Below are 144,179 nucleotides of genomic sequence, written 5' to 3' on the forward strand. Positions count from 1 at the left end.
CTATTAGCTATTTCTGCTTTGTTGAGAAAAGAACATACGCTTGCATGTGTGATGAATGCAACCAATGTTGCATCTCAGTAAGCAAACCATGATAGGTATATATCAAGTTGGGTAGCCATGTTAGTCTGTCTGTAGCAGTAGAAAAAAGCAAGAGTCCAGTAGCACCTATAAGACTAACGAAATATGTGGTAGGGTGTGGAGAAACTCCATTCTGTTTGTGGAGTTAACTTTCTATGGGCTGCAGAGGGGAGGGGCCAGTTCTGGAATGGAATGTGATTGGAGGGAGAGCGATTCAGTTGGTGGAGGGGAGTTGGAAGGTGACAGTTGGTGGCAGAGTTGAGGGAGAGGGATGGCTCTGAGGGGAGATTTAGATCTAGTGTAACCCCAGGAATCAAAGGATTGGGCTTGTCCTACACAACATCTAATTAGGGCATGATTATAGAGAAGCAGAGGGATTGAGAGTAGGGGTTTCTGTTTATGTTGTATTATTCCTTCTGTTCACTGTATGTTTGCCTGTGTATAGTTAGAAGTTAAATAAATGAGTTTTGGAATTTATGAAGGAAGAAAGCTCTTCTGTTCCACATGGTCCCCCAACCGCTTGGGCCCACTAGCAAAGGAGGGAGGTTAGGAGGCTGTCCCGCCTAACCAGGACCGCATACAGGGACAGTGGTGGCAGCAACTACCCGGAGACAGGAAAGGGAGACAGCCCCTTCAATTTCCTGGCCAGAGGTGAAAAGGGAGGGGGAGGCAGAGCGGGGTCTACCAGTGGGAGGAAAGGCCCCGTTTCGCCACATAGGGCATTAGCTTTTGTGAGTCGCAGCTCACTTTTTCAGCTGCAGCTAGAATGTGTCCTCTGCATACTCCACACTATCCAATCATGCCTGCTATTGTCATTCACTTGCTATTGTTATTCGGCATCTGAAATCATTCCACTCTCCAAGATGTAAGGACAGATGGACTCACATTCTAGCTGTATCTGAAGAAGTAAGCAGTGACTCACGAAAGCTCATACTCCGCAACAAATTTTGTTAGTCTTGTAGGTGCTACTGGACTCTTGCTCTTTTCTACTGACACATGATAGGTATAACCCATTTGAGGTTGCAGTTACACACATGATAGGTGTATACACACTTTTCTATTCAGAATAGTATCTCTGTGGGAAAACTGTGTGTGGAGTGGCTCCTGCAAGAACCAAACTCAGTGCTTACTTTAAGGCAAGGTTTTGACTTGTAGTTTGGAATCCAAGACCTGACCCTGAAGTCAGTATCTTCCATGACTTAAATCTGTTGTTGGTTTTTTTCCTCCACTACATATGCATATTAATTGATTAAAAATTAAGTAAAATTTCCTCTGATGGTCACTAGAGCTAGTTTTGAAGAATCTTAGGGGGGATCAGAGGGAATGCTGGGATAGATATGTGACAAGGTGCCAAAAATACCTTAGGCCAGCCCTGGATAGTTCACTATATGAAGTCAATTAGGACTTGTGTGGGTCATCATACCAAAAGAGGATGAGAACTTTTGTTCTACAGCTCATGACTAGACATGGGAATGAACAGAAAAAAAATGAACATGGTGTTCGTTGTTTGTTGACATCTACAAACAATGAACATTGACAAACATGAACTGTTCACGGACATGTTTGTTGTTCATTGTTCATGGGGGCCAGCAGGCTCTCCTCCAGCCATCAAGATCCCTACCACACCACTCCCAAAACCCCTACCTGAGCAGGCAGCAGGAAATGTACCAATAATAATAGCTTGGTCACAGAGCCTGGCAGCAGCCCTGGAACCTGAAGGGGTAGATCCCTACCGCACAACTCCCAGAAACCTTACCTGAGCAGGCAGCAGGAAAGGTATCAGTAATAAATAATAGCTTGGCCCAGAGCCTGGCAGCAGCCCTGGAACTTGAAGAGGTAGATCCCTATCCCACCACACACAAAGAAAATTCAAGTTCCCTGTCTCTCTCTCAAAATGCCAACAGCAACTATCTCTTCCTCACTGTCTGCAAAACCAGAGCTGGGAGCCCCCCTTCCCCCTGCTCTTTGCTCCCTTGTAACAAATTTGGAGCTCCACACTTGGAAGGAAGACCTGCCTATCAAGCTAAATGAGGCTTAGATTGGGGTTTCCAGGGCAACAGCAGGAGTTCAGACAGAGTTCAGGTAGCCCCTGGCTCCGGTTGCCAAGGGAATTGATTGCAGGTGCCAGACTGTCTGGCTTGACAAACAGCAATGAAGGAGGCTTGCAATGAACACCTGTTCATTTAGAGTTTGTTTAGAATGGGGCTTCACAAACAGCTTGTTCGCGAACTGCTGATTGGACTGTTCGTGGCTTTTTTTTAGTTCATATTGCTGTTTGTGCCCATCTCTACTCATGACATCAATCAACAGGTTCTCTTTTCATCCCCTGTTCCCCCAAAATTCCAGGGATTGAGCTTATTTAGCTACAATTCTAGCCTATTTTTCTGCAAACCATCATGAGTCCTGGCATGTGTACCACTGCACAATGTGATCATTGGCTTAAAGGCAGCAGCAAGCATTGATGTGGGTGAACTCTCGCAAACTGCAGACTCATGGAGATAAAATGACATGCTTACTGAATCAGGATTTCTCCCTCTACCTCACAATAATCCAGAACTCTGCAAATCTCCTCAAAATTTTGCAGACATTCTATCTGAACACAAGCTTCCAAATTCTCCTTATCTTCTGTTTTAGCCGTGGCAGCTTGGAAAATGTATAAAACCTTAAAAAGAATACCTTTGTCCAACCAGGAGCTTCCAAACTGCTTCAGTGTTTTTCTGTTTTTAAAACAATTAAATTTTATTAAGAATTTTTGAGAGCAAAAAGAAAAAAAAACTAACAAAAAACTTGAAAAAAATAAGATGGGAGAAAAAATTGGGTAATAGAAAAAGGACAGACTTATTTTTTTGTAATTATAGAGTAAGTGCTAAGCTTGTTATTTTACTTGTGTTTGTCCGAGAGAAAATCATGTCACTTCTTTACACTTCTTATTTTTTTTAATTTTTAATTTTTTTTCTTTCTTTAACTTTGTATTTCTATTCAAACTGCTTCAGCATTTCTCTGTTTTTAAAACAATTAAATTTTATTAAGAATTTTTGAGAGCAAAAAGAAAAAAAACTAATAAAAAACTTGAAAAAAGAAAAGAAGATGGGAAAAAAAGAAATTTGGTAATAGAAAAAGGAGAGCCTTATTTTTTGTAATTATACAGTGTGCTAAGTTTGTTATTTTACTTGTGTTTGTCAGAGAGAAAATCATGTCACTTCTTTATATTTCTTATTTTTTTATTTTTTTTTCTTTCTTCAACTTTGTATTTCTATTCAAACTGCTTCAGTATTTCTCCATAGGCAACTCTGCTAGCTATGATTTCAAATTTCTTATTCCTGCTGTTTCAACCCCAAAATCCCTGTTTCAATTTCTCTTCTCCCTTGTGCAACTCAATCCCGTGATTGTTTATTTTAACACCGTTTTCTCTTTCCTTGCACAACTTTCCCCCCTGTAAATTGTACACGTTTTCCATAACAAGGAATCCGCCACATACATTACATGTATATTATATGGATAGAGGCTGTACAGTGCATGATTAGTATTAGAGAAATTGCAAAAAAAAAAAAACCTGTATGACATACATATGTAATAGAAATGAATCTATAAAGCCAGCAGTGAAAAGTAGAAAACTAAAGCAAAATAGAAACAAAAATAGAAACAAATACAACAAGAAACAAACAGAAAACATTGATTTCGGGGACTCTACCTACTGCAGAGTGGAGGGAATAGCAAAATGTAATACAAAAGGAATGATAGGCGAGAATCAGCAGTTGCAAAACATATATAATCCTGAACAGAACAGAAGGCAACTAAGGCAACGAAAAAACAACAACAACGAACACCTATATTTATCTAGTAAACACTTTTTTAAAACCCAATATTGGTGCATCTGCACATCACAGCACTTTGAAATCCTACAATCAAACTCGGTTCTTGCAAACAGGACAGGACATTGCTGTGTATGAAGGACATACATTAATTCACTCGGTTGCTTCATCCTCTTGTCATAGGCAGTTCCAATTTATTCTAAAAGTGTTTTTTTTTCTTTTTGAATAAGCCATCATACTCTCAGGAGCTGAAGCTCGCCTCCCTTTCTCCCTTTTTCCCTTGAGGAGTGATGTGACCATTCCATTTAATTTAATTTAGAAAAATAACGGAATGAAGTCCTGTCGCGCTCCCCCGGGGGAAAACATGCTTTGCAAATGAAGTATTTGAGACAAAGAAACCCAGAGAGAGAGAGAGAGACTACTGTCAAGAATTTTATTTACATATATACTGTTTGATAGAACTAAAACATGAAGTTTTATAGCAGGATTTAAGTCCAGTGGCACCTTAGGGACCAACAAGATATTTCAAGGGTATAAGCTTCTGAGGGCCAAGCTACACATGACGAATGACACTTGAATGGCAAGTGTATTTCTCCCTGTTCACTTGCCCTCCACTCAATCCACTTGCCGTTCAAGTGTCATTTGTCATGTGTAGCTTGGCCCTCTGAGTCAAAGCTCCCTTCCTCAAATCCAGTGGCACCTTAGGGACCCCCAAACCTTTTAGAGGTTTTTAAGCAGGGGCTAGATGGCCATCTGACAGCAATGCTGACTTTGTGAACTTAGGCAGGTCATTAGAGGGAGGGCAGGAAGGGTTAAATCAGTGCTTTGTTCTTGTGGCCCCTTCTTACACGCCCAGGAAAACGTTGATTGCCACTTTGGAGTCAAGAGGTAATTTTCCCAAGACCAGTTTGGCTAGGGATCCTGGAGGTGTTTTGTCATCTTTTAGACATGGAGCAGGGGTCACTGGGTGTGTGTGTGTGTGGGGGGGATTTCCTGCAGTATGCAGGGGGTTGGACTAGATGAACCTGGAGGCACTTTCCAACCCTATGATTCTAAGATTTTCCAAGTGTATAAGCTTCTGACGGCCAAGCTACACATGACGAATGACACTTGAACAGCAAGTGGATTGAGTGGAGGGCAAGTGAACAGGGTGAAATACACTTGCCGTTCAAGTGTCATTCGTCACTTGTAGCTTGGCCCTCAGAGTCAAAGCTCCCTTCCTCGGAGTGGCACCTTACAGTCGGGTGGTGACTTAGGATGGACTATGGACTACAGATCAGTGGCTGGTTGCTGTTCCAAGGCTCAATGAAAGAGCACATGTCTTAAAAACAGGAAATTCCAGGTTCCATCTACAGACCAAGGGCCTTTGGCAATAATATTAGGAAGATTTTTTTTTTAATTACCACCCTTCAGGACAACTTAATGTCCACTCAGAGCGGTTTACAAAGTATGTTATTATTATCCCCACAACAATCACCCTGTGTGGTGGGTGGAGCTGAGAGAGCTCTGAGAAGCTGTGACTGACCCAAAGCCACCCAGCTGGCTTCAAGCAGAGGAGTGGGGAATCAAACCCGGCTCTCCAGATTAGAGTCCTGCTACTCTTAATTGACTGACGCAAGGTCACCCAGCTGGCTTCAAGCAGAGGAGTGGGGAATCAAACCTTGCTCTAGAAAAAGTGCTCAGGGTGTTTTTATGGCTTTGGCGAATCTGGTTAAAGAGTAGCATCATTATAGGGAGGGGAATTTCTTTTTTCCAAAATTCATATTTTTTCTAGATATAACTCTTTTTTCACTTGTAAAAGAGGGAATTCTCTTTCATTTCTCTTTATAAAGAAATCAGTGCATCTTTTGGTAAATTCAGCCCTTGCAGTTGTTTTCAGTAAGACACCACAAGATGGTGCTCCAGGAGGAGGAATGGATGGTTTGGGAAGACATTGTCGGCCTCTGAGCATCTACAGAGTACAATTCTGTAGAACCTCCCTTTCTGCCCCTCCTTTCTTCAAATTTCTCTTTGATCCAAATGGAATTGATCAGCGACGAACTCCAAATTCTTAAAAAGATAAAAAGAAAGAGATTGTTGGATTTCGGGGATAAATTGGATTAAGAGGAATGACTAGCATTTCTGTTAGACATAACAACAATAACAGTTTCCTTATCTACCACCCTTCTGGACAGATTACCCACTGCCCACTCAGTGCGGTGAACAAAGTCATTATTATTATTATCCCCACAATCAGGGTCGGCACATCCATTGAGGCAGAGCTGGCAGCCGCCTCGAGTACAACTCTCTGAAGGAGGCGCTGTGGCCCATGCTGGCCCCCGACGACCCCCCAGCCCAACCCGGCACCAGCGCCGTGAGCTGTGCTGCACAGAAGCAACCAGGCTCTGCCTGTTGCTTCATGCGCTTGCGCCCCCGGCCCAACGGCCCGATCTGGTGGCAGTGCTGCAGGACACACGGCACAGAAGCAAACAGGCTGTGCCTATTGCTTCGTGTGCTTGGTGGGTATTGGACATTGGGAAGGTCAGCTAATAGCCCCTCAAAGTAGCTTCCAGCAGACGTTCCAGTTTTTGCCACTGTCCCTGCCAATTAGACAGCTCCTATTTTGATCCATCCAGCAAGGAAAAGGGCCACCCCTCAAAGTAGCTGCCAGCAGACACTCCCATTTTTGCCACTGTGAAGATAAAATGACAGGAAAAGGATGGATCGTGCCTTTCCTGGCGTTCATTCTCTCTGAAACTTGGGGGGGGGGTGGTCTTTAGAGGACAGTGAGGACTAGGTCCCCTGCAAATTTGGTAGGTATTGGACATTGGGAAGGTCAGTTTGTGATTCAACTTTTGTGATTTTCATTTTCCCTACATTTCTTCTTTTTTTTGAAATTGGTTAGTGGGTGGAGTGCAAGTAGGTATCTCGCCCCAGGCGCCAGAAACCCTGGCACCGACCCTACCCACAATACAGCTGTGCTGAGGCTGAGGGCCAAGCTACACATGACGAATGACACTTGAACGGCAAGTGGATTGAGTGGAGGGCAAGTGAACAGGGAGAAATACACTTGCTGTTCAAGTGTCATTCGTCATGTGTAGCTTGGCCCTGAGAGGAGTGGAATAAGCTATTCAAGAATCTTCATCGATTCCTCCTCTCTTCCAACTCTAAGAGTGCAATCCTAAAAAGAGTTAACCCAATCTAAGCCCATTTATTGAAATGGGCTTAGACTGGAGTAACACTTCCTAGGATTACACTGCAAGATGACATTGGATGACAAAAACTTCATTAAAATGGACGCTCATGACAGCCGTTTGGGTTTCGAGATGCTCTGCACTTGTGACAATGAAGCTTTATCCAAAACCGGCCGTGTGGGATAGTTCCTATAGTTTGAATTATATCTTTTTTTAAAAAAAGCTTCAAAATAATTCTCCTAGCACACTTTAAAATTCTTCTTGTTCCACCTCAAGGGGAAAAAAAGTATATTGTTTTTCACAAAAGGAGATGGGGGAAAAGCCGTGTCAATTCAAGTCTCTCCTGCTCCTGTTTTGTCTTATTGAGGTGTCACAACGGTCTTTCCTGTCAACTTGCTACCCAATGCAAAATGACAACTGCAGCCTGACACTGTATCAGGGCCAAAATGAAGTGTCTGTCAATCAAATAATTTCTTCAAAAAGGTTGTCTTAAACTGGCTTGGCCTGCCCTCCGATGTACAGCTAGCGGCATCCCATTGGTCTGGCACTGATTATGCGGTTCGTGGTTTGTTGCATTTCACGAACCATGAACTTTCACGAACCTGCCCCAGTTCACGAACCGGTTCGTTTGGTTCGTGAAAATGTCACATTCAGGTCAGCATATATTCACTTCTGGGTCAGCAGAAAGGTCACTTCCGGGCCAGCAGAAGGCCACTTCCAGATCAGCAGAAGGTCTGCAGGAAGTCCATCCCTTGTTGCTTAGGAAACGGATTGATCGAGGCCAGGCTGTCTGCAGTGACGAACCAAATGAACCAGCCTAAATGTGTCATATAAATTCATTGTACGTCTACCAGGTTTCTATTGCCACAGTGGAGGCGGATCTTAAGCATATATATTTTTTAATCTTTGAATAGCTGTTTCAATTTACAAAGTATTTTCTATTGATTCATCCCTGAAGGGCCTTGCTTTATCTAACACCACTAATTAAGGATATCTGACCTTCTACAAGCCTGTCTTCTAAAGAGATAAAGCAGAAGATAAATATTTTAAATGTACAAATAAGCAGCTATGCAGGATCTTTTCTACTGTGGCACTCCAGTAGGGTTGTCAAATTGGGGTTGGGAAATTTCCGGACATTTGAAGACAAACTTGGGATGGGCACTCGGGAGGGATACAATGGCATCGAGTCCATTCGCCAAAAGCTGCCATTTTCTCCAGTGAGCTCTTTAATCTGAGCTCTCTAATCTAACCTAACCCTACAACCCAGATATGGGCTGTTTCCACACGTTGTTAAAGAGACGACCCACTCACTGAACTCTGTATTTCAAGGTGATGTCTCTGATTTCAAAGTGGAAGCAGGGAGTTTGGCTTCCATTTTTTTGACATCTTTTAGCCGGCACAGGAAAGTGTGGGAAATTCCATTCTCAGAAAAGACGCCAAAAAATGGAAGCCAAACTGTCAAACAGCACTTTTTGTCATCTGCATGCTCCTGGACCTGCGTGATGACATAACTACCAAGAAATAACATCATCGTGCAGGACTGGGATTGCCTGCAAGCTTCACGGAGGGCCAATTTGGACCTCAATCGTGCCCATTTGGGGCCAAAATCAGCCTGCTGTGAAATGTGGGAGTGCTCCTTGGCGAACTGTTTCCCCTCCGTCCCCCTCCCCAATGGCCAGACAAGTGGTGGCAGAGGGCAGGGACTGGGAGCAGGGCATCCCCCTCTATTGGGGGACCTGGGATCCCTATCCAGCACTTAGTTTGAAATTTGAGCTACTTCACCACACTGACCTTCATGGGGTGGCTGCTATTCAACAGTGGCAAGTAATTGAGCCTAGGTGAATCATGCAAGCTGGGTGGTAGCAAGTCACCCAATGGACTGCTGTCGGGTCTGACGCCAATGAGTTCTCCCTCAAACAGCAAAACAGCACTCGGAAGGACCGTGTCCCCTTTCTTACCTTTTACTGACAGAAACTACAGCTTGACAGGACTGAGGGCATCCGTTTCTTAAAGCTACCAATGCTCAGATTTTTTCTGCAAATCTGTTTCTTCAGGGCTCCAGTCTCCAGATTTAATTATCCACAGATCTGGCCATGTCGATAATTAGATATAGTGATTTATATTGATTTTTATTTAACCTGCTGGATCTCGGCCCTGGCTCATCTCGTTCAAAATCTTGCTTCACTCAGTGGCCAAGAAGATGCCTCTGGTAGACCTAAAAAAGTGAGTATGTAGGTCTAAGCCTCCTTTTGTGGCTTACTGCCTCTGAACACGGAAATGTCATATAATTATCATGATTAATTGCCATTAATGCACCTGTCCTCCATGACTTTGTTCCATCCCCTAAACTAGTTCCCAGCCCTACTTCCTGTGGCAAGGAATTACTCAGGGCCAAGCTACAAGTGACAAATGACACTTGAACAGCAAGTGGATTGAGTGGAGCACAAGTGAACAGGGAGAAATACACTTGTCGTTCAAGTGTCATTCGTCACTTGTAGCTTCGCCCTCAGATTCATGCTTCATTAATTATTATAGTCACATTTGAGAGATGGGTAGGGATGGATTTTTAAATTTTATAATATTGATTTTCCCATGGTTCATATTGTAAGCGACCCTGAGTGCTTGAGGGCTGAGCAGTAGTATAGAATAGAGGTGGGCACAAATTGCAATATGAAGCAAAAAACTCCACGAACCAGGCCGATTCGTAGTTCGTGAAAACGTGGTTCATGGAGCCGTGTTTTCCAGGAACTCCATGAGTGAAGCTGTCAGCCCCCTTTCTTCTTCCACCCTGGCTGGCAGGAGAATGGAGGCTGTCAGTTTGACATACTCTGCACCACATCCAGCCCATGGGCTGAAGCCAGCATGGGGTGAGTGAAGCTGTCAGCCTCCGTTCTCCTTCCACCTTGGGCGGAAGGAGAACGGGAGCTGTCAGTATGACAGACCCCATAACGGGTTCAGCCTGGTGTCAGCAGTGTCAGCGGCTGTCAGCAGAGTGAGTGAAGCTGAGAGACCCTTTCTCCTGCCCCTCAGGTGGCAGGAGAAGAGGGCTGTCAGTTTGACAAACCCCATGCCGTGTTCAGCCCATGGGCTGAAGCCCGTGTGGAGCATGTGAAGCTGACAGCCCCCTTCTTCTGCTGCCCAGGCGACAGCAGAATGAGGCTGTCAGTTTCACAGACCCCACGCAGGGTTCAGCCCATGGCCTGAGGCCAGTGCGGGGTGAGTGAAGCTGACAGACCCGTTCTCCTGCTGATGATGGGCTGAAGCCAGCATGGGGTGTGTAATAGTGACAGCCCTGTTTTCCTGCCACCACGAGCAGCAGCAGAAGGTGGCTGTCTGTTTCAAATGCCCAGCACTGGGTTCAGCCGCCGGCACCAGCCATTTGAAATTCCACGAACCACGAACCGAGTTGTGAACCGGGGAAAAGTCACAGAAGTTCGTGGTTCCTGGTTTGTGGGAATGCAACAAACCACAAATCACATGGTTCATTGTTGTTTTTTCCAGTTCACGCCTATGTCTAGTGTAGAACTTCTAAAAAATGAAATTAATGGTGGGAAAAAAACTCTTTACTGCCTTGGTCCTGCATACTTACAGGACCGCCTCCCTCCCTAAATTATTCCATGGCAATTTCTCTCATCTGAACAGGGCCTTTTGCAGATGCGATCTTGGACATGGGCAAAATCAACAACTGCCCATACACGTGCATTCTCTGTGATGGCCCCGTTCATATGGACTAGTGATCAGCCACCACCAGCAGGCTCCCCGGGCAAGCACGCAATGGGCATTCTCCTGGCGAGGCATGATGTCAGTTTCTCAAGTGATGTCATCATGCCTGTGGCAGTCATGGTCCCACACTTCGCCGGGGCCAACTTTGGCCCCATATGGACTGAATTGGCCTTGTGCAAAACGCGGGAGTATACCTACTGCCAGCACAATGACATCACTTCCTCATAAGTGCTGGGTCTGTGCCCCCCCCATCCCCAGGAGGGTATAGGGACCCGGCAACCCTACTGAAGAGGTCAGGAACGCTCCCATTTTCCTGACTTTCTGCAAATGCTGCAAAACTGAATCATCCAAGAAGGATTTTTTACTCAAATAGGAGATGGTCTCAAGGAGATGCTTCACGAACAAGGTAGGAACCATAGACTTCACTACCATGTGCTTCTATGTACTGTTGCGTTATGTCCTATCTGTTGATTTAAACGTGTGCCACTAAGTATTATCCTACTGGGTAGTTCTATGTTGTTTAATGTCAGTCCTAGAGTTACTTCAACTCTGTATTAGATTTTTGCTGATATTGTGTCTTTGCCAATTTGCATTTTTATACCCTATGGCATTGCTTATTGAAACGTCCTTGCTACTGACTGTACTCATCTCACACTAATCCACCTTGAGTCTCAGTGAGGAAGGCGGACTATGAATGAATGAATGAATGAATGAATGAATGAATGTGATCTGGTTCATGCAAACATAAGCGTTCATCTTGTTCTGCATGTTACTTCATCAATGTGTATAGATGCATAATACAATCTACACCTCGGACAACTATTCGATTCATAGGACATGAATCTAATCCTCAGCATTCCCACCCATTTTAAAGGTGGGGAACCACAGTTGAGAACTGCTGATGGTATAGAAAGGCCTGCCTGAGGAGGTCAGGGGGAGCCCCCACTCCCCTGACTTTCCTCAAACAATGCAAAACTGAATGATTCAAAAAGGACTTTTACTTAAATAGGAGGGCGATATTGTAGGGAGGGGATCTCAGAAGCTTCACTAAGGAGTTAGGGACCACAGACTTCACTACTATGTTGCCTTACATATTATCTGTCGCTTTAAATATGTGCTCCTATGTACTACCCATTCTTCATGTTGCCTAATGTCAGTCCTAGAACTGATTATGTTCTGTTTCAGCAATTCTTCAACTCTGTATTGGATCTTTGCTAATGCTGTCTTTGTAAGCTTGTTTTTATTTATCCTATGACATTGTTTATGGAATTGTCCTTGAAATTATATTGATCTCACACTGTATGGAAAGATCCTTGACACTGTATGGAAATATTTTCGATACTGTATGGAAAAGTCCTTGATACTGATTGTACTAATCTCACACCTTGTACTCCACCTTGAGTCTCAATGAGAAAGGCAGGCTATAAATAAATAAATAGATAAATAAATAGATAAATAAATAGATAAATAAATAAATAAATAAATAAATATAGAATAATAATTCTGGTCATTGAATCCCAGATCCATGAACAGGCATGGATCTTCTTATGGTCTTCTTTTACATGCCTCTCTTCTTTTACAATCCATGTCAGGAAAAAAAAATATATCACTAAATGCATAGCTCCGTTCCTCCCATGCAGGCTTCTCCACACGCCATCTCCATTTTCCTTGTCTAACGGTAGCAGTTCCCTTGTGACTAAAACAGGTGGCTCCTGCTGCTGATTGCTACAGTAGCTTAGCCCATATTGTTCGATGTAATGCCACCAATCTAAACCCCTTAATGACAAACTAAGAGCTTTGAAAAACAAACAAACAAATCATCAATTCTTCCTAGACTAAGCAGGGTCTATTAGCACGTTCCAAAGCCAATTAAGTATAATTGGCAGCTCTTAGCATTAGAATATTTTGGCATTTCCATCACCTCCGAGAAACGGCTGCCTGTGTCACATCTCCACACACTTCTCGCTCAGAGACATGTTGTAGGACTATAGCTCTTGTTCAAATCTCCTCCTCACGGTCATCGAAAACATGGAATTATATTTATGCGCCCTCTGAGGTGGCGCTGAATGGAAAGGAAAGCTATAAATGATCTCACAGCTGAACGGGTCGCCCATCCTTGCCATTAGCACGGTATCCTGTCATATCAGTGAGTGACATTATCAGCAAGCCGGCAACGGCCGGCAGGCCAGGAGTGCTGGGTATTAGCACCTGCCCTCAATTATCATAGGTTTTGACCCTGATCCCTTTGGAGTCAGTAGCAAAATGTCTAGCAGGTTCAGCTTCAATGCAACAGGCCTGTCGTATTTTACAGAGAGAGTATCTGTGCCGTTTGTGTTTCTCAGCCTATTAATTCTGTCCAATACTGAAGAACTGCACCAAATCCCGGAGGTTATCTCTACTGTCACTATATCTATCTTTAAAATTATAAAGATAATCCGTTTTTATTTCCTTCTCTAGATCCCCCTTACTGAAATGGGATGTCTCATGTTTGGGATATTTCTCTGCCAAAGTGGATTTACAATGTTCGTGAAACTAGGATTTTCTCAACAAATAATGGGCAAGTTAATTCACCATTGTTCACCATTTGAAGGTGTGCTGTCAGACCCGGACCCAGACCAGGATAGCCTGATTATAATTCTGCTCCACCATGGAAGCTCAATGAATGACCTTGGAGCGATCACAGTTCCTCAACCTAACCTACCATACAAGGATGTTGTTGTGAGGAGAGAGTGGAGGAGGAAATGATGTGATAAGTCATTTCTCTTTCTTTCTTTCTTTCTTTCTTTCTTTCTTTCTTTCTTTCTTTCTTTCTTTCTTTCTTTCTTTCTTTCTTTCTTTCTTTCTTTCTTTCTTTCTTTCTTTCCCTTGCTCCCTCCTTTCTTCCTTCTTTCCTTCCCTCCTTCACGATAACGGTTTGAAAGCTTGTTGCTACATTCAGGATATTTTCCTGCTATCTTTTGATACAGTAAGGGAAGATTTCTGTAAGGTCTGTAATAATAACTACAACTACACCAAGCTGGGTAATTTTACATGAGAAAATGTACAACAAGATGGGACAACATTTCCATGCCTGAAATAAATGGCTCATATTTTTTTCAAGCATCTGCACTGAAGCTCAAAAATGTGCATTAGATATTTGTAAATACTGGAAGGGGATGCTCATGAAATATGTACATGAAAACCGTCTTTTTGACAATTCCCCCTTCCCCTTCCAGCCAGAAAGGGTATCTTTGTTAAAGGAAGGAGGAACTGGTTGGGCCTGCGCCCCCTCCCTTTTTCTGCAAACAAGCCTTCCCAAAGTTCTGCAACACAACTTCCATCAGCTATTGATGTGAATTGTCACTTCCTACTCCTCCAGAAAATAACAACAACAACATTCAATTTATATACCACCCTTCAGGAAAACTTAACACCCACTCAGAGGAGTTTATAAAGTATGTTATATTATCCCCACAGCAATTATCCTGTGAGGTGGGTGGGGCTGAGAGAGCTCTAGTAGAGCTGTGACTGACCAAAGGTCCCCTAACTAGCTTCAATTGGAGGAGTGGGGAATCAAACCCGGTTCTCCAGATTAGAGTCCCGCTGCTCTTAACCACTGCACGAAACTGAAAGAATGCCAAGAAAGCAACAATTCCCATCAAAACAAGTAAGAAGTCAGGCTAGGGATACTCAGGAGATTTTGAGGGTGGTGCCTAGGAAAGGTAGAATTAAAAATAATAATAATAATATTCGATTTAAATACTGCCCTTCAGGATGACTTAACACCCACTCAGAGTGGTTTACAAAGTATGTTATCATTCTCCTCATAATAACAATCATCCTGTGAGGTGGGTGGAGCTGAGACAGCTCCTAGAAGCTGTGACTGACCCAAGATCACCCAGCTGGTTTCAAGTGGAGGAGTGGGGAATCAAACTCGGTTCTCCAGATGAGAATCCTGCCACTCTTGACCACTAACAACAACAAGAAGAAGAACATTTGATTTATATACCACCATTCAGGACAACTTAACACCCACTCAGAGCGGTTTATAAAGCATGAGCCTGCTATTGTGGGGAGGGCGGAATATAAATCAAATAAATAAATAAATAAATAAATAAATAAATAAATAAATAAATAAATAAATAAATGTTATTATTATCTCCACCGCAATCACCCTGTGAGGTGGGTGGGGCTGAGAGAGCTCTGAGAGAGCTGTGACTGACCCAAGGTCACCCAGCTAGCTTCAAGTGGAGGAGTGGGGAATCAAACCTGGTTCTCCAGATTAGAGTCCGGCTGCTCTTAACCACTGCACCAAACTGAAAGAATGCCAAGAAAGTAACAATTCCCATCAAAACAAGTAAGAAGTCAGGCTAGGGATGCCAGCACTGACTCGGAAGATGCTGGGAGATTTTGAGGGTGGTGCCTAGGGAAGGTGGAATTTGGGAGGATGTGATGTTACTTCAGGCTAATATTCTAGGAATTTTCCCTATTCTCTATGAAAGGCCATAGAGACATGCAGAAATTCCTAGAGCGCTACCATGGAGGCCATTTTCTGGCCATTTTTTTCTTCAGTTTCTCAGTTTCTCGAAGGTAGGGGGTAGTGTTGTTAGTCATAGTTTGGCAATTGGTGATAGATGGGGGAGTGGCAGACTTATAGGGGGTGTGATTCTGACTCCTATGCAATGATTTCATTTCCAGCCTGGCCCTGAAGCAATGGTATCACACCAAAGCAAATTCTTTAGTACTCCTTAGCAATGCATTGTTCCCAGTGTGATGCCATCACTTCTGGGGCATGCTGGAAGTGATGTCATTGCCTAGGGACAATGATAGCCTCCCCCCTTTTGTCTGGCCTGTTTCTGCCAGTCAATCAGCTGAAGAACAGCAGGCAGCAATTGGGAGCCATGGGAGAAAGCTCCCCCTGAGCAGGAGGCTGGGCCCTATTGGAGGGATTGGGCCTGAGGGTGGGTTTACCTGCTCTGTGCAGCTGAATACCAAGCCTAAGTCATGCTGGGGAAGTCTGGGACAACTAACGTTCAGGACAACTAATGTCCCCTTTCAAGAAGCATTCAATGGGTAGCTGTCCCATGACCTACTGCCACACTTCCTGGCAACCAACATCCCAGGTTAGCATTTGAAAATATACCTCAAATTTGCTGAAGTAAAGAGAACACGATTCGGGTCCAGTACAGAGTTGACGGTCCCCGGTGAGAGCAGGAGATCCCTTCCTCCCAGCCTCCTCCCCTTTGCCACCACTCGCCTGGATGGCAGGGGGAAAGGTGTGGGAATAGGCCTAACAGAGTGTACTGCCAAAGTGGTGATGTCACTTCCGGGAGTTGTGTCTTCATGCAGGCCCCTGGAGTGCTCCTGGGCTTTGCACTGGGCTGATTTAGCCCATTTGGGGGCCTAAATTAGCCTGGCATGAAGCCTGGGAGCACTCCTGTGGTCTGTGTGATGACATCACTCCTAGAAGTGATGTCATCACTCTCAGAAGTGATGTCATCATGCTGTACCGGGAATGCATGAACTTTACACATGTGCACGAGGATATCCTAGAGGTAAGGGCCAGGCCCACTGCTCCTGTTGGGAGGGTAAGGGGACCTGGCTACCATAGTCAAATAGCATCATAAAGTCCAACTAATTTCCAGGGTATGAGCTTTTGTGAGTCAGAGCTCCTTTCAGAACCTGAGGGGAGGCCCAGAGCCAGTTTGGTGTAGTGGTTAAAAGCGTGGGACTCTAATCTGGAGAGCTGGGTTTGATTCCCCACTCCTCCGCTTGAAGCCAGCTTGGGTTAACCAGAGCTCTCTCAGAGCTCTCTCAGCCCCACCCACCTCACAGGGTGATTGTTATTAGGATAATAATAACATACTTTCTAAATGGCTGTGAGTGGGCATTAAGTTGTCCTGAAGGTCAGTCTATCTATCTATCTATCTATCTATCTATCTATCTATCTATCTATCTATCTATCTATCTATCTATCTATCTATCTATCTATCTATCTATCTATCTATCATCATCATCATCATCATCATCATCATCATCATTATTTTTATTATTTTTATTATTTTTATTATTTTTATTATTATTCAGGGAATCTTGCTCTTCTAACTACAGACAAATGTAGCTACCCTCTTGCTGTAGGTAAACATTCAAATTCAACTGGGATCTGGTTAGGCCTCCTGGTAAATTAAGGTAGGCTGTTTTGAGTTCTTTGACGGGTAGTAGCAGAAACATGATAAATAATAATCCTATGCAGAAGTCTTCTTGGGAAATGGAAAGTTTAAAAGCTACGGAGATTCGGTTTTGTTTTCCCGGCCATGTCGGACGCTCCTCTCCGCAGGTCCGGGAGGAAACGTCCAAGCAGCCTGACCGGGCGGTTGACCTGCGAGGGTTAACCCCCAGGACTCCCAGTGAGGGAGACAGGGTCCGGAGCGCGGCGGGAAGAACCCCCTGAAAGCAATGCAGGGGGTAAATTGCCCGTTTGCTCCAACGGAGGCCGGCAGACTTGCGCAGTACATTGCGTGCCGCCGGGCCATGGAGAACGGCAATAAGCAGATTTAAGGTGAAAACCTGTAAGTAAGCGAATCCCTTCTGATTTTTAAGCGTATGCGAAGGATTGGTGGGAGTTGAAGCTAAGAAGGCGCGGATTTCTTCCCCTTCATGGAGTTTTGGAACTTAGCTGGCGCCCCCACCCCTAAGATGGCAAAGAAAAAGCAGAGCCCTGCGATGAGTATTCGGTGATGGCGATGTTACACGGGAAGGGGGAAACCCTGGAAGAGATGGTCAGATGAGCGGTCTTTGAAGCTATGCAGCACTTTGTAGCGAAGTTAAATGAAATGGGGCAAAAGGTTGATTCAGTGGAAAGCGAAGTGAAAACCATTAAAGAAACAGTGTCTGGAGCAGAGCAGTCTGCACGCGAAAACGTAGTACTCATGAAAGCAACAAGTAAAGAAGTGAAGCTCTTGAAGAACCAAATAATAGGATTACAAGTGGACCGTGCCCAAACGGTACTGCATCTCCAGAATGTAAAAGAGGAGCAAAGTGAAAATCTAAAAGATTTGGTGTCGGAACTTTTGGCGTCATTCGCAAAGGCAACTAAAGAAGAGTTAAAAAGCGATATTTTGGAAGTCCGTCGGACATCTTCAAAGTATGCAATGAAGCGTCAGCTGCCTCGCGAGATTATTATTGACTTTTCATCTAAGAAGACTCGGGACATCATCTTATATAATTCGTATAATGTGGACTTGGACTATCTGGGCAATAAGGTCAAAATATTGAAGGACGTTCCATTTTTGGCTCGTAAAAGAAGATTTATGTATAAAAGACTTGCGGCTTCCCTGAGGAAATGTGATGTAAAATACAAATGGTTGTTTCCGGAAGGCATCTGGTTCAGATACAAGGATCAAACCTACAAGATAATATCGGAAGTACAGTTGAGAGACTTTTTGTTTAACCATCAGGAGTTTCAGCAAGAAGAAAGTTCAAAGTCTGAAGGGGAAAGTGGGGGGGAGGAGGGAACAAGCGCAGCTATTGTAGCTGCACAGAGAGAACTGAGACCAAGACGCAGGGGGGGGGGGGGAGAAGACCTGATCCTGAATGTAGTCTGTATTTTATAAGATCTACCAATCTGATAGCATATTAGAAAGTTAACTTTAAAGAAAAATTGCAGCATGAAGGGAATACAAGACATGTAGACGTAGTGTGTGTTTTCTGTTTATATGTTGCTCTTCCCTTTTCCCCAGTCCCCTTTTTTCCCTTTATATTTCTCTAGTTTTTTTGTAGTTTTTATGTTAGAAATAAAAAAAAAAGTTTAAAAGCTACTGTTTCCTCTTTGAAATGTCTCCCCACCCCCAGCTTTTTCTCGTCTGCTTTTAAATTTGGTGTTGCTTCTCTCCCCCCGGACACACACGGGATTTTATTTTATTTTATATAGATAGATGTTCCCCTCTGTGCTAATCTGTTTTTAATGATGCTGGTCTTAGCTTTGTTTCCCCTTCATATGTTATGCTTCTGCTTCTGCTCTTTGGCGCAGTCTGTGTTTGGGGCTTGTGAACAGAAGGCAGTCACCTAAACATCTGATGGCAATTCAAATGTGTTGAGATTTTTTTTTTCTCCCTTATATTAAAAACATCAACAGTAAAAATTAGATTCTCTCTCTCTCCCTCTCCCCCTCTCTCTGCCTCTTTTTCAACTTAACCCATCCTGTGGATTCAGTAGACGGGAGGGAAAAAGGCACATGTCAGCTAGAGAAATACTCCCTTAAAGTGAGGTGTGGGTTAAGTGTTGGCAGTTCACTCTTTTCTGATAACCTACGCACACGCACACACAGCCAGCCAGCTGTGTGCAGGCAGATTTGTGGAAATCAAAGAGCAGAATTTGGCAAAAGCTCCGGCGCGTTTGCCAAAATTGTCAAAAGAAGCATGCGGCCCTTCAAAAGGGTTACGCTTGGCTCCATGTTCAGAGGTAGCTTAGGTACCACCCTGCATATATAATTCTGGCACAGCTGGTACCGATAACGAGAATTCACTCTCTCGTAGATCTTTGTTCCAGCTCAGTGAAGACAGAAGCTGTAAAACTGCATCCAGTCTCATCCAGTGTTGTGTATGTGAAATGCTAAAAAGTGTAGTGAAAAACGGCCCAGTGAAAGATCTGAAAGGCATCTGGCACTAGGGAAAGTTACTCAGTAGTTAGTGCAATGCCCTAGCTAGAACGTAAGCAAATAATTCCTGGTTGAAAACTTATCATAACCAGCTAGAAATGGATTATTATTGTTGTTATTGTGGTTGTTGTTATTCTCTGTTTCCCACAGTCCACCAGATGTTTGGGCAGGTATTTTGGGTCCCTCATGGACTCAAATGTTATCCAAGGTCATTTCCACACATCCTTATAGGGGTGGCCCACTCACAGAACGTTGGCAGCTTTGCTCCAGGATTCCAGATGTCTCCATTTGCAAAATGGTTGCAGGCTGTTTGGTTTCTGTTTTTTTCAGCACCTTTTCTAGGACCGAGAGAAAGTGTGGCCCCAGAAAAGGTGCAGAAGAAACAGAAACCAAACAGCCTGCAACTGTTTTGAAAATGGAGATGTCTGGAATCAAGAGGAAAAGCCACCAGCGTTCTGTGGGTGGGCTGTCACTATAAGGATGTGTGGAAATGGCCTAAGAATCTAGGAATCATTGAGGTACCGCCTTTTTTGTGGCATGTTCCAAATAGTGCACTGGATTGCAACTGGCCAGTTGTTATCCTTTCTATGCCAATATCACCTAGATGTTTATTTAGTCCTTTTTGAATCACACCTAGCATTCCTATCACTACTGGTGGTATTATTATTATTGTTCTTGTGTTTGTTATGCCTGTTTTCATTGCTGGTACTGGTGTATCTTTTCCACACCATTTTTTTTCACATTTCTACACAATGGACACCCAAATCTTTTAAACAATTGCATCCATTTTATGGATAGAAAAAAGCAAAAGGGGTGATGCAAAAAATCCAACTTGCAGTTTTGAATTTTTACAAGGGAGAAACGAAACTGGAATGAGGATTTGGGGGGCAAAGCAGCAGGACTGTAAAAAAACCAGAAACTTCCTTACATCTAACTCATCCACAGTATCTGAGGAAGGGAGCTTTGACCCTCGAAAGCTTATACCCTGAAAATCTTGTTGGTCTTTAAGATGCTACTGGACTCAAATCTTACTCATCAACAGCACAGTCCTAAACAGCATTGCTCCCTTCTAAGCCCACTGAATTCACTGAGGTCAGAAGGATGTAACTCAGTTGTTGACTGCAGTTCAAATAAATCTCTAATCTGTTAGGATCACCATGGAAGTTGTAGTGTGACATTAGTTGTCAGGACCTCTAAGAATCAGGTTCAAACTCATATTCAGCCGTGAAGCTCAATAGTGACTTAAGTGATTAGCAGACTTTCCCATGCACCAACTTCCTTTATCACACCCACATTTTATACTGCAGTGCTGACACATTCATTCATTCATTCATTCATTCATTCATTCGTTCGTTCATTCGTTCGTTTGTTCGTTTGTTCATACTTTTATTCATTCGTTCGTTCGTTCATTAGATTTATATTCTGCCCTCCCTGCAAGCAGGCTCAGGGCGGGCCACAGTATCATAAATATCAATAAATATAAGAATCCATAAAACAATAATAAAATATTATAAAGTACAGTATAAAAACAATAAACACAATTCACAAGGATTCTCCCCCAGAAACAACCATATCTGATTGGGCTACAGCAGACCTTCCAAATGAAAATCATATACACACATAGACAGTCAAAAACTCTTACCTAAATCTAATCCAAATCTGTCTTCCTCTGTCTATCTGGCAAAACTTATCCTTCTGCCTGATATACCTCATAAGGGACCGAAACTCAATGTAAATTCCTTATTAACCACCAGTCTAGTAATTTATTTTATTCCTAAATACTCTAAGGGGGAATCAAATATTGGTTGCAGTGCTTAGAAAAGGCAAAAGAGAAGGCTGTTTCAGTGTGGACAGTAAATGCATCCTTACTGGAACATGAATCCGAGTGCACATTCATCCTGTGCTGTGCCAGCTGCACGGGCTCCCAGTGGAGTTCTGGATACTGGATCAAGGTGTTAACCTTGGTGTTTAAAGCCCTTCACGGACTGGGACCTGCATACCTGCAGGACCGCCTCTTCCATTACGTCCCCTGCAGGGCGTTGCGTTCTGCAGTCAAGCAACTCCTGGTGGTCCCCGGCCCAAAGGACATCCGTCTGGCCACAACCAGGGCCAGGGCTCTTTCTGCTCTGGCCTCGGCCTGGTGGAATGCTCTCCCACTGGAGATCCAGGCCCTGTGGGACCTGTTACAGTTCCAAAGGGCCTGTAAAATGGAGATGTTCCGCCGGGCCTTTGGCTGAGTGCCAGCGGGTGTCCTCCTTCTTCCATCTAAGACCACCACTTTTTGGGGGGCTGCCCTCGGCCATCTACTATGCCCATATGCAGACTCCCAAATGTTTGTTAAAATAGCCTGCGCCCGGACTATTTTAATGATTTTTAAAAATTATTGCTGATTTTATGGTTTTGTGATTTTTAATGTATTTTATGAATGTTGTTAGCCACCTTGAGCCCATTTGTGGGAAGGGCGGGGTATAAATCAAAACAAAACAAATCAATCAATCAATCAATAAAATAAATTGCCCTTTTCTTGCAAGTGGTCTAGCCTGCTTTCTATTGGAGTCAATGGATGCTGAATGTTAAGAATTATTGTGAATATCCAGAACCATACAACTGAGAATTGGATTTATTTGTAACTGTTCCAAATATAGCATTATTTGGGTGCTTCTAATTATTTCCAAATCCAAATTACACATCCCAATCCTTTTCTGAATTGTGCAGTAGTCCACTGACGTTACACCGCTGCAGGCCCGAACTCCCGAGCTCAAGTGATCCGCTGGCCTCAGCTTCCCGTGCTCAGGCTGGGATTGCAAGCGCACGCCACAGCGCCCAGCTCTGTGCAGTGGCAACTATTTAGTTTAGATACCATTGACATAGGAACATTTGGAACGAGCGATTTCCCCTGTCAAAAGTGACATGCTAGAGTCTCTGCAAGAAGATACTACTACAACTTTCTCTTTTAATTTAGAACAGAGAAGAGGCATTTGTGCTACAAAACACCCTTCTGAGTTATGGATGCTGCCCAGTTAGGGTTCCTAAATCTGCTTTGGCAAATGTCATGATATTTCGGAGGTGGTGCCTAGACAGAGTGGAGTTCAGGGACGAGGTGATATCTCTCCTGCGTGATGATCTAGGCCTTATCCCCTAGTCTCTATAGTCTTTATCAGAGAGACTAGGAGAGATTCCTACAGTGTCACTATGTGGAGGAATTTTTTTCTTCTGTTCCTCAGGGGCAGGAAATTGGAACTGGGGACAGGTAATTCTACACCCCAAGTGGGTAAATGGGAGGCCTAAAAACTGAATGTCTATATAAGCATACGAACATGTCATATTGAATGACAATATTGATCTTAGCACTGTAATGTCACTTCTGACTGAAACTAGCTCTACAGAGGTTCCAAAGCACAAGTCTTTCTCTATAGAGTCTCTCTGTAGAAGACATCTTACATGGGGACGTTTAAGTATAGGGAGACACAATGTTAGCCGGGAAGCGTAGTTTGAAAATATAGCGCCAAAGTCTCTGTCAATTTCACCTCTCTACAGGAAGGTAGTTTTAAAAGGAGAGAGACAGCGGAGATTGCTCCTCAGAGGGTTTGCTAATTTCATCTTCACCTCCCCTTTGGAGAGGCAAAGATGAAATTAACAAACTCTCTGAGGAGCAATCTCCACCTGCTCTGTCTTTTTAAACTACCCTCCAATAGAGATGTGAAATTGACAGAGACTTTGGCGCTATATTTTTAAACTGCGCTTCTCGGCTAACATTGTGTCTCCCTATACTTGAACGTTCCCGTGTAAGATGTCTTCTACAGAGAGACTCTATAGAGAAAGACTTGTGCTTTGGAACCTCTGTAGAGCTAGTTTCAGTCAGAAGTGACATTACAGTGCTAAGATCAATATTGTCATTCAATATGACATGTTCGTATGCTTATATAGACATTCAGTTTTTAGGCCTCCCATTTACCCACTTGGGGTGTAGAATTACCTGTCCCCAGTTCCAATTTCCTGCCCCTGAGGAACAGAAGAAAAAAATTCCTCCACATAGTGACACTGTAGGAATCTCTCCTAGTCTCTCTGATAAAGACTATAGAGACTAGGGGATAAGGCCTAGAGCATCACGCAAGAGAGATATCACCTCTTCCCTGAACTCCACTCTGTCTAGGCACCACCTCCGAAATATCATGACATTTGCCAAAGCAGATTTAGGAACCCTAACTGGGCAGCATCCATAACTCAGAAGGGTGTTTTGTAGCACAAATGCCTCTTCTCTGTTCTAAATTAAAAGAGAAAGTTGTAGTAGTATCTTCTTGCAGAGACTAACATTGCAGCTCCCTACCCGACTAACATTGCAGCTCCCTACCCATAAACATTCCCATATAAGATGTCTCGTGTAGAGAGACTCTGAGAACCTTTAACTGGAGATGTTCATGTTGAACCTGGGATGTTACACGTGCACAACATGTGCTCCAACATGGAGATACGTCCCTAGCTGTACAGCCATGAGGGTACAGAATATGGCCATCATGGGTACATTTCAAGGGTTTCAATACGGTTTAGATCAAGAATTAAGTGCAGAAAGGCAGAGGAAAACAAAGAAAATAAATTACGGACAGCAACTTTCTGACTCTTCACCTGACTGCAGAAGAAAAATGAAAGAGAAGGTAATGTTCATCCTCTTTAATTTATCATCTTCATCATCTAACCCCTGCAGGGAGGAGTAAAGGATGCTTCACCTCTGTCTCCAATTTCCCAGTGCCCAGTAACTACCAGGAATTATTTCCTGACTGATCAGTAAGGTGTCGGCTGGTACATTAGTGTAGAAGCCTGGATGTGTTTTGACAATAAGTCAATGATTCTTTTTGACATGACTTTAATAGGACCAAAGAGGTGATTGTGGGATGATACTTTTTAATGGGATATAGATATAAATGACCCAGGTTTTATGACAAAGGTCAGAGATATTGATGATTAGTGCAAGGGAGATAATTTGGCTGGCGTGGTAGGAGGCAACGTGCATGATTTATGGATTATCTCTGTCCGTTCCCTCCTCTTGCTCTTTCCTTTTTTCTGAAAACAAAGAGCAGATTCAGACAAACATTCTTTTCTTCCCAGTGGGCACCAATGTTTTGCAATCATCGTACGCCAAACATCGAATGGAAGTCTTCTACGCACCCGCAAACGGTGATCTCCAAAGGCCAGTTTTTGCTCGTTCTAGAAGAGTTGCATCAGCCATCTGTGGTGGTCAAGGCAGTCATGTCTCCAAGCTGTCTGTAAATGCAGGAATTGAATAAACTTCCTTGTTTTGCTGTCGATATGGGACTGTAGAAATGGCGGAAGGGGGTGGGGCAGTTGCTAGGATACAACAGAATGACTGTGATCAGCTTGGTGGAGCACAAGTCAGGACCAAGGGAGGGGCTACAGATCAGTGCCTGAGCACATGTTATTCATGCATAATATTCTAGATTTAGTAGAAAAGAACAAGAGTCCAGTAGAACCTATAAGACTAACAAAATTTGTGGTAAGGAATGTTCATACCTTTCATGTGTATCTTATGTGCCTGTGTACTTCACTATATATGGAGTTATATGCCAATAAAGGCTAACTTGACTGACTATATATGGAATGGATCACTGGCCATGTTGCATAGATTTTTTCCCCCATACAGGACCCACAATTCTCGGTACCACCATTTCATAGCTCACAGCAAGCTGGTGGGGAAAAAAGTAGGAAAGAAAAATTCACCATGAACATATTCTGCTCATGATGGGTAGCTATGTTGGTTTGTCTGTAGCAGTAGAAAAGAGCAAGAGTCCAACAGAACCTATAAGACTAACAAAATTTGTAGTAAGGTATGAGCTTTCGTGACAGCTCACTTCTTCAGATATCTTTCCTACTGCTACGGACCGACTAACATAGCTACACATCTTGATCTCACTTCTTCAAACACACTTCATGAAATCTCATGCCCTACGACAAATTTTGTTAGTCTTATAGATGCTACTGAACTCTTGCTCTTTTCTATTGCTACAGACAAAGTTGGCTACCCATCTTGTTCTTCCCCATGTTCAATCACTAGTATTTCCAGCTAGAGCCTGGTTTCTTAATCATGTGGCAACAAATCCTTATTTATTTAGTTTCATCTATAGTCCACCTTTCTCTCTGGCAGATTACAAGTACAACAGTCACTCAGTAAGATGATTACAAAATTCAAACATTTGAATCTCGTAACAAAGATTCCTATTAAAAACAAAGCTATTCAGTTAATCAGCACGCAGATGATAAATTCTGAGGTATGTGTGCATTTCTGTCTGGCTGTCAAAGAAGTTGATTTATGGTTCTCATACATGATTCAGATTATTAATAACAGTAAACATTATTGCATTGTTTTACTGTGGATAATTACACATGAACGCACAGGGAAACACATGAAGCTGCCATATACTCAATCATGCCATTGGTCTATCAAAGTCAGGTTGGTCTACTCCGGTAGGTTGAGAGTCTCAGAGCCTTGCTACAAGTGACATTTTACATGCGAAGGATAAAGGATCATTTTCGCAAGTCTTTCTGGGAACTGAAGTTCCTCTCCCCCACCCCTTTTCCTTTTGTTCCTTCCCCTCGCTGCCTGAAGAGACAGAGAAAGCCGGCGGCAACAGCAACTTTTGCAAATCGTTCCTCCAGTCACAAGCCTGCTCTCAATGATCTTTGGGGCAGGCAGCTGCAACTTTCTCAGCTTTCTCCGGAGCATTCCCCCCCCCCAGCAAGACGATTTGCAAAAGCTGATGTTGCCATAGGCTCTCTCTGTCTCTTCAGGCAGCGAGGGGAAGGAACAGAAGGAAAAGGGGTGGGGGAGAGGGACTTCAGTTCCCCAAAAGACTTGCGAAAATGATCCTTTATCCTTCACGTGTAAAATGTCACTTGTAGCAAGGCTCTCAGATCAAGGTATTTCACGTCACCTGCTACCTAATCCATTTCACTGGAGATGCTGGGGGGGGGGTGGAAGTGAACACGGGTAAATCAGACCCTCAGCCATGGCTGTGACTTTTCCCCAGCCAAGCAATTCCCCTCCCCACCACTATGTGGCAGTGCTGCTAGACTCTATTGCTCTCTATTCAAACCGTAAGGGGAAAAGGAAGTGTTAGGACCAAGAGTAATTTATTTAGCAGACAGCAGACTATTTGTTGCAGAGTGCCAAGAAGGTAACATAAAACACTCACATTAATTACTTGTTGAATCTTTTGTCTCTTTTCCTTTGTCAGCTCTGGAGAACGTAACTGTAATGTAAACGCTAGGTAGGGTTGTCAGGCGATCCTGGCTACCGATGGGAGTATGGCGCCTTGTAAGGAAAAGACCCATCAGGCTCTCAATTGGATAGGTTTAAGACTCTGGTTCAGGCTCTAAATTTGCACAGGCCCCAAACCAGGCCTGTTTTGAGAAAAGTGTCTTGACTCACTAATCAGGCAGACTTGCGAGTCATCGCTGTTCTCTTGAGAATTGGCCTTGGGAATCCTTGCAGAGCGCAGCTGTGGTCACTGCCAATCAGTCTCCTCCATATTTCTCACGCTAGTGCTGCCAATTAAGTATCTAAGCCCTGATTGGTTCATGCTTTGGTGGTCTTATAGGTACTACTGAACTCTTGCACTTTTCTATTGAATGGGACAATTTATCGAGAGACTTGGTGTTTTATTAGAACCAGGACTCCTGCAAGAAAAACAAGTTAATAAGGTATTTATAACAACAACACCTGTATTTATAACAACAACAACATTTGATTTATATATCACCCTTCAGGACGACTTACAAAGTATGTTATTATTATCCACACAACAACAATCATTCTGTGAGGTGGGTGGGGCTGAGCTATGAGAAGCTGTGACTGACCCAAGGTCACCCAACTAGCTTCAAGTGGCAGAGTGGGGAGTCAAACCCGACTCTCCAGATTAGAGTCCCGCGCTCTTAACCACTACACCAAACTGGCTCTTGTTTAGTTTGGATATTGTCCCCATTTCTGTAGACATCTGATATGCCTATGTTGATCCATGCTCAGATTAACCACAAAGCTCAATTAATATAGATGACTGAGAAATGCAGAACAAAGCTTGTTAGCTATCATGTTTTGCCCATGACGTTACACCACATTACACCAGTTCCTCACAACAGAATCCCATGTCCTCGAGGGTAAGTTCTGCAATGGCCCAGACTTAAGCCTTTGCTGTTGCTGTCGCACTGCTGTGATAGTGTATCTCGGAAGGGGTGAGGCTGGGACCTACCCTTGGGAGTTCCAACAACAACAACAGCATTCAGTTTATATACCGTCCTTCAGGACAACTTAATGCCCATGCAGAGTAGTTTAGAAAGTGTGTTATTATTATCCTCATGACAATCACAACATTCTAACTGTATCTGAAGAAGGGAGCTGTGGCTCACGAAACCTCATACCCTACAGAATTCTTATTAGTCTTATAGGTGCTACTGGACTCTTGTGACAATCCCCCTGTGAGGTGGGTGGGGCTGAGAGAGCTCCGAGAAGCTGTGACTGACCCAAGGTCACCCAGCTGGCTTCAAGTGGAGGAGTGGGGAATCAAACCTGGCTCTCCAGATTAGAGTCCTGCAGCTCTTAACTAGAGATGGGCACGATCCCCAAAAAATTAATGATCAAGCTGATCGTGGATCGGCGCTGGCAACGATCCCGAATTAATGACCCGCACCGAGCATCTCCCGTTCCCGATCTGTGGATTGTGGATCGTGGAGGCAAAAGCGGAGGAGCACCCCACTGTTCCCAGTGATACAGGAATGGTGGGTGATGCTGGCGGCATCTGTGTTTGTGTGTGGCCATCTGTGTTTGGCTGTCAGAGCTGCCTATCAGGGTTTGCAGGGATGAGATTGGAGTGCCCATGGCTACAGAACACCCCCTTCCCCCTCCCTCTCCTGGGTGTCTTCTCCCAACTTGTGACTGCTTTGCTGCTCCATGGTTGGAAGGACGCCCTGCTCATCAAGGAAAGCTGGACTTCCATTCGGGTTTCCAGGGCGACAGAAGGAGGGCAAACACAGCTCAGGCATTCCCCTGGCTCCATTGCCAGAGGAATAGATTGCTGGCGCCTGAGTGTCCGGATCCCCGATCTGAGCCCGGACACCCCGATCCAGGCCCCTCCCAATCGCTGGATCATTGGCAATGGCAAATCACAATCTGCTGGGTAATGATTGCGTGATCGCCATTATCGTGGGTTGTTTTCTATCGTAATGCGGATCGTGCCCATCTCTACTCTTAACCACTACACCAAACTGGCTCTTCCACAAGGCTGTATGACAGAATGATTCAAAAGAGAGCACAGGTAACTTGAACAGGCTTTGGCTTAACTGATGTAAAGTGTTCACCTGTTTTTGTTGCATTTTAATTGCTTGTTTTTAACTGAGTTTTAATTAATTTAACATTAATATTTTTGTGTTGCATTTATTCTTGTCTCCTCCCTTGGATCCCAACAGTGTCAGGAGAAAGGTGGGTTATCCAAATCCTTAAATAAATACTCTATGACATGTCAAGTGACAGGGCCTTTTAAATGTACTCAGGAAGGATGCTCATACATGTTGTGTTTATCATGTGAAAAACCTCCCTGTGAACGGGTCATGTGTCTCCGCTCTAATCAGCCGAAGAAGCATTCATCTTCCTCTTCTAGCCAACAAACAATAAAAAAGAGACCTGCAATCAACCTGATAAAGTAATGTATCTGATGAATAATGTATCGCTAGAGGGTCTCGGGCTGCATTTTCGTCTACACTGCCATCGTTTGTAATGTTTACTTAAACACTGGCTCTTGACAAAACACTTAGAATCACTTAGCATCTTGTCCCTGAGCAGTTTGAATTAGAAATCTGGACTCCTTAATTTTATCATCCTAAAGGCATTAAGTGAGATCTGGGGAGAGGGAGGGATTATTCTTGGACAGCAATGCACTGGGGAAATGGGGGAAAAATACATTCAGTTTAATTGGAAAACAACTTTTTTCAAAATGGCTTTCACATGCTATGAAGGATTTGTATCATTTTAAATGTATATTAAGAAAACTCCAATTCCTTTAACCTCTGGAACCCTGTTTCTTTGCCATCCTTTTTATATACTTTGCTGGTTGCTTTACCATTTAAAATGAATTAAAGCTCAGCAAAAGCCCTAGTTTTTTGGCTGTTTCATCAATGCAGTCTGAAGGGATATAAAAGAAAGGAGCTTTTTCTCTGGCTGGAATCCAGATTCTAATGGTGTTAAAATGCCACCTTATTGCATTAAAGTCGGGAGATAGGTCAAGTAGACAAACCGATTGGAGGAGATGTTTAAATAAACACTCTATTAAGTGCTTCCTCGTAGGTATCATTTTTCCTGGCCTGCAGAATATTGCCTGACATGAGAAGTAGCACTTCTTTTTGAGCAAACGATCAACATCTGGAATCAACAAAGCTCAGCAGGACTGGGTGCCCCACCATGAGCACATGTTTCTTATTTGGTGGTGATGGAAATTGCCATAGCTGTCTTTTAGTGACCCCTGATGGGGTTTGCAAGGCAAGAAACTAACGGAGGTTGTTTGCCACTGCCTGTCTCTGCAACCCTGGTCTTCGTTGGGGGGCTCCCATCTAATTCCTAACCAAGGCTGGCTCTGCTTTCAAGGTCAGACAAGATCGGGGTTGCCTGGGCTATCCAAGTCAGGGTTTCTTATTTGGTAGCTTTTTAAATATTTGCCAGTATGCAGCCAACCATTTCAGTTCTTGATTTTTCAACACTGGTTTGGAAAATTTGTGGGTATCGTGCATCAGGATGCTCAAAAACCCACGGATGCAGCTCAAGTTCTCCTCACCGATTTTTTCACTGATGCATTTGGCCCTTTGTAAGTGGCAAGCCCTAAAAATGGCGAAAAAATTAATCGGTCGGCCAGTGGTTCTAAATAAACACAACATTTTGAAAATATCTTTTAATTTGATGTTTAAGGTATTTCACACATGCATATTTTTGCATAGCCTTCTGGGAGTTGCATCATCTCCAGGACATTGAATAATCTCTCCTGGCCTTCCATGTTCCTGAGGGGGAGAGGGGGGGATCAGTTTCTTTTACTGAACCCCATCACCACAGGTGCTGTGCATTCTTCAAGCTGTCTTTGTTGGATGATGGTGAGACATGAAGATCTGAAGTTTTTTTATGAGCTTCACTCATCTCCTGCAGGTACCCTTCAAATACTTGAAGATGGTTATCATCTCACCAAAGCACAGCGTGCAGCTTTCTTCCATTTCAAGAGCTATCTACCTATGGTTGTTTCTTCAATGAATGGCTTTTTGCGATGGAAGAAAACTCCACACTGAACTGAGCACAGGAGTAGATGCAGGCTAACATTTTGAAACTGAGGTCAATCGTGGTCCTGTGAATTTGTCCTGACATGCAAGTCTGACCATCTGAACTCTCAAGAGTGAGGCAGAAGTGAGTCTCTCTAACATCCCTCTAACATCATGCATTTTTTGCTCCTTTACCAAGCTTGACTAAATTATTCCATTAATGGCATTTGATCATGCAGTCTGTGGGCCGGGGATCATTTACCATAAGTTTAGCACACAGTCATTGCTTAAAGTGCTTAATAGCCAGTAGAATCAAAATCCTCTTTCGTGTTCTCTCTCGTTTGCTTTTATTAAGTACTGCCAGGCTAAGAGAGTTTAGATGTGAGAAGGAAGGATAGAGCTATTGGAATACTCTTCTTCTTACATCTAAAGCTCCCATTCTGGAATCTCCTTAAGTCTTTCTGTAGCACCATAAATGAAGCACAGCTGGTGTTAACCAGATCATCCAGTCTTTGTTGACTCCAAATTCACATCATCCCATACACACAATAGAAGAAGAGATTTGGTCCATTGCATAGGTGGATGACAACAGCTTTAATTGCTGGTGAATAGAGATGGGCACAAATAGCAATACGAACGAAAAAGCCATGAACAGCCCAATCAGTTGTTCGCGAACAAGCTGTTCATGAGGCCCCATTCTAAACAAACTCTAAACGAACATAGATCCAGAGGAGTTAGCCGTGTTAGTCTGTAGTAGCAAAATCAAAAAGAGTCCAGTAGCACCTTTAAGACTAACCAATTTTATTTTATTGTAGCATAAGCTTTCGAGAATCAAGTTCTCTTCATCAGATGCCTGATCCGAACTGGTCAAATACAGAAGAGGAGGGGAGGGGAAAGAACAGGACATATATCACAAGAAGACAGAATGCAATTAGTGTGAAGGCAATCAAAACATTCCTTTGCTTGTAAATGTAAACATCTCCTTTTGGTGTGGAGTCAGTTTGCCGCAGTGAAGGTATACAATTCCTATGTAGTATAAGCCCTCGATAACCACAGCTCTCCCTGCCAGCTGCATCTGACAAAGAGAACTGTGGTCCCCGAAAGCCCACAGGCACTCAGGCTGAGATAATTGACAAACAAAGCCCACACCAGGCGTCTCTGGGCTCCCCCAGACCACGCCTCTGTAAAGGAAATCTGTTACCTGTGATAATGTGATAACCATTCATAGTCTCTATTCAGTCCCAGCTTGACAGAGTCAAATTTGCATATGAATTCCAATTCAGCAGCCTCCTGTTGGATTTTGTTTTTGAAGGGTTTCTGTTGAACCACAGCGACTTTTAAGTCTTTGGTGGAATGTCCTGGTAGATTGAAGTGTTCTCCCACTGGTTTTTGGACGTTTCCATTTCTAATGTCAGATTTGTGTCCATTGATTCTTTTGCGTAGAGGTTGGCTGGTTTGTCCAATGTACAGAGCAGAAGGACATTGTTGGCACATGAGGGCATATATCAGATTGGAGGATGAGCAGCTGTAAGAGCCAGAGACAGTGTAGTTGATGCCATTGGGTCCTGTAATTGTATTCCCTGGGTAGATATAGGGGCAGAGCTGGCATCTGGGTCTGTTGCAGGGCCTGGTACCTGTGCTGGTGGCCCTGCTGGCCGATTCATGATTGTAAGTGAGAAGTCGTTTAAGATTGGGGGGCTGTCTGTAGGCAAGGAAAGGTCTTCCACCCAGGACTTCTGAGAGAGAGGTATCATTTTCCAGGATGGGTTGTAGCTCCCTGATGATACGTTGGATGGGTTTGAGCTGGGAGCTATAGGTGACAACCAGTGGTGTTCTGTTGTTAGTTCCTTTAGGTATGTCCTGGAGCAGACTGTTTCTGGGTACTAGTCTGGCCCTGTTGATTTGTTTCTTCACTTCATTTGGTGGGTACTGTAGTCTCAAAAATGCTTGTTGTAAATCTCTTAAGTGGGAGTCTCGGTCGAGAGCATCGGAGCAGATAAGGTTGTAACGTAAGGCTTGGCTGTAGACAATAGACCGAGTGGTATGTTTAGGTTGGAAGCTGGAGGCATGTAGATATGAGTATCGGTCTGTTGGTTTCCGGTATAAGGTGGTATTTATTCGTCCATTATGTAGTTGTACAGTGGTGTCCAGGAAGTGTACCTGTTGTGTAGAGTGGTCCAGGCTTAGATTGATAGTAGGGTGAAAGTTATTGAAGTCCTGATGAAATCTCTCAAGGGCTTCCTTCCCATGGGTCCAAATGATGAAGATGTCATCCAGGAATCTTAAGTATAGTAGTGGTTCCAGTGGATGGGAGCTGAGGAAGCATTGCTCCAAGTCCGCCATGAATATGTTAGCATATTGTGGTGCCATGCGTGTGCCCATGGCTGTGCCATTCACCTGTAGATATAAGTTGTCACCAAATTCGAAGTAATTGTGAGTGAGTACGAAGTGACAAAGTTCAGTGGCGAGGTGTGCTGTGGTTTTGTCCGTGATAATATTCCGTATGGCTTGCAGTCCATCTGCATGTGGGATATTGGTGTACAGGGCCTCCACATCCATGGTTGCTAGGATGGTGTCATCTGGTAGGTTGTCAATGGACTGTATTTTCCTGAGGAAGTCAGTGGTGTCCCGTAAGTAGCTGCGTGTGCTTGTGGCATAGGGCCTGAGGATAGAGTCCATGTATCCCGAGACTCCTACTGTGATGGTGCATTTTCCTGAAACAATTGGGCGTCCTGGGTTACCTGGTTTGTGGATTTTGGGTAGTAGGTAGAATCTTCCTGGTCGTGGTTCCTGGGGTGTGTCCATATGGATGCATTCTTGTATGTCCATGGGGAGTGTTTTTAATATTTTATTGAGTTCCCTTTTGTATTGCTCCGTGGGGTCAGAAGGTAGTATTTTATAGAATGTTGTGTTGGAGAGTTGTCTTTCTGCTTCTTGTATATAATTTTGTTTGTCCATGATGACAACTGCTCCGCCTTTGTCAGCTTCCTTGATTACGATGCCAGAATTATTTTGGAGGCTGTTTATGGCCTCTCTTTCTCCACGGCTGAGATTCTGCTTTAGGTGTTGTTGTTTGTCAATTATCTCAGCCTGAGCACGTCTGCGGAAGCATTCAATGTAAAAGTCCAATGAGGAGTTACGGCCCTCGGGGGGTGTCCATGTGGAATTCTTTTTCCTGGAGTTTTGTAACGGTGGTTGTGTATTGCTGGGTTGGGGGGGTGGGGGCTGCTGAGGCTGCTGTGATGGTGTCTGTTCAGTGCTTTGTTCATCGTTTTGTTCAGCAGAGTAGTTGAAGAATTCTTTCAGTCTTAGGCGTCTAAAATAGGCCTCCAGGTCTCCACAAAGTTGTATGGTTTGTGTGGGTCTGGCTGGGCAAAAAGATAGTCCACGTGAGAGGACTGATTCCTCTGCTGGGCTCAGCTTGTAACTGGAAAGATTGATGATGTTGCTTGGTGGATCCAAAGTGTTTTTGCTCTCTGTTGCAGGCAGGAGTTTTGAGAATTTCTTCTCCTTCTTGTTCTGTAATTCAGTGAATAAATTGCAATAAATAGTTTCTCTGGTTGTGGTAAACATCTGCCAGTTCCCGGTCTGTGCAGAAGGGGTGTACTTCATGGAAGAGTCTAGTTCAGAGATCTCTTGCTTGATCCATTGTTGCTTGCTGTACATCAGTCCAATGAGGTGAATTAAGAGTTTCCTGGATAAGGTGTTGCATAGTTTCTCACTGTAGTCTGTGTGGTAAGTGGATTTCAATGGATTCCTCACACGAAGTCCCTTGGGTAGAATGTCCAGTCTTTTGCATTTAGAAAGAAAGATGATGTCTGTTTGTATTTGTGCCAGTTTCTTCATGAGGTTGATGGATTTCCTCTCCATTCGGCTGAATGCAGTGCTTTCCATGGTCATAGATCCAGAGGAGTTAGCCGTGTTAGTCTGTAGTAGCAAAATCAAAAAGAGTCCAGTAGCACCTTTAAGACTAACCAATTTTATTTTATTGTAGCATAAGCTTTCGAGAATCAAGTTCTCTTCATCAGATGCCTGATCCGAACTGGTCAAATACAGAAGAGGAGGGGAGGGGAAAGAACAGGACATATATCACAAGAAGACAGAATGCAATTAGTGTGAAGGCAATCAAAACATTCCTTTGCTTGTAAATGTAAACATCCTTCTTCGTTGCTGTTCGTCAAGCCAGACAGTCTGGCACCTGCAATCAATTTCCTTGGCAACCAGAGGCTGGGACTGCCTAAACTCTGTCTGAACTCCTGCTGTTGCCCTGGAAACCCCAATCTAAGTCCAATTTAGCTTGATAGGCAGGTCTTCCTTTCAAGTGTGGAGCTCCAAATTTGTTACAAGGAAGGAAAGAGCAGGGGGGCTCCCAGCTCTGGTTTTGCAGACAGTGAGGGAGAGACAGTTGCTGTTGCCATTTTGAGAGAGAGACAAGGAGAGTGCATTGGAGCTTGAATTTTTGTGTGTGGTGGAATAGGGATCTACCCCTTCAGGTTCCAGGGCTGCTGCCAGGCTCTGGGACCAAGCTATTATTTATAATTGGTACATTTCCTGCTGCCTGCTCAGGTAGGGTTTCTGGGTGTGGTGTGGTAGGGATCTTGATGGCTGGAGGAGAGCCTGTTGGCCCCACAAACAACGAACAACAAACATGTTCGTGACAGGATCATGTTCATCAGTGTTCATTGTTCATTGTTCATGGGTGGCAACGAAAAACGAACACCATGTTCTTTTTTCTCTTGTTCATGCCCATGTCTACTGGTGAACCAGAAATCTTTCTACTGCAGCATGTGGCTCAAAAAACAAACAAATGAATCCCAAGGGAAGTCTAGTTCCCTTGGGAGGTGTCACTATCGATGCCGACTGTCTTGGCTACTACAAATGAGACGCAACTTATTGTACAGTCTGTACAAACTACACAAAGTAGTATAGACTACTATATCTTCTTAAAAATCAAAACCACAAATCATCAGTTCATTTTTCCTCATCTCATGCAGAGAGTCGATAAGGGGTTTCTAGTTAACCATAAAAATAGACAATGTTTTATCTCTGATTAGGGCTGTAAGTTTAGCCATCTCTGCTAACTCCGTCATTTTCACAATCTAGTCCTCGATTGAAGGCAATACTGTACTTTCCCATTTTTGCGCATATAAAAGCCTAGCTGCCCTGGTTATATATAGAAATAAGATACCATGTTTATTTTCCAACTGTTTATCCATTAGCCGTAACAAAAATACTTCTGTTTTAAGTTGGATATTGATCTTCAACATTTTTTATATTATCACATGAATTTGTGACCAATTTTTTTTTGCTTTAGGGCAAGTCCACCAAAGATGATAAAATGTTCCTTCATGTTGCTTGCATTTCCAACATTTGTTTGACATACCTTTACTTGTTTTTGCTAATTTATCAGGAGACGTACCACCGATACATCATTTTATAGGAATTTTCTTTAGGTGTGGAACTCAAAGTGAATTTGAACCCCTTTACCCACATATTTTTCCTGACAATAGTGAGGAATTACCCATCAAAGCACATGGTACTAAATTGGATGCACTAAGAGCCAAACTTCAAGTGACGTCTTACACAGGTTGGACACTAGTCGGCTTCCCTCAAGTTTTGATGGGAAATGTAGGCATCCTGGTCTTGCAGCTGTAATGGAGAGCCAAGCTGTAAAACCAGGACGCCTACATTTCCCATCAAAACTTGAGGGAACTGACAAGTGTCCAACCTGTGTAAGGCGTCACTTGTAGTTTGACTCTAAGGATAACTCAGTTTAAGGCCACTCCACAAGTTCATACATCTCTCTGGTCCTTCTTAGCTCTGCAGCTCAATGACTGTAAACTACATTTGGCTTTCCTCACAGCGAGAAAGTGACCATCCGTTTCCTTCCTGCCTATTACGCTACTAATTACTGCTGCATGGTGTGCTATTTGTCAAGTCTGGTGCCCTCCAAACATCATCAGCTTTACAAGGTGATAGGAGGTGGGAACATAAAACAACTTCAGATTGGATTGCGGCACAGTGAGACAGAGGAGAAGATGTGCTGGACATGTCTCCGCAGGAATTCCGCGCTTTGATGACATACTAGGTAGACGCTTACTGAACCATGGTGCTCTTGTAATGTTCCTCTCCCTAGGCCAGCTGGGTACACTCAATGCTTTAATTTTCATGTGCTCGGCCCCCTGCCTATAAAAAAGAATGCTGACTCGCTGGATGGATTAATCCCTTGCGTTACTGCCAAATAGAGTGTACAGAAGACAGAACGACACAGAAGTTGTCCCACGCCCCTGGAATAAAGGCACAAAATGCTGCTATGGGTTCAGCTCAGACACAATTTTGCTACAATCAAGTGTCTGCCTGCAAAACAATTAACTGGTATTTATCACCATTCTCCGTGTCAGTATCCTTTCCCAAAAAGATAAAGAGTTCAGAAATGCGTCTGCAGCTGCTTGCCTTCCTTGGGCAGCTCCACTCCAGCTCAAGCCATTGTTCTTTGTTCAGTGCCTTTCATTGATTGCACACAATAAAAAGACTTTTTTCAGTGCCTTTTTTTGCTTGCATCCACCATGGAGGAGGACTTGTTCGTATTCTCAGTCCGAGACGTTAAGCCAACAAGGCCTTTGGGGCTCAAGAGAGAGCTTCTCGAGGTCTTCTGGATCCATTCAGGTGCATAAAGTTGATTTTAGCAAAAGAGTTATGGCTCAAATAGCAACAAAACCCGTTGTGGGGAAAAATGCAATGGGCTCTAGAAAGGGGAGGGTGGGCAGGTGGGCATTTCCTCCACCTCTGTCACTGATCATGGCCAGATGAAGACAGTGGTGGAGGGGCATGGCCACTTCCTCTGTGACTGATCCTGGCAGAGTGAGGGGGGCGGGCATTGCCACTTGCTTGGTGCCTGATCCTGGCCAGGTGAAAGGGGGGCAGGCATTGCCTCCTGCGCCACACCTGATCCCGGCCGGGTAAAGTGGGGGAGGGGGGAATTGATGTCTGCTTTGCACCTGATTTTGGCAGTAGAGCATGCAGAACAGCCAGATTCAATCTTCGGCATCTCCATTTAAAAAGACCAAGTAGTAGCTGATGTGAAAGGCCTCCACCGAAACTTTGGAGAGTCATTGCCAGTTTCAGCTGGCAATACTGACTTTGTTGGTCTTATGATCTGATTCAGTACAAGGCAGCTTCATGTTTCATGTTTTATATGAGCTCTCTTTCCATGTGAAGAAGAAGATGAGTTGGTTTTATATCCCACCCTTCACTATCTAAAAGAGTCTTGGAGCGGCTTACAATCATGTTCCCTCTCGCCCCAACATACACCCTGTGAGGTATGCAGGGCTAAGAGCCAAGCTACAAGTGACACCTGACACAGGTTGGACACTTGTCAGCTTCCCTCAAGTTTTGATGGGAAATGTAGGCATCCTGGTCTTGCAGCTGTAATGGAGAGCCAAGCTGTAAAACCAGGACGCCTACATTTCCCATCAAAACTTGAGGGAAGCTGACAAGTGTCCAACCTGTGTAAGGTGTCACTTGTAGCTTGGCTCTAAGAGAGCTCCTAGAAGCTGTGACTGGCCCAGGGTCACCCAGCTGGCTTCAAGAGGAGGAGGGGAGAATTAAACTCGGTTCTCCAGATTAGAGTCCTACCCTGCCACTTTTAACCACTACACTAAACGGGCTCACACCCATTGAGTGTCATAATATATTACAACGCTTTTCCATTGGAAGCCAAAGACTTATATTATGGATTCATCTTCAGGGTGACAACTTTCTTTGTAGCTTTCAGGCTGCCAAAAAGCAAAGTTTTCTATGATAAGCAGAGATGCTTTCACTACCCACAGCTCCTCCAGAGCACACCTCCCCATGCATTCTACTTCAGGTGTAGCCACAGTTTATCACGTGTTGTATGTTTAAAATTGCACAGAAACAATCCAAGACACTTGGAGGGGGGGAGACATTTGTTTCCTCATGATTAGAGTCCAGTAGCACCTTAAAGACGAGCAAGATTTCTGAGGTATAAGCTTTTGAGAGTCAAAGCTTGAGGGTTGTTGTGAGGGGCAGATCTTTTCCCCAAATTTTCTTTTTGGATATAGCAATTGGTTCCTCTTCTTTTCTTCTTCTCTTTGGTTATCTCTGAATCTTTACACTTGTGAAATAGTAAAGAGTCCAGTAGCACTTTTAAGACTCACCAACTTTATTGTAGCATAAGCTTTCGAGAACCACAGCTCTCTTCGGCAGATGCATCAAAATAAAATCAAAGAAAAATGAAAGAGAGATCCCTCTTGCAAAACAGGGGTGGGGAGAGAGAATAAGAGGAATAATTGCCTAGATCTAAAAAAATGAATTTTAGAAAAGGAAATTCCTTTTGCTATAATAACACTACTTGCGCTTCCCCCCCCCCCGTCAGAATAAGGAGGCAGACACACGGCTTGGAACTAAGGGCCGCTTTATTAAACGCATCAACCATTAACTGTGGCAAAGGCCTGCTAGCAGTACAGGTCAATCCACAGGGTCAACCCCGGACCTCCACCTTGACCTGTCTGAGTGAGCCATGGTTGGGACCCAGCCGGCCAGACAAATCTGGATCCCCCCTTTCGAGCACCTAAGGCTGCAGCCATACAGCATGAGGGAAGGACTTGCACACAAGGTTCCCCCAGGCAGTCTTCCCATCCAATTGGCAGATGTCACAAGCAGTACTAGCTGCTCCTGTCAGACCCCATTTCCCCACCAAAGGGGAAGCACCAAGGGGGTGCTCACCGGCCCCCTCCCTATTCCCAAACTCTCTTCTGCTCCTGACCTCCTATCCAGAACTACCCAGGCCAACTACCTCAAGCTTCGGCTAGCAGCAAAAAAACTCTTCTCCTTGGCCTATGTGGGGAAAAGGGGGGAAAATTCCTACCTGGCTCCAAACCAGCAGCCGGCTAATCCTACACTGCAACAGGGTGAGATGGGTGGACTTACTGTATGGTGCAACTGCTAAGTGGTGGTGGTGGTGGTGCCACCTTTTAAAGTGTCCATCTCTGCCCCCGCTCAATCCCCAGATGGCCAGGAAGTCATTCTGCCTCCTCCCCATCCAGGGAGGCAAATTCTGATCCCCGGCTCAAGCCACGGTGCAGCTGCCAGGAGGGGGCCGCATTCCTCTGAAATTCATGCATCCACTCCCTCCCTTCTCCTATCCCTTCATTCCTGGAAAAGGGGCTTAGAAATATCTATGGAAACAAAACAGGAGTTTCCACAAATTCTTGTCGCAATATAGAATCATAGAATCATAGGGTTGGAAGGGACCTCTAAGGTCATCTAGTCCAACCCCCTGCACAATGTAGGAAATTCACAAATACTTCCCCCCCACACACACACACAGTGACTCTTCCTCCATGCCCAGATGGCAAAACGTACCTATGATGAGAAAAAAAGAACACTTAGACAACCATAGATGCTTCAACACCTTTTTGCTTTACACATGAACGCTTGCTCAATAGCTGTTGGCTGATATTGAGGGGTTACGTTCCACAGCTTTCTTTGCACTAGCCAAACATCCCATTTGAGTTGCAGGTCAAAGAGCAACCAAGGTGAGGACACAACCTTGAAGCTGCCTGTTTGTTTTCAGCGGGCACCTGGCCCAGGTACTGTGGTTCCATCTGTTCAAGATTTAAAACTCAGATCTTACGCAATGCCACCTAATTCTCTCATTTGGAAAGGGATAACTTGCGATCCCAGGGCAGAGTCCAAAAGCAAGTGATCCCACAGACCTCTTGATGCTAAGTGGCTCTGAGCCTGGCAGGCAACCTGAGAAACCTGCATACGCTGCCTTGAGTTCCGTTGCAGAGGGAATGCAGCAAAGGAAGCCAGCCAGCAAAGTCACCACGAAGCACACTGGGATGTTTTATTTTTTGCCAGATCATCTTGAACGAGTTCCATCCATGGCTACAGAAGCATTGATGCCGCTCGTTGCCAGACAGCTTGACCTCTTTTAGCTGTTGCCTCCTATAGCAAAATGTAGCAACCCATTCGACCGGAGACGTATCGGGAAAGCTGGAACCCAGACGGGTTGGCTTTCTGCAATGCTAACCTTCCTTTATCAAACAGAGTCAGACGTTAGCTATGTGAAGGTCAGCTATTTCATTCAATGCCAGCTCTATCTCTACATTCTCCTCCAATGCACATTAAGCTTGAGCACCAGAGAGGCACAGAAAGAAGGCAAGGGAGATGGTTTTGTAGCAAGTGTTGAGGAATTACTGCTGTTGAGGCTGAGGTCAATGGAATGGATGGGGCAGAAATAAACGATACAACTCCCTTCATTATGAAAACATTTTCGCTGTCCAGCCCTGCTGATAACTGCCGTCACCCATCCCCTGCCCTTTTAATTGCTGTGGCTTCTCGGCATATTTGTTTGTTTGTTATCACCTGTCTCACCCAGCTTTAAGGCAGATTTCAAAATTTGCAGGCAATGCAATGGGAACTAGGGGATGCGTCTAGAAAATGTTTGCTCTGGTTTTCAGATCCAGGGCTGTTGAGCGGACAACACAATGCATATTCCTGGACTGAATCGAGACGTAGGCTTCGTGTCTCATTACCGTTCCTGTCTCATTATCAATGTGCCTGGTGGCAGGGGTCATTTTGTAGAAAAAGAGCTGGAGGAACTCATCAGCATAACTCATTAGCTTATGCCACACTCCTTGACATTACCGGCAGTGTGTTATTAGCACACCTGATTTGCATATGCCACACCCCCTGGCATCACCTATCCTGGCTGTTTTGGCCCCAATCCTGACCATTCAGGGCTGAAATTGGGCCCAAAATGGCAAAAAGGGACTGAAAAAGGATGAAAAGGGGCCCAAAATGGTCAGGATCGGGCTGCTGCTGAGCGGAAGAGTGATCCACCACCCGTCAGAGGCCCAATCCGGGCCGTTTCAGCCCCAATCCAGGCCAAAACAGGCCCAAAATGGTTGAAAGGTGTGTGGGGCCACCTGTCATGTGACCTCTTTGGGGAACTGTTGGATCTGCATTCTTGCATGTTCCCCTCAAAATGAGCCCTGCCTGGTGGAATATATCATTACCAATGAGATGTTCCGCCAGGGATATGTTTGAGATGGGTCCAGCAGTCATCTGGAGAGCCTCCCAGCTGGCCTCTTGTTAGGGGGGGCCATCAGATCACCTGCCCACCCTGTACAAGTTGCAAATCAACCTGATTGACCTGTTCCCCCTCCCTTCTTCTACCCCCCTGTGTATTACAGGCAGGGGTGGGTTATAAGCTTGCTATCTGCGGGTGGTGTCTTATGGAAATGCGATGGTTTTATTGTAAATTTTAATGTAGACTACGGCCATTTCCACACGTTTTCTCCTTCTCCTGAAAAATGATGCAAAGCTTACGAAATGAAATGGTGCGATTTCTCGACATGACTTTGCTTCGTGGCGTGATGATGTCAGAAAACGCACTACAAATTGAATTCACGATGGAAAATTGCACTATGAAGGCACGCCGTTCTGTAAGTTTTGTGCCATTTTTGGAGAGGAGGGGACGTGTGGAAACGGCCTATATGTTTTATTGCTGTAACCTGCCCTGAGCCCGCTTGCAGGGAGGGTGGGATAGAAACCCAATCAATCAATCAATCAATCAATCAATCAATCAATCAATCAATCAATCAATCAATCAATCAATCAATCAATCAATCAATCAATCAATCAATGGCAAACCACCCCGTAAAACGTCTGCCAAGAAAACATCATGATGCGACGTCCCCCATGGGTCAGTAATGACTTGCACACGGGACTACCTTTACCTTTTAAAATAAATACATAAATGCTGATTTCTCCACATCCACTACCCCTAGGCGTACCGCACTAGCTAGTGTCTTTTACCGGCTATTGTCATTCGGCATCTGAAATCACTCCACTCTCAAAGACATAAGGACAGATGGACTCACATTCTAGCTATAGCTGAAGAAGGGAGCTGCGACTCATGAAAGCTCATACCCTGTCATAAATTTTGTTAGTCTTGTAGGTGCTACTGGACTCTTGCTCTTTTCTACTCTTTGGCCTGTTTTAGATAGTATGCTGAACTAGATGGACTACTGGTCTGGTCCAGGAGGGTTCATCTTATGTTCTTTTAGTCTTAACTGAAGAGTACATTTTCACAGAACTTTGGTCCGATGTATCAATTATGGGAAAGCTGCTTCCAAAAGCAGGGCTATATTTAAACACAGTTATAAGAGCCAAATAATACATGACATGGGCTGATTCCGCACACGTTGGATAATGCACTTTCAATGCACTTTATCAATCATTTGAGGTGGATTTTTTGTTCCGCGCACAAAATAATCTGTTCCAAATGATCTATAAAGAGGATTGGAAGTGCATTATCCAACGGGTGTGGAATCACTCATGGTAAAAAGTGTTGGGAAGAGAGATAAGGAGAGGAGAAACAGTCGTGTGGGACGTTTAAACTTTCCCCTCTGCTGGATGCTTCTTTGCTCCACATTCTGCCCCCATGAGAACAGGTGGGTTCCAAAAGATTTTTGGAAAGGAAAATGTATTCGAAATCCTGCAAAGGTAAAAAGCAGTCAACAAAGGAATTGGAAGGGAGAAGATGTAGGCAGTGAAAGGGTTAAGCCAATCACTTCTGCGTTCTGCACATGCACGCACATCCCATCTGCTAGCTGTGGGCAATTTTTAACATATGCTGGCATATAATGCATAGTCACCCTTACAGAACATGGACCATCAATGCAAATTTTAGACAAGGAGAAGCAAGTGGGACATAACCACGGAAAATGCACAAACTGATGTACCATATTCAAGTGGCTTCAAAAGCAGAGCAGTGTGAATTTCCATTTTCTTCCACCACGTCTAGTCTGTCTTTTATCTCTTCTGAGCTCCCCCGGTCCCATCCATTCCCTCATTATGAAGCCTAAATACATGGAGTTTAAAGACAACCTTAATTGAAGGTAAATCCCCGACAGTCAAATTCAAGAGTTTCCTTTGATAAAAAGGTAAAATAGGACAACCCTGAAAGGTAAAAAAGCACAGAGAAGCCCTGATTAGTGTTGAAAAGGAGTCTGTTTGATTGTGGATAAAGTACAGGAAGCCATCTTATGTATGGCTCTTTCCATTCTATTGCCTCTTCTGTAGCTGCCGTTCACCTCGTAGGCTTAGATGAACTGGAAGCATGTTGAGAATATTGTTAGGTCTGAGGAAGTCAGCGCCAAAGAGGCTGGGAGGGGACACCATGCTTCTTTGCTTTTGCAGGCGGTTCAGAGGGGGGAAAAAATCTCCAACCCATTTAGTGCCTAGCAGCAGGTGGTAAGGCTGTAGAGGGGACAGCGTCCTGGAAAAAAATATTAAAATGAAAAGCAAGGCCTTATCTACTTATAGGAAGTTTGTTTCAGGTGGGTAGCCATGTTTGTCTATAGTAGAACAGTAATATTTGTGTCCAGTAGCACCTGAAAGACCAACTTGATTTCTAGGGTATGAGCTTTTGAGAGTCAGAGCTCCCTTCGTCTGGCTCTCGAAAGCTCATGCCCTGGAAATCCAGTTGGTCTTTAAGATGCTACTGGACCCGAGCCTTGTTCTTATAGGAAGTTCTTATTATAGAGTCCTAGGCCATTTTCACATGTCGTTAACATCACACAACATCACGCAACATCGTGCAACAACGCACTACATTCACAAAACGCAAGTGTCTTTATGGCATGATTTCTGACATCATCGTGCCCTGAGAAAGGAATCATGATGGGGTGATATCAGAAATCGTGCCATGAAGACGCCACCGTTCTGTGAGTGTTGCACGATGTTGCGCAGCATTGCGCACAATGTTAACCATGTGTGAAAACAGCCCTAGAGATTCCTAGAGCTACTCAGAAATAATAATGGTATAGATCATTTCCTAGAGTTACAATTTGTTACTTCTGGGCAGCTCTAGGAATTGCCGAAATTCTATAGCAAGGACTTCCTGTAAGTAGTTGAGGCCTTATTTTTCTTTATAAATTTTATGATAATAAATTATAACCATAACAGTGTACATATGTGTGTTCAGGACAGATTAATGCCCACTCAGAGGGGTGTACAAAGTCAGTGTTGTTATTATCTCCACAGTACAGGTGGGGAACTGGCCTGAGATAAGTGACCCACCCAAGGCCACCTGCAGAGCTCGTGGCAGGAGTGGGAGTCAAACCAGCAGAGTGCTGATTCACAACCCAACCACTTTACCGCTGTTCTAGCAGTGGCAAGCAATGAGATCTGGGGGGGGGGTCGTTGCTTGGCAGCCTTAAGTCCATTCAAAGGAGTAAATACAGCTGATAAATGGAGAACTTCCACTGGATTTCTAAGGGATTCAAGGAAAAAAATGTATGAGAAAGTTGCGTTTCTGGTGCCAACGGAGCAGTGACATCCAGATGCGTGTAGAGTTCATCCATCGCATTGCAGGAATAACAGGATATAAATTAAATGTGTGGAATGGCTTTAAACTGAATGAGACGTTGGCCCACCTCACATGACATTGGCCTACTGGGACTAGCAACAACTCTCCAGAGTTTCAAAAAAACCAAGATCTTGCCTAACATTTTACTTGAGATCTTTTTTTCAGGTGGAGAAGACAGGAATTGATCTCTGGACCTTCTGCTGGCAAAATATGTATGCTGCCATTGACCTATGGCCCCTCCCATCTCAAAACTGCCGTGTACCAAGTCAGAATACTGACTTGGTACCTACCTCAGCACTTTCTACTCAGATGAGCAGTAACTCTCCATGAGCCTGACCTCATTAGATCTCAGAAGCTAAGCAGAGTCAGCCTTGGTTAGTAATTGGATGGGAGACCAGGGTTGCAGAGGCAGGCAATGGCAATCCAACTCTGTTAGTCTCTTGCCATGAAACACCACCAGGGGTCGCCATAGGTCAGCTATGATTTGAGGGCACTCTCCAACACCTTCACTCCAGAGACAAAGGGAAGATATTCCCCAGCACCTACTGCCTGAGATAATTTCATCTGGAGATATCAGTAATTGGACCTGGGACCTTCTTAATGCAAATCCTGTGCTCTGCCATTGGAATTTGGCCTGCTCCAATAGGAAGGGATTCTGTACAATAATAAAATAAAGAGTTAGATATTTTAAGCTCATGGGATCATACGTTCAGGGAGAAATAGTTTCCAAGGCTATGTGAAAGAACCATCCTTCAGACTCTGAGCTGATCGATCGACTTGCTAACTGATCGATCAACTTGCTAACACCGACTTGGGTTGTTCTACTGCACAGATTTCTGGCACATTGGAAAGGAAAATAAAGTGTTCTGGAGTAAAGCTGAAGATTGATTTATACATACCAATATAGCCAAGTCTAGTGCCCAGGCTAGTATGTGGGGTTTTTTTTAATAACAAAGGTAACTAATTTGTTCTGGTTGCTTTGAAAGTTTTTAATGCCAAAATAGGGGCACAATTGCTATATGGCATACCACTATGGATTGCTGCCTTTGACCACTCCTTGGAACATATCCAAGCTAAATTTCTCCCCAAAATTTTGAGGATGCCTTATTGTGTACCCTATGTAGCCCTATGCCTGGAAACAGGACAATCCCTAGTCAAAACTAGGGCATGGCTCATAACCATTAACTACTGGCTGCAAATACACTATAATCCCAACCCCCATAGTCTTATTTTCCATATGCTCTTGGAATCCAGATCTTGGCTAGCCTGCATCGAGAAAAAGCTCAGTACCGTTGGCCTGTCATTAGACTCACTATCTATGTTTTCGCAAGCAGAGGCTTTTAGAATGCTCAAATGCAAAGTTCTGGATATTGAGCAACAAAACCTTCATAGTGCTGCTAACTAGAGATGGGCATGAACAGCAATACAAACAAAAATAGCCATGAAAATCCCAATTTGCTGTTCGTGAACAAGCTGTTACTGAGGCTCCATTCTAAACTAACAAGCGGTCGTTGCAAACCTCATTCGTTGTGTTCATCAAGCCAGACAGTCTGGCACCTGCAATCAATTCCCTTGGCAATGTAGGCAGGAATTGTCTGAACTCTGTCTGAACTCCTGCTGTTGCCCTGGAAACCCCAATCTAAGCCCAGTTTAGCTTGATAGGCAGGTCTTCCTTCCAAGTGTGGAGTTCCAAATTTGTTACAAGGGAGCAAATAGCAGGGGAGTGGGAGGGTCTTCTGTAGCCATGGGAACACCAATCTCATCCCTCCAAACCCTGCTAGGCACTTCTGACTGCCAACCACAGAGCTCCTGTTTTGCTGTATGGGACTTCTGGTTATAAAAGGCACCGTGCTCCCAGCTCTGGCTTTCAGTTTCAGCAGACAGTGGAGTGGGAGACAGCTGCTGTTGACATTTTGAGAGAGAGACAGGGAGAGTGCATTGGAGCTTGAGTTTTTTTTGTGTGTAGTGGGCTAGGGATCTACCCCTTCAGATTCCAGGGCTGCTGCAGGCTCTGGAACCAAGCTATTATTTGTTATTTGTACCTTTCCTGCTGCCTGCTCAGGTAGGGTTTCTGGGAGTGGTGCGGTGGGGATCTTGACCAAATTTGGATGATGGCTGAAGAGTCTGCTGGCCCCACAAACATCTAACCATGGACGCGTTTGTGAACAGGTCATGTCTATAAATGTTCATGAGTCCCCGTTTATGGATGGCAATGAACAATATGTTCAAGTTCTTTTTCCTGTTCAAGTTTTTTTTCCTGTTTTGTTAGCATCTCTACTGCTAACAAAACTTGCTTTCCCTTGAGGTTAGGGATTTCATTTAAAATAGGACACATGGCTCCTTACTTTTATTATTTTCAAAACCCTCAACAGCGTAGAATCTTCTCTTTGGCTAGATTCAGCGTCATGCCTTCAGTGCTCTTATATAGAAGATTTCAAAAAATAGCCGACTCTGCCAGCCTCTTATCAGTGTAAATTGAAATGTATCGAAAGAGTCCCACATATACTTTTTTATTGTCCCTTTTATACAAATATTTGTTTTAAGTATCTTGACCCTATTCTTGGAAATAAGATGGCTCTGTCTGATCATATTAAAGCCCAATATATGTTGAAGGACACTTCTCCTAGTACAACCAAGAAAGTTGCTTTGTTTCTCAAATATGCCATCAAGATCAGTCAAGATAAGACACAGTGATGATCCAATGTTATACTTGAATTTTATCTGTACACATTTTTATCCTTTTATTGTAACAATCCTGTAATTTGTGTTAGCCTATCCTGTATCCTATTATGCCATTAAAGGTCCTGATTGATTGATTGATTGATTGATTGATTGATTGATTGATTGATTGATTGATTCACGTAGCAGCAAATCCAGATTTACTCTTGAGCCTGGTCCTGGATAGCTCAGGCTAGCTGGATCTTGTCAGACTCAGAAGCTAAGCTGGGTCAGCCTTGGTTAGTAACTGGATGGGAGACAACCAAGGAAGACTAGGGTTGCTATGGAGAGCCAGGCAATGGCAAGCCACCTTTGTTAGTCTCTTGTGTTGAAATCCCCAACAGGAATCACTGAAAATTGGCTATGACTTGACAGCACTTTCCTCCACCACGATCACCATGCCCTCATCAGAAAATGAAACCTAGTTGTGGCTCCTGATTAGTTTCTCTGATTCAAAATATCTATGACTTTATATTTTTAGGTGTACATTTTAAAATGTGATGTGTGGTGTCCGTGTTTAGAAAGACTAAAGGTGTCAGGCGCCCCCCTCCATCCTGTCTCTAGTTCTAAAACAGAATGTCTTAATTTAGCCATGTTCTATTTTCTTTACAAATCCAACTTCCTACTCTGAATGGACAATAAAAGCTAACTCTGCAACGGCTTCCAAAATAAAACAAATGTTTTGGTTGCTAACAAAAGGAAGAGGAGGAAAGGGACAAGCAGAAAGGGACAATCTCTTGGGAGGGATGTCTAGATTGCAAGCAGTAAAAAGTCCAGTAGCAACTTTAAGACTAACCAACTTTATTGTAACATAAGCTTTTGAAAACCACCGTTCTCTTCATCAGATGCATAGATGGAAAGTGTCACATGATGTCAAGATGTCACTCTTCTAGGAAGAACAGAAGAATTGCTGTGGGAGACCAGATCAAATGCCCATAGATGTCCTTCAATAATGATGAGCCAGATGGTCACGGAGTGGACATCTCTCTCATTCGAATCTAGTGTCAACCATCAGAGGTAGAATCGCCCTTGCAAATTTAAGAGATCTCACAAATTGCCAGTCTGTCTTCCTTTTTATGGCCAAAAAAACAAAACCCAGCAACAACCAGAGCACCTTGTTTTCCACAGCTATTATGGAAGCAAGTCAAAAGAGCTGATAGATAAACCGAGTTCATGGGGAGTTTTTTGTCTGCTTGGAAAGTGTCAGTTCATATTTTGTATATTAAGCTTAGATTCCCATGTAATCCTGCAATCTGTTTACCTTTGGCTCGGCGTCAGATTGAGCTGTGGAATATGTTGTGCGGTGCAGTTGACTATTTTTAATTGGCCCATGAATTAATAATCTACAGTTGTACAGGACTCTGAAGTTCTGGGACATGCTGGGGGGAAGCAGATAACCCAGCTGTTCAAGTGGAGATAGGAAATTAATCTGAGATGCTAACAAATGGAAGGTTTCTCTCTCCTGGACCCTGAGAGACAGACCCTAACTAACGTGTCTCATAGCATGAAGGTGCCTAGGACTTTCTCAGCCTGAAGCACTCGGTTATTTATTTTCCTCTTGAAATCGGAGTTTGTGAACTGAGTTCGCCAAGTCGCACTGCAGTATTGGAAAGGGTGGGGGGGGGGAAATATCTTACATCTCCCTCGCTATTCCCAACCGAGAAGGTTTCACACTGCAACTCATTATTTCAAATCACAGTTTCTCTAATAACAGAGCAATCCAGGTGAGGTGGTGCCAGCTCAGAGCCACTACTGAGATGAAATGTCTCTTCCCAAAGACAAAACAAGGGTCCTGATTCACTACTCAGGCTAAGGGATGTGGGTCATGAAAGAAGAAAAAAAACCCTGATGTCGATCTTAAAGTTTTCTTATCAGCTCAATTAATCAAGTGGTTTGCCACTGGTCATTAAGTAAAGGTGGTCCCCTGTGAAAGCACCGAGTCATTATTCACCCATGGGGGATGTCACATCACAATGTTTTCTTGGCAGACTTTTTGTTATGGGGTGGTTTGCCATTGACTTCTCAGTCATCTATGCTTTACCCCCAGGAAACTTGGTACTCATTTTACCAACCTCGGAAGGATGGAAGGCTGAGTCAACCTTGAGCCGGCTATCTGAACCTGGCTTCCGCCAGGATCAAACTCAGGTCGTGAGCAGAGCTTGTGCTGCAGTACTGCAGCTTACCTGTCATGGGCTGGGCCCGCCCAAGCTGGTAGCCCAGGTACTAACACGGAGCCAAGGAGTGTTCAAGACTCACAAGCCAAGTCCACTCTGTAGTCGGATCCCAAGGTAAACACCAGGGGTGTGTCCAAGATCCAAAAAGCCAAGCCAAGTCCAGTCCATAGGTCAGAGCACAAGGGTATCAAGGCAAGGTGCAGGCAAGAGTGAGATGCAAGGTACCAGGAAGTGGTTGCAGGTAATTGACACGTTGCTTCCACACCAGGCAGTTCCTCCAAACTGGCTCTTATAGCCAGGCATGGTTTTCAGCCAGCTGCTGGGGCTTCATCCTGACGTTACTCATCATCACTCTCCAGCAGCTGGCGTTGGCTTGAGAGGCGAGCACTGCACCATCTCTCCTGCAGTTCCAGTCTCTGGCGCTCCCTGCGGCATTCCTTGGGCGTGGGTGAACCTGGGGGGGTGGAAGCTCTTGGCTGTGCTGCACCTGTAGAAGTCCCGGGCTGAGCTTCCCCTGTGGTATTGGAGCTAGAGAGTGCTGGTGTCTCAGCTGCTGGCTGCAAGCTCTGATCAGCCAGCAGCTGTTGCTCCTGATTGCTGGCTTCTGCTGAATCAGGGCTAGGGCTGGCTACACAGGGCTCCTCTTCTCCTGAGGAGTCCTGGCTGGCTACACGAGGCTCCTCTCCTCCAGACGAGACCTCACTCTCAGACTGGGCCATGACACCACCACTCTGTGCCACTGACTTTCTTCTTAATTGCTAAGATGCTAAATAAAACCAACACTCAATTACGAATTTCATTTCCGTTGGCTTTCCCACACTAGATGATGGATTTGCAGAACATTCTAATAGAGAACATCAGCCAATATGGCCATAACACGTAAGATAAGGTGCTAAAATACTTAATTACGAACTCTAACCCACTCACTGGGTTCTTTGGGGGTGAGGGAAGCTCACCATTTTCTGCGAGTTCTCTTTCAGATCGTAGAGCACGTGACTATTCGCCACCAGCAAAAGTAGCAATAGATCGTGCTGAGAGTTATGAGACCCGCGTAGGCTAAAGCCACACGGGGATACAGTGAACAGGGGAGTTAACCGAGAGTCAATTGAGAGCCGAACTACAAGTGACGCCTTACACAGGTTGGACACTTGTCAGCTTCCCTCAAGTTTTGATGGGAAATGTAGGCGCCCTGGTTTTACAGCTTGGCTCTCCATTACAGCTGCAAGATCAGGATGCCTACATTTCCCATCAAAACTTGAGGGAAGCCGACTAGTGTCCAACCTGTGTAAGACGTCACTTGTAGTTTGGCTCTCAAATGCTGGTAGGATCCAACCTGAAAAGCTGGTGTGTGCATGTTGTTGATGTTCCCCCAGGAATTGCCATTCCTACCATCCACCCTAATTTAGAACCTCATGGTAATGTTAACCCTGTTGCCTTGTGTGAAGTAAACAGATCTGGGAACAAGAGAGGGATCCGAAAGGCTCTATAACTGGATCCCGCCACTGAATTCAATCTGAGATGGAGTGAACATACATGAACACACAGGAAGCAGCCTTATACTGAATCAGGCTATCTGGCCATTGGGCTTTTTTTCAGCTGGAACACGGTGGAACGGAGTTCCGGCACCTCTTGAAAATGATCACATGGCCGGTGGCCCCGCCCCCTGATCTCCAGACAGAGGGGAGTTTAGATTTCCCTCCACTCCCAGCGGCATGGAGGACAATCGAAACTCCCCTCTGTCTGGAGATCAAGGGGCGGGGCCACCGGCCATGTGACCATTTTCACCGAGGGTGATTTAAACTTTAAAAAACTCCCCCCTTGTTCCAGCTGACCCAAAGTGATGTCATTTTGCAGTCCTGAGTTCCACCACTGAGTTCCACCACCTCTTTCCCCAGAAAAAAGCCGTTGAGGTCAGTATTGTGTCTTCTCAGTGCAGTAGCTCTCCAGGATCCTAAGAAGAGATCTGTCTGAGCTTTTTATCTGGAGACATCAGGGACTGAAGCATTTCCTCTGAGCCACAGCCTTTCCCCTTATCAAAGTAACAACAACAACAACAACATCAACATTTGATTTATATACTGCCCTTCAGGACAATTTAATATCCACGCAGAGTGATTTACAAAGTATACCATTATTATCCTCACAAGAAAGCACCCTGTGAGGTGGGTGGGTCTGAGAGAGCTCTGAGAGAGCTGTGACTAGCCCAAGGTCACCCAGCTGGCTTCAAGCATAGGAGTGGGGAATCAAACCTGGCTCTCCAGATTAGAGTCCCGTGCTCCTAACCACTACACCAAACTGGTAGACCCACCTAAGCTTTCTCCTTCCGCTCCTGTTATTTTGCCATGGAATGGAATGCATATTCAAACAGGTGCCTTAAGCCAAAAGAAAGTCAGGGTATACATATTTAATAAATGAATGAATATATGATCTGGAAACAGAGTATAACCGTCGGATAAGCCCTGCATATCTGCCATGTCATTGCATTTGCATTTGATTCGCTCTACTGTTGTAATGGGTTCCTGAGTAAGTGCAGAGTGAAGCTGGTTTTTAAGTGCTGTGACTAATTGCTTATCTTACAGGAGAGCTGTTTTCATTTTGAGTTCCTGCCACGCTGGGAACTCGACTTTGGAGAAGCTGAACTCCTCTTTCCCTCCTCCCTTCTTCCCAGGCCTTCCGCAGACCTTACCCAGCAAAAATCGTCCTGAGCTGTTTCTGTGGGGGGGGGGGGGGACGGACTTGATCCTATAATTACTGGAGCACCAATCTGAGTGCACATTCATCATGTGCTGTGCCAGCTGCACTGGCTCCCAGTGGAGTTCCAGATCTGGTTCAAGGTGTTAACCTTGGTGTTTAAAGCCCTTCATGGACTGGGACCTGCATACCTGTGGGACTGCCTCTTCCATTATGTCCCCTGCAGGGTGTTGTGCTCTGCAGACAAGCAACTTCTGGTGGTCTCTGGCCTGAAGGACATCTATCTGGCCTCAACCAGGGCCAGGGCTTTTTCTGCCCTGGCCTCGGCCTGGTGGAATGCTCTCCCGCTGGAGATCCGGGCCCTGTGGGACCTGTTGCAGTTTCGCAGGGCCTGTAAAACGGAGATGTTCCACCAGGCCTTTGGCAGAGTGCCAGCAGGTGTCCTCCTTCTTCCATCTAAGACCACCACTTCTGGGGCTGCCTTCGGCCATCTGCTATGCCCATATATGGACTCCCAATATTTGTTTAAATAGCCTGCTCCTGGACTATTTTAATGACTTCTAAACATTATTATTGATTTTATGTTTTTGTGTATTTTAATGTATTTTTTTGAATGTTGTTAGCCGCCCTGAACCCATCTGCGGGGAGGGTGGGGTGTAAATCGAATAAAATAAATGAATAATTGTCTATGTTCTATTACATTTGGGCATTCCAGACAATTCCTTAGTCTGAGGTGCTTGATACTGGTATTAATCCTTAATAAACATTTTAACTACTTCACCCAAGCGTTGCAGTGAAGTGTTTGGGTGAACTATCTGGCAAGTCCCGACATTCGGGCTGGAACTAGCATTCATCCAGCCACAAACATATGGAATGTCCATAGGAATACGTGCATTAAAACAGTGGTTCCTAACCTTTTTGATCTGGTGCCCCACAAGTCTAAATTTACTTTGTATGGTGACCCGTCCAGGGCTGGCCTAAGAGATTAAGAAGGGGTGGGGCGGGGTGGCTCAGGGCTGAGGAGATACAGGAAGATGGCAGATGTCGACAAAGAGATGGGTGACAAGTGGCTCATTGCAGGACATCTCCCACAACAGGTAGAGGCCAGTGAGGCACTTCAGGGGGCTCAGCAAGAAGTTGGGCTACTGAAGGAGCAGTACCAAGCCAGAGCCTATGCTTGCACACACCTCTTTCTCTCTGTTGAAGAGTCGACAGCCTGCTAAGTGTCTAGTTACTGTAAATACTGCTGAACATGTCATTTAGTCCGCTTATACCCTAGAGGGAGCTGTGGAGCATTCTCTAGCATTTAGAGTTTATTGATTATTTTCTCTTGCAGTTCAACCTACCTCTTGTCGTTTTCTCTCTCTCTGCTGTATATCAGTGCTTGGTCTCGGAAGGCCTCTCTGTTGCATTAATGACCTGCAGTTAGTTATTGTCTTCTGCAAAACCCCTATTGCAGTAAATTCATTGACATCGAATTCTTCCACCTACTATTGTAAAGTTCACAGTTGCCAGACTGCTTTATCCCCTTCATTAGCATCACAAAGGAGGAGAAGGAAGCACGACTGTGAGATGCTGGAAAGGAAGAAGAGGAAAGAAAGAGAAGAGTTCAAAGGGCAGGGGCCATCATTAGGGCTGGCTGGCTTGCAATCCACTTTCAAAGGCTTCACAATACACTTTGGGGTCCTGACCCACAGGTTGGGAAACACTGCATTAAAGTACATCATGGGATGTCATTTTGGCTCATCTATTTCTCCCCCCTGCCACTTTCCTATCGAGTGATGGTCTGGGATAGGGACCGTGGGTGAGAGGTTTCCAACCAAAAAAGGTAACCATTCCAAAACCATTCCAACCAAAAAAGGGTCCTTCTTCTCTGAGGAAAGGAGGACGTCTTGCCCTCCCAGGTACCTCATCCTTCATTCCTTGTCCTCTTATTACCTTGTGCTGCTGTTTCCTTTTAAGTGGAACTCTCCTTCTGCTCTGAGTTTGTTATCTGTTTTCTATGACAGGTCATCCTGATACATAAAATAGAGGTAGACTAACTTATACCAGTTAATGAGAGACTAGTGCTATATGGAGTCACCTGAACCGGAAGAAGGGGTGTTCCAACTGCCAACAGGAAAGAGGAAGAAAAATTGACTTCCTGATTCCTGATTGGACAAAAGGAAACACCTTTGATGTTTTGTAAGTTTTGCCTGAGAAATTTCCAAGAGTTGAGTCTTGGCTCTTGATGAGGAGTGGCGGGAACAAAGGACTGAGAAGCAAAGGGACGTCTTAAGCATCTCTTAAGCATCTTTGGCTTTTCACCAATATCTTCTCTAGCATCTCTCTGAAGAGCTCATCGCCCTGTATTTTAAAATTAATTTGGAATGGAGGTTGGTCAGCGAGGCCCTCAGCCACAATAATCTCCTAACTACTGTTGCTGATGCCGTGGCTCCACAGGAAACTATCAATGGAAGAGCTTTTGCTTGACATGTAGAAGGTCCCAGGTTCAATCATCCAGTTCAAAGAACCAAGCAGTAGGTGATGTGAAAGTCCTCCACCTGAGACCCTGGAGCGTTTCTAATAGACAAGACTGACCTTGGTGGGCCAATGGTCTGCTTCAGTATAAAGCAGATTTATCGTCAACCTGGTGTGACCATGTCACTCTGAGCTTGTTTGTTTCACCTGTACTTGTTTCTGCTATTCCCAATTCACATGTTCCTATTAAGCCACTTTATACCATTTTAAGCCATTCGGTGCAGTTGGCACCAAATATATGCAATGGATATACAAAATAAAATGTGATGCTGGGTATATTTAATGGGGAGAGTGGTGCAAGGAAACAGAAAACAAAGTGAAAATAAAGACCCACTGGGTTCTATTTGCACAAGAGGCCGGTTCATTACAGTCAAATACCAGCAGGATGTCAGTTCTCTAACCAGAGTTACGCCATATTAACTTGTGTTATTAACTTGTGTTATAATCAGTATTTGTATAGTTTTCCTCCCTCCAGGCCCAGGTGTCGTCCAGGCTGCTCATACCCATGGGAGCGAAGAGTCCTTATCTTTCCAGTCCAGCCAACGACCTTGATGTCCTCGTCTTCTCATGCCTTCACAGACGGAACTGGGAGGAGGCTGGGAATGGGTGTTAGAAATATTGTAACTTTCACTTTGCATGCCATTCTCAACAAAGCTTTCGTTCAGCCAAGGCCTCATCAGCCTTTGGAGTATGGGCACCTGTATCCTGAGCATAGTCTTTCAATAAACCTTTTGGAATCAAGAAACCTTGTGCTTCTTGCAAGAGGGGGGAGATGAACTCTAGATAACTGGGATTCCATAGTCTGACAATAACACAGAAGCAAAAAAGTGCATTACCCCAAAATATGGTTTAAAAGTATAAAATTGATATATGATTAAAATATAATACCAATATACATTAATGGTTAGAAGTTGTGTATATATAAATATTTCCTAATAATAGATACAATAATTATAGCAGCCTTATCCCATAAAATTATACCGTCTTGTTTGTGTCTTCCTTTGGTAACGACTTACTACTACTGTTGATACTGTCCAATATGTTACTATTCTTATTAGAGCAATCCAAGATGAGCATTTTCTATTTGCACATGAGAAAAACTAGATCTCGTGGCCCTTTCTTACACGCCCAGGGTAACGCCGATCGCCACTTTGGGGTCAGGAAGTAATTTTCTCCAGGGCAGTTTGGCCAGGGATCCTGGAGGTGTTTTGTCCTCTTCTGGGCACGGAGCAGGGGTCATTGGGGGTATGGGGGGAGGTAGTTGTGAATTTCCTGCATTGTGCAGGGGGTTGGGCTAGATGACCCTGGAGGACCCTTCCAACTCTATGATTCTGTGATTCTACGAGAGAAATTGGAATTTTGGAGTTGAAATGATGGAGCTACAAAATTCAGTGACAACGTAAAATCATATGAGCAGCCATGCTAAATCAGACCAGTGGTCCCTCTATTCCAGAATCCCAGTAAGAAACCCACAAGCTCAACCTCCTTTCAACAACCTGCCTCCCATAGCATCTAACAATTGGAAATATTCTGCCTCTGATCCGGGAGGTCTCATTAATCCCTATCAAGTTAGCATTGTCAAGAATAATGTTTGCCTCGTGCATTCATTCAGCGCACCTATTGAATAGCACAGTAACATCCATATTCAAATATGTATTTTCAGAAACAAAGAGATTTTTATAGAGCTGAAGGCCAAAGGACCAGAGTGTCTCTACGCAAATAATCAAAGAAACAATGATGGAATGAAGCTAGGGGAAATCACTCTTCTGTTTTAGACCTGGATGAGAGACAACATACACATAAAACATTTGCAAAAAGGACCACAGCTGCAGGCTTTGTAGTTCACGTAGCTTCTCAGCAATCAACAAAAGTTTCGGTGAGAGTATGGGGTTTAATATTAAAGAACCGGGGTGTAGAGGCACACAAAAGCCACTGACTCAGAGCGCCTGGTTTTCTGAATACTGCCCTGCAACCGACAGAATTTTGTTTGACATTCTGAGCTTGACAAGAACTTCCTAGGGGAGGGGGGTGATGCTTGATTCATAATACAGCCGAGCAGTACAAGATGAATATATTCACATTCCAAAATCAGCTAATTATAAAAGTTGGCAACACAACCCATGAAGAATAGTCCGATGTCAGTCAAGCGCTCGCTGATGAGAATTCCCAACCTCCCCTGAGATAGGCAAAGAGATCTGGAGGGGATCAGAAGCAAATAGAAGCTGTTTGACCTGAGAGGGAGACCTCCGGCTCCCCCTTATCATTGGCTGTGTCAGGGGTTAGTCCAGTAGCGTGATCAAGGTCCGTTCCAAGGTCGGTGCTGAGTCAAGAGTCCTCTGTGGTCCAGTCCAAGGGCAGTCTGAATAGAAAAGTCAGGAGATCAGTTACCGTCAAGTCCAAGGTTTAGACAAAAACAGAGTCAGGGCATGGTCCAAAGGTCACAGAAACAAGGCAAGGTCCGGTGAAGTGGCCCCAGCAGTAGCAAGATTCCAACATGCTGCTTCCACACCCAATAGGCCTATTAGCAAGCAGCTGGCATCAGGTCAGGAGATGTGAACTACATTGTCTCTCCTGTAGGTCCCCCCTTTATCTCCTTCCGCAGGTCTCAAAGTGTGTTGGTGATCCTGGAGGGCTGGAAAAGACTGACTGAGCTTCACCAGTTGTCTTGGGGCTGTGGGGTGTTAATGGCTCTGTCTTAGCTGCTCATTTTCTGAGTCCTGGATGGTTGTATGGGTCTCCTCCTGAGGAGTCCTCACTATCACTGAGCCTGGGCTGGCTCATGATTAGACATGGGCACAAACAGAAAAAAAAATGAACATGGAGTTTGTTGTTCGTTGCCATCCATGAACAATGAACATTGACAAACATGACCTGTTCATGAACATGTTCGTTGTTTGTTGTTTGTGGGGGCCAGCAGGCTCTCCTCCAGCCATCAAGATCCCTACTGCACCACTCCCAGAAACCCTACCTGAGCAGGCAGCAGGAAATGTACCAATAATAAATAATAGCTTGGCTCCAGAGCCTGGCAGCAGCCCTGGAACCTGAAGTGGTAGATCCCTACCGCTCCACTCCCAGAAACCCTACCTGAGCAGGCAGCAGGAAAGGTACCAATAATAAATAATAGCTTGGCCCCAGAGCCTGGCAGCAGCCCTGGAACTTGAGGACATAGATCCCTGTCCCACCACACACAAAGAAAATTCAAGCTCCAATGCACTCTCTCTGTCACTCTCTCAAAATGCCAACAGCAACTGTCTCTCCCTCACTGTCTGCAAAACCAGAGCTGGGAGCCCCCCTCCCCCCTGTTCTTTGCTTCCTTGTAACAAATTTGGAACGCCACGCTTGAAAGGAAGACCTGCCTATCAAGCTAAATTTGTCTTAGATTGGGGTTTCCAGGGCAACAGCGGGAGTTCAGACAGAGTTCAGACAATCCCTGCCTGAGTTGCCAACGGTGCCAGACTGTCTGGCTTGGTGAACGAGGCTTGCAAGGACCACCTGTTCATTTAGAATGGGGCCTCATGAACAGCTTGTTTGTGAACAGCAGATTGGGCTGTCCGTGCCTTTTTTTAGTCCGTACTGCTGTCCGTGCCCATCTCTTCTCATGACTGCCTGGCAGCCCACTGAAGGCTGGTGGGAGAAAACTTTTTTTTTTTTTAATTGGTGCTGTGCTGGCAGGGTCACATCACGTCCAGCTGATACCCGGAAGTGATATCACATTGCTGAATGACAACAAGGCGATGCTCTAGGATTTGAGCAAAACTCTGTGGTTTAGGTTTGGACAAAACTCATGGCACCCCCATGTCCCTGCCTCAGCACCTCCCACTGCTTGCCAGGCCTGGGACCCTTCTTTAAATAGAACACCAGTTTTCAGTAGTCTACTTTAATATTCAAGCGATACATATTCTGAGAGTGTACCAGCAACAAAATGAAGTAGCAAAATTGTCGCATTAAGTACCAGACTTTCATCAAGACAAGCAAAGGCAATTCAGTTGTGCCCAGAATCCTGTACTACTTGCCCGTAGAGAGAGAGGAAAAATTGCCAGCGGGTCCCTGCACACAAAATGTTTGGGGAATGGTTAGTTTGTTTTCCATTACTTTTGCTCTTACTTTTCCGCTTTGATGACTGATTGTTGTTTGTATGTGTAGGATCCTGGCTCTCTCCACCTACTTATTTCACTCCACATTGCCCCCTCCCCTTAGGAACTAGCGTTGAGTAATGGTAGCCATTTGTATACATGGACTATAACTGGATGGAAGACTCCAGAGAGATTTGAGGGTTTTAATGAAATCATTAGAACATTGTTCTCAGATCTTATTCTTTTTTAGCAGAAAAGCTATTCAAGGAAAGAAAATCTACTGTTTTTGCAGTGGGGATTTCTCAACAACCGACATCAAGCCAAAAAAAAAAAGAGTAGTTGCTGAAAATAAAAGCAAAGAAAGAACGGACTCTTAAAGAGCCTATCTTAAAGGCATCTCTTTGCTGTTGTGCTGAGCTCCATCTATGCTTTTTTGTTAAGAATGAGAGTTACAATTAAGAAGCCATTTTTTTCCCACATTAAAAATTCAAAACGTTTGATTTTCGGACCTTCTGGGTTTTATGCATATCTCCTGCTAACTTTTTTCCCCTTCATTTTTCAGATTTTAAGCCAACATCACATGAGCATTTTGATGTTTGTGGGCTGCCGATGTGGTACTCAGCTAAATCATGCAGTGGTGCAGTGTGTATGAATACGTCTTTCTTTCTTTCTTTCTTTCTTTCTTTCTTTCTTTCTTTCTTTCTTTCTTTCTTTCTTTCTTTCTTTCTTTCTTTCTTTCTTTCTTTCTTTCTTTCTTTCTTTTGCATTTCTCAAAGGAAAACTTCCCCCATCCCCCCCCCCACCAAGGGACACTTACAAAACACAGAAATATGCATGGGGGGATTTCCTTTCTTTATAAACATCTGTGTACAGCAGCAGTCCTAAATGCCTTTTAATGCACATCAGTGCACAATAACAAGCTTGAAAAAGTCTTTTTAGTATGCACAATAACACATGGCAACATTTAGTTCAATATATTTGTTTAACCAGATTTCTACCCTCCAGGGACACCTAAGGTGGTTTACAATCAAAAAATGAATGTAAAGAAACCGAAAGAATTAAAACTCCACAACAATCAAATTCTAAACACCAGAAAAATCAGTAACATCACTAAAACAGTAATACATTTTAAACCTGGTTGGCTGGAGGATACAACATCTACCCCCTCCCTATGAGAGCTGCCCACCACTGTTCTTAAGCTGCTGCTATGTTCAATTGTACTGTTGCATTATTTGTTATTAACTGTATTGCCACCATCAGGAAATAGAGTGCTGCTATTTTTTATATTCTTGTATGATGCTTTTAAATGTTTTATATGGAATGTTTTAAATGTTCTCAATGCTGTTATCCACCGTGAGCCTGCTTGTGGGGAGGGTGGAATACAAATACGATAAAATAAAAAAAAAATAAAAATAAAAATCAGCAGCTTAAAGAAAAAACTGGGTTTCAAAAGAGTCATCTGCACATGGCAACAAGCTTAGAGATCTCTTTTAATTATTTATAAAGCCATTTTAATTGGTTTTGATATTTAATAAATTTTAAATTTTAAGTTTTAAATTCTTTTTAAAACCCGGTACTCACGCACATTAGTCTACAGGAAGAGGGAGACTCTTTCAATTAAGTGTACATCACACACTAGCACTATCCTATTGGGAAATAATCAGAAACACTGGGGCCAGATTTATGCCAAATCAGTTCCCTCCTCTCTGCCCTGATACATTGATCCATGGCCATTTCAAACCACGCAAGATGTAGCATTGTTAAATTGTTACCCAATTTCTCCCTGAAACCCAACAATAGTTTTTTCCGTCTTTTCAGAAAGTCAGAGTTTGTTACAATGTGGTCCCTTCCTGGCAGCCGCAATGAGAGAGACTTAACCCGGGGGCCGTGCTTTGCTAGGCCACCTTTGGGGTGCAAAGGCCTAAGCAAAGGCTTGGCCTTTGCCTTAGCAGGGGAGAGTTGGGGAATAGGGAGTGCGACGGTGAGCACCCCCATTGGCAGTCCCCCATTGGTGGGGGAAATGGGGTCTGACAGGAGCAGAGGGTATGCTTTATGGCTACCACCACCTGGCAGATTGCCTTCAGGGAACCCCAGGTGCAAGTCCTACCCTCATGCTGTACAGCTGAGGCTTTAGGAGCTTGATGGGGGGTCTGGTAGATGCCAGAATGGCTCACACCTGGGGCAGTGGGGTTCACCCAGACAGGCCAAGGTGGAGGACCAGGGCTGACCCCGTGGCTTGACCTGTACAGCCAGTTGGCCTTGGCCACAATTAATAGTTCATGTTTATTTAATAAAGTGGCCCTTAAATCCAACTCTTGTGTCTTTCTGACCGGGGGAGGAGGGATCAATTCCTTTTTGATCAAAAGAGACATTCAAAAAGAGTAGGGACAGGAAGAGAGATTCTGCAAAATTCACTCTGCAGATGCTCAGAGGCAGACAACATCTTCCCAAACCATCCTACTCTCCTACTAGAGCACCACTCTGTGATGTGTAATAACCCTCCCCCCTTAAAATCCCCAAAGCCTGCAAAGGTTGAAGTTACAAAAGGGTGTATAGAGGCTTATCTGAAAACAGCAAAAAGAAATGAAAGAGAAATTCTTCTCTTGAAAGAGAAAAAGGCAATAAGAGGAATCAATAGCTGTATCTTTTAAAAAGTGAACGTTAGAAAAAAGAAATTCCACATCCCATCAAAAAGGAAGGCAACCACTGGGTTGCCACTGAATGTATCATTACCAGGAATCTGCAGCCAGACATAGATTCCTGATGTGTCTGTATTTTTAGATGTATACTTCAAGCATCCTAGAACAAGACCCAAAATATGGGATGTGAGAAGTAGCTCTTAATTAATGCCTGGAAGTTATCTTCCTGCTGGTCTTGAACAGTGAGTCAGAGAAGGTGGTCAGCCGCGTGTTTTGAATTTTAAGAGTACAGTTACTGTACTGTGCTGAGGCTTGTGACTGAAGAAGTGACTGTCTCGAAACAACTGGAGAATGTTGTCCATCATCCCTTCTGCAATTCCTGGTGATGCAATGCAGTGTTCTCTTCTGCCTCCATTTTCATCTCTCTCACATTCACTCTACACGAGACACCTCGGCACATGTTCATCAAATGTAGGGAGATGCAATGTTAGCCAGGAAGCATAGTTTAAAAAGATAGAGCCAGCGGAGATCATTCCTTGAAGGGTTTGTTAATTTCATCTTCATCTCACTGAAGGCTCTGTCAGTTTCGCCTCTCCAGTCTAAAACTGTGTGGGGTCACAACCAGAGGACAGTGAGGAATGGAAATGGGCTAGAGCTGCCTTCCAGAGCTGGGCTTGGACCTGGAGAGGTTATCATGGGCTGAAGTTTCCCTTCTGCCACTTCACAGCTCTTTCACACAGCTCTGGCGTACAGCAAAGCCTTTGCCCTGCCACCGGTCCTGTCTTTTAAAGCTACCATTGCATTTAAGCCAGCATTGTCTTTTTAAGCTACCATTGCATCTCCTGACATGTGTTCTTCATGTGTCTGATGCCGTGTGTAGAGAGACTCTCATACTCCAAGGAGAGTTCGATGGTGTGCAATACTGGATCTTTTTAAGCGTGTTTGTATTTATGGGGGTCTGGGAGGTCATCTAAAGCAGTGATTCCCAATGTATTCATGGGTGCCCTGGCACCCACCACCTGCTTGCTTTTGCCCCAAACTCTCTATTTTTCAAATCAAAGAGTCTACCCTGTTTTTCCTCCACCTTACTGGAATGGGAGGTGGGTTAGAAGGACCCGGGATGCATTACTTTTGTGCCTGTGGAGAGTACTCATTCAAAAATAGCTGCCTCTATGACAGAAAAATGCTTGGATTGGAACCTCCTGCAACTTTATGTGGGATCTTGAAACTGCCACCATGGCTGTCACTTTAAGATTGGCTCAACCCACCTTGTGGCAGCCATTTTGTTATGGTACTCACTACCTGCTCTCAAAGATTCAAATGTGCCTACAAGTTCAACAGGACTGGCAACTCCAGTCTGTAACCCGTGAAAGTGCAACAGATTGGGCAGTAGAGTTGTCAGGTCCCCTGGAGATCAAATGGGGGGAAGGGGTGTGTCTTTGGAGGGTGAGATCAAGGGGGTACTTACTGTGCATCCATGCACAGTATGCATGTGGTCTGGAGTCTTCGTTGTTGCACTAGGAATAACATTATTCCTGGTACGACAACAAAGGGAAGCCCCCCCTCCCCGTGGGCTGATTTTAAGGAAAATACCCCCATGCAGGGGCCTTCCTTTTGTTGTTGTATAGGGAGTGATCCAGAGGAGTTAGCCGTGCTAGTCTGTAGTTGCAAAATAGTAAAGAGTCCAGTCTCACCTTTAAGACTAACCAACTTTATTGTAGCATAAGCCTTCAAGAACCACAGTTCTCTTCTTCAGATGCATCTGACGAAGAGAGCTGTGGTTCTTGAAAGCTTATGCTATAAATAAGTTGGTTAGTCTTAAAGGTGCTACTAGACTCTTTACTATGTTGGGAGTGATACTCCCAACATAGCAATGAAGGCTTGGAAGCACGCAAGAGGCAGGGGCAGAAGCTGGGAGCAGGGGATATCCTGCCCCTACTGGTAGACTGGAAACTCTATCTGGCAGTGGAGGCAGCAAAAGTGGGATGAAGCCATAGGGTGCAATCTGGCAGCACCCAACAATCATACAGCCAGTTGTATCTGTGGCCTGCACTGGCCACTTCCAGCCACCTCAAATTGTGTATCAACCCCTGGAGCCAACTCTGTGTCCCTCCCTGTTGTTTACTCAACAGGCATTGCTAAGTTGTGCATTGAGACACACACCCTCCCCCCAAAAATAACAGCTTTGTTTAAATGGTCTCATGGTCTTTCTTCGGAACTATTTACAGAGTTCTGAGAAATGCTACTCATTGATTTAGTTCGATTATGCAGCTGCAGGAGGCATGTAAATCAATAAGGGTAGTAACAGAGGGATGACACGGGGAAAATTCCATAAAATCAGCCCCTACCTGTGGTTATATCATTCACATGCAACTCTTTAGGGTCACTCATAGAGAATGATGCCCTCGCATTGCTACAGCTACATGTGAGGAATCTTGGCTCTGTCAGGCTATGGATGACAGGCTATGGCAGACAGATCCCTGGATCATTGCAGCAGGACACAGGCCCTTGGTTAAATGACTTTATTCAGAAATCAGATATTTTCCAGATGCACAGGTCCACATGTTTACTTAGAGGCAAAGAGCAGCTAAGCAGTACAGCTTCTTTGAAAGGAATAAAGGCTTGAGGAAAGTACAGGTCTAAATACTTACATATTCTCCTCTGTTTGGGAAACTTTTCTGGAGGTTATACATTACTTAGACAAGTTGTAGAGAATGGTAACATTTCAGACATTACAAGGTCATTTCAATGAGCTTCAAAGGAAGAGATTACCCGTAGCTCTCCTAGGCTGTGAGAGGGAGAAACGGAAGTGATGCATACAGTCTATGAAATCAAACAGTGATGTACATAGCAGTTGCAATGTGAAATCAGACATTAATACAGTATTAGCATTTAGCACCCCTAGAATATGGCCCCTTCCCGGCATGCAGCTATGCTGCTAAAGCTGGGGGCCATTAGCTGCTGCCCTGGAAGGAGGGAGGCAGCACCCTCCCTTCCTTTCAATCCAGGGTTTGTCTGGGAGGGCGGAGACAAGGGCCTTAGGAGGCTGCTCTGCCCTGCCCAGTCGTAGTTGGGAAGAGTCGCTCGGCGCACCCTCCTCACCCTGTATCGGTGCAGGATTAGCCGGCTGCTGTTATCAGAGCCAGGTAGGAATTTTTTACCCTTTTTCCAATTTGGCATGGGAATGAGGGGTTTTTCGCCTACCTTGTACCGATTTCGGGGATTGAGGTCACTGGCTAAGGGTGGTGCAGGTTAGCAGTGTCATTGGCAGGTTTGAGTTTGAGATAGGGTGCAGGCCAGTGAGCACCCTTGGCGCTTCCCTTTTGGTGGGAAGAGGGGCCTGCCAGGAGCGGCTGGTAGTGCTTTGACGGCTGCCAGCTGCAGGGGCAGGCCGCCTTCGGGAACCCCCACGTGCAAGTCCTTCCCTCGCTGGTGTACAGCTGAGGTGTTCAGGAGCTTGAAAGGGGGGTGACCAAATTGCCTGGTCGGCCGGGTCCACACCATCCATGGATGGGTCACACCCGGGGCTTCGGGGCTCGCCCAGACAGGTCAAGGCGACAGTCCAGGGTGGACCCCGTGGCTTGACCTGTACCGCTTTAGGCCCTTGCCGCTGTTCTGGCTTGTTCTAGTTGTATGAAGTTAATAAAGTGGCCCTTATATCCAAACTTGGTGTCTGTCTCTTCATTCCGACTAGGGTGGCAACTATGACATGAGTATAGGGGCTACAGACATGACAGGCTCCTTCAGTTCTGAAATTCTATAATGAGATTAAATCTGAGTCACCTTTCTCGTAGTTTATATGAGATCTAAAGAGTTAGGGCAAAAGCGAGCTGAATTATCTTTGTCTGCAAGGTCCGGGTCCGACCATTATGGAGGCCCTAGCAACTCAATGCTATCTGGCGTACAGTCTGTTTGCTTATCTGAGTTTCCTCGTGCCTAAATTAAACCCTTGCTCCAACTTTCTTGTTAAAGCACTGACTATTTAAATATGTGCATATATTATAGGGAAAGGGGGGGAAAGAATTTATTGATTTCTGCACAAATTAAGCCTTTTGCTAATTTGCACAGATACAATTGAAACAATAAACTCAATGAGAACAACAAACTGGCTAATTAGCTTAATGATCGTTTAATTTTACATTTGGTAATGGATATCTTTTTTTTTTTTTGCTGCTCTCCCTTTTCCCCAGACTAATAAGATGTAAATTATAATCAACTGGTTTTAAATCTTAGAAGTATCATTTCGAACACTTTAGCCGCAGAGGAAAACCGTGACAAAATGGTTGCCTCACGCTGCCTCTGAGGGGAAACAGGCTCTCCAAAGCGTCAGATCAAGTGGGAACATTTCCCCAGGTGAATAGTTGATATTTGAAATGGAAAGTACAGGATGAGAATGAGAGCCGAACCAAAAGAGATGAGTTTCATGTGGCTGGTCGGTGCAGGTTTACCTGGGAAGTGTAGGACAACAACAACAACATTCGATTTGTATACTGCCCTTCAGGATGACGTAACACCCACTCAGAGTGGTTTACAAAGTATGTCATTATTATCCCCACAACAAAACCCCCTGTGAAGTAGGTGGAGCTGAGAGAGCTCCAGAAAACTGTGACTGACCCAAGGTCACCCAGCTGGCTTCAAGCGGAGGAGCGGAGAATCAAACCGGGTTCTCCAGATTAGACTCCTGCGCTCTTAACCACTACACCAAACTGGCTCTCTAGGAGACTCCTTCCTCTCTCTGTGAGAGCTGCCTGCCAGCTTCATGCTCCCCTCGCTTGATGAAGAGCCAGAGGAAGCCAGAAGCAGCATGCTTCTTCCAACCACAAGCCCGCTGGATGTGAGGGCTCCCAAAGACCGTTCGGGGCAGGCAACTGCTGCTCTCTCCCAGGGTGCCCTGTGTGAGGTGGGCTGCTTGCTCACCCCTGGAAAACTGCTACAGAGATAGCTGCCATGTTGACGAAGCACCAGCCGAAGGATCTGCTGCTGCTGCTGCTGCTCTGACATGCTTTCACTTTGCCGATGCAGCGAGGTTCACAGTACTTTTTCATGTTGCACCAGCTGCACTGAGGGCCAAGCTACAAGTGATGAATGACACTTAAACGGCAAGTGGATTGAGTGGAGGGCAAGTGAACAGGGAGGAATACACTTGCTGTTCAAGTGTCATTCGTCACGTGTAGCTTGGCCCTGAATACCAGTGGAATTCTGGATTAGGTCAAGGTTTTGGTATTGACATTTAAAGCCCTTAGTGGACTGGGACCAGCATACTTGTGGGACTGCCTCTTGCTGTATGTTCCCCTGAGAGCCCTTTGCTCAGCAGACCAACATCTGCTAGTTGTCCCTGGCCCCAGGGAGGTTCATGTCACCTTGACCAGGGCCAGGGCCTTTTCAGCCCTGGCACCAACCTGGTGGAACTCTGTCTGTAGAGACTCAGACCCGGCTGGATTTACTATATTTTTGCCAGGCCTGCAAGATGGAAATGTTCCACCAGGGATACAGTGGTTGAGGCGAGCATCCCCCTATACCTATCGGCCTCCCACCAAAGGGGGATATGATCCCACCTGATCTGCTGGACATAAGCAGCTTGCCACACACACCCATGGGTCTTTGTTAGAGATGGGCACGATCCGCATTACAATCGAAAAAAACCCACAATAATGGTGATCGCACGATCGTGACCCGGCGGATCATGATCATCCATGGCCAACAATCCAGTGATCGGGAGGGGCCTGGATCAGGGTGATCGGGCTTGGATCGGGAAGCCAGACACTCAGGCGCCAGCAATCTATTCCCCTGGCAACGGAGCCAGGGGAATGCCTGAGCTGTGTCTGCCCTCCTTCTGTCGCCCTGGAAACCCGAATGGAAGCCCAGCTTGCCTTGATCAGCAGGGCTTCCCTCCAACCACGGAGCAGCAAAGCAGTCACCAGCTGGGAGAAGACACCCAAGGGAGGGAGGGGGAAGGGGGTGTTCTGTAGCCATGGGCACTCCAATCTCATCCCTGCAAACCCTGATAGGCAGCTCTGATGGCCAAACACAGACCTCCTGCGTTGCCGCTGTCATCACCCACCGCTCTTTTCTCGCCAGCGTGCTCCTCTTCGGCCTGGCGGGCAGGCACATGGGGGGTGCTGCTGTCAAGTGGCCAGACCCCCCGCCCCCTGAGGGGAGGCAGCTCGTCGCCGTCTCCCCATGCCTGCCGTGCCCGGTGGCCACCGTCATCACCCACATTCCTTTCTCACCTGGAATACCAGCATACTCCAGTTCGGCCTGGCGGGAGGGCACATGGGGGGTGCCGCCGGCGAGCAGCCAAACCCCCCGCCCCCTGAGAGGAGGCGGCTTGTCACCGTCTCCTCATGCCCCCCGGGCCTGGTGGCTGACGCCACCACCCACCTTCCCACATAGCTGGGAATAGCAGTGCGCCCCGCTTTGGCCTCCACGATCCACGATCCACAGATCGGGAACGGGAGATGATCGGTGTGGATCATTAATTCGGGATCGTTGCTGGCGCCAATCCATGATCAAGTGGATTGTTAATTTTTTTTTTATCGTGCCCACCTCTAGTCTTTGTACATAAAGGGATTATGCAATAAGAATGCCACAATGTTTTTTACTGAAGTGTTTTAATTAGTATGCTGCCTGTTTTATATTTCTACTGTGATCCATTCCCAGCCTGGTTTTCAGGGAGAGCAAGACACAAATGTAACAAAATGAATAAATAAAAGGTGCTAGTCTTTGTATATAAGGTTGCACCAGTTTCCACCCATTCCCTCTTTAGTACTTGGGGGAGCTTTGAAATAGGTGCCGATAGTCAATACTAGTGAGTTTTATGCAACTCAAACCCCACTCGGCACCTCAGGGTTTTTTTGTCAGCAAAACTGGCTATCATTCCGTGATGTGTTTGAGAGATGGCTCTCATGGTCTATGGCTGCAAAGTGCAAAGTCTAAGGGAAGACTGGTTCCTTATCCCCTCTGCATCTGCACCTATCTCCTGCGAGGATGAACATGTTGTTGGAATGCATCTATGTTTTAGGCTCCGTGGTAGCTATGGAATGTGAACAGCCAGAAATGGACAAGCCAGAACAGAAATGATGCAACGGCCAGGAGAAGAAACCTCTGACTCCTCTGAGATGTATAATGCTCAGAATCAAGAGGCCAGCATCCCATGACGTAACACATGGAGAGAGTGTCAAGAATCCTACCAGAGAGGGGCCATCTGCAAACAGAGAGGACCATTTGGGTTTCAGCATTGGCGGAACCATAGCTCAGTTGTAGAACATCTGCTTGATATACAGAAGGTCCCAGATTCAGTCCTCAGCCTCTCCAGTAAAAAGCACCAGATAGTAGATGATGGTAAACCTTGGAGATTTTGTCTACACCGCCAGTCAGTGTAGACAAATTAGACACAATTGACCTTGATTCAGTATAAGGCCGTTTCATGTATTCATGAGAAGAATGGGCACGAGCCTGAAACGAAGGGCTTCACATCTTACTTGTACAACATCCTGGAGAATTACAAGCTGAGGTCAACTCCAGATGCTGATCCTCATTAAATGGATATTAAGTCTTTCCGCACACGTTGGATAATGCACTTCCAATCCTCTTTATAGATCATTTGGAATGGATTTTTTTTGTGTGCGGAACAAAAAATCCACCTCAAACGATTGATAAAGTGCATTGAAAGTGCATTATCCAACGTGGGCGGAATCCCTGCATTGATTCTGATTATACATCTGGTGGGAGAGGGTGCCAGGGCCTTTTAAAGTAGACCTGTCTTCTGATCTTTGGTGGGATTGCCAGGTCCACCAGAGCCCAAACCCGAGGATGAGGGGGGAGCGAATAGGGAGTACATCAAATCAGCCCCGTGTGTTGGCCTTCATTTCCTTGTTGTGCTGGGAATGACATCATTCCCAGTGCAACAAGGAAGTGCTTCAGAGTGCACAGGGCACACTGTGGAGCTCCTCGGTGCATTCTCTGCACCTTTTCACCCTGCCAGCCAGGGTGGTAACCCTACTGGAGGCTGGTAACCCTACTGCACACCCTAGTTACATGAAGCAACACTGAGAAACTTTTTCAGTCTCCGTCCCTCAAGAGCTCGTACTAAACAGAATAAACATACTTGCTCAGATAGATGGGAGACCTGTTCAAGGCTCACACACACACATGAGCATACGCACACGACCACGCACACACACAAAGCTGCTTTATACTCAACCAGCCAAACCAGGTCATTATTGTGTACTCAGAGAGGCAGCAGCAGTCCAGCTCTCAGGCAGAGGGCTCTTCGCCTACTACCTACACCTTTTAACTGGAGATGCTGAGGATTGAACCTTGGACCTTCTGCATGCTAAGCAGATGCTCTCCTGCTGAGCTGCGGCCGCTCCTACTGTTGCTATATACATATACTCGTTTGATACCTGGGCTTCGTTATGGTATTTAACTACCTTAAATCCAGTTATAATACTTATGGGTATGTAACACTTTTTAGTTTGTGTGTGTGTGTGCTTTCAGTTGGTTTTGTAGTATAATAGCACAGTACCCAAGCTTCACAAAGGTATTGGAATGAAGCAACGTGTGTTATTCCTATTCAGGAGTCTTGTACCATCTTTCTTCAACTGCCTGCAGTTTTCTTGACCTGATTTTTGCCTCAGAACACAGAGTTCCACAGCTGACCCATCAGAGAGAGAAGGGGTGCAAGCAGGCAGGATCCTGCCAGCCACACAGGAAAGCCAGACCCCACAGAGAGATTGGCAACCCTAGGGGGGAAATTGGAAATAAAATGCTAGCCACTCTAAACAGTCAAACACTGTGCAAGTTACCCTACTCAAAAGGAGAAACAGGGAGCCAATGATATTGCGGAAGAAAGAAGGTAACATGCAGAAAGGAGATGATCCAGGCATTAAGATACCGTATGAATAATATGCACTTTGAACATTTGAAAAGCCCTGCTGGAAAAGCCCAGTGGTCTATCTAGCCCACACAGTGGCCAGTCAGTGGCCAGGGAGGGCCAACAATTTGGGCGCAATGGCTAAGGGCTTCCCCTGATGCTGCACTGGTATTCAGAGGTTTGTTGCCTCTAAATATGGATGCTTACCATGGCTAGAAGCCAATGATGGACCTCTCCTCCTTGAATATGGCTCATCCCCTTTGACAGCCATCTACGTTACTGGCCATCATTATTTCCACCAGCAGTGAATTCAACAATTTAACAACTCATGGAGTAAATAACTATTTCCGTTTGTCTTTTCTCAACCTACTGCCAACCAACTTCGCTGGGTGCCTCTCCAAGAGTTTTAGGTTTTATGGGAGAGCAGGAAAAGCTCTCTCTATCCACTTTCTCCACACCATACCTAATTTGATAAACGATCACGTGTCGGGAACACGATGGTACCCGATGGCAAGATGGTAGCCAAGATGGCAAGATGGTACCCAAGTAACTCTATATCAGCCGTTATGACCACTTCCTCTTCTGGACCTAGCTGACAGGGAACTTTAATTACTAGCTTGATATCCGTCCTTTGCTATGGTATTTAACTACTTTAAATCCAGTTATAATACTTATGAACAATTCTAGTGAATTTTTAGGGGAAGACTGGGAGGTGCATTTGACCTCAGGACACATTCAATGACTCCTTATAGCAACTGCATAATGTTTAGAATGTAGGGGATGAGGACCAATCAGGCTGCATATGCAAATGACCTGTGTTCCAACTGTCTCAGGGGGGTGAGATGTGAAATGTTGTGAGGCCCAATCAGCCTGTATATGCAAATGACCTTGAAAGGCTAGCCCAATCAGGGAAGAGTGGCTAGCTGGCAGTGGGCAGGGGCACAAGCAGGCAGCAGCCTGCCGGCCACACAGAGAAGCTGTATCCCTTTGGGAAAACACATTTGACCCCTTTTTACCCCCTTAGGGGGTGAACTTCTTAAAATCCCTTCTTAGTGGGTATTTACATCATGAAAGGAATGTACTCCCCAAATTTCATGTTTCTAGGTCCAGGGGTTTGGGCTGGGCATTGATGAGTCAGTCAGGACACTTGTCTTTGTATAGAGAGAGATAAATAACTACAGTCATATTCTGCAATAGGGTAGGTTGAGAAATAGGGGTTGATGGTTGACACAAGGTCACCCAGTGACCTTCAAAGCGAAGAGAGAACTGGAAGCCCAGTTATATGGATCCTTGTTCCTCTGTCTAGTTCTTGGCATCAAGGACCCTGGGCACAAGCAACACAAAGCACTTCATTAACAAGGGAGGGAGTGGGGGAAAGATGCTGTTAATGTGCAAGGACTCTCTACTGCGATCGACACAATGCCTTCGCTCTGAAGGCCTTCTCTGATCCCTCGATATATAAAGCTATTGTAATTTCTCCCAGCTTAGAAATGTTCATAATTATTGCAGCTGATTGATTTTCACCCTGCCAGGTCAAACCAGTGGCTATTTCCCTCCTCTCAATCCTCATATTTTATCTTTAGAACAATAGCCCTGTGGATTTTTAAGGTAATAGGGTATTATTAACGTTAGAGGTTGAACACATCAAGCAGAAGAACTATCACCCATAAAGGATCGCTTTGCAAAGGGAACAGATTGAAGGTGGTGACCTACACTGCCATAACAGTCTACATCTTCTCAGGAGGTCCATGGGGGAAAACGAACCCTATTCTTTACTTCTCAATGGGAATACAAAAGGTACGTCCGTGAATGAGGTTAGATATATGTCTATATCTGTATTGAAAGACAGGTTTTCTAATACCAATTTTTAAATTTATATTATGAAAAGATCAAAATTCTTTGCAGTTGTAATTGTGCGTATATCAAAAAGAGGGTTTGGATTTGCCAAGGGAGGAGTGGAAGAACATCTGGCTATGTATGTAGAGGGTCCTACAGTCACTTCATGGACTCTCCCACTGAAAGTGGCAACAGTTGGGAGGGACTATTGTCCACCTGAGCACTGGTAGCCAGAGGTGGTAATCCTAAGAGCCAGTTTGGTGTAGTGGTTAAGAGCGGCAGGACTCTAATCCGGAGAGCCAGGTTTGATTCCCCACTCCTCCACTTGAAGTCAGCTGGGTGACCTTGGGTTAGTGACAGCTCTTCCAGAGCTTTCTCAGCCCCTTGCCACCTCATAGGGTGATTGTTGTTGTGGGGATAATAATAACATACTTTGTAAACTGCTCTGAGTGGATGTTAAGTTGTCCTGAAGGGTGGAATATAAATCAAATGTTGTTGTTGTTGTTATTGTTGTTGTTATTAACCTAGAAGGGCACTGCTTTGACTTGATATAAGGGAAAGTTATATCTGTTCAACTGGAACACATCAGGTGTAATTTCTAACCTACCCTCCCTGTGAACAGGCTCAGGGTGGGTAACAACATTCTTAGGGCCAAGCTACAAGTGACGAATGACACTTGAACGGCAAGTGTATTTCTCCCTGTTCACTTGTCCTCCACTCAATCCACTTGTCATTCAAGTGTCATTCGTCACTTGTAGCTTGGCCCTTTGACTCCAATAACAATAAATGCAGAATAAAATGAATAATACAATACAAAGTACAAAGCACAATTTAAAACCATAAAACCATATCCAACAGCAGTGAAGATATTAAAACTATACACCACTTCAGCAAATGGAGAGGGTAGAGCAGGCAGGTCATAGATGTTTCAGATAAACAACAGACCAAGGTAACAGCAGAGAGGCTGACCAGGTAGTCTGCCCAGACCTCAACCACTGCCATAGGCCTGGCAGAACATCTCCATCTTATAGGCCCAGTGGAACTATAATAAGTCCTGCAGGGCCCTGGTCTCGACGGAGAGAGAGTTTCACCAGGCCGGAGCTAGGGCCAAAAAGGCCCTCGCCCTAGTTGAGACTAGGTGAATGTCCTCCTCACGTGATGAAATGAGAAAACATTGATCGATCGATCGGTTGATCGATCGATCGGTCGGTCGGTCGGTCGGGTGTTAAGGCAACCTGAAGGGTGACATAGAAATCAAATGTTATGTTGTTGTTGTTGTTATGTCTTGTGTAGAGAGACTCTTAGAGATGGTCAAACTTCCCTGTTCCCTTCCTCCCTTGAATTGAAATCTATGCTCAGGTTTGTAATCACCTGGAAATAGGTTAGACTAAAAGAGAGAGCTTGGAACTCTCTCCTCCAACTGAATCCCATGCATGTTTACTTAGGACTAAGTCCCATTGTATTCATTTATCAGACTGTGGTTTCTCTCAAATGTTGCCATTTTGGTCACCCACACAAGAAAGAGATTCTCTACTGAGATAAGGTGAAGTAGAGAGAGGGCGAGAGGGGAAGAGAGAGCAAGAGATAGGAGGGATCTACCAAAAATGCAATTCTTGAAACCAAACATAAGCATGGATAGGTGTAGAAAATGGAGCCCCCCTCCTCTGTCTTTTCACTAGGGTGAATTTTCTGTACTGATCATCTACACCAGTATCCCAGCATCTTTTATTCAGTTTGTTCATCTTCTCTACATCTTTTTTTTTCTTTGACATTTGCCAGTCTTGAGAAGATTTAACAAATTCATCTTAGCATATTCCCGTAATGCAGATCCAAGACTTCCTCCAATTTAGACTATCAGGATTTGAATCCTGAATAATGTTTACACACAATGACAGTACAAGATCTTAGTGAAACAGCAAAACGAAAAGGCCACATCTTCAAGCTCCTGGATCCGAATCTCGCTCTTCTATTACAGACCAAGACAGCTGCCTACCTGAAACTACCTGGAATTAAGCAGCTTTCTTCAGATTTGTGATCTTAATGCTCCACCTCCCATCTTTTGTCATTCAACAGCCTGTCTCTGCCTCAAAGAAAAAAAAAAAACGTGGTTGATGGAAGTGGTACCAGCTGACTTCTTGGCTGGTTAATGGAACGTTGAAAATATGTTACTAGCAGGACAAAAGCTCGGTGGCCACCTGCAGCTTTCTGTCAAGGCTTTAAAAAGAAATACCGACTGTGCTATAATAGGAAATCAGCTTGCCAAAACATTATAAGAAGCAGCAACTTCCAACTCGCTGCAACTCTACTTAAATTATTATATGCTTGGATGCCCCCCAGAACACTAGATAGCTAGGCAATTAATACAAAGCCTTGTCATTCTTCTCTACCTCCCTTGTCTTTGTGCAGGCCTGTAATGAGCCTCGCACAGATGCCGAAAGCATTCAGAGCTCTGACAAATCGCCTTGACGTGAAAAGAGGAACGGATGCGGGGGGAAAGATGGCAGGAGACAAGACCACAGCCACAAATGGCATCCGTAGCTTTAAGGTTAAACCGCTGCAACGGTTGCTTTTTATTGACTGTTTGGACGTTTCAGTGGGTGGAGAAGGTGATGGCTTCTCAACGAAAGCGGGGTTTGTTAGAATTGTGATATGTTGGTTGTGAGGAGTTGTTTGTATTTTGGAAACACTTTCCGTGTCGATAGAAAGCGATGAGCGGAGTTGGTTCCTCTATTGGTTCGAGTTGGTCTACAGTTGGTCTAGAGTTTCCACCCGAATTCTCCCGAAATGAAATTTGAAGATGAAGCGAAGGTACTTGTACCGAGAAAATGTTGGACGAATTGTGAGGAAAGCCAAAAAGGAGTCTATGAAGCATCTGTGAAAGTGTCATCGTTTGCAGCTAAATATACTGGCAGGCCTCTCGAAGTGGCAGAATTCTGGCTCACTCTCTCTCAACACTTTTATTTCCCTCGAAGTGACCCAAAGGACTAGAAGCAGGAAATTAATGACACAGAGAAATGTAATTATATTTTTGGCATCTGGATAGTGTTTCTTGAGCATTTGTCATCATCCGGCCCATTTCAAGGCAACGACAACGATGACCAAAAAACCCCCCACCAGGCTTCAACACTCACCTGTATAGCTGTCATTTTCCTCTGCAAACTACATAGAGATCCACGGAATGAAAGTTATCTGTTTGCAATCATGTGGCATTACCTATTGCAAAAGAAATATCTGGGGGAGGATGTGAAAGAAAAGGGGGAAGTTGACTCAAAATGAAGATCCTACTACAATGGAAATAAGAGAAGCTGTTTAAGAAGCTTTCCCATAACCTAAAATCAGGATGAGAGGGACGGCGGCATGGTATAGCCCGATCTCATCAAGCCTCAGAAGATAAGCAGGGTTGATATTGGATGGGCGACCACCAAGGAAGACTCTTCAGAGGAAAATAGTAAAAAGTCCAGTAGCACCTTTAAGAGTAACCAACTTTATTGAGGCATAAGCTTTCGAGAACCACAGCTCTCTTCATCAGATGCATGCTTCTGATGAAGAGAGCTGTGGTTCTCAAAAGCTTATGCCTCAAGAAAGTTGGTTACTCTTAAAGGTGCTACTGGACTTTTTACTATTTTGCAACTACAGACTAACTCGGCTAACTCTGCTGGATCTTCAGAAGGCGGCATGGGAAAACCAATTCTGCTTCTCATTTAATTGGAAAGCCCCTTGCTGGGATCTCCATATGTTGATTGCAACTTGACGGCACATAGACACACAAAATCAGGACATTGGCATCAGCTTTGCTGAGCTCAGATCTTCAGTATCCATGAGTGCCTTTTCGTGAAACCTAAATTATGTGAAGCTGTCTTCAACTAGCTGAAAACAAGAGGGGTGGAGCCTGGGATGGGCGGGGTTTGGGGACTGCACTCAGCAAGGTGTAATAGTGCGCTAGAGATGGTCCCAACATGACTGGATATTAGGACAGGCAATAGATCCTGCAAATCGTGCATGATAAGAATTCACAGAGAGGCTCTTTCCCCTATTGCCAGTTAAAATAAAAGGCTGACACCAAGCTTGGGTATAACATTGGGCCACTTTATTAATTGCAACATAAACTGTCACTACAGTAAGGGATCTAACTGAGGGCCAAGCTACACATGACGAATGACACTTGAACGGCAAGTGTATTTCTCCCTGTTCACTTGCCCTCCACTCAATCCACTTGCCATTCAAGTGTCATTCGTCATGTGTAGCTTGGCCCTAACTGGCAGTACAGGCCAAGCCGTGGGGTCATACTGGACCTCTGCCTTGACCTGTCTGGGCAAGCCCCCATGGCCCCGGGAGTGAGGCATATGGCACATCGCTGTACCCGGCAGCCAGGCAAATTGAGAGATAATGCGAAGAACTTACTACCAATGAATGGAATGAAATAATTTTGCTTGGACACGCCCTCTAAATATGGCTTGTAAAGAAGCAGTGCGAAACGGGATGTTTTAGTTGCTAGCACACCTGTTGCCAACTCTCCCGGACCATTGCTCCCTGTCGGATGCAGCCTTTGTTCTCCACCGACGGTCTTCTGCCAACAAAAAGGAATAAAGAAAGAGATTAATAAAAAGGAAAATGATTTTTTTAAAATATGAACTGTGATAAAGATCTGTTTTTGGACACGATTGATTGAAAGAATGTATTTTGGGGTACCAACTATATGAATATGTATATATATTAGATTGTCAATAGATAAAATTGCAGTGTGCACTTTATAAGTTAAAAATTAAAAAAACAGCATTAGAGTAAAAATTGTATTATTGTCAACTTGTAATTGATAAGTCTCCCAGGACCGTGGTGTCTGGTTGTTGTTTCCATTTTGGGGACCTCCCCTCTTTTTGATTTGTGAAATTGTTTCCCCCTTCAAACCTGAAACACCTCGCCATATAGCAGGAGGGCCTTACGTGTACAGGGGGATCCATGCGGCCGTCTGCTCTTGCAACCAGCAGCCGTACAGCCTACCAGCCGCTCCTGACAGACCCCAATGGGGATGTGCCAAGGGGGTCACCAACCTGCAAATTTTCCCATCCTAATCTGCCAGTGGCCAAACTATTTACAGCTCCGCCATACCAATTACAGAAATCCCCCCCGCAGTACAAGGTTGGTGAAAAACACCTCTGAGACAATTGAGAGTGGAGCCAATTGGGAGTGAGTGAACCCTAGATATAGCCCAGAGAGTGACACCATATGAGCCAATTGGGAGTGGAGAAAAAAATTCCTACCTGTCCCTGATAAACAGTGACCAGCTAATCCCACACTGCTGAAGGGAGGATAAGTGGGCTAAGCAACAGGCGACTGAGGTCTAGGGCAGGGCGGAACAGAATTATAAGCCTTTTGCTCTATGCCCTCAGCAAAGCCCTGGATGACCGGGAAAGGTAACACTGTCTTTACTTCTTCTGCGGCAGCAAATGTGGCCCTTGGCCAAGCCGCTCTGCTGCCAGCTGGGAGGGCCAACTTCTTTGGGAAGCCTCTCGCACTCCCTTAGCATTTCTGCAGAAAGTCAGGCATCCTCAGAGACAGTGGGAGATGTGGCCAGGATTTCCAGCTGTGGGTTGGGAAATTCCTGGAGATTTAGTGGGGGTGGAGCCTGGGATGGCCGGGGTTTGGGGACTGCACTCAGCAAGGTTTAATAATGGCATAAAGTCCCCCTCCAAAGTAGTCATTTTCTCCAAGGGAACTGATTGTGGTAGTCTAGAGATCAGTTGTAATTCTGGGCCCCACCTGGAGATTGGCAACCTTAGATATGGCCCAGAGAGTGACACAATAGGTGGAAGATATGGACAGAATACCTTCACACACACACACACGCACATACTTGCACAAGCACTTTCTTCAACAACAACAACAACAACAACAACAACAACAACAACAACAACAACAACAACAACAACAACAACAACAACATTCAGTTTACATACAGTCCTTCAGGACAACTTAATGCCCACTCAGAGCAATTTAGAAAGTATGTTATTATTATCCTCACAATAATAACCCTGTGAGGTGGGTGGGGCTCAGAGAGCTCTGAGAGAGCTATGACTGACCCAAGGTCACCCAGCTGGCTTCAAGCAGAGGAGTGGGGAATCAAACCTGGCTCTCCAGATTAGAGTCCTGCCGTTCTTACCCACTGCACCAAACTGGCTCCCACAGAAGAGAGCTCATGAAAGAAGAGTGGGATGATCTCTTGAGAAGACCGCTCAAGATGAAGAGCAGTTTACTGCATCCCACTCTGTTTCTCAGGTTTCTCCTACCCCTAGGAACTGCTTGGGCTCAGGGAAGCAAGATCCGTTCCATGAGTTCCTTCCACTCATGGTTCCTAAAATCCAAATCAAAACAGAAGCCCAGTGGCGATGTAAAGACTAACGAAGTTTATTCCATTGTGTGTTATTGTGATCAGAACAAAACTTATGCTGGAATAAATTCAGTTAGTCATTAAGGTGATACTAGACTTTTGTTTTATTTTGCTATAATAAACTGTTACCATGCTGGGATTTTTATAAGATCCAAGCTGGTGTTTCTAAAAAGAGCTGTTTAAAAAGAAAAAAAACCTCTTTGTGTGTGTTTTAACCTGCTATTTTAAGGCCTCTGTCTTGACATTTCTATCTATATCAGTTTAATATACTCATGAGAAAACTTCCCCATGCTGGAATAGGGTTCTCAAATTGTAAGCAAAACTATAGAACTTGGATAGATTGCTTTTTCATTACCGTAGTTGAGGGGCAGGGTGGCAGGATCTTTTCCCAAAATTCACTGTTTTATATATAGTCACTGCTTCCTATTATTCTTTTTTCCTCTTTTAAAAGAGGGATTTCTTGTTAATTTCTCTTCGAAGAGAAATCAATGCACCTTTTTGTAATTTCAGCCCCTGCAGTTGTATTATGATACACATAGGAAAGTGATCTCACAGGACGGTAAAAAGGTTTGTGAAGACATTGGCTGACTCTGATGTTGTTCCCAGGTAGAGATGGGCACGAACCAGAAAAAAACAAACCGTGCAGTTCGTGGTTCGTCACATTTCATGAACCACAAACTTTCACGAACCTGCCCTGGTTTGTGAACCAGTTCGTTTGGTTCGTGAAAACATCATATCCAGGTCAGCAAATTGTCACTTCCGGGTCAGCAGAAGGTCACTTCCAGGCCTGCAGAAGGCCATGTCCGGGTCAGCAGAAGGTCTACAGGAAGTCCATCCCCTGTTGCCTAGGAAACTGATTGATTGTGGCAGGGCGCTGAAGTGACGAACCAAAAAATGAACCAAATGAACCAGCCTAAAGTTCATGACTGTTCATCAGAAATGGGCTCTGACGAACAGCTGGTTCGTGAACCACGAACTGGCCTGGTTCGTGCTGAATTTTCATTTGTTTTTTGGTTCTTGTCCATCTCTATTCCCAGGTCTCTCTGGCAACCAACAGGAGATCAGGAGGGTACGTGAGGGGCACAGGGGATGCAGCACTTACCCTGGTATTCCAAAAAAGTGATAGTTTGGGCTGATTCTTGCCCCTGGTATGAAACATGTGTCCACTCCTGCCCCCCCCCCAATAATCTAACTTCTGGAAGTGATTGTGGTGGGGTATGTAGGCACATGTACCTATTTTCCTGGAATGCATGCTGGTGGTGGGCAATTGCTAGGCAGCTTGCCTCCTCCTGAGGCAAAGGGGTAAACCACTGGGAGTTCACCCGCCATTATTGGGCATCTGGCAGCCATAGTCTCTGAGCAGCTACAGAGTGAAATTCTGAAATTTTGCAAAACTTCCCTCCTTGCCCCTCCTCTTTTCAAAATGCTCTTTGATCAAAATAGAATTGATTAGAGAATGACTCCAAATTCCTAAAAAGAGGAGAAGAAAAAGTTTATTGTTTTTATGGAGAAACTGGGTAAAGAGGAATTAAAGCAAGTGTCTCTTTAACAACCCTACTTTTCATCCAGTTCTCCCATCCCTCACAATTTCCTAGGCCCTTTGCGAAGCAGCTGCCAAAGTAACCAACAACTGCAGTAAAACTGAACAAAAGAATGTCAAAAAGTCAAAGTTTAGGGGACTGGTTTAACTATCTCTCCTCCATTTTGGGACGCATTGTATGGAAAATGTTTTCCCAGGAAATTTTGGATAAGCCCTTCTGTTCTTATTCTTAAGCTTATTCCAAAGAAATAAATGTGGCATTTTGAAATAATGTATTTTAAAATAATGAACTTGACAGGAAACCAAATATTTACTGTAAACATTTAGAACAGCATTTTGATAATCATTAATCTTATACAACAGATAAGTTTCCAATATTATTTCCCCTCCAATATATACTGAAAAGCATATAACATCATCTGGGAAAGATCTGTTTATGTTTATTTTGGCATCTTTCAACTAAACAAAAAAAAAAATCAGCAGTTTCCATTGCTGTGACATCCCAAATTTTCAACATCCCATTTCTAATAAATTGTTTTGGCTGTTGGTTGCTAGTAGATTTTTTGTGCCATTTCAGACACAACCGGTTTGGCTGCCAGTTACTAATGGATTAAAAAAAAATCTTTTCAACAAAGCTGTTTGTGTCCTGTTTGCAATGCGGGGTTGAGCCTTTTTTTTTTTTAAGTTTCCCCATTTTCAATGCACTTTCTACTTGCTACAGAATACTGTTTGAAATGTCCATAGCACTTCTGATAGAGCTGCCTTTATATTCCTCCAGCCCCCAGTTCCAGCCATTGCTTTTTAAAAAAAATTCTATAGATAACTATTGTAATGCTGTAGCATTATAGGTGTAGCAGGTTCTATGAATTCCCAGCTTTTATTTTTTAAAAAGTAGGTCTCTAGCCCCTTCCTCAGTGGAACTATGACTTTTTCCTTATACCTCCACAATGAAAGGTGCTACAGACTTACTGTTTTTTTTTTTAATGAAAGCTAGAAATTCAGGGTCTCTCTGCACAAGACACCTCAGTGTGTGTTCATCAAGTGTAGGGTGATGCAATGTTAGCTGAGAAGCATAGTTTTAAAAGACAGAACTGGCGAGATCGCTCCTTAGCAGGTTTGTTAATTTCATCCTCACCTACTGGAAGGCTCTGTTAATTTCACCTCTCCAGTCTGAAACTGTGTGGGGTCACAACCAGAGGACAGCAAGGAATGGAAAGGGGCTGGAGCTGCCTTCCAGAGCTGGGCTTGGACTTGGAGAGGTTATAATGGGCTGAAGTTTCTTTTCTGGCATTTCACAGCCCCTTCACACAGCTCCAGTGAATAGCAAAGCCTTTGTCCTGCTGCTGGCTCTGTCTTTTTAAACTACCCTTCCTGGCTACCAATTTATCTCCTGACACATGTTCTTCACGTGCCATATGACTGGTGTAGAGAGACTCTCAGAGAACCTGCTCTAGTGAAATTTCGTTGCTGATTCTTTTACTGAAAAGCCCTGGTGGCCAGGGAAAAGAGGTAGTCACTTCCCAAGCAAAGAACAGTGGCACAGTTTGCAGTGATCAGAATGATTCACATATGGTTCATAAATGTAAATGGTGTTTGAAATTGCTGCCCCTACATCACTTTAGCCAAGCCGGCAATGGATAACAACTGTGTTAAAATGGAAATGTGAAAGGGACGAAGTAATCATAAGAAGACACTACTATCCTGCCAGTATATGGCCAGACACATTTTTGCTGCCTCTCGAGCAAATCCTGATAGTTTTGTCTACTTGCTGAATATAACCTTGTAAGAAGATCTCAGGAGAGTCTGCACGCAAACAACCAGACATCATGTATTTTAACACAGCAGTTTCAGGATGAAGTGGCTCTTAAGCTCCCCACCCCTCAGCATAGAACTGAATAAATGTTGACATTCCTGAATTGATACAATAAAGAGTCTCTCTACACAAGACATCTTTCACTGGGAAGTTCAAGTGTAGGGAGACACAATGTTAGTCGGGAAGCATAGTTTAAAAATACAAAGCTGACGGAGATCACTCCTCAGAGGGTTTGTTAATTTCATTTTCGTTTCCAGAAAGGGAGGTGAAATTGACAGAACATTCAGGGAGGTGAAGATGAAATTAACAAACCCTCTGAAGAGCAATCTCTGCCGGCTCTGTTTAGAAAGATGAAATTGACAGAGCCTTTGGCTCTTTCTTTTTGAACTACAATTCACAGCTAACACTGTGTTACCCTACATTTGAGCATTCCTGTGCGTAGAGAGACTCTGACTGGGGGGAATGGTTTTGTTGCACATCAACTCTTCAACTATATTTTTGAGGATCATCTGCAGCATAAATTTCTTCTTTTAGAGGCATGCCTTGTACACATCTGCCAATGGGTTCAAAGTGATATGTGGGAGAAGTGACAAAAAGAGCAGTATCCCGCACCAAAATGGAGAGAGGAAATCTGAAATTAGAAAGGAAACCAAGGACAAGTTTACTGTAATCTCTTCAATAGGGCTATGAGTCACCAAGAACAGCCTGGAGATATTCTTGGTTTACAACTGATCTCCAGACTACAGAGAGGTTCACCCGGAGAAAATGGCTTCTTTGCAGGGTTGACTATATGGAGTTATACCCTTCCCCAACCCTGCCCTCCCCAGACTCTACACTTCAAATCTCCAGGAATTTCCCAACCCAGAGTTAACAACCCTGCTCATCAAAGGGGTGACATAAGAAAGAAGAGGGTGTTGACAGAGTCTCAGGGCCAAGCTACACATGACGAATGACACTTGAACGGCAAGTGTATTTCTCCCTGTTCACTTGCCCTCCACTCAATCCACTTGCTGTTCAAGTGTCATTCGTCATGTGTAGCTTGGCCCTCAGAGACAAAAGGCTAGATTTTGAAGACAGTGAGTTCCACCAGGTCGGTGCCAGGACCGAAAAGGCCCTGGCTCTGGTCGAGGCCAGGCGGGCCTCCCTTGGGCCAGGGACCACCAGCAGTTGTTTATTTGTTGAACGAAGCATCTGGGGTACGTATGGTATACTCTGAGCATAAGGAGTCACATAAGAACTAAAGCCAAAGACTGAAGGCCTTCTATGAGCCAAAACAGATGAGACACCTGACGCGTGGAGGACACTTGTCAGTTTCCCGCAAGTTCCCATGGGAAATGTAGTGAGAAAGAACCTCTGCCAGGGAGGAGAATCCACCCTCTCCCTGGCAGAGGTTCTTCCTCTAAGCGTCTCACCTAGTCTGCTCAGGTCCCTCTCACCATTGCCAGCACGCTTGGCTCCTGAGTGCATTTAGGGGAGCAAGGCAAGCGAGCCAGCAGCAGCGAGAGGAAGTGCACCCCCCTTGCTCAGGAGCAAAGCACACTGGTGACAGTGAGAGGGACAAGAAGCCAATCTCATCAACAGCTCCCTCTCCCTCTCACCACGGCCAGTGTGCTCGACTCCCGAGTGCATTTAGGGGAGCAAGGGGAGTGCGCTTCCTCTTGCTGCTGTCAGCATGCTCCCCTGGCTCCCCTAAATGCACTCGGGAGCTACGTGCACTAGCAGCAACGAGAGGGAGCTGAGCGGACTAGATGAGATGCCTAGAGAAGGATCCTCTGCCAGGGAGAGGGGAGGATTCTCCCTCTTCTCCCTGACAGAGGTTCTTTTCCACCACCTTTCCCGTGAAAACTTGCAGGAAACTGACGTGTGTCCTCCACACATCAGGCATCTCATCTGTTTTGGCTCTATGAAAAATTGCTACATATGGCCTCAAATCTCCTCTCAATGTATGTACAACTTTTGAGGTTGTGCAGGAAAACTTCCATTGCCAAATGTCATCTCCTCCTCTTCCTCTGGAAATATTTGAGTCCAGAGGCACCTTAAAGACCAACAAGACTTTCAGGATATAAGCTTTCGAGAGTCAGAGCTCTCTTCTTCAGATATCTTCTGTCCTGACCTACCAACTCCAAGATCCTGAACTGGAAATGGTATCCTCAGACAGTGAGCCAGCCCTTCATCTGAGCTGAAGCACAAACCTCCATTAGAGGGCAGCACTGGGCCTTCTAGAGTCTAAGGTCTCCTTCATATAGTCTCTTTAACCCATTTTGACTTCCGAAAGCAAATGGATTCTTTTAAAGGTTTCAGAACCCACCAAAGCAGGTTTAAAGAGCTCTTACGAAAGGGACATAATATTGTTCCCATGGAAAGACCCTGAAGAGTTATCAGGATTGTTCTCCAATAAGGGATATGATGTGAAGCTTCTAGGACAAACAGAAGATCTTTTGATAGCCACCGGGACAACTCCTTGATGCTAGTTATCTGCCTTCATAACTCTCCTGTTCTCCTAGAAACTGCTCCAGGGGACAGTTGCCCTTCCTTCCTGGGAATATTGGGAATCTGTTTCACATAACTCAGCTTTGATGGGAACAGGACAACTGGCAGTATGGTGGATCCTAGCCAATTAGGGATTATTATAAATGTACTCCCCGCAGGGCGTTTTTTCTGGGAAAAGAGGTGGTGGGACTCTCTATTACTATATCTGTGTGTGCTCCTGGAAACTTGAGATAATGTCACTTTCTGGAAATGACATCACCATGCAGGGCGCAACCAACCCCCGGAGCACTTCCTCGATTCGGGGAGCAATGTTCTCTCTAAGCAGTGCTGTGAGCCAGAAATCTACTTTGTGAGCAGCAACTTGCAAGCTTTGAGCACGCCTTTTCCAAAACCAGAATCCATTTGTAAAAGTCCCTTAAAAACAGCCAAATTAAAATTTCCTTCTGATTAAGATTTTTGCAGAACTTAAACCCCCACACATGCTTCAGCCCAACAGCTGTAAACACAATAAGCAATTTTTAAAGGGGAAAAATTCCTTGGAAGCGATGGCTGCTCTCACCTCATAAGCTGATGGTTTCTTAATAGCAAAAAATCTCTAATTTATCCCTGCATTAGTCTGGTAAGAAGCATCTCCTTGATCCATCAACATATTTTAATCCTGGCTTGGAGAAGAAAACACATTTGTCTTCAAAGCATATGAAAAATTATCCTTGAAATCTTTGGGTTCAAGGGCATATTGCAATTTTTTTTTCATGCGGCTTGTCTGTGATGGTAGACGTGCATGCACACACACAGCACAGAAACAGCCTTCACAATATGGTGTGGATGTTATTCCTTACCAAATCACTGTTTATTTTATAGATATCGCCTATAGATAGCCATCAACAATCTGATTAGAGTTATCTTTTGTTCATTCTGCTTACCGCTGAATTGAATTTGGTCCCAGAATGAAAAACAGCGGCTGCTAATCCGGTGAGCCACCCACTGCCTTGGAGATTGTTAAACATCAATGGGATTACTTAGGAAAGCATAAAAAGGAAGATTTCCTCTTTGGTTTCCATGCAGACTGGAGCACATTGAACAGTTTGTTTGTTTGGATTAGCGTTCCTTTTTATCTTGACCATCTTGTCCTGATATAACTAATTTAGCCTGTTTTGTGTGTTGGTGGGTGTTAGGTGAGAGCAAATGTTCTCCATTTAGTTTCTTTTTATATTCATGTGTATTTTTAATCAATGTTTCAGGTTGCCTGTTTTGCACTTCTGGATTAGCAAAAGGGTTGCCAACTCCAACTTGGAAATTTCTGGAGATTTGAGAGTGGAGCCTGGGAAGTGGACGGAGCTCAGCTGGGTGTGATGCCCAAGTCCACCCTCCCAAGCTGCCATTTTGTTCCAGGGGAACTGATCTCTGTAGTCTGGAAATCACCTTTAATTCCAGGAGATTCCAGACCCCACATGGAGGTTGGCAACCCGAGATTGTAAATGCATTTATATTGTGTGCACATGTTGTATGGTTCTTGTTGTACACAATGTAGATGATGTTTATCACCCTGACCTGGATAGCCCAGGTGAGCCTGATCTCATCAGATCTCTGAAGCTAAGCAGGGTTGGCCTTAGTTAGTAATTGGATGGGAGACCTCCAGTGAAGACCAGGGTTGCAGCGGCAGGTAATGGCAAACCACCTCTGTTCATCTCTTGCCTTGAAAACCCCTCCAGGTGTCACCAAAAGTCAGCTAGGACTTGACAGCGCCATCCACTACCATACGGTGATTAGGTACCATCATATATGGACTTTTTAAAGTGGGATTTCCCTGTTTACTCCACCTGTTTCAATCCCCCAGGAACTGCATGTGGAGGGGGGAATGTAGATCTATAGTGGGACGGTAGGAATTAGTAGAAATTGCTGTTCCCTCTTCCAGAGACTTAAATGTCATTAAGCCTTTGGAACAGTAGAGTTGGTTACACGCCAAAGGTATTTGGTTGTTGCACAAGTGACATTAAAATGGGTGCATTTATGGGAAAAATTTGATGTATGAAAATTAAAAAAAATGACATATTTAATTTGTACAATGAACATATTCGAAACAGATTTGGAGGTCAAAACGATGAGAATGAGAAATCCGTAGCCATCCCTAGCTGTTAGTACTCAGATGGAAGGCCACCAAGAAAGTCTAGGCCTGCTATGCAGAGGCAGGTAATGGGAAACCACCTCTAAATGTCTCTTGCATTAAAACCATACAAGCTTGCCGTAATTCCTCCCCAACATCAACCGATCTCAAAAGTTCTGTTAGATAGGCATGGCCATTGAGTGGAACCTGGGATAAGCCGGTCTGAAATCTTTATCCATTTGAGGGGAGGAATGGCTGCACAAATTCCCCCTGCAGCCCGTCCAGCTCAGCATTTCAGTCCCTTAGTGCGCATGCTTTGGCTACATAATTTCAGCGTGCATGCTCAATGAAAAAGATACTATTGACTTTTGCTCCCTTTTCTTGCGGCGTGTGCACATTACAAAAATCTGGTAACCAGTCCTAATTTTTTAAAAAAATGGTTGGACCTTTTGTGGGGAGGGGGGTTGCTCATTGGTTGACAAGCCTGGCTCCTTCTCCAAAGACATTTATTTTGTGCCCAGGAAAACACAATGAAGAACAGAAATCAAAAATAACCTTTTATTGTTTGGTACTTCGAGATGCTAATGAATATATTTTTTTCTCTCCCCCTCCCCTTTTCCCTTTCATGATAGTTAACTTAGCACATAATTATCATGTGTACTAAACAAAGCGTTCCATTTGTCACCCACCCACCCCCCTCCATGTGCTCACGCACACTCACGCAACTGCCAACACGCGCGCGCGCACACACATTCAGGAATAGATGTATTCCTTTGCAGGCGAAGTATTCAAGAAGGCGTCGATTCGCCTGGAGCTGGGGCCAGATGCTGCGGCATCCAGCTTCCTTCCATCAATGCTGGGAGCTTTCGAAATTAAAATCTATGGCAATAATGAAACATATTAAAATGCATGCAAAGTCTTGAGGGCTTATAATATGCTAAAAACTGGCAATGCATGTTTACATCCATATATCAACTTGGATGGGCTGAAAAGATTTAAAGTCTAAAATATGCAAATACGTGTCATATTGTCACACTTGGTCTCCCTAATGGAACTCCCTTTCATCTCGGCTCCCCTTAATTTCATGAATATTACATGCCCCTCACACCTTTTACTCCTGCTGTTGCCAGGCTGAGAAGATTATGAAAATATGTTAATAGCAACTTTCATCAAATAAAAGTTGCAATATTCTAAATATATAAATATATATATATATTAAGTCTCGCCAAATATAAAATGGATTTCTTTTCTTTTTGCATCCCCCCACCCTCTGCTCCAAACCCGTTGGGTTGTCTTCCAAGAACAGAGACAGTGACCAATTAAATTAACGAGGGGCGGGAAAAAAAAGTCTAAGGAACTGACAAAAAAAGCTTGCATATAAATTGGTTAATGCAAGATATTAAAATGAAGATGGAGGCATGATCTTGGAGGAGGGATGCGAAACCGAAGAAAAAATAGTTGGACAGAGCTTCACTTATTGAAGATATTTTAATCATGCCCTTCCTTGGAGGCTCTCTGGATGTGTACATCGTACTCTTCCAAATCTTGTCCTTTGTACAACGATCCTGTGAGGCAGGTTAAGCTGAGGACCTGTCAGTACAATCCAATGTAAAGGCTCCAGTTGAAGCCCATGCATAGAAATGGGTTTAGGCTTTACAATGTAGTTATGTAGCTGAGACAAGATTTTTGACACACAAACACACACACAAAGTTGCCTTCTACTAACTCAGTACTGTCTACTCAGACAGGCAGTAGATCTCCAGGGTTTTGGGTACTAGTCTTCCACATCACTGGCTACCTGGTCCTTTTTCACTAGAGAGAAAAGGAATTGAAGCTGGAGCCTTCTGTATGCAAATCAGTGGGTCTTCCACTGAGCTACTGCCCCTCGCTAGCTCTTCCAATCCATATTCTTTTGATTGTCCTACACAGGTGCTTTTTAATGGGGCTTTGATTAATTCTAGAGCTGTGAATTACTGCAATCACAGCCTCCGACTTTTCACCAATGAAAAAATAAAGAAACTCTTGGATATTGTAATATCCTTATTGCCCTCCCAGTTGGAAGAAGGAGACAGACACAAGACCTGGAACTCAGGGCAGCTTTATTAAACACAACATCAACTATAAACTGCAGCAAAGGCCTTCTAGCAGTACAGGTCAAACCACGGGGTCAACCCCTGGACCTTCACCTTGACTTGTCTGGGCAAGCCCCACTGCCCCGGGTGTGGTCCATTGTTGGAATGGCTATGACCCGGCTGGCCAGGCAAATGGTTTTCCCCTTCAAGCTCCTAAAGCCTCAGCCATACAGCACGAGGACTTGGTCCTGGGGTTCCCTGGAGGTGGTCCGCCCAGGTGGTGGTAGCCGTGAAGCATGCCATCCGCTCCTGTCAGACCCCATTTCCCCACCAATGGGGAATTGCCAAATGGGTGTTCACCAGCCCGCTCCCTGTTCTCAAACTCTCTCCTGCTCATGACCTCCCCTATCCAGCACCACCCAGGCCAATTACCTCAAACCTCTGCTGGCAGTGCAAGATAGGCTAAAAACCTCCTCCTTGTCCAATGTGAGGAAAATGGGGGAAAATCCTATCTGGCGCTGTAATGGCAGCAGGCTAATCCTGCACTGCAACAAGGTGAGGTGGGTGGGCCAATCATGTGGAGCAACTGCTGTGCTGGGAGGGAGAAGCCACCTTTTAAGGCGTCTGTCTCCACCCCCCCAGCTCAATCCCCGGATGCCTGGGAAGGCACTCTGCCTCCTCCTCCTCCATCCAGGGCGGCAAATCTCAGTCCCCAGCTCGAACCACAACATGGCTATTGGGAGGGGGCTGTGTTCTGACCTCCCGAAAGGTCTGTCAGTTTCACTTCCCCTTTAAGAGGCAAAGAGGAAATCAAAAAACCACCTGAGCAGCGATCTCCCTGGCTCTGTAGAGAGGGAAAATTGACAAAGCCTTCCGATCTCTTTTGAAACTCCGCTTCCCGGCTAACGTTGTGACTCCCTTCATGTGCTCCTCCTCATGTAATTTGTCTCTTGTAGCTTGGCTCTAAGATGCTATTGGATAATGATGATGATGATGTCGATGATGATAACAACAACAACATTTGATTTATATACTGCCCTTCAGGACAACTTAACACCCAGTCAGAGTGGTTTACAAAGTATGCTATTATTATCCCCACAACAAACACCCTGTGAGGTGGGTGGGGCTGAGAGAGATCTCCAGGAATCTGTGACTGACTTAAGGTAACCCAGCTGGCTACAAGTGGAGGAGTGGGGAATCAAACCCGTTTCTCCAGATTAGAGTCTCACGCTCTTAACCACTATAACAAACTGGATCAGTATCGAGCAATTGATGGAGTTATTAGTAAAATCCCCTTTTAAAGAGAACTACATTAGCAACTACCACAACATCTTGTTGTAGTGAATTGCACAAGTCAATTTACTCTTTGACTGGAAAGGGGGAGGTGGCCAAGATTCTTCCAGCAGTCTCTTTCGCTTCGCAAAATGTTTTGATCCATTCCTATATTTGTGTGTGTGTGTACACAACTTGCATATCTTGAGTAAAAACTAAGAAAGAGCACACAGTTCTCTTTCCTAAAAGAGTTACATTTGTACTCATGAAACCCAATGACATTACATTACCTTTAAAGATATTCCTAATCTATCATTCCATAAACTTTTCTAAATATTGTCACACCAGATTCTCCTTGAAGGAGCCCTCCAAATACACTTTGTATTCTGCTCGAAATATAATTTGTACAAGCACAAATTACATATATAGCGATATGTAATTCCCCTGGAGAAATGCCACTGCTCATCAAAATTCTTTTAAATTTTCTCAAACTTTTTGCGCACAGTTTTGGAGTATAGGTTCTTCTACTCCTTTTCACTTTTCACCTGCAATTTCACTGTAGGTGAAATTCACTGGCATATATTGTGGTCCCTTGGCATCAGAAGTGCTTTCAGAAACCTCACATTTCCTATGAAAACCTCTCATTTCCTATGCCTCTCATTTCCTATGGAGAATATTCCTTTGGGAGGAGCCTGGAGAATATTGATTTCCTTGCCTCCGCACAAACTTCTTTCAGCTCTCAGATGTTATTTTATGACTTTGTTCTCAATCCGGTTTATTAACAGCTCGCTGTTCCTCCCCCTTCTGGTTTCAAATCATGATGCTGTTCAAATGCTCGATCCTATCCACATGCAAAATGAAAAGGAGATTGATGGGTCTGCAACAGGCTGGTGTTTGGGGGGATCTCTACCCAGTGCAACACACAGCACGAGAGTGGGCTACCTTCACTTCATAGCGGTGCATTTGTAAGCGGTCGGCCCGGCCTCTGCCATTTTAATAAGCGGTTTTGTATATGGCTGCTTGTGATATTAAAGATGCTCAGGCCTCTGGAGTTAAAATGGCTGCTGTACTGCCACTAGAGAGCCCCTATCAGTTGCTGAGTCCCGCCCAGGAGAACACGGCATGCATAGAATGCTGCACAGCAATGAGGAGTGATTAAGAGGTGATTGGATTTGCTGTCCCACCAGCCCCATAGTTGTCCACTGCAACAAAAGTCTCGCAGAGTTTTCCCCACTTAACACATTCCTTTCCCTTCTTACGTGATGAGATCTTGTGTCCTTGATCAAGGAGCTAATCAAATGACATCCATAAGTATATACAGTTGTTCCTAGGAAAGTACAGTCCTCACTAAAACCCATCAACTTAGGGCCAAGCTACAAGTGACGAATGACACTTGAATGGCAAGTGTATTTCTCCCTGTCCACTTGCGCTCCACTCAATCCACTTGCCGTTCAAGTGTCATTCGTCACTTGTAGCTTGGCCCTTAGCTCCGGTGGAATTCACTGACAAACTATCCCTTTTGAGCAGCGCTAGAACATTTGCATTTGCTTTCACACACCCCAACAGCTACCGATCAAGGTGATCGACCCTTTTGCCAAACCCAGGAACTGACCGTTGGAGCCTTTGTTCTAATGGCTAGGTGGGCTCTTCCACCTCAGGGCACATTTTACCTATAAATGTAGAGCCCTGGCCTCATTCAAATCATGCACACTTCCTGAGTCCAAGCGCTGCTCCCTTAGGGTCACTTCCTTAAGCCTCTCTCTCATTGTACACGCTTCCGGATCCACAAGCGTTGTTCCCTTGAGGTTTGCCCAAGTCTCTTGCTCTCCTAGCCAAGGACGCTGGCTTTCAATGCAACTCTCTTCTCCCACGGACTGGACCCTCTTCAGGATAGGTAGATATATTTGCTCCCTCTCTCTCTATTCCCAATTTCTGGCTAAGCTTCCCAGGACTCTGTGTGTATGTGAGTGTGTGTGTGTGTGTGTGTGATTATTTTTACCACATAATTGCTAGTGTATGTGCATGCCATTTCGTTCTCAATAAAAGTTATTGTTTGACTTTGAGAACCAGCCTTGTTTGCTATTTTGGGAAGGGACCTGGTAGAAACTGGTGATAGATCCCTGTGGTTACCGGCCTCTTCTATAGTCATTCTCCTTGCTTGCTAATTCCCCCACAAATCATTTTATTGCAAGGAGACCAGTTCCGGTAACACATTAGGCTGGAATTGCCCCTGTCATTTCAGGGTCTCTATTTCAATAGAGGTGATAATGCCTAAACTCTGATCTGGATATTCCAGGTGAGCCTGATTTCATCAGATTTCAGGAGCTAAGCAGGGTCAGGCTTGGTTAATAATTGGATGAGAGACCTCCAACAAAGACCAGGGTAGTAGAGGCAGGCAATGGCAAATCATCTCTGTTAGTCTCTTGCCACGTAAGCCCCACCAGAGTTCACCATGTCAGCTATGACTTGAGGGCCGTCTCCATCAACAACACCTATGGGGGGAAGATGGCATGATCCAGCCCGATCTTGGCAGATAAACTGGGTGAGAACTTGGATGGGGGACCACCAAGGGTCAAGCTATGTGTAGGTTTTTAAAGAGTTGTTTCCAGGTTCCCCAGACCCAACACAGTGACACATCAACTAGGGGGAATGGCTGTTAAAAAATAGAGCACAAATGGCCTCAGAATGCCAGCTTGGGGGGAGGAAAGGCTCCTATCTCCCCCACCCAAGCTGTTTCCAAGTGTCAAAAAAACAGAGGGGGAGGTTTCCCCCCTGTTTTTACTGCTACACATGCGCTGAATAGTACACATGGAGCAGCAAAATCTGAGACCCCCCCTTCCCCACTTTCTATTTTGCAAAATGGCTTGAAGGGGGAGACAGGAGCCCTCCCTCCCTCCAAGGCCATGTACTGAGGCCATTTGTGCTCTCCTTTATTTTTTAACAGACATTCCCCACAGCTGCTGTGTGGCTGCAAGGAACCTGAGTTGGGTCTAGGGAACCTGGAACCAACTCTGAAGAGGAAGGCAATGGCAAACTCTCTTTTCTTTAACTTGTGTTGAATGCTCCTTGCTGTGGTTGCCAGAAGTTGGTTGCAACTTGGCAGCACATACGTATGCATGAACTGATGCGTAAGGACCAATCTGCACTTACTGCACAGAGGAAAACAGGTGTCGTGTTCTAGCCAATGCACACAGATGGCACATTTCTTGACGTATCTTTATTGGCATGAGAAACTGTTCGAAGCATGCAATAAACAAGCGCTGAACGTATGATCCAACTGCTAAGGTTGCATACAGAACACCTCATTCAGAAAATTGGGGATGGTTCAGGAGGAGTGAGTAGAGGTCTGTATGGAGTTCTCTGCTGATATCTCTCAGGCAGTGTCATGAGCTCAGCGATAAGGATGAAACATCAGAGAATCAGATCTCACGCAAACTGATGGGATATTTGGCACATTTGATGTTCCGTGGTGGAATCTTCACCTCATCCACATTCTTTTGGAATTCTTGAGGCTCCTTTTATGAGTTCACCTGCCCACAATGGGAAAGGAAAGAGATTATTACTCCTTTGCATTGTCTCAGTTGTGTTTTCCAATTTCTGCTGTTTTCAGATATCTGCAATCCAACCCCTTTTGCTTTGTTTATTGGCTGTCCCATGCTGTTGATTGTATTTGACTTACATTGCCAATGGAAGGAAGGAAGGAAGGAAGGAAGGAAGGAAGGAAGGAAGGAAGGAAGGAAGGAAGGACGGACGGACGGATGGACGGACGGACGGACGGACGGACACGGACGGATGGGAAACCAAAAATTCTATTTGTATAGGGAAAGGATGCATTGGATAGGGCAGTCAAGGTATCTTCCTACATTAATCAAAAAAGGCAGGTCCACCTCTAGATATAAACTTACATAGCCCCGAAGGTATCTTCCAATGAGGCCATGTCCGCTTTTTCTCTTGTAGCACAAACTCACAAATGTGGAACTGAAAAGGCAGACATTAAATCCAGAAAGCTTGGTTCAATTTTACCTCCAAACATCTTCACTACCACCACAACCACCACACAGACTACATGTGAGCTGCATTCAGGCAGTTTATGAACTAAACCTCCTCATCAACATGTCTCACTCCTCCACGTTGTTTCTCTCTGTATCCCAGTTCAAAACTCTCCTTCTCCGAACCGTCCCTCCAAACCTTCCTTTCGCTGTCTCTTCTCTGAAGCCACCTTCCTCCTTTCCAGCCATTTCCTACTTCTCTGTACTCCACCCTCCACACAATCTCTCTTCTTGCTCAAACCCTAAACTCCATCTCTGCATCCTTGTCTGTTTGTCAGTCTTCATTCTGCCCCCCTGCTAATCCCCCCTCATCCCACCCTGAGAATGCTACTCATGCAGACAACACCTGGGTGAGCTCTACTGAGTTATTGCCAGGTGCGATACATCTAATCGCTTCTCACATCAGGGAATGCTTTTATTACACTGAATTTGAAATTGCCAATTTTCTTGTCTTTTCCTGTCTGCTTCAAGGACTGTCTCCTTGAAGTGGTGGAGAGTGCCCTCAAGTCATAGCTGACTTATGGTGCCCCCTGGCAGGGTTTTCATGGCAAGAGACTAACAGAGGTGGTTTGCCATTGCCTGCCTCTGCAACTCTCATCTTCGTTGGAGGTCTCCCATCCAATTATAGAAACTTAAAATCCTGACACCGGGGTTAGAGGGTGGCACTCATGAATGCATCTTGGTTCCTGGGTAATAAACTGATTGCAAGATTAGTTATCTAGGATTGTGTTCAGTCACCCATAGTGCTGTTAGACGGTGGACAGGGACACCTCAATAGGAAATCTAAAAGATCTCTTTTTTCCCCTCTTTTAACCGTGGTGGCAGCAAATGGTAATTGTGCAAACTGGCCTATCTGAACTGTCCCAGTTCAGATGAACCGCCTATCAAAGAACTGACTCACTGATTGGAACTGGTGTGCAGGACATGACCTGAACTGGTGGGTAATCTGTCATCAAAGCAGACCAGAAGTGTGGTGATTCTCTAGATGGATTTACAGGTGGCACAGAGAAAGTTCTTTGCAACAATCTTGCAAATTCATGAAAAGTATTCCCTTTTATGGTCTGTCCCAAACTCATCTATTTTTAACTGCTCGGATTTATTATAAATGGGGAGCACAGCTTAAAAGGTCAGGGCAACTCTTGATTACAGCTACAGTAAATCAACCTAGATTCATTTTAATGAGACGCACCGTTGCGAGTCCCCCCTCCCGTTTTCCGTGGGTAACACAGAAACAAACCCTCAAAGAACCAGGCTCTTTTTGAAAGACTGGCACATGGTAATTTGATGGAAAGTTTCCTATTTTAATTCATCCCCCCCCCACTTTTTTTCTGGAGCAAAGTGGTACTTTATTTATGCAAGTTCCCAAGGGAAGTGCTTAGAGATGTAAGTAACAATCTAGGAAGGCTTTTTAAAAAGCTAACTGGTGCAATAAATGGGGGAGAGGGGAATTAAAGACTTTTTTTTCCCTTTGTCCTGATGTCCACCCACAGATTATGAAGCAAAGTTTAGACTAATAAAAAAAAATTGTGGATTTCAACTTCACAGGTTTATTCTTCCATATCCAGCACAAACTTACTTTGAAAGCTCTTCACTGCCCCAGTTGCTGCTGTATCTTGATGTTTCCAGGTAGATTTGCTGCCAAATCCTTTACTCTTTCAACTTGCAATGGCTGAAAGACTTTTGGTTCCCTGTCCATTCTGCTTGGAACTTTACGCCTTGGAATTCCTTCCCAGAATATTGATCTGCTCAGCTTTTCTCATTTCCTTCAAGTACTTCATGAGATCCCTCATTTTACAGAATCACAGAATCACAGAGTTGGAAGGGGCCATACAGACCTTCTAGTCCAACCCCCTGCCCAATGCAGGATGAGCCTAAAGCTTCCCTGACAAATATTCATCCAGCCTCTTCTTGAAAATTGCCAGTGAAGGGGAGTTCACCACCTCCCTCGGCAGCGGATTCCACCTTGGAACTACTCTGACCATGAAAAAGTTTTTCCTTTCTGCATGTAATTTAAGCCCATTGTTTTGGGTCCTACCCTCTGCTGCCAACTGGAATAGCTCCTTGCCCTCCTCCAAATGACAGCCTTTCAAATATTTAAAGAGAGCAATCACATCCCCCCCCTCAATCTCCTCTTCTCCAAACTAAACATTCCCTGAACCTTTCCTCATAGGGCTCAGTCTCCAGACCCCTGATCATCCTCGTCGCTTTCTTCTCTATCCTCTCAAATTTGTCCGCATCCTTTTTGTACTGAGGCCACTGCATTTCCTGTGCAGACTTGAGCTTAAATTTAAATCCTGGTCCCCATTGGAAAGATAGTCTAGCTCCAAACATCTACATGTGCTTAATTTCCTGTCTTGATACTCTTCCCATACCCTCCCTCTCTTTGCTGCCCCGTGTCAAAGTGTAGACCGTAAACCTATTTGGTGCAGAATCCTTTCTCGTGCCTGTATTATTCTGAAAGCCATCCAGTACTTTAATGGCATTACCATCTGACACCAGAGGACACAAAAGTTCACACTGTGGCAATGAGTAATTTCTAAAGAGGCACCGTGGGATGTTTTAAATACATTTGTCCAAGTCATCGCCTGTGGCTTGGTATTCTGACAACCAACACAGTGCAGTGGTTAGAATGTCAGACCAGGATGTCTCATGTAGAGAGACTCTTAGGTTTGAATCCCCACTCTGCCATGGGAGCTTAGTGATTGATCTTGGGCCAGCTTAACCTGCCTCACAGGGTTGTTGTTATGAGGATAAAATAGAGGAGAACGATGTAAGCCGCCTGTGGGTCCCATTCAGGAAAAGGAAAGGTATAAATGAAGTAAATAAACAAATAAATGATGCCCATGACTGTGTGAAATGTTCCCAGAATAAGTGAAATCTGGGATTCCTTGAGCACAAAGGAGGAACTGAAGCGAGTATGCAGGCTCTACCCCTCACTCTACAACTGAGTTCATGGATCGAGCGCTTTGCCATATAATAACATTTGATAATGATAACTTTCGATTTATATATCACCCTTCAAGATGACTTAACTCCCACTCAGAGTGGTTTACAAAGTATGTTATTATTATCCCACAACAAAAAAACACCCTGTGAGGTGGGTGGGCTGAGAGAGCTCTGAGAGAGCTGTGACTGACCCTAGGTCACCCAGCTGGCTTCACGTGGAGGAGTGGGGAATCAAACCCGGCTCTCCAGATTAGAGTCCCGCGCTCTTAACCACTACACCAAACTGGCTCTCACATGGCACAGACCCTCAAGGTGTACAGATTATAGGCTCTGGCCGCAAGTTGAAGAACACCTGCTGGGGAGTAAGCCCCATTGAATCATATGGGATTTAGTTCTGTGTAAACATGCATAGGATTGCAGTCTGTCTCCTTCATCAAGAACGTGACTTTTCTAAAGCTTCCAGTTGCAGAGTTTGGTTGGAGGACTTCTTCTCTCTGCTTTGTTGAGGCTGAGCTATGGGTGAGTTTCCTGACGGTCTCCCCCACCCTGGTTTTCCATTGGTGGGACCACTGCTGTTCTTCCCCTCCCACCCCATGGGAATGTTTTACTGGGGCTGGGAAAAATAGGCCACCATCTAGAATTGTTTTTATGACTGAACTGTTATTTATTACGGTTTTAATGTTAAATTTTTAATGTAAATGTAATTTTGATGTTTTCCACTCTGAGCCCATCCACTGGGAGAGTGGGCTACAAATGTAATAAATCAATCAACATCAATCAATCTTGGTTGTTGCAGAGGCATGGGTGAATTTACGCATATGGTAGCACTTCTATTCACAGTCGGGCAAACACATGTAGGTGGGGGCAGGACGAGCATGCTCAGTCATGAGTGGTGGGTGGGGCCAAAATGCTTAGCCCAGGCCTGGCCTACCAGAGAGCTTCAAGGAGAGGGCAATGGGTGGAAATGACTTCAGGTTACATGATGACATCACTTCCAGGCAAAAACCCTCAGGTGACATCAGCTTGTTGACTGACACTCTAGAAAATCTACCTTATTACGACAGAAGTTCTCAAGCATCAGCTGATGCCTGATGTAACGGAGTCTTTGTGCAGATGTGATGCTTACATGAGTTCCAATGCCATTTCCATGCCCCCCCCTCTATACACAGTTTCTCCCACCAGCCCAAAACAAAAGGTTGAGGGACTTTCCTTGGAAGATTGCCCACCCAAAGTGGGCACTTGGTAAGCCTGTCCCCGTCTAACACATTGCTCTGTATTCACCCTATCATGTGCATAGAGCTACTGTGTTCATTGGACCATTTAATTTAATTTAATTTATTGGATTTATACTCCGCCCTCCCCGCATCAGCGGGCTCAGGGCGGATAACAACACAATTTAAAACATATTTAACTATCATTGCACTTATAAAACTTATGCTTCTGTCTATCCCTGTCTCTGATTGTAGACGATTATTATTTCTAATGCCAATAAAGGTAATTGATTGGGAAAAAAAATACTACACCTTATCATTAAAATTACATTTATACACACACACACACACACACACACACACACACACACACACACTTATAGAGCACTTTGGACGTTCCATACAGTGGTTCTTCCCAGAACAAAAATATAAAAAGATGGACAACGACATTGCATGGGAGGGCATATGCTTTAACACCGCCCCCTTCCCCGCCTAATTTCTCTTCTAATTAGGGACATGCCAGTATGATTTTTTAAAAATTATTATTTCTTGTCATGTGCTTGTCAGTGGTTCGGTTTGTCTCATTTTCTTGGTGTCACCGATAGTTATTTTATTTTTTTTCATGACATTAGTATGCTGTTTATACCATTTTTTATGCAATGGACACAATAATAATGTTGAAAAATGGGTTCATCTGATTGGGAAGAAATCCACATGAAGAAAGAGAAAATAAATACTTGTAGGTAGATTGATCACCAGGGATAAGCTAAATCAAAATGGAGACATTTGAATCAAACCAGATAGGTTTTGTAATTCAGTCTCATCTCTAATTCTGGCCAGTATAAACATTATTTATATAGTATAGATAAATGTGCAACCAAAGGTTCCCCCCAACAGTTTACCAAATAAAAGTTAAAGCTAATATAAAAGTAGTTTAAAAACTCCCTAGTAAGCAAATGCATAAAAAGACCCAACAACTTTAAATGAAATAAAAGCAGCACTTAGGAAAGAAAATCCTTTAAAAAGTTACTTCCCAAAGGACTGGTGGAATAAAAATGATAGAAAATACTTTTAACTTTCCCCAAAAGGAGGATGTTGAATGAAGCATCGATGGACTCCCAAAACAAGATATTCCTGTGTTTCTGGACCACGATAGGAATGAAAAAGGCTTGGAAATAGTACATGACCACTTAAAATTCCAATTCAGAGCTGGGGAGGAGGGAATCATATAGGAGAAGAGAGCTGCTGTAATATATTGGTTAAGCGTCTGGGCTCTGAGCCAGCACTCTGCTGGTTCAAATCCCACTACTGCCATGAACTCTGCAGATGGCCTTGGGTCAGCCACTCCTCTCCATCAAGCTGCCCAGCTGTATTGCGGGTAGATTAATAACATAGACTGCTGTAACAATAACAAAAATATTCGATTTATATACTGCCCTTCAGGATGACTTAACACTCACACAGAGTGGTTTACAAAGTATGTTATTATTATCCCCACAACAAGACACCCTGTGAGGTGGGTGGGGCTGAGAGAGATAGAAGCTGTGACTGACCCAGGGTCACCCAGCTGGCTTCAAGCAGAGGAGTGGGGAATCAAACCTGGTTCTCCAGATTAGAGTCTTGTGCTCTTAACCACTACACCAAATTGGCTTAGCATAGTGGTTAAGTGATTGGGCTGCAAATCAGCACTCTGCTGGTTCAAATCCCACTACTGCCATGAGCTCCTCAAGAGGCTTTGGGTTAACCAATCCTCTCAGCCCCTGCTCCCCAGATGTATTGTCGGGATAATAATAACACTGACTTTGTTCAGCACTGTTAGTGGAGCACTAATCTGTCCAGAAGACTGGTATGTAAAACAGTTATTATTATAAGGGAGTTGCTGTTGTGCATGACGTTGATGAGTGAAAATGGCCGGAAACTTGCATGCTATGCCAGTGGAAGCTTCCTGGTTACGGTTGTAGAAAACATTGCAGTAATCCAATTGGGGAATGCAAGATAGAAAGGTGGCATGCTATAGCCTGATCTCATCAGATCTTAGAAGCTAAGCGGGGTTGGCACTTGGATGAATGACCGCCAAGGAAGACTGGAGTTGCTCTTCACAGGAAAGCAATGGCAAAGTGGCCTCGACCAGAGCCATGGCCTTTTCGGTCTCGGCTCCACTCTCCGATCAGAAGAACATGGGTTCTTCATGTGCCTGACTTAAAATCAGTAACTGGTGTTGACTCATTATGGCAAAAATCCACACGGTTAATAATAAGTGGATAGCTGTGTTTGTCTGCAGTAAAACAGCAGACTTTGAGTCCAGTGGCAGCTTAGAAACCAACAGGATTTTCAGTGTGTAAGCTTTCGAGAGTCACAGCTCCCTTTGTTAGGAACTCTGACTCACTCAGCTCTGACTCTTGAAAGCTAACACCCTGAAAATCTTCTTTGGGCCAAGCTACACATGACGAATGACACTTGAACGGCAAGTGGATTTAGTGGAGGGCAAGTGAACAGGGAGAAATACACTTGCTGTTCAAGTGTCATTCGTCATGTGTAGCTTGGCCCTTTGTCTCTAAGGTGCCATTGGACTCAAAGGTTAGTAAATATTATTTGTTATGAACAACCAATGGATGATGCAAGCTTATAACAACAACAACAACATTTGATTTATATACCGTGCTTCAGGACAATTTAACACCCAGTTAGAACAGTTTACAAAGTATTATTATTATCATCCCCACAACAAACACTTTGTGGGGTGGGTGGGGCTGAGAGATCTCCTAGACGCTGTGGCTATGAGCTATGCAGAACACTTCTTCAGTTTTGATGCCAAAATATTAGAAAAGTGAGAGGGGAATGATACTTTTTCTTTGTGAACACTAGAGAACACTATGCATTCCTACAGTTTTTGAGCCGTTCCTACTTCTTTAAGAAATCTAAGTCCCTAATCGTGTCCCTTTAATTTTTCACAATGTAGCTAATGAAAAATTTAAATGAAATCATTTAGTACTGATTGTTCCATAAACACAACATGAACTCCTTTTAAAATTCCAATTATATAGGAATTTTATTTTATTTATAAAACTGGCTTCCGAACGGGAATCGCAGACACTAATGTCAAGTCAAATTCCATTTTTAAACATGGATATTAGGACCTGGGGACTATGAATATGTCAAGAATATCTTCCCCCTCCAATAGGAAGCAGATTTAATAATAATAATAAAAAAAAGACGGAACATTTCTTGGGGGGTGTTATTCGTTTGTGTTGTTGAAATTATAAAGAAAACAGCTGCTTAATGTTGAACAGCTACTTGAAGACAATTAAAGGTCCCCTGGTAGAGTAGTAAACCCAAGATCTGGGTCCTGTAGAAGATGCCAACATTGTCCTCGTATTCCATACTGTTAAGGCACCAAATATCAGCCAAACTATCCAATGCTCATCCCCCAAAGTAAAATCACGTACCATTAAGGCCACTACACACTTACAATGCCATTCAGCTGTCTCCTTGAGATAAGTAAAAACCAAAAAAAACAAAGAGGTAGGAACCTCAGGAATAATGGGCAAAAAGTACAGAAGTACCAAAGATATGTAATAAATATATGTAAGAAAGGATATACCGGTTCGTAAAATACAAAAGCACAAATAGGAAACATATATATATATTCGTAATTACAAAATTGCAAAAAAACATCATAGTGCAATTAAACGTGTGTGATGGAGAATTGATAAACTATAGACAACCCCCAACAACAAAGACAGAATGTCAGCTAAATTCCTGTTCCGATATATAAATCTTCATCTGTCATGAGAGACCTTATGCACATAATTTTGAAGTCAAGGATTCAAAAGCTAATTGATGGTATACAATACAATATGGATAGCCCCTCCATCTGGTTAGTTCAGGCAAGCCTGATTTTGTCAGATCTCAGAAGATAAGCAGGGTCGACCTTGGTTAGTATTTGGATGGGAGACCACCAAGGAAGACCAGGATCGCTACAGGCACTGGTAGGCAATGGCAAACCACCTCTGTTAGTCTCATGCCTTGAAAACCTCACTAGGGGTCATCATAAGTCAGCTATGACTTGATGGACTCTCCACCAATACAATGTAACTTCAAAGAATAAATATCATGGCTTTAATCTTCATCAGTTATGAGCAGCCTTGCACTTGTAAATTTAGAAGCCAGAGACTCAAAAACATTTCATAATGTGTAGTTTAATTAAGGGGGAGGGGTGGGTGAATGTTTTCAATCCCTCCCACCAGATGTTTTCATCACCACTGTATTTACCACCACTCTGCTACATCTGGAAAGTAGTCATGCCTACAGAGTATTATCTGAGTGAAGTGCTTTAACCAGTTACATGCCCAAGAACACAGAAGAAGTGATCTGTCAAAAGAAAAGACCGAGTGCGGTCCCACAAAAGATGCTGAAAAAATGGAAGCCAAGCAGCCTGCAAGCATTTTGCAAATGTAGTAGTCTGGAATCATGGGGGGAAACCTACCAGTGTTCCATGAATGGGCCACCCCAATAAGGATGCGTGGAAATGGCCGTTGTGTACATGTAAAGAGAATACTCTTTTATTACAGACCTCTGATACTTTTGTACCTTTTCTATTTCCTTAAGACAAGTGTCTCAGGTTCTGTGCAAAATACTCACAAATCCTGCAACATAGTGATGCCATGTCTGAGTCGGGAAATTCCTGGATATTTCATGGTGGGGCCTGCAGAGGGCAGGGTTAGAGGAGGGACCTCAGTGGGGTGTAATCCCATGGAATCCACCCTCCAAAATAGCCAATTACTCCATACGGAGATAAGTAGTAATTTCATTAAGAACGCCAAGCCCTAGGTTTGCCAGTCCTCCAATGAGGGCAGGGATCCCCCACCATCCACCCCCCGCCCCTGCATACCTGCAAGGGGGGTGTGCCACCCAGGCACAATCCTGGGCAGTGCGGCGCACACCAGAGTGCTGCAGTGGGCCAATTTTAGCCTGAAATGGGCAAGATTCAGCCTGAATTGGGCTGAAATCATCCCTCTGTGGAGCGCAGGAGCACTGCATGGGCAGCACAACAGGCCCTGGCGCGCTCCTGTGCTCTGCAGCAGGCTGATTTCATCCTGAAACTGACAAGATTTGGCCCCAAACAGGCCAAATTGGTCCGCTGTAGAGCACGGGACTGCTCCCAGGGAGGCACATGGCCTGCGTGATGACATCACTTCCCAGAAGTGACATCAGCACATAGCCCTGGGAGCGCGCACATAAGGACAGCTATCAGGTGAGTACCCGCCTGGAGGGTAAGGGGACTTGGATGATGGCTGGAGGAGAGCCTGCTGGCCCCCACGAACAGCCAACATGTTCGTGAACAGGCCCATGTTCATGGCTGTTCGTGAGTCCCTGTTCGTGGATGGCAACGAACAACGAACATCATGTTCATTTTTTTTCTGTTCATGCCCATCTCTATTTATAACCCACTAAGATTCCTCCTGGGCCCAAATCCTGCCCATTCCAAGCCCCAGCCCAAATCTCCAGAAATTTCCCAACCTCGAGCTGACAAAGCTAGCTTGGTGTGAATTTTTAGTCTTTTGAGTGTGAATCCATGCAGATTTCTGCCCCCTTGCAACCTAAAAGTGGGAACAGGAAAGATAACAGAGGGGGGAGCGTTGAAGACAAAAATGAAGTTAAGCAAACTGAGGCTTACATGTTCCAGAGTAGCCATGTTAGCCCACAACAGCAAAACAAAACAAAAAAAAGTCTTGAGGAATATTCTTTTGTAGACGAGCAAAGGCCAGTCCTTTGACCCTTTCCCCCCTCGAGACCTGGATTTGTGCCATGAAAAGACTGCTCTACTGATTGCTTGTGTGTGTAATTTCTTGTGCAATTATGGGATGCCGTGGACACAGAGCAGGTAATTGTGTGTGCAAATGTCTAATTATGGGCCTTTGTGTGCACAATTAACCAATTTGCCCACATCATCACCAAAGCTTTGCTTTCAAATTAGACATGCATCTGCATACACAAATGAGTTGTATGTAATTGCACAGACAAAAAAAATCAGACTGATTCATAAGATAATTATTCTGGGAGGGGTTGATTTTGTTCTGATTTCAAGTGAGGTAATGCAGAGGACAGGCCTGTAGGCTAGAAGGAAAACCAGTAAAATGTGAATGGACACCCCTGCTCTTGATTTCTTAAGCGATATTGCATTCTTGTTAGAATGCTCACGCTGCCATCTAATCTACATTTCTCTTACTTCTATAGGAAAATGTCATGTGGAACCATGCCTAATGCATTAGGAGATTCAACAGTCTTTTGTCTCCAGCTTTAAAAAATATTTCCACTTGTTATCTTTCCAAAGAAGAAAGTTTCAAGGGGGAAAAAAAATCAGTATGCTCAGATAAAACTCTGAGAGAAAGCTGCATCTTTATGGAGCCACATGCCCTCCTGTCCAGAAAATCCTGGTTCAGATATATTACGGGCTTGCTGGCAGGAGTAGACTAGGTCCTCCGGGAGAATTGGATAGACTTGATTTGACATAAGAGTAGAGTTGCCAGTTCCCATTACCCTCCTGGCATGAGTGGAGGAAACCTGGGGCTTACTTTCCTACTGTTCCCAGCATGCTCCTTGCATGTGCACTTCCCCCAGGGAATTCTAAAGAAGGCCCAAGAGTTGCCATTTTCTACATTTTTCTAACACTAGTTCACAAAACTGACCGACCGACCGACCGACAGCGACCGACCGACCGACCGACCAACCGACAGACAAACAGACAGACAGACAGACAGATAGATAGATAACCAGCCAGCCAGCCAGTTTGGTGTAGGGGTTAAGAGCACAGGACTCTAATCTGGAGAGCAGGGTCTGATTCCCCGCTCCTCCACTTGAAGCCAACTGGGTGACCTTGGATCAATCACAGCTTCTAGGAGCTCTCTCAGCCACACCCACCTCACAGGGTGGTTGTTGTTGAGATAATAATGTTATAATAAAAAACATACTTTGTAAACATCTCTGAGCGGGCATTAAGTTGTCCTGAAGAGTGGTACATAAATCAAATGTTGTTGTTGCTGCTGCTGTTATTATAGGCAGGCAGGCAGCCAGGCAGCCAGGCAGCCAGGCAGGCAGCAGGCAGATAGATAGATAGATAGATAGATAGATAGATAGATAGATAGATAGATAGATAGATAGATAGATAGATAGATAGATAGATAGATAGGTAGGTAGGTAGGTAGGTAGGTAGGTAGGTAGGTAGGTAGGACTGCCCATCAGCTGCCAACCAGCAGGAGAAGGGAGAAATAGGATGGGGGAAATAAACCTCCTAGTCTCCCCATCATCTGCCTGCCGTCACTTGGTGGGATGGCAATGGAAAAGTATAAATTCAGTATCTTGCCAGTGGTAAAACTGTAGAGTTTCGGTAAACCCTAGAGTGTCACATTCAGCATGGTATTGTCACTTCCAAGAATTTGGCACAAGTGATAGCAAGCCATTGGCATGACACTAAATGTTTGGGTATTTCCCCCTGCCTCGCCACTGAGTGGCAGCGGGTAGAGGAGAGGGAGGAGGGGCAGCCTACTGTTGAGAAAGAAAGAGAGAAAGAGATGGAAAAGGAAGATGCAACTTGATGGGAAAGGAAGATGCAGCGTATGTTATCCTGCTGTTGAGATGAACTGGACTCGACCGCACTGAAGTTCGGCTGAATTATGTCTTGATTAGGATCGTTTGTGCCCAATTCACAATAGTTCACAATAATACTGAGAGAAGCGATGAAACTACTCCCTCTGACAATATCATTTTTACAGATTTTATTTTGCAATCCCTGTCTCAAAAATGTCCAAAAACATGCCTTTAACCCTTGCTGATAAACTTCCCTTCCTGATCACTGCTGAGTGGTCAATCCCTCTGCAGTGGCACCCTGTTTCTCTATTGTCAGCCTCCCGTGCAGTCTGGATTTGCATTGCATATCTTTGGCTATTAGCCCTTCATTTCGGAGCCTTGCAGTTTCGAGTCTTCCTCGGCAGCATCATTTGGCTCACTGCCTCCACCCTTGCAAGGAGCTCGGCGCCTGTCTCTGGGAGCCAATTTCCATTGCACTGTTTGAAATTTCAATGGATTTTAAATATTTTAAAAAGCAAAGTCTTCCTTATGGTTGTTAAATCAGTATTATAGAGAAGCTAAAGCAAGGGAACAGAGGGACTGCTGTGGCTTTGATATACTGGGAAATTGTGTGGGGACCTAAAGCCTCTTTAAAAATGAAAACACAGGGCTTAATTGTGCACTTTCGGGAGGGGGGATGTTCCTTTGCAAAGAGCCATGGCTTGCTGCAGTTCTGTTTCAGAAAATGCTAGCTAGAGGCCCATCGTGTTTCAGCTTTCAGGTGTTGCCAGCTTCGGGCTGGGAAATTCTTGGAGATCTGTGAGTGGAGCTGGGGAGAGCAATGTTTGTGGAGGAGAGGGACTCCAGCCAGGTATAATGCCATAGAGTTAGGGCTGGAAGGCCTCTTGCTATGGCAGGAGACCTCCCACTGGCAGCTTTAGTTGCCTGCTGCCCTTCTGAGAGGTGGCAGGAGAAAAAATGGTGATGTTGGCTTCATCGCTATGGGTCTCACCACACCGTGACACCTGGCACGTGCTGTTTAAGTGTTGGGTTTTGCAATTTTACCTGGGAGATGTAGTTTTAAAAGAGCTGTTGGACAGAGAAGGATTCACTCTTTTTGTAAAACAAAGAGTTGGGAGGGAGGGGTGGGAAAGAAAAGAAGCTTTTGGGTAGCTCCCTTAACTCTTTAGTTGCTGAACTACACAGTCTTTTCTCTCCCAGCAGATTCCATCCAGAGGGAGCATGGAGGGAGAGACTGCGTAGTTCGGCAACCCCTCTGGGTGGAATCTGCCAAATCTTAAAATAAAGAGGGTGAGGGAGACTGTGTAGTTCAGCAACCAGTTTGGTGTAGTGGTTAAGAGTGCGGGACTCTAATCTGGAGAGCTGGGTTTAATTCCCTGCTCCTCCACTCAAAGCCAGCTTAGTGACCTTGGGCTAGTCACAGCTCTCTCAGAGCTCTCACAGCCCCACCCACCTCACAGGGTGTTTGTTGTGGGGATAATAATAACATACTTTGTAAACCGCTCTGAGTGGGTGTTAAGTCATCTTGAATGGCAGTATATAAATCAAAGGCTGTTATTGTTATTATTATTATTATTAACTAAGGAGTTAAGGGCAATAGCAAAAAGCTTCTTTTCTTTTCCACCCCTCCCTCCCAACTCTTTGTTTTACAAAAAAAGTGAATCCTTCTCTATCTAACAGTTCTTTTAAAACTACAGCTCCCAGGTAAAACTGTGAAACCCAACACTTAAAGAGTACATGCCAGGCCTCACTGTGTGGTGAGACCCTATGTCACTTCCAGGAGAAACTCAGAAGTGATGTAGACATTCCCTCATCCTTAAACCATAGAAATGGTGCGAGAGGCATTTTTTAAAACTCCAAAATAACTAATTTGCTTATTTACATTAATAGGGAAAGGTTAGGTGAAGGAGTTGAAGTTTTTTTAGGGAAAAATGTTTTTTAGGTAAAATGTTAACAGCTGACACCGAGCTGACAAGTATACATCTAGATCCCTGAGGTAATATCTAGAACATGCACGGCTTCAGTTTTTTAAGCTCTCCACTGTCACTTAAGGCTTCTTTTGTTAAGCTTTGTTTCCCTTCCCAAGCACGCGAGGATGCTTTCTTTTTAGTATTCTCCTTCACTTCTGGGGTTAGGAAGGCTGGTACCCTCTTTTTAGTACCCCGAGCCCGCTTTCCGCACACCCCAGTGCTTTCCTTCAGTCCTCAACCGGAACTGGAAGTCTTCTCAGGAAATGATCCACCACACCCAACCAGGGATTTCTCCTCTCTCTAGAGCTGTCTCCCTGTTTCAACCGGGAAGGGACAATCTCCTCTCCTTTCAATTGCCATTTTAATTCATAAGCATAAGCACAAAGAAGAGACTTTAAGAATAAATAGAGCATGGTTTCCTGAAAAAACACCAGGCTAACAAAATACTCTACATCCTACAATAGCCCTGCAGAGAAGATTAGCATATCAAGCACCAATCCATATGCAAAAGAACCTCCTTAGGATACAGTGAAGCCTCCCTCCATTAGCATTCCACACCCTGGGAAACTCTTACAGGATGACTCCACCCAAACCCACCTTCCTGAGTAGATATAAATTACCTGCCAACATCTTCTCCACTCTATGACACTGAGAGATCGATGCCAGTCACAGCTGCTGGTGAAACATCAGGAACTACAATGCCAAGACCACAGCTATACAGCCCGGAAAATCCACAACAACTAATCTCTCCTTTAGAAGAGCTACCCCTTTCTTTTGGGCCCGTTTAGGAATCTGCACTTAATACCCAAACCTCCTGCCAACTTCCCCAGTTCTCCTGCTGGTGTTGAAACTGCTTTCCCTGAGGACTCCATCTCTCATCTCTCTTCACTGAATCTCTCTTTTCCTGCCAGGAATGGTAAAAACCCCTCGTCTCTTAGCTCAGGCTATGCAATCAGATGGCTGTAGAGTCACCTGCCACTCAAATCTCTCCGATTCTGAGAAGAGTTAACCTCGAGCTGGTAAACCTAGCTTGGTGTGAATTTTTAATCTTTTGAGTATGAATCCATGCAGATTTCTGCCCCCTTGCAATCTAGAAGTGGGAACAGGAAAAACAACGGAGGGAAAAGTTGAAGACAAAAATGAGGGTAAGCAAACTGAGGCTTACACATTCCAGAAAGTAGCCATGTTAGCTACACAACAGCAAAATAAAACAAAAAAAGAATTCTTGAGGCATACACTTTTGTGGACTAGCAAAATTCTTGAGGCATACACTTTTGTGGACTACTACTATTGTTGTAGGTATGATCCTATTGGGTAGATGCTGTGTTGTTTAATAGATCAGTTTAAAAATTTCAGACCTCCTATCTGAGTGTCTCTCTGCATGAGACATCTTACATGAGAACGCTCAAGTGTAGGAAGACGCAATGTTAGCTGGGAAGCATAGTTTAAAAGACAGAGCGGAAGGATCTATCAATTTAATCTCTCTACACAAGGGTAGTTTTAAAAGACAGCCTGCAGAGATCGCTCCTCAGAGGATTTGTTAATTTCATCTTTGCTTCCCCTAAGAGGAGGTGAAATTGACAGAGCCTTTGGGGAGGCAGAGATGAAATTAACAAACCCTCCAAGGAGCAATCTCTACTCGCTGTGTCGTTTTACACTACGTTTACTGGCTAACATTGGATCTCCCTACACTTGAGCATTCTTGTGTAAGATTTTTTTGTGTAGAGAGACTCTGAGTCTACCCTCCAAAACAGCCATTTCTTCCTGGGGAACTGATCTCAGTTGTACTTCTGGGAGATTTCCAGGCCTCACCTGGAAGTTGGCGATCCCATTGCTATCACTAGAATATAACAGGAATTGCAAAGAACCAAGCCCTTGGCCAGTTCCTACAAGGTGCAAAACGGTGTGGTTCTAAGCAGAGTTACCCCCTTCTAAGTTCATTGATACAGTTGTTTCAGAAGGGTTGCAACACTGTTTTATCTGATGAAGAGAACTGTGGTTCTCGAAAGCTTATGCTAAAGTAAAGTTGGTTAATCTTAAAGGTGCTACTGGACTCGTTTCTATTTTGCTACTACAGACTAACATGGCTAACTCCTCTGACACTGTTCCAGATTGCATTAGAAGTCTCCCGATCAATATGGTATTGAAGAAAAGTGGCATATTTCACTACTAGGCTTTGGGATGACAACTCATTTCTTCAAGATGAGTCATTCCTCCAAGATGCCCCCTTAAGTGTTTATGTTGAAGTCTCTGTGGTACCCCTGTTACTCCCTAACATGTAAGTCCCTTGTGTAGTAAGCCTGTATTCTTACTTGCTGCAGCCCCAATTCAGTCTTGTTACAAGCAATTCCATCCCATGGCTAGAAAAAAAAAGGACATCCCGTGGATTTAAACTAGCAGTATTTGAGGTTTAACTCTCACCTAGGATGGTTAAAAAGATAAACGAGGAAAGCATTGTGCACCTTTCCCTGAGCTCCTTGGAAGAAATGTGAGGTGCAAAGAAGAGAAATAAAGGGGGTAGTGAGGCTCTCGAAAGGAAGTAATCCTCTTCAGCAAGCCATCTCCTAGCTAATTTCCTAGCTAACTCTCATCATCCTTTCTATTAGTGGCTTTCCAAGCCCAGAGGCAGAAGGCTGTCCTACCCCTTCTCTTTTTGAGATGCAACCTAAGGCCTTTGGCATATATGGTACAGCATAGAGCAGACTGCACGGATTTTCTAATGGTTGTTTCCTGTTTGGGAATGTATGATGTTGATGATGTTGCTGTTGTTGTTGCTACTGCTGCTGCTGATGATGATGAGGAGGATGAGGGGCGGAGGCTTAGTAGAAGAGCCTTTGCTTGGCATTCAGAAGGTCCTGGATGCTGTCAAAGAGTTCTGCCAGAGAGGCTGGAGGGCTGCTGCCAGTCTGAGTACACAATACTGACCTTGAGCCAATTTGGTATAGTGATTAAGGCCACTGGACTCTAATCTGGAGAACCAGGTTTGATTCCCCACTCCTCCACTTGAAGCAAGCTGGGCGACCTTGAGCCAGTTGCAGTTCTCTTAGAGCTCTCTCAGCCCCACCCACCTCACAGGGTGATTGTCCTGAGGATAATAATAACATACTTTGTAAACTGCTCTGAGGTGATGTTGTTGTCCTGAAGGATGCTATATAAATTGAATGTTATTATTATGTTGTTATCTATGAAGTCAACCCATGCTCCATGCAGACACGTGTCAGCTTGGTGTCAGCTTGTTATCGTTATCGTTATCGTTATCGTTATCGTTATCGTCATCGTTATCGTTATCGTTATCGTTATCGTTATCGTTATCGTTATCGTTATCGTTATCGTTATCGTTATCGTTATCGTTATCGTTATCAATGGACTGATGGTCTGATTCAGTATAAGCCAGCTTTATGTGTGTTCATGATGATGCAGTATGTGATGGCATTTAAAATTCCACTCAGGCCCCGAAGCTTACCAGATCCGTCACTCCGTCTCAACAAAATCTCATTCATTCTTCATTTCTATTCACTCTTCTCAGGAACTCAGGATGGTGCGTATAGACAGGCAGTTCCTATCCTGCCCCTCAAATGGCAGCCATGTAGAGTAATTTCAGCCAAGAGAAAATGGCATTGGCCCAAAGTCTCTTACTTACTTTCATGGAACAAGGAAGGGTTTGAAATCAGGCCTTCTCTGTGTGAAAACCACTGACTTGCGCCTCACAATTAGATGGCTACTTCTTGCCCTTTAAAAAAAAAAACACACAGCAGTTTGACATCTGCAAAGATGATGTGCACAGCTTGTCATCCACTGAGCCGAACACAGACGACCAGTCATGTATTTAGGCCTGTGAGGTGCTCAATAATATCCTGCACCCCCACGTAGGCTGGGAAATCTGGAGATTTAACAAGCCCTGCTGGGACACCATAAATGGCTGACGGCCAGCTTGGTGGTTGACAACTTCGACAGGCTTTGGAAAGAATCAGTAAGGAAAATCACACCTTTCTCAGTTTGTGACAACAGCACGGAGCTGCGGCCTCTTTCCAGCAGTCTTCTAACCGCCATCTTTTCTTTTTGAGACAGCAACTGTTGCTTTCAAATCCTCTTGATGTTATTATCTGGACTTCAGAGAGAGATGATGCCTGCATTTTCTGGGATGTTGAAAGCCGCAGCCGCACAAAATAACATCTAGGGAAAGGCTTTTAATATTCCAGATGTCACCCGTTTGTTTTACGCTGTATTATTTAGTTGCTTCTTCTCATGCCACCCACCCCCCAACACACCATCTTCCAGTCAGATTCGGCTTTAGCTCCTCTTCATATCCCAGCCAGCACAGGAATTGTCCAGAACTAAGAAATTCCCCTCGGCAATGAACACAATTCAGCTGTGCTTGTCAGATTCTGTACGACCACTGATTATTGCTGGAGGGGATTTTCTTTTCTCCGTATAAGTTTTATCGGTGAGTTCGCAGTGGCAAGAGACAGTCTTGCATGGTGCCTCCTAGAAAAAGCAGCAGTGCCTTTCGAAAGGAAACATCCACCAGGTTTTGTTTCTCTGAATTAAAGATGAACGTAGGCCAAAGGACTTTGAGATGCTGCATTAAAAAAGCTGACCTTAGAAATACAGAAACCTGAACAAAAAGATCAGTGGTGGAATAGATAGTTGCTCATTTTATTGTAGCTATAAGTTGAGGAGGGGGTCATAAGCGAGTACTAAAGTATGTATTGTTCCTGAAGAAGGCCTGAGGGCCAAGCTACACATGACGAATGACACTTGAACGGCAAGTGTATTTCCCCCTGTTCACTTGCCCTCCACTCAATCCACTTGCCGTTCAAGTGTCATTCGTCATGTGTAGCTTGGCCCTGAGTTTCACTTCCTGGCACCAGCAGTTGAAAGATCTTAAATGGTAGAACTGGGAGAGGCATTGGCCATGTGTAAAACTATACAACTTCAAATTGTAGGTGAAGGGATACATGATTAAACAGACCCCATGTATATGTTAATATGTTATCATATGCCAGAAATACCCTTCTCCCTTCATGAAGAGGAAAATTCAGTTTAGATCTCGAAGAAGTAATGTATTTATTTATTTATATGCTACAAGCAGAGTTGAAAAATTAGGAGCGAGGTGAGCCCTTAAACAAAGAAGTAAACACAGGTCAGGACATGTCTGAACTTATCCTTGTTGCATCAGACTGCTTTTACCCTGTATATCATATTACAGTGGCACAGCAGGCAGAAATCCATAGGTGAGGAAATTAACTCTCTCACATGGTTAAAAAAAAACCCTCAAATGAATGAGAAATGAAAGAGAATTCCTCTGTTGAAAGAAGGAAAGAGAATAAGAGGAACCAATTGCTATAGCTAAAAAAGAAAAAAAATCAGAAAAAGAAATTCCACTCCCTCTAACAACCCTAGTGTTAGGGAAGAAGACACTGCTGTGTCGTTAAGATGGCTGCTTGACTCCTTTACTCAATTATGATAAAATATGGAAACCAGCTCTGGATTTTACATGTGCTAAAGGTGTAATTCCTTCGATGAAACAAAGTTTAGATGTTTGTCCATTGTGATTCTTGGGTTTATAAAAGATTGTGAAGTGTATTTTCTTTTACTGCTTTCCATGGTTTAATTTTATGATTTTTTTCCTCTCTGTATCTTATGGTTTTATGGTTCCCTTTGGTTTGTATAATTGTTTAGATGATTAAATTAATTAATTTTTTAAAAGATGGCTACTGGTGCTGTTTCATTTAGGGTCTCTAGGCCCAAGCTGTATGTAAAGAAATCTGTGGAGTTCCTTCACAATCAGCTGGGATTAGTTCTTTGGGGAACTGGTGGATCTTTCTATTATAACACTAAACAACCTATGGATCTTAGTGGCCTTTATGGTGGAAGAAAGACAGGATAGAATTTTTTTAGATATACATAAATTAAATGTGGTGGTAGAAAATGCCGTGAAGTCATAGCAGATTTATGGCGACCCCTAGTGGGGTGTTCACAGCAAGAGACTAACAGAGGTGGTTTGCCATTGCTTGCCTCTGCAACCCTGGTCTTCATTGGAGGTCTCCCATCCAAGGCCAACCCTGTTTAACTTCCGGGATCTGACGAGATTGAGCTTGCCTGGGCTATCCAGGTCAGAGTAAACTATGTGTAACTTTTTAGTAAAATTGACCTGACCCTGAATTAAGTTTTGAGCCCTCTTGTGCTGCAGAAGATAAAATTGTCAAATCCCATCTAGCAAATTCCTCGAAATGTGGCAGTGCTCAAGGACTGAAGAATTTAGGAAGAGCTCTTAGTAAGGAAATTTGGGGGTGGAGCCTGGAGAGGGTGGGGTTTTGGGATGGCAGGGGCATCAGCTGGATGTAATTTCATGGAGTATACCCTCTGAAGCTGCCATTTGTATTTTGCAGATGGACAGTAATTCTGGAAACACCACAGACCTAGGAATACCAACTCCAAGTTGGGAAATTTCTGGAGATTTAGGGGTAGAGCTTGGAGAGGGGAAGGGAAGGGTGGGGTTGAAACTGCAGCATAGTATAAGGCTATAGAGTCTGCCCTCAAAAATAGCCATTTTCTTCAGAGGAACAGATCTCTGTAAGATCAGCTGTAATTCTGGGAATTCTCCAGGCCTCACCTGGAGATTGGTGAAACTCTCACTGTCAACCCTAGCTGGAAAATAGTAAGGGGTCTAGTAGCACCATTAAGACTAACCAACTTTATTGAAACATAAGCTTTCGAGAAGCACGGCTGTCTTCATCAGATGCATGGAGGGTATGAAGAAACTGGCCAGAGATATATAGGTGGTGAGGGGCGGGGGGAGAGGCTGCAGGGAGTGAGGGTCATGTAAATGTAAATCAGTTGCAAAAGTCATGAAAGAGGTGGAGTGCACAATCCGGGGTGGGTGTGACCCTTTCTCTCCATTGCTGAATCTGAATGGAATGCCTGGAGGTAGTTGCTTCTGGTAATGAGATAATCATCCAGAGACTCTGGATGGAGGGAGAGGTCACACCCAGCCTGGATTAAGGACTCCACTTCTTTCAAGACTTTGCTCACTCCACCTCTTTCTTGACTCTGGCCAGCTTCTTCATACCGTCCTTGCATCTGATGAAGAGAACTGTGATTCTCGAAAGCTTATGCTACAATAAAGTTGGTTAGTTTTAAAGGTGCTCCTGGACTCCTTACTATTTTGCAACTACTGACTAACACCGCTAACTCCTCTGGATCTCTAATAGAGATGGGCACGAACAGAAATATGAACATAAAAAAACCATGAACAGCCCAATCTGCTGTTCGTGAACATGCTGTTCCTGAGGCCCCATTCTAAATGAACAGGTGGTCGTTGCAAGCCTAATTCATTGCTGTTGGTCAAGCCAGACAGTCTGGCACCTGCAATCAATTCCCTTGGCAACTTAGGCAGGGGCTTGTCTGAACTCTATCTGAACTCCTGCTGTTGCCCTGGGGTAAGTGTGGAGCCCCAAATTTGTTACAACAAGGGAGCAAAGACCAGGGGGGAGGGGGGCTCCCAGCTCTGACTTTGCAGACAGTGGAGAGAAAGCTGCTATTGGCATTTTGAGAGAGAGAGTGCATTGGAGCTTGAATTTTCTTTGTGTGTGGTGGGATAGGGATCTACCCCGTCAGATTCCAGGGCTGCTGCCACGCTCTGGGCCAAGCTATTATTTATTATTGGTACCTTTCCTGCTGCCTGCTCAGGTCAGGTTTCTGGGAGTGGTGCAGTAGGGATCTTGACCAAACTTGAATGATGGCTGGAGGAGAGCCTGCTGGCCCCCACGAACAGCCAACCACGGACATGTTCGTGAACATGTCATGCTCATAAGTGTTCATCAGTTCCTTTTCGTGGATGGCAATGAACAACAAACATCATGTTCGGTTTTTTTTTTCTGTTTTTGCCCATCTCTAATCTCTAACCTAGCAGGAGAGACACTCCTCCTTCAGCTGCAGTCAACTCAGGAAAATTTTCAGATTATTGCTGCCCACAATACTACCGGTTCTCTCCCCAACTCCTGAAGGAGGCAGAAGTGACCAGACCCTACTTGCCAGCATCTTCCTTCATGCACCAAACAGAAGTCTCTTGATTGGATCCCTTTTTACCATTCCATATGCATTTGTAAACATGTTAAAACTACAATTCTAGAATTGCATGTGGCAACAGATGTGATCATAAAGCCTCCCGGAATAACAGTGGGTAATAACAATGAATATAATGGACAGAGAGGGGATAATATCTGTATTTATAGCAGTGTGCATGGAATACCGGAAGGCTCTCATGACATTTAATCTTTGGGGATGGACAGATTCCTTTAGCTTGAAATGTTCGCTGTAACATTATTTGCAGCGTAGACGGGTCTCCCACTGAGGTCCCCCGGGGCCTTGAACAATGGCAGAACCCTGCAATGGATATTGTTGACAGCAAGGCTATCACACACACAAACACACAAACAGTAAGTGCATTTTCAAACTGTTTAAAAGGCCATTGCATATCTGTTCATGTCAGCAGACAGTCTTTTCTGGAAAAGTCTAGAAATTGCTTCACGGTATACAGTGTTGCTGTGAGCACAGGTGTTGAAATTTGTCGAGTGAACCCCCCAATCCTATAAAGCTAGTCCCAAAGATGCTTGACATTTGAGAACAGAGCTCTGCCTCAAGGATCTTACATTAGATTGTTTGCCCGTGGCAAAAGAACAGACAAAGGGGGGAGGGATTAGAGAGTCAAATGCATGCGAACAGCAACTCCAGGAAGTAGGTAGGTGTGTGTTAGGTTCTTCAGCCAAGGAACTGACTTTTATTAGGATAAGAGAGAAAGTCTCTCTACATGAGATATCTGACATGTGAAGAACACATTTTGGGAGATGCAGTGGTAGCCAGGAGAGGTAGTTTAAGAAGACTGAGCCGACGGCAGGGCAAAGGCTTTGCTATACACTGAAAGGGCTGTGAAAAACCAGAAAGGGAACTTCAGCCCATGACAACCTCTCCAGGTCCAAGCCCAGCTCTGGAAGGCAGCTCCAGCCCCTTTCCATTCCTCGCTGCCCTCTGATTGCCATCCCATCCAGTTTTAGACTGTTGTGGTGGAATTGACAGAGCCTTCAGGAAGGCGAAGATGAAATTAACAAACCCTCTGAGGAGCGATCTCTGCCAACTCTGTTTTCTTAAACTATGCTTCCCAGCTAACGTTGTGTCTCCCAACACTTGATGAAGATGCACCAAGTTGTCTCATGCAGAGAGACTCAGAGGGACAGACCTAAGGGGTCATTCCATGGCTGAGTAAACTCTTCAACCCAGGTCTTCCAAATCCTTATCTGACACTGTAACCATTACATCGCAATGAACAACACTGCAACCCCTATCCCCCCCAAAATGGGTTCATCTACAGCTGTCCTCTGCACCAACTCCAATCTTTAAAATATGACTAATTATACCTAATCTTTATTTATGTGTTATTTTCCTTATTCAATTTTTATATCGCTTCTCTTCGGTTAAGATCTCGAAGCAGTTCACAATTACAATGGTTATAAACAATACAAAAATATTTAGCATTGTGTGTGTGTAGTGTGTGTGTGTGTATTATCTATCTCTCCATGGTATCTGTAATACTCTCCTCCAGCACCACATTTCAAATGAGTCATTTTTCTCCTGTCATCTTTCTTCACAGTCTTTCACATCCATACATAGTAATGGGTAATATCACTGATTGGATTACCTTGATCTAGGTCCCCAGAAAGACCTACCTACCTACCAGCTTATCTATCTATCTATCTATCTATCTATCTATCTATCTATCTATCTATCTATCTATCTATCTATCTATCTATCTATCTATCTATCTATCTATCTATCTATCTATCTATCTATCTATCTATCTATCTATCTATCTATCTATCTATCTATCTATCTATCTATCTATCTATCAACTTCAATAGGCTGAGCAGTTTCAAAGTCAGAACTGAACAAGATTTTTTAAAAAAATGCACAAACACACACACACACACACTCTCACAAAAAAAGCTGTCTAAAGTTAAGTTCTGGAGCTCAAGTTCTCGTATTGGGCTCACTGCGGTATTTTCAAGCTACCACTTTCCACTTCTGGACCATCGAAGCAAAATTAAAATAATTCCTCAACACAATTTTGCTGAGTTTCCTACAGTTCATGTCACGGCCAACAAATCACGGACGGTTTAGGAACACCAGCAAAGCGAATCAGGAGTTTGCAATGATAGCTGAATTCAGGAGCGTTCCTTTCCGGTTCTTTTAATAACCGTATGTTCCCCTTTTCACAGCTGCTGATGTTAACCAGCAAGTCTGAACAGCATCCGAGTTCCCCCCCCTCCCCAATTCTCTTCTCGCTTTTTCTTACCCTCTCTTCTGTCCCCATCTCGTATTGTTCTTTTTATCCTTTGCTGAATCAGCCTCTGATTTCCTCCCTCTGTTAAACTGCCCAAGTCTCACAGTTCCTGGTCATTCTGAATTTTATGGTCTCCGTTTGGTTTGGGCCGCTTTTAATACCCCCCTCCCTATAAACACACACTTATCATCAACACATTTCATCACCTCACTGCATGTTTTCATTCTTTCTGCTTCTTGCGGTATAAAAGGAACACAATTGCCATTCCTGGTCTTCTTATCACAAGGGACACTTGAAAACACCCACAGCCTTGAGGGGGAGGGATGGCTCTTAAACTTTGTATTACATAAAAACCCACATCCCCATTTTTGTTTGCTACAAGGAAAGTGTTGGATCTCTCTATATCCTCTCTTCGCAACTCTCGCCCAGACTAATAAACAGGCAATTGTGGAGAAGGCAGATGCGACATGTATCGAGCAAGATCGAAACTGTAAGCATGCCTCTGAACGCCAAATAGCAGAACCAACAAGACGGAGAAGGCTGCCTTGCCTGGAAAGTCAATAGAGTCATTTGACCAGCCACTGTTGGAAAGAGAATCATTACACTAGTTTGGATCCAGCAGTGGTGCTCGTATGAATAAACTATTATGTTATGCAACAGACTCAGATGCCAACTATGCCCACATATCTACCCAGAAAATACGATTACAGGACCCAATGGCGTCAACTGCACTATCTCTGGCTCTTACAGCTGCTCATCTTCCAACGTGATATGTGCTCTTATGTGCCAACAATGCCCCTCTGCTCTGTACATAGGCCAAAGCAGCCAACCTCTGTGCAAAAGAATAAATGGACACAAATCTGATATCAAAAATGGCAATATTCAGAAACTGGTAGGAGAACACTTCAATCTACCAGGACACTCCATCAAGGGCTTAAAGATCTCCGTAGTTCAACAGAAACATCTCAAAAGCAGAATCCATTGGGAAGCTGATGAATTGGATTTCATATCTAAATTTGACTCAGTCGGACTTGGGTTGAATAGAGACTCTGGATGGTTATCTCATTACCGGAAGCAACTGCCTTTCAGGCATTCTATTCAGATTCAGCTATGGAGGGGAGGGGTCATGCCCAGCCTGAATTGTGCACTCCACCTCTTTCATAATTTTTGCAACTGGTTTGCATCTACTCCCCCTTCCTCTCTGTCTCTGGCCAGTTTCAGACTAACAGACTAACATTTACAGACTGACACGGCTAACTCCTCTGGATGTATGTTCTTTGGGCTTCTGTCCTCTTCACATCACCAAGCTGTTGCCAACAAGGGCCAGCCAGTAATTGAGAAGCCAACAAGCAAGGCACAAACATGAGAATCATCCCTTCCTGTTTTTCCTTTGAGCCAAAGTACAAGTGATAGCAGCCACAAGTCCATCCCGTGGCTGCCCGTGCCAACTTAGAAGTATTTGCAATTGCTGTGAGGCCCCAGTATAGCGCACTCATGTGGTGTGGCAGCCCCAAGAGCTCCCCCCCCCACAGACACATAGATTTACAGATGCCAAAACAGGCATTCATTCAGGCTTGGGCTCCTGAAAAGGGGAGGGGAGGGAGAGAAACAAGAGCTCCTGAGGCCTTTGTGCCAACTCAGATCGGGGCCACACAATTATTTTAAAAGAATTACAAATGCTTCTAAAATGACGTTGGCAACTACAGGGTGGATCTGTGGCAGCTGTCACTTGTAGAAACATAGATGATAACAACAACAACAACAACAACAACATTTGATTTATATACCACCCTTCAGGACAACTTAATGCCCACTGAGAGCGGTTTACAAAGTATGTCATTATTATCCCCACAACAAAACACCCTGTGAGGTAGGTGGGGCTGAAAGAGCTCCAGAGAACTGCGACTAGCCCAAGGTCACCCAGCTGGCTTCAAGCGGAGGGGTGGGGGATCAAACCCAGCTCTCCAGATTAGAGTCCTGCATTCTTAACCACTACAGCAAATTGGCTTTCCATAGAATCATAGAATCATAAGTTTGGAAGGGACACCCCTGGGCCATCTAGTTCAACCCCCTGCACAGTGCAGGAAAATCACAACTACCTCGCCTCCCCAACACACATACACATTCCCAGTGACCCCCTGTAAGAAGAGGCCACAAGAACTAAGCACTGATGCAACCCTTCCTGCCCTCCCTCTCATTGTCTGCCTAGGTTGTAATTTGGCTCTTAATATTCAGAAGGTATTCAGAAGTTTTCGTTGATATCAATATTGATATTGATATTGGTAGGACTCCTGTCTGTGAATATTCATTTATTACTTTTTTAGCCCATGTCCTTCCTCCAAGGTGTTCAGCATGGTGTATGTGGTCCTATCTCACAATTTCATCTTCACAACAACCAGGGCTTTTTTTCTGGGAAAAGAGGTGGTGGAACTCGGTAGGTTGCCCTAGGAGAAAATGGTCACATGGCTGGTGGCCCCACTCCCTGATCTCCAGACAGAGGGGAGTTTAGATTGCCCTCCACGTTGCTCCAGCTCGGAGGGCAATCTAAACTCCCCTCTGTCTGGAGATCAGGGGGCGGGGCCACCAGCCATGTGACCATTTTCAAGAGGTTCCAGAACTCCATTCCACCGCGTTCCAGCTGAAAAAAAGCCCTGACAACAACCTTGTGGGTAGGTAGAGCCTGAAGATCTCCTAGAATTACAACCTGTGTGCTACAGAGATCAGTTTCCATGGAGAAAACGGCTGCTTTGGAGGGTGGACCCTGCTGAGCTCCCTCCCCAAACACATTCTAATTAATATGGATTAATCTGCATGGATGGCTTCTCTAGTATTCAGTCATGAAGCACTCTGAGGCTCATCAACAGCTATGGTCGCCAAACAGTGCCTGGCAAGTGGCAGGAGGGCACAACGCATGCTGCGGTGTCATGTCACAACCCCCCCTATAATATTGCATGCAGTGTCATACCCTGTTTTTGTTCCAAACTATGATTTTACCATAGAGTTTCTGGCGATTCCTAGAGCTACCCTATGTCACTTCCTTTTGTTGCAGGAAGTGATGTGATGTTGCATGTGATGCTGTAGGGTTTTTTTTTTTAATTCTCCTACAGCAGTGGTGGGCAACAGGAACAGAGAGCAAGGAATCTTCCATCCTTACCAGGGGAATGGGTCCCCCATCACCAGCTGTACAGCTGAACCTATGATGCTAAAATGGAGGATGGCTAAGCCTTATATATTGCTCTGAGCTCCTTGCAGAAACAGTGGGAAACACTGTGCTAAATATTTGATAGATGTGTCAAAATGATTATGTAGATGAGCCAGAATAGAGCAAATCAGAACACAGGTGTCTTGGTTCCTGCTTTCCTCCTTTAGTGAACCATTTTAGCTTTTTTATTGCAGACACAAACTTCTCCTTCCATGCCGTTATGTCTTCTAAAGAGTTGTAAAGCATAGCTGCTCTACAGATCTCCTGTCTCCCCTGCCCAGATCTGCCACTATTAAGGGCTGGAATCCATATGGTTCCAGAATGTTCTCAGGCTATTCTTAGAAGAACTTCCGAAAGAACACCACAAAGAAGGTTGCTATTTCATTTTGATTTCTCAATGGTTCTAACGTCTGTCTTGTATTGTAATTTGACTTAAATTCGTTCCATCTGCTACTGTGAAGCTAATCTAAATGTAAATGAAAATAAATACATTTCTGAAGAAGAAAAAAAATAAGAAACACAACCTTTAAATGCTCAAAACTTTGGCATGTTTTGAAGCGTCCTAATGATTTTTGTGTCATCTGTTTCTTTTCCATTTCTTTTCTTTTTTTTTCTTTTGCCTCTGTAGAGATTTCTAATGAACTCACAAACAAAAAGAACCATACTGCACAGATATGGAGTTGTCTTCTGTCATTTTATAAGTGATGCATTTGGAAGGTTCTGGGCACCCCCAAAATTCTCCACCTTGGCAAGAAGGTGGTAGGGACGTCCGAACGTGGACTTTATCTTTTCTTTTCATTTTGGTGCATGGAGCATTTTTATCCCACCTATTCTCTTTGACAAATTCCCTGTTTTCGTTTGCTTCTTCTACGACTTGTTCAAGGCATTTGTTTTTACACTACATGTCATTTGTACATGATGTAAAAAGCAGATGTAGGTTTTAACGGCAATGTTCTTAATACAGTTTTTTTTTAATATGGATGAGAGAAGGGATGACCTCAGTTTTACGTGAATGTGAAGAAACTGTAAAAGAGACTTGAACTTTCTAGAGCTGTCAAAACACGGTGTAATATTCCTAAGCAGGCAAGTTTGTCATTTTTGACAACTCTATACATTGTTTAGGGACTTCACATTAAGTGTGTGTCTAAACACAATGTTTGTGGCATTGGTGAAGCCGTATGGTTAATTCCAGTTCTTCCATCTCTATAATTCTTCACTGTTTATATTTGGAGAATCCTTTGTGTTCCTATTTAAAGCACCTGGAGAGATTTAGATCCAAACTAGATGAGACAGCATCCCCTAATCCACCACAGGAATGCCTTCACCATTTTAGTGATGAAACTCTGTCAACAAATGCCATGGGAACCCTGACGTGGTTCGAATCATGACCTATGAAGAAGCCAGTTTGGTGCAGTGGTTAAGAAAGGCAGGACTCTATTCTGGGGAACCAGGTTTGATTCCCAACTCCTCTGCTTGAAGCCAGCTGGCTGATCTTGAGTCAATCACAGCTCTTTCAGAGCTCTCTCAGCCCCACCCACCTCACAGGCTGATTGTTGTGAGAATAATAATAACACACTGTTCTGAGGTGGTGTTAAGTTGTCCTGAAAGATGCTATATAAATTGAATTTTATTATTACGTTGTTGTAATCTATGAAGTCAAACCATGCTCCATGCAGACACGTGTCAGCTTGGTGTCAGCTTGTTATCGTTATCTGCCCCAAAGACAAACACTACAGAATAATTTATGGCCCGCAATGCTGAATGCAGACCAACAAATGCAGTAGCCAACTAGTTGCTCAATAGAGAGCTGGTTTTGTGTAGTGATTAAGAGCAGCAGGACTCTAATCTGGAGAGCCAGGTTTGATTCCCAACTCCTCTGCTTGAAGCCAGCTGTGTGACCTTGGGTCAGTCACAGCTCTCTCAGAGCTCTCTTGGTCCCAACCACCTCACAGGGTGATTGTTGCGTGGATAATAATAACATACTTTGTAAACTGCTCTGAGTGGGCATTTGGGTTCTTGAAAACAGCATGTATGTGGTAGGGGCAGGAGCCTCCCCCCATGTCATGGTCTCAGTTGGGATGGCTTTTGTACCCAGAAGAAATTTCAGTTCTAATATGATGGACTTGGGGAATGCTGTCTCGTCTAGTTTGGCCCTTAGACTCACAGAAACATGGAACCTGTTATGATAGTTAACCCCCAGATGCAGATGGGTCTGGATGGATTCCCGATGGCCTCCAAGGAAGGGCACGATCCTGACTGGCAGGCTCTTGTCCTGATTGTTGCACCTGGCCAATTTTTTGAACAGGGAGACGAACCGAATGGTGAGCAATTCTCTGCCTTCCTGGAGACTCCACGAAGCCCCTGCTTTGAGACGATGAAGCAGGCTGTATATGTCTACAAAGCAAATGGGTGCAATGTGGAGTTAATATATCTGAAAAGGTCTCCCTCTGGTTCTTCCTCCAAGCCTCCCACCCTCCAAAAAGGGGGATCCTAGCTGGCCCTCTGAGGGCCAAGCTATACATGACGAATGACACTTGAACGGCAAGTGGATTGAGTGGAGGGCAAGTGAACAGGGAGAAATACACTTGCTGTTCAAGTGTCATTTGTCATGTGTAGCTTGGCCCTGAGGCAGCTAGAAAGGGAACCTGTACCAGAAAATTCCCACCCTCCATTCAGGGAGGCAGGAGCAAGTTTTCTACTTCCTGGTGGGAGTCTCCCTTTCTTTCAGTTTTGGCAACTCTGAAAGCAGTTATAGCATCATAATTATGAATACGACACTCTAGAATTGAATAACAAGGAGAAAGGTGAGTAACAAACATGTTAAGGGGAAACATCAGGACATGAAGTGAATTTTTCAGGCAGAAGACAGTGAAAAGACAATGACTTCAGGAGGGGCAAGATGTCCTCCTTTCCTCAGAGGAGAAGGACCCTTTATGGTGAGTATCCAATGGTCCGTTCTCCCTCGGAGGCATAAATGTTCAGCTTATAGCAGCGGTCCCCAACCTTTTTGGCACCAGGGACCGGATTCATGGAAGACAATTTTTCCACGAACCAGGAGGGGGGATGGTGCGCTGCCTGGGAGCGGGAGGAGAGATCCAGAGGCATGATGGGAATCAGCTGGGCTGTGTGAGCAGTATGCTGCTGCTGCCTCCACTGGGGGGCAGTGCGAGCATCCAGGGCCAGAAAGCAGCCAGCAAAAGTAAGTGATATTTTTAATGAAAAGTTCAGGGCCAGGTGAGGCACAGGCAAGACACAGCCACCCCTCCTAAGACAGTGACTGCCTACCTTGCCTGCTCCCTGGAACCAGCTCTGCACTCACCCACCACTCACCTCCTGTGCAGCCCAGTTGTTAACAGGCCTCAGACCGGTACTGGTCCATGGCCCGGGGATTGGGGATCCCTGGCTTACAGTATTTAACAAAGATAGGTACAGACAACCAAGTAGCTGCTTTGCAAATCTCTTAACTGTAGCATGTCTGGCAAATGCTGTGCTGGTTCCAGCACTTCATATTGAGTGAGTAGTAATCCTAGCTGGTATGTCTAGTTTTTGAATTTTGTGTGATTTGACGAAGCATGCCGTCCACTAGAAGTGTTCCCAATGGTGTGGTGGTGGAGAGTGCCCTCAAGTCATAGCTGACTTACGGTGACCCCTGGCAGGGTTTTCAAGGCAAGAGACTAACAGAGATGGTTTGCCATTGCTTGCTTCTGTGACCCTGGTCTTCATTGGAGGTTTCCTTTCCAAGTACTAACCAAGACTGACCCTGCTTAGCTTCTGAGATCTGATGAGATCAGACTCTCCTGGGCTATCCAGGTCAGGGCTCCGAATGGTGAAGCATCTGTTAAGATTGATGATGATATAAGTTGGGATTGCACAATAGCCAATTCTGACCAGATCAAATTCTTCACAACTATGTCCACCTGGCTTTTGCTGTTACAGCTAATTAGACTTAGGGCCAAGCTACACATGACGAATGACACTTGAACGGCAAGTGGATTGAGTGGAGGGCAAGTGAACAGGGAGAAATACACTTGCCATTCAAGTGTCATTCGTCATGTGTAGCTTGGCCCTTAGAATGTTCATAAACAGTAACCTTATCATGTTTTTGCATTCAGTTCTGGCCAAGGATGTGGACATGTTACTTGGAAGTGTGCAACTTACCATGCCTATGTTCCATCTTTGCTGCCCGGTTGAGGCGGGGGATCCCAAGCCCTGACAACCCAGACCTTTGCCTATTTGGTTTTTAGTATCTCGCTTATATGACTTGCCAGCTGTCAGACTGAAGTGATAAATGCTTCATTCATTAACCTTCAAACAAGTGAAACTCCTCCCTAAGAAATTCTTTTTAGACCATGAAGATTTTGTGTAGTGGTTAAGAGTTATGGGACTCTACTCGGGAGAACCGGTTTGATTCCCCACTCCTCCGCTTGAAGCCAGCTAGGTGACTTTGGGTCAATCACAGCTAGAGATGGGCACGAACAGCAATACGAACTAAAAAAACCCATGAACAGCCCAATCTGCTGTTCACAAACAAGCTGTTCGTGAGGTCCCATTCTAAACGAACAGGTGGTCGTTGCAAGCCTCGTTCATTGCTGTTCGTCAAGCCAGACAGTCTGGCACCTGCAATCAATTTCCATGGCAACTCAGGCAGGAATTGTCTGAACTCTGTATGAACTCCTGCTGTTGCCCTGGAAACCCCAATCTAAGCCCAATTTAGCTTGATAGGCAGGTCTTCCTTCCAACTGTGGACTGGAGCTCCAAATTTGTTACAAGAGGAAAAGACCAGGGGGGAGGGGGGCTCCCAGCTCTGGCTTTCAGGGAGAGACAGCTGCTGTTAGAGAGGCAGGGTGAGTGCATTGGAGCTTGAATCTTCTTTGTGTGGTGGGACAGAGATCTACCTCTTCAAGTTCCAGGGCTGCTGCCAGGCTCTGGGTCCAAGCTATTATTTATTACTGGTACCTTTCCTGCTGCCTGCTCAGGTAAGGTTTCTGGGAGTGGTGCGGTAGGGATCTTGATGGCTGGAGGAGAGCCTGCTGGCCCCCACGAACAACAAACAATGAACGTGTTCATGACAGGATCATGTTCATCAGTGTTCATTGTTCATTGATTGTGGAAGGCAAAGAATAACGAACATCATGTTCTCTTTTTTCTGTTCGTGCCCATGTCTAGTCACAGCTTCCCAGAGCTCCCTCAGCCTCACCCAACTCACAGGGTGATTGCAGTGAGGATAATAAAAGCATACTTTGTAAACTGCTCTGAGTGATGTTATGTTGTCCTGAAGGGTGGTATATAAATCAAATGTTGTTGTTGTTATTATTCTATGATTATCCAGTTGCAAATGTGCCCAAATGAGGTGAGATGCTTGAGCAAGTGATGGCTGTGACTGCTCTGATGCATCTCTTCGATGGGATACTCTCATTCCCCACTCAAGTCAAACAGCCCTCAAGCGAGCGATGGAAATGCAGCCCTGCTTGGAGCCAGGGATAGATGTCATTCTTCTGGGTAAGGGAGATCCACCATGACAACAGAAGTCTCTTGCTGTCCCCAACTCTGTTAAGCAGAAATGGGAGCTTGATTTCAGGCAGCTTGCCACCACCTCCTATTTCTTACCCCTTCTTCCCATGTTTGCTGTAAGGAGGTACAGTGAATTAGAGGAATATTTCATAGTGTGCAGCCGTGTAAAGGAGAGGAATCAAGCCAATGTGCTTGGATGGGAGACCACCAAGAAAGTCCAGGGTTGTTATGCAGAGGCAGGCAATGGCAAACCACCTCTGCATGTCTCTTGCCTTGAAAACCCTATGAGGTCACCAAGAGTTGTCTGAAACTTGATGGCATTTTCCACCACCACATTGACCAACTGTTCCATTCCTTTATCAGTTAGCCCAAGGGCCCCTTGGGAGGACATGCTTTGCTACCCAGAAGAGGAAAGTGATACTGAACCCTTCCCCTCCCAGCTCTTATCCCCCTGAATCTCTCCCTAGCTGTTTTTGTGTGTGTTCTGTGCCATCAAGTCATCTCCGACCTATGGCAACCATATGAAGGAAAGACCTCCAAAACGTCCTACCATTAACAGACTTGCTCAGATTCTGCAGACTGGTGAATGAGACTTCCTTTATTGAGTCAATCACATTCACATAACATTTGGTTTATATAACAGAGTGCCAGTTTAGCGTAGTGGTTAAGAACAGTGTGACTCTAATCTGGAGAACCAGGTTTGATTTCCCACTCCTCCACATGAAGCCAGCTGGGTGACCTTGGGCCAGTCAATTAAGAGCAGCAGGACTCTAATCTGGAGAACCAGGTTTGATTCCCCACTCCTCCACCTGAAGCCAGCTGGGTGACCTTGGGTCAGTCACAGCTTCTCGGAACGCCCTCAGCCCCATCTACCTCACAGGGTGATTGTTGTAGCCATAATAATAACACATTTGTAAACTACTCTGGGTGGGTGTTAAGTTGTCTGGTATATAAATCAAATGTTACCATCATTACTATAAACTGGAGGACATGGCTTCTTTTATTGAGTCCAGCCATCTCATTTTAGGTCTTCCTCTTTTCCTACTGCCTTTTACATTTCCTAGCATTATTAACTTTTTCAGAAAATCTTGTCTTCTCATAATGTGATGTCTTCTAACGATGTGAGCTGTTTTTATCCTACCGGCATTCTGCCACACCAACATGGGTCTGGATACCTGTTAGGGAGAAAACCCATGTCAGGCAGAGCATTTTAAGTGGAAAGTAGCAGTCAAAAGAAGAGTTCCCTCATCCTCCCACAGGTGTTTTGGATTGGCGGCCATACAAACCTTATTTGCCTGCCACAGTGTTATTCGGCCCAACTGCAAATCAGACAGCTTTAAAATTCATTGCCATCCCCAGAAACATGAGACATAACTCTTTCAGTGCGCAGGGATGTGAATTGCCTTGTTCCCCCTTACAACACAGCACATAATGAAGTTGTACTTGTTGAAAGAGGATCTCAACAGCCAAAACGAACACTATTTTGCATAGAAAAGAGAATGTGTTATTTTTCTAATCTTCTTTTTTAAAGGAAAAAGATAGTTTGCTTTCAACAGAATTCCCGAGGCACTTTATTCTGATTCATTCCGACTTGCTTCTGTCCTCTGGGGCAGTTCAAATGAAGCCCCCCACCCACCCCTTGGGTCCCTGCTGATGGGTTTTGGCTGGCATTCTTCCCATCCCAGCAGCGTTCGGGGAATTTTTCAATGTCGTGTTTCTTCTTCGAGGAGCATCAAAACAGCCTCTGCAGAAATCTCGAGTGAGACCTTGTTGGTTCTGTAGATGAAGCTCTTGGGCTTTGGAGAGAACTACTGAATCGGTGCTCCCAAAGTGACGAGACATCCAAAGTGTTTCAGCTTTCATGGGACCCTGTAGGAATGTAGCTGTTCTATCATATGAAAGCAAAGTTTTGCTTCAGCTGAATTACTTTCCTAACTAAGCTTGTTAGTTTTGTGCTTTGATGCAGTTTTGTTTCAATGTTGCTCTGACATCCACTCCACTATGTGTTGTTGGTGGGAATATTCAGACATCCGACAGGTCCGCTCATGTCCTCCTGTTTGCCAGTTACAAACAGGGTCCGATTTTTCAGCATACTCTCTGCCTGTTCGTTGATCTATTTGCGCCTGTTCAGCCAATAGCTTCAACTCTTCCTTGTGGTACACTGCAATCTCTCACAGCCTGATGGAGTTCTATTTGCCAGCTTAGCCGTAATAAGAGACAGACACAGGCTTGGAGATAAATGGCCGTTTATTAATATAACTATAACATATAATAACTGTAATAACTGTAACTACGGCAAGGGACAACTATGCGGTACAGGTCAAGCCACGGGGTCACACCTGACCGCCGCCTTGGCCTGTCTGGGCGAGCCCCAAAGCCCCGAGTGTAGGCCATTCATAGAATGGCTGCAACCCGGCCAGCCAGGCTAACGGATCCCCCCATCAAGCTCCAATCGCCCCAGCCGTACAGCATGAGGGAAGGACTTGTTCCTGGGGATCCCCGCAGGCGTCTGCCTGTGCCTTGGTAGCCGTCACAAGCATACCGCACTGATGGCAGACCCTGTTCCCCCACGTATGGGGGAAATGCCACTGGGTGCTCACTGGCCCGCTCCCTATTCCCCGAAAATCTCCTGCCACCGACAGGGCCAAGCCTCTGCTTAGGCCCTGACGCCCCACAGGTGGCTCAAGGCCAACCTAAGCCCTTGTCGTAGGTCGTCCAGAAAAATCTCATTGCCCTCTGGCGATAAATGCACGCCATCATCCCGGTAGAGATGGGCAAATTCGGCCTTAATCCTAGGGTGCGGTAAATAGATCCCCAGGCCTTCCCCCAAAGGTTTTTTCATGGCCCGGTTGGCTTTACGCCGAGCACCTTCAATAGCCCGCGGGTCAGAGGCCTCACGCCACACCCGGCGCTGCAACATTTCGGACCAGAAAATAAGCACGCCCGGCCACCGACGACTTATTTCACGGAGGTCCACGGTCGCCTGCAACGACAGGGCCTTGCCCTGCACCAAACCAAGGTCATTACCACCCAGGTGTATGACCAAGATATGCGGGGGCGGACCCTTCCGCCCCCTAAAAAGGAGTGGTAACAAGGCAGGCCACCGAAGGCCACGCCGACCCAGCCACTCGACCGTGGCCACAGCACTGAGCCCCAGCTGGGATCCAATCGGAGTCCGTCTGGCTTGGTGAGCGGCCCAGAACACCATGCTGTGTCCACAAATCACGATCCTGCGTTTCAAAGGGCCAGGCGCCGCACCTAAGAAAGAGCAGTTAGCAAGGGCTGTCAACAATGGGACAAAGGGCGTATGTAAGATCGAAACGCACCCGACCTCCACCTGCCCACCCGTTGTATTGCTCGTTGAGTATAACCCATGGCCGCAGCAGTTGAGGCAGCCCCAATCCGAAAGGAATGGGTGCCGAATTTGACCCCAGACAGCCCCAACCTACAAAGGGCCTTCTCTGTAACCGCCCAAAACTGATAACGGGTCAGAGGAGCCCCGTCAATGTGCCGAAACAATGCCCCTTGGTCATCACCTCGCAGCTCAATATAGTCCCTAAGGGCACGAACCGGACAGAGCTCCCGCTCAGAACAGGGGCCCAAAACTAAAGTGGTGCCATGCTGCCTCTGGTCCGTCTTGGAGCGACGGATAGTAATGGACACCTTGTCCCCTACAAACTTGATGTCCTTAGCCAGCAGAGCCCTGCCGGATGTATCCGTACGAGCCTGCACCACCAACTCACTAACACGTAACGCACCAAAAAAGGCCACTAAAGACGCTGCATGAAATAACCTCTGCTCATAAGAGGAGGAACAAATGTCAGGCCAAATAGCTCCCAAACCCATCAGGACGGTAGGAGAAATTGGCTGCCGCTGATCCTTAGGAGCACCAGCCTCCCTAGACCAGCCCTCAAGCATCTTGCGTACCCTGAAGTCACCGGTAGCATCGGCAAGGCCGCGGGCCTTGCTGACAAAAGCCAGCGCCGCCAAATGTCCCCTAATAGACTTAACTGAAAGACCGCGTCTATGTTGCACCACACAAAATTGCATAAGGTGCTCTGGCGGAATGGGCCAAACATCCTGAAGACCCACCGCCCTCTTGAACTCCGCAAACTGCCCTACCGCACGGTCATACGCCCTCCGGGTACTAGGAGCTAAAGCTGACTGGATCGCCTGGTTCGCTTCCACCTTCCAAGCCGCCACAGCTCGCTGGGCATCCGCGCCGGTACACGATCGGCCTCTGGGGCAAGGAGCCAAAAACGTTCCATCTGTTGGCGAGACAAAGCGTCTGCCACACCATTACTAACCCCTGGAACGTGCCGGGCTCTAAACAATATATTCAGCTGAAGACACTTGAGGGTAAAGGCCCTCACTAACCGCATAACCCTAGGCGACTTTGAAGTCAAGGAGTTAACCACATGAACCACCGCCTGGTTATCGCACCAGAAGTGTACCGTGTGGTTTGCCAACTCCTCGCCCCACAGCCAAACAGCAACCAACAGGGGGAAAAATTCCAGAAACGTTAAGTCTCTAGACAAACCCTGCTCCGCCCAGTCAGGCGGCCAACGGGCCGCACACCAGTGCCCCCTAAAATACACTCCAAAACCCAGGGCCCCGGACGCATCGGAAGTAACCTGAAGCTCAGCTTCAAGCAACAAATCCTCCCTCCAGAACGTGACCCCATTAAAGGATCCCAAGAATTCCCTCCAAACCTGCAGGTCCTCGCGCATGCCCCTACTGAGACGCACGCGATGATGGGGCAACCGCAGGGACCCCATGGCATCACACAATCGCCGCAGAAAGGCCCTACCTGGGGCAATCGCCTTACATGCGAAATTCAAATGCCCCGCAAGCTGCTGCAATTCAAGGAGGGAAACTTTATTCCGCCCCTTAAAGTCCTCTAACCGCCCTCGCAAGTCCTCAACCTTCTCAGCGGGGAGTCTCAAGGACTGCTGAACGGTGTCTAACTCAATTCCCAAAAAGGTCAAGACCGTGGCCGGGCCCTCAGTCTTCTCATGAGCCAGAGGAACACCCAGCTCTTCAGCCAGAGAAACAAAGGTGGCCAACAACCTGGCGCACTGCTCAGTGCCCACAGGCCCAACGAACAAAAAATCATCCAAATAATGACAGGTGTCCTGGCAGGCAGTGCGGCGACGCAACTCCCATTCCAAAAAGGAACTGAAGCGCTCGAAGGCCGCACAAGAAATGGAGCACCCCATGGGAAGGGCACGATCCATATAAAACTTGCCCTCAAATGCAAAGCCGAGAAGCTCGAAGTCACCCGGGTGAACCGGGAGAAGACGAAAAGCCGACTTAATGTCACACTTTGACATCTCGGCACCCACTCCACAACGGCGCACGACCTTGACAGCCTGGTCAAAGGACGTATAACGCACCGTACACAGTTCCTCCGGAATGGCATCATTCACGGAACTGCCTCTGGGAAACGACAGGTGGTGGATGAGGCGGAACTCCCCGGCCGCCTTCTTCGGCACCACGCCGAGTGGGGAAACCCGCAAACAAGGAACAGGAGGGGCATCAAATGGGCCAAGAACGCGACCCTCCGCACACTCCTTAGCGATCTTAGCCCGCACTACCTCTTCCATACCAGCCACAGACCGAAGGTTGGCTGCCATGAAAGGCTTGCGCTCGCCCTGAAATGGGATACGGAACCCAAACTTAAACCCAGAAACCAAATACTCAGCGTCACTTCGCCGGGGGTAAAGGGCCAACAAGCCCTCAATTACCCTCAGATTTATTGGGGAGGGACCCTTTTCCAGGCCCCTGCTGACTACCTCCGCCCCCGAAACGCTTGCCCCCGCCGCCAGGCTTGGCCTTAGGACAGGCTGCATAAGAGTGAGACCCTGCACAGGCGGGGCATTCATGACGGTACTTGCAGGCCTTACGATTGCATTGCCCCTTGGATGTGAAATCCCAACAGAGCAGCCGGGGTTGAACCGGCTGCCCCGCGGAAGCGCGGGGTCCAGGTGTGTTGTGGGGACGGAAAATCAAGTGGCCACTATCTGACCTATCCCCCACATTAGGTTTGGCCGGGGTCATAACCTGCAGCCATAGCTGCTGGTGAATCTGATCCCACGGCAGGTTTGGGTTCATGGCCGCGCGCATCCTAAACTCCTCGTCATACTGGAGCCAGGCAGAACCAACAAAAACCGTGTAACCTTTATAGATTATATCCAGGTATTGAAAAAGTGAAACAGCGCGCCAAGGCTGTGCACGTGTCAATACGCCCGCATAAATCAGGAACCCAGGCAACCAATTTGACCAATTACGGTCCACCTTACGCCGCCTGATTTTCTCTTTATCTTTCTCATCCAGATCGTCTTTGTCCTTCTTCTCCAGCTCCCTGAAGAGAAGGGCAAAGACATCTACATACTCCCCCCGCACGATTTTATCCCGAGTGGCCTGAGTCAAATGGTCACCAAGCGGTAAGGCAGTATCGCCAAAAGGCAGGGCCCTGTACGGCACCAAGCCATAAGGAGAGGGCCCATAAGCAGGAAAGACCCCCTGGCCCCCGTAGCCATAAGGCCAACCTACAGGTGGCAGGCCAGAGGACGTGGACTGGGCCTGGAGCTGAGCCGGGCTCAGAGAAGTGCTAGCCCCTCCCTGCCAGCCAGGAGGGGCAACAGGGGGCCAAACCAGAGCCGACTGCGCAGGAGCCTCAGGAGAGGCAGGAGTCCAAGCTGAAGAAGTGTGTGGCATGGTGGAAGCAGTGAACCCGGAGGGCCCGGAGGCAGCAGGCTGACCCCAGGGCCCCCACGGCCAGGTGCATGGCTGCTGAGGCACAGCCAACTTACCCTCCTGCGTCGCTGGCTCCACCGCTATGGCCACTTGGCCACCGTCTGCAGCTGCCTCCTGCTCAGCCTCAGGTGCAGGCACTTGTTCCACAGCTTGCGACGGACACTGACTGCCGCTGGATTCACCACGATCACCTACAGAAGCTGCCTCCAACGCTGAAATACGCTTCAGGATGTCCTTTTGCAAAACAGAAGGAGCAACTTTTTTAGTAGGCCGACGAACCCTGCTCCCAGTGACTCCTTGCTGAGCTCCCACCTGAGCCTGTTCCAAAGCCACTAAACGGCTAAGTATCTCTTGCATTCCAGATTCACCCTCATCCTCGTCCGAAGATGACTGAGCAGGGGGGTGAGGCCTCTTCGCAGCCACCTTTTTTGCAGGCTGTTTGCCCTTAGACGGGCCACCCCCTTTTTTAGGAGGCATCCCAACACTATCAATGCTAGATACTAAAGGCAAACTATCCCCTTGAGAAAGAGGGGTGAAGGGGGGGACAAAGGAAGCAGGATCTGGTCACTGAAATGGCCGCCGCTAAGGCCCAGCCACAAAATGGCCACCCAGTGCCTCTTGCCCTGGGTAATGCCAACAGCCAAAAGAGACCAGTCACTAACCACTGAACAGGCAAGAGGCCCCCACACCCAGCCCTACCACCCGGGAGGGGGGGCGTACCAGAGCAATAGCCCAGATGGCCCTGCAATCTAGGCACCCAATTACCCCACTCACAGATACTCCCCAACCCCTTTATATGGGTGAGGCGCAACAGCCAGGGACAAACCCACCAGGCAACAGTGGGAGAGGGATAACACAAGACCCCCCAACCACCAATCCACCAAGCAGGGAAAAGCGGGGGGGATCCCCAAACGCAATCCGCCCTCCAAAGATGAAGCCGGCTAGGCCGCAGCCGAGCCAAGCCGCAAGGCCGCCAGGGGAAAAACACCCGAGCCGAACGTGCAGCCGGCAAGCAGCTGGGGCGTGCCCAGAAGTCGCCGCGGGCCTGAAGCCAAGCCGCGCCGGCGCGCCACCGCAGACAAGCGCGGCTAAAAGGGGGGGCCTAAGATGCCTCCGGCCGCCGGGGAGGCCACCCCAGCAATCACGCTGCTGCCCCCCAAGCACAGGGAAGAGCTGTGGGGCAGCCGCAGAGGGCGTGAAGCCGCGCCGCGCCGCCGCACCACCGCCGCGCCTCAGGCAGGCGCAGCGAAAAAAGGGGCGAAGACGCCTCCCGACGCTCCGTTCCAGCCGCCGCCGAAAAGACGCTCCGCCGGGCGCCCAGACGCGCTGCTGACTCCCTCGCTCTTCAGGGACTGCTGCTGACTGTGCTGAAGCAGGTAGGCCCCTCCAAAACGCTCGGAGAGCTGGAAAGCTCCTTCCCTCTCCGAGCGAAGTCAGCAACTGCAGGGCTGGGAAGCGGAGCCGCCTTCTAAGGCTCAGGCTCCGCCCCCAGCCAAGTACCCGTATGCCCGGGAAGGGAGTCTGTCTCTTTCCCGGGCAAGCTTGCAAAGCATGGCCCCCGGCTAATGCAGTGTTGCTGCAGCCGGGAGTGCCAAATTCCCCCTCTCCTTGTCAAGCTTCTGCTCCACTTTGCCAACAATTGTTTAAATAACTGTTTGGATAAGCAGCGTTTTCACAAATGTGTAGTTCTGCAGAAAATAATAATGCAAACCTGTTCTGCAGACGTTGGAGTTGTTTGGTGCTGAACTGAAATGCTTGGTTATTAACTCACATCTGATTGCCACAGCTGAGCAAAGTATGTTTGACTGACAAATCGTTTGATGCAAAAACAACAATAATGGTATCACTAGTTGTTGGTTGTCTAAACCTGTGAGGCCCGATCCTGCTGTGCCAGACAAAAAGCCCTTAATGGCAGGATAGTTTTGTAAATCTCAGGGCTGTATCAGGACACCAAGCTTTTCAGGTTGCATTGTTGGCCTCCAAGATTTTTGTTGGTGACATGATGCTCTGGAAGAGATTACATCGAGTGCCACAAACACGGTGCTTAAAAAGCAGCACGTAGATGTGATGTCAAATATTGTAACGGAGCTGAGATGTAGGGATGATTTCAAATTCTCACCCAACTTGTTGCAGCCTAAGAATCTTCATTTTGTTTCTCCAGTGATAGTGGTTAAGGGGTTGGGATGCAAATCAGCACTTTGCTGGTTTGAATCCCACTCTGTCTAGAACAGCTTAGCTAATTAAGTGCACCTGGTGCTTGCGCTCAGTCTAGGTGGACTTGAGAGACAGAAAGCTTTGCTCCGTCTTAGTTCTCTGGCCAGCTATCTTGATATCACACTGAGCTCTGATTGGTTGATTATGTTTTAAAAGCTAGCTCTTCATGTGTGCTTCCCCCCTCCTCTTCACACAGTCCGGCCCAGGGGTAGGCCATGAGTATGAGCACCTGAACCATTGGAATACGCAAGTTAGTTAGTCATTTGTCTAGTTAGTTAGCTTCCAGCCAGATTAGAATGGAGTTGGTTTTTGGTTTTGTTTGCCATTGCTTCTGCCTTGAGAGTGGCTACCATCTTCCAAGCACTCTCTTGACTTAATAAATAATTATCTTCATTTCATGCCTGTGTCTTGAGTGTCTGACTTACTGCGTGCAAGGTCCTCCAGACTAAGAACCCAGAGACCAGGGAGTCTCACACAAAATAAGTGGGGTATATCTCTCTAAGAAGGCTGCTGGGACTCTGTGTGGCCAGAGGGATTACCTACTCCTGACACACACTCTCCAGCTGTATTATAGGGATATTAATAAAACTGCTCTGACTGGGGTACAAATCTATCTAGAAGAGCAGTATATAAGCACAGGCATTATTATAATAAGAGAGCCGCTGTAGCATAGTGGTTAAGTGGTTGGGTTGTGAATCAGCACTCTGCTGGTTCGAATTCCGCTACTGCCATGAGCTCTGCAGATGGCCTTGGCAAGCCACTCCTCTCAGCCTAGCTCTCCAGCTGTATTGTAATGGTAATAATAACACTGACTTTGTTCACCACTCTGAGTAGGGCACCGATCTGTCTAAAAGAGCAGTATATAAATAAGTGCAGTTATTATAATAAGGGAGCGTCTGTAGTCGAACCACAGGTAACTTCCCCCATAGTTAAGAATGTAGTTGCTGCTCTAGGTTGGAAAATTCCTGGATATTTGGAGGAGGAGCCTGGGAAGGGTGGAGATTAGAGTGAGGACAGAGCTCAATGGGACATGATGTCATAGAGGCCACCTTCCAAAGCAACCATATTATCCAGGGCAACTGATCCCTGTTCTTTGGAGATCAGTTGTAATCCCAGGAGAACTCCATCCCCAGCTGGAGATTGGCAACCCTAGTTAAGACATTGGACAACCCTCTTTTCTTGGGGATATGACAACCTGATGATTCTCTCAAGACTGGGGCAGCGTATATGCCAATGCCAAAATAAACTCCACCATAACTGAAGAGGTAGTTTCTTTAATACACCAGGAACCAAATGGCCATCTAGGCCTTGGCGGAGGATGTATGTCAAATTTCTCTTTAACAGTTTTGGACAGGCTCTCTCAGCCTAGCCTACGGTGGCTTAAGAACTGCCTGGATGGTAAAGGCCAGCAAGTAGGAGGTAGAAAATGTGGTATATTTATTGTATATATGTATGCATGTAATGGGACAGTCTGCTCTCACACTAATATCTGAGTGATTTACTTTGGTCTTATTGGATGGAGCTCTTTTTTCAGTTTTCAGTTTAGTATGTTAGCTGAAGTTGTTGGTTGCTGGAGTTGTCTTCAGCAATGGTTGACGTTTTAAGCTTGCTTGTCTCTGCTGAATGGACCTGAGAATAGGTGCCTGAGTTGAGTACTCTAGCCAGGGAACCAACAACAAAAGAGGGGCATTACAGAAGGAGTAGAAATAAGAGAACTTACAACAATGGGTATAAGGAATGGGCACCTAAGCAACCAACTCAAGAGGAAGCAGGGAGCATGGTTGAGGGGAAATCAAACTGCACTAGGAATTATGCTGTCAAGGATGTTTGTGTGTGTAAAGTGCTGTCAAGTCACAACTGACTTAGGGCAACGCCAGCAAGGAGCTTTCAAAGCAAGTGAGAAGTAGACGTGGTTTGCCAGTGCCTTCCTCTGTAGAGTCTTCCTTGGTGCTCCGCTATCTGAATATCGACCCTACTTAGAGCTAAACTACAAGAGACGAATTGCATGAGGATGCTCACATGAAGGAGTCACACTGTTAGCCGGGAAGCTGAGTTTTAAAAGAGATCAGAAGGCTTTGTCAATTTTCCCTCTCTACAGAGCCAGCAAAGATGTCTCCTCAGAGGGTTTGTTTATTTCCTCTTCACCTCCTAGAAAGGGAGGTGAAACTGATAGAGCCTTTGGGAGGCAAAGAGGAAATTAGCAAACCCTCCGAGGAGCGATCTTTGCTGGCTCTGTAGAGATGGAAAATTGACAAAGCCTTCCAATCTCTTTTAAAACTCAGCTTCCCGGCTAACATTGTGACTCCCTTCACGTGCACATCCTCGTGTAATTCGTCTCTTGTAGCTTAACCCTTAGCCTCTGAGATCTGACGAGATTGGGCTAAATCAGGCTGCCTTCCCTCCCAGTCAGGGAAGTTTAGAGGTTCATTTTCAGGAAGTTTGAGGAGTTTTGAAACAAAGGATAATTTAAATGGGAGTCATGATGTTTCTTTGGAGAGGGGAATGCCACAGATGCAGACTTGTCAGGAAGATCCAAGGAGTTCAAGGAACTTTTGGTACATTTTCCAGTGGGGGCTAGAAAGATACGGATACATTTGGGGATATGAGAGAGAAAAGAAGTTGACAAAAGCACAGGCCATAATTAAGACCTGGGAGCTACAAGCCTAACTACATTTGACAACATCAGGGTGGGGGGAACCAAGTTGTCATTAGACCCATCAGTCAATCGAGCCCTCTTGTACTCCCACCACTACCATTACTGACTCCTGGGATCTGCGCTTTAAGGCAGTTGCACACAGTTCCTTTGGAATCAGTAATGAAAAGATGCCGAACCGAGCCAGCAATCTGCCAAGGGTGTCCTTCACTCAACCCCACACCTGGTCCTTTAGGCAAGGTTGAAGGCTTTCAATATTAAGTATTCTCTCCTAAACAAATGACAGAAAATATTGTTGTTGTTTTAAAAAAAAAATTAAAAAGATTGGAATCTCCAAATGCAGTCAGAGAGCTTTCTTTGAGAAAACCTGAACAAAAGGAAGCGAACTTTTTCTCCCTCGATGGCAGAGCTGATGAATATTTCTTTCCTTTGGCAAAAATCCTGATGAACTGACATTTCAGGTTCATACAAACAAATCCCCTCTAGGATGAATTTATTAGTGGAATCATGATTAATATCAAGCTCGGACCCACCAAATGAGCCTCGCTTTGCATGGGCTTATATTTTTGCAGAAAGAATACCCTCCTTTCTCCCCGACCCTGGACTCTCCCTCTTTGCATGACTGTGTGGTTAAAATAATTATAATAAAATCTATTAGCTGTTCATTACTTCAGGGGGGAAACACAGCGTCGAAACCAAGCTCACATCTGCAGCCATTGATTCTGAAGTGGTGAGTGACAGTTTCCAACTGCCTAAGTAGGTTATAACAAGGTAGCTTCAGGCTGAGAAAGGCAATGAAGTTGCCGAGCAGAGAAAGGGTGGCCTCCAAACTCCTCTGAAGCCCCCAGAAAGAAAGGGGGGAGAAAAAGAGATTGGGGGTGGGTGGGGAGGAGGCAGAAGAGAGGGGAGGAAATTAAAACTCATGTCACAAACTTCCATCCCCCGGTTCTCTCATATTCTGAAGCTCTGGATTTCTAATTGATTTGCTGGCTTTAAACAAAATTGCATTCCACCTCAGGGGGACAGGGCAGGAAATAATCTTTTGGATAGTAATAAAATTATTATTCACCTAATTGTTCACAAACAAGTATTTTGGAATTTTTTTAAAAAATTGTTAACATATGACAAGACTCCAGAGAGTTCTTTGATGCCACAAGCACATGTGCGCACACAGAGAGGGGCCTCATTCATCCCCCTTCATCCCCCTTCATCTCCCCCACTCCCTTTGCCTGCTGCCACTCAGAGCCAAGCTACAAGTGACGCCTTACACAGGTTGGACACTTGTCAGCTTCCCTCAAGTTTTGATAGGAAATGTAGGCGTCCTGGTTTTACAGCTTGGCTCTCCATTACAGCTGCAAGACCAGGATGCCTACATTTCCCATCAAAACTTGAGGGAAGCCGACTAGTGTCCAACCTGTGTAAGACGTCACTTGTAGTTTGGCTCTGAGAGTGGTGGTGGGAGAACAATTTTTTAAAAACCTGTAATGTGGCTGTGTTACCGGAATTGGTCTCCTTGTGAGTAAGAGAATGTGTGGGGGAATTAGCAAGCAAGGAAGACAGCTATGCGAGAGGCTGGTAACTATGGGATCTTGTGCGCCACTGCTCATTTTGAGGGGAAACGCACAGGAACGCAGTTCTGGCAGGTCCCCAAAGAGATCACATGTCAGGTGGCACTACCCATCTGACTCTCGGCCATTTTGGGCCCATTTTGGGCCTGAATTGGGGCCGAAATGGCCCAGATAGGGCCTTTGACGGGTGCTGAATCACTCTCCCGCTCAGCAGCAGCTCGATCCTGACCATTTTTGGCCCCTTTTCGGCCATTTTCAGCCCCTTTTTTCCATTTTGGGCCCAATTTTGGCCCTGAATGGCCAGGATTGGGTCCAAAACAGCCAGTATAGGTGATGTCAGCGGGTGTGGCATATGCAAATCAGTTATGCTAATGACACACTTCTGGTCATGTCAAGGAGCGTGGCATATGCTAATGAGTTGTGCTGATGAGTTATGCTAATCAATTCCTCCAGCTCTTTTTCTACGAAATGACCCCTGTTGTGTGCCAATGTCTACAAGGATCTATTCCTCTAGAGAACCCTTTCAATAAGCAGGCAGATATTCAATCAAAAAGGGTTTTTATTTCAAATATTACAGATCAATTGCACACAAAACACACAGCACACACACACAGAGCTAACTAGAAAAAAAACAGGGAGGAAAGTTGGAGATGGAGTTGCAGAGTTGGTTTTATAGTTACCAGGTGCAGAAAATTGAGAGTGTCCAAGGGAGAGCAGCTTCAGTGACCAGTACTTCATGGCAAGAGGGAGGAGGGCTCAGACATGCCATCTGAGGGTGTGTGGAGGGTCCAGAACACACACACACACTGAGCACATGACAGGACAGTCAGATATACTTTGTAACATGCCCTGAGGCAAAACTGAGAATCTCTGCCCTAAAACGATGCCTTAATGGTTCTTCCCAGGGTGGGACAAAGGACTGGGAAACTGTCTCCAGGGTGAGACAATAAGGATGGTGAACTGTCCCCTAGGTGGGACAATGAACAAGGAAGGTTTGATTAGGTCTTCCTGGGAGGAACTATAGGTGTAAAAAAATTCTTTGATGACCCACAATGGCTGGATGAATGAGGCTACAATAGGAGAGTAGGTAAAGAGTAGAATTGGCAGGGTGTGTGAACGGTTTCATCCAAGTACCTCTGGAGACCTCCATTGTTCTATGGTTATGCACAAACTCTGGGGTGTGGGTTTTAGTCTTACTTCACTTCTTACATTCCAGTACTTTTCCATCTCCTGCCTAGCCAGACAGCTTGTCTGTGTTTTAAACACATGAACAGAGGGGGTTATGATATTGCCATATTCATAATATCATGAGGGCAAGTATGACCACTTACAGCTGTGGTGTCACATTAGCACTGGGAAAAAATAAGACTTAGGGTAGCTCTAGGATTTGCTGGAAACTCTACGGTACCATAGAATTCCCAGAAGTTCCTTGACCCATATAACAACAACAGCAGCAACAGTGTGCTTATGTATCACCCTCCTAGACAGATTAGTGCCCAACTTAGAGAGAAGAACAAAGTCAGTGTTTTTATCATCCCCACAATACAGTTGGGGAGCTGGGCTAAGAGGGGTGGCTTACCCAAGGCCATCTACTGAACTCACAGCAATAGTGGGATTCGAACCAGTGGAGTGTTAATTCGCTGCTCAACCACTTAACCACTGTGCTGCAGCAACTCTCTCATCATCATGGAAAGGACCTTAATGTGTGATATTTTTCCTGTTTTCCACTACGGTGTCCTGCACTGTGTCTCTTTAGAGAGGGGGAAATTCTATACCAATATAAAAAGGAGCCTTGCTAGGTGAGTTCGATGCTCCATTTAGCCCAGCATCCTCTTTCAAATAGTGGCTGGCTAGATGCATGTAGCGTTTCCAACTCCATGTTGGGAATTCCTGGAGATTCAAGGGTGGAACCTGGCGGGGGGGGCAGAGTTTGGGGAGGGGAGGTAACTCAACAGGGATGTGATGCCATAACTTTCCCCCTTTGAAGCTACCAATTTCTCCAGAGGAACTGATCTTTGTAGTCTGGAGATCGGTTGTAATTCTGGGAGAACTCCACCTGAATGTTGGGAACCCTAGCTAAATGAAAAAAAATAGAGGCTCAAGTTTCCCACTGTTGCTGCCTCTGAACATAACAACAACAACAGCAATAACAACAACAACAACACTTATATACTGCTCTTCTGGACAGATTAGTGCCCCACCCAGAGCAGTGAACAAGTTAGTGTTATTATTATCTCCACAATACATCTGGGGAGCTGGGGCTGAGAGGAGTGGCTTACCCAAGGCCACCTACTGAGCTCACAGCAGTAGTGGGAGTTGAACCAGCAGAGTGCTGACTCACAACCCAACCCCTTAACTCCTGTGCTACAGCAGCTCTCATGAAACATGGACGTTCCTCACTAAAATCCATTCAAGGATCTCTCCTTCACAATGTTTGTCTAATTCCCTGCTAAAACCACCTGCATGAGCTGCATCTTGTGGCAATGAATTCCGTAAGCCAATTATTCATTGTGTGAAGTGTCTCCTTTTTGTTTTCTGTCTTGAAGTTACTAACTAACAGTTTGGGTGAATTCTAATATTATAGGAGAGGGAGAGAACCACTCCCTCTAACCACTTCAAGGGTCCCATAATTTCCTGCCCCTCTCAGTCAACATTTTTCTAAAGCGAAAAGCTACAAACTCTTTTGCTTTTCCATATAGGAAGATGTCCTAGCCGCTTGATCTTTTCTGCATGATCTTTTCAAACTCTTTGCTTTGACCAGTTGTGGACACGGTATGCATTGGATATACACTATCATTGTGGGAACGCTGGGGAAGTACAGGTAACACATCGGTTAATGTTTAGCTGTGCTTTGTCCTGGGCCTTGGCTGCCTTCTGCTAGGGATCCAAGCCCAACAGCAGGACAGCAGCCTGCCACCTCCCCAGATCCCAGGGGAACCCTTGACTTTTTGCCCAGTATTGGGAACAGGGCTTTTTTTCAGCAGGAATGCGGTAGAATGGAGTTCCGGCACATCTTGAAAATGGTCACATGGCTGGTGGCCCCGCCCCCTGATCTCCAGACAGAGGGGAGTTTAGATTGCCCTCTGAACTGCTGTAGTGGCGTGGAGGGCAATCTAAACTTCCCTCTGTCTGGAGATCAGGGCCACCAGCCATGTGACCACTTTTGCCAAGGGCAATTTAAACTTTAAAAAATTCCCCCCCTTGTTCTAGCTGACCCAAAGTGATGTCATTGTGCGGTCCTGAGTTCTACCAGTGAGGGTCAAGGTACAAGTGACGAATGATATTTGAACGGCAAATGGATTGAGTGGAGAGCAAGTGGAGGACAAGTGAACAGGGAAGAATACACTTGCCGTTCAAGTGCCATTCGTCACTTGTAGTTTGGCCCTGTGTTCCACCACGTCTTTTCCAGAAAAAAGCCCTGATTGGGAATATATATTTAGTTTGGTTTACTTTAGTAATTTAGCAGAGTAACAGCAGAGTAACATAGCAGAGTAATATAGTCAGAAGCATTTAAACCCTTAAAAACTTGCTAATTAATTAATTAATCTTCAGACAAAATCATAGAAAGATAGAAATTACAGTTTATTATAGCAGATTTCTTCCATAGCAATATCTTCTGGTAATAAGAAGGGAAAGATCCTAATCTAAAGAGTTACATTCCCTATTCTAATACCACGGCCTGAAAACAGGCAGCAATGCTGGAGGTGTGTCTGTGGATAAAAGGGGGCTCCATAGAGGAGCATGGAGGATTTACATCCTTCCTCTTTGGAAGACCATGTAGAAAAGAGAGATTTCCCAAGAGGCACAGAGGCAAGAGAGGAGGAGTCAGTAGGCATTCCCACCTT

This window comes from Eublepharis macularius, chromosome 8 (assembly GCF_028583425.1).
Source record: "Eublepharis macularius isolate TG4126 chromosome 8, MPM_Emac_v1.0, whole genome shotgun sequence".
NCBI lineage: Eukaryota > Metazoa > Chordata > Lepidosauria > Squamata > Eublepharidae > Eublepharis > Eublepharis macularius.